The 104,673-nt window shown below is 42.8% G+C and overlaps 7 protein-coding genes across 11 annotated transcripts; 4 read left to right on the top strand and 3 right to left on the bottom strand.

The window, feature by feature from the left end:
* Window positions 1–279: 279 nt before the first annotated feature.
* ramp1 (receptor activity modifying protein 1) lies at window positions 280–24,194 on the bottom strand. Its single transcript, XM_086052554.1, has 3 exons — window positions 23,723–24,194; window positions 9,405–9,540; window positions 280–1,743 (listed from the first exon to the last, which is right to left on the bottom strand). Exons 1-3 carry the CDS (start codon window positions 23,781–23,783, stop codon window positions 1,488–1,490), a joined length of 453 nt encoding a protein of 150 aa, XP_085908680.1. The 5' UTR covers window positions 23,784–24,194; the 3' UTR covers window positions 280–1,487.
* Window positions 24,195–25,432: 1,238 nt separating this feature from the next.
* Window positions 25,433–36,413, top strand: map3k19 (mitogen-activated protein kinase kinase kinase 19). 4 transcript variants are annotated; one of them, XM_086051362.1, is made up of 15 exons: window positions 25,433–25,520; window positions 26,102–26,374; window positions 27,233–27,479; window positions 28,426–28,592; window positions 28,806–28,860; window positions 29,966–30,065; window positions 30,619–30,735; window positions 31,281–31,435; window positions 31,635–31,669; window positions 31,764–33,839; window positions 33,920–34,018; window positions 34,303–34,541; window positions 34,621–34,867; window positions 34,956–35,164; window positions 35,248–36,413. In XM_086051362.1, the coding sequence occupies exons 2-15, from the start codon at window positions 26,216–26,218 to the stop codon at window positions 35,378–35,380; spliced, it is 4,038 nt and encodes a 1,345-aa protein (XP_085907488.1). In that variant the 5' UTR covers window positions 25,433–25,520; window positions 26,102–26,215; the 3' UTR covers window positions 35,381–36,413. The 4 variants fall into 4 exon arrangements, with proteins under 4 accessions (XP_085907488.1, XP_085907485.1, XP_085907487.1 ...); XM_086051359.1 differs by lacking the exons at window positions 25,433–25,520; window positions 26,102–26,374; window positions 27,233–27,479 and having other exon boundaries at window positions 27,536–28,592; window positions 29,969–30,065; window positions 35,248–36,060; XM_086051361.1 differs by lacking the exons at window positions 25,433–25,520; window positions 26,102–26,374; window positions 27,233–27,479; window positions 35,248–36,413 and having other exon boundaries at window positions 27,536–28,592; window positions 34,621–34,841; window positions 34,956–35,143.
* Window positions 35,713–45,422, bottom strand: ccnt2a (cyclin T2a). The gene is made up of 10 exons (XM_086051363.1): window positions 45,219–45,422; window positions 43,711–43,792; window positions 43,476–43,604; window positions 43,114–43,174; window positions 41,607–41,669; window positions 40,803–40,848; window positions 39,079–39,242; window positions 38,892–38,962; window positions 37,281–38,607; window positions 35,713–37,169 (listed from the first exon to the last, which is right to left on the bottom strand). Exons 1-10 carry the CDS (start codon window positions 45,374–45,376, stop codon window positions 37,096–37,098), a joined length of 2,175 nt encoding a protein of 724 aa, XP_085907489.1. The 5' UTR covers window positions 45,377–45,422; the 3' UTR covers window positions 35,713–37,095.
* Window positions 45,423–45,821: 399 nt separating this feature from the next.
* Window positions 45,822–50,909, bottom strand: acmsd (aminocarboxymuconate semialdehyde decarboxylase). The gene is made up of 10 exons (XM_086051364.1): window positions 50,774–50,909; window positions 50,075–50,119; window positions 48,495–48,591; window positions 48,361–48,410; window positions 47,994–48,230; window positions 47,725–47,818; window positions 47,153–47,248; window positions 46,607–46,779; window positions 46,433–46,531; window positions 45,822–46,161 (listed from the first exon to the last, which is right to left on the bottom strand). The coding sequence occupies exons 1-10, from the start codon at window positions 50,840–50,842 to the stop codon at window positions 46,099–46,101; spliced, it is 1,023 nt and encodes a 340-aa protein (XP_085907490.1). The 5' UTR covers window positions 50,843–50,909; the 3' UTR covers window positions 45,822–46,098.
* A 2,342-nt stretch (window positions 50,910–53,251) lies between these two features.
* On the top strand, window positions 53,252–80,356 carry LOC147136805 (transmembrane protein 163a-like). The gene is made up of 8 exons (XM_086052418.1): window positions 53,252–53,870; window positions 58,367–58,486; window positions 72,221–72,264; window positions 73,533–73,624; window positions 73,977–74,073; window positions 75,647–75,758; window positions 76,644–76,785; window positions 76,879–80,356. Exons 1-8 carry the CDS (start codon window positions 53,627–53,629, stop codon window positions 76,937–76,939), a joined length of 912 nt encoding a protein of 303 aa, XP_085908544.1. The 5' UTR covers window positions 53,252–53,626; the 3' UTR covers window positions 76,940–80,356.
* A 769-nt stretch (window positions 80,357–81,125) lies between these two features.
* Window positions 81,126–85,116, top strand: rmp64 (ribonuclease MRP subunit p64). Its single transcript, XM_086051715.1, has 9 exons — window positions 81,126–81,240; window positions 81,377–81,531; window positions 81,627–81,715; window positions 82,622–82,750; window positions 82,843–82,917; window positions 83,014–83,303; window positions 83,821–83,879; window positions 83,972–84,168; window positions 84,244–85,116. Exons 1-9 carry the CDS (start codon window positions 81,156–81,158, stop codon window positions 84,557–84,559), a joined length of 1,395 nt encoding a protein of 464 aa, XP_085907841.1. The 5' UTR covers window positions 81,126–81,155; the 3' UTR covers window positions 84,560–85,116.
* A 633-nt stretch (window positions 85,117–85,749) lies between these two features.
* LOC147136803 (ras-related protein Ral-B) lies at window positions 85,750–94,570 on the top strand. 2 transcript variants are annotated; one of them, XM_086051671.1, is made up of 5 exons: window positions 85,750–85,919; window positions 90,652–90,824; window positions 92,980–93,188; window positions 93,279–93,456; window positions 93,599–94,570. In XM_086051671.1, the coding sequence occupies exons 2-5, from the start codon at window positions 90,711–90,713 to the stop codon at window positions 93,719–93,721; spliced, it is 624 nt and encodes a 207-aa protein (XP_085907797.1). In that variant the 5' UTR covers window positions 85,750–85,919; window positions 90,652–90,710; the 3' UTR covers window positions 93,722–94,570. The 2 variants fall into 2 exon arrangements, with proteins under 2 accessions (XP_085907797.1, XP_085907796.1); XM_086051670.1 differs by lacking the exon at window positions 85,750–85,919 and adding an exon at window positions 85,975–86,323.
* Window positions 94,571–104,673: the final 10,103 nt, after the last annotated feature.

Here is a 104,673-nt window from a genome sequence, read left to right as displayed (position 1 = left end):
TTATAACCAGAAAAAAAAAAAGGATCCTGGATGGATGTACAATCCTACATTGCGACACACTTTTTTTTTTGGGGGGGGTGTAATGTGGGAAGTATTCAGAGCCACTTTTTAATAGGAACCAATAAAGACTTTCAAGAGGAATCCACTGGTTATTTCTTTTATTTTTGTGTGCGTACTTGTCATGATTGGGGGAGAAAAAAAATGTACCGTAATCGGCGCAGTAGCAGATAACACCCGACATACTTTTGTGTACGAAACAAAACAAAACAAAACGTCCAGTCCTGATACACAAGAAGACATTTTATTAAAGGTTTTCTTTCTGATCACATGGTACATTTCCAATCATTCAAATAAAAATAAACAGACGTTCTTTCTATTGCGAATGCCGCCCGCCTTCTGTTCTGCGAGAGCTTTTGGCCCAAAGTACAAAGTGGGAGCATGTTGGGGAGGAGTGGGTGTGTTGTGTGTGTTTTTTCCTGACGGGCAGGTTACGGCTCAAGCTCCCTTAAGAGGAAAGAGGGCATTCAGAAATATCAATGAGGAAAGCGTTCGCGCACCACGCTGGCAGATCATAAATCAATACAAAGCTCAGGTCTGCGATATAAAAGCTTCGCTTTGGGCATTGGCAGCGGTTAGCAGAGTTGGGCGACTTGATCTGTTGCTCCAAATCTTTTGGTGGTCTGATTGCGCTTTCTGCTTTGAATTCATCCAACATTTCCAAAACTGTAATTACGTTTTTGTACTTTTGTATTTAGCCAGAGGATGACTGTCCAAGTAGTACAAACAAAGATAACGGGAGAACATTTTTCAATTGTTAAATCCCACACTGGCCTGCCTGCTTTGCTCTGAAAAGAGACATTGTTAGTGCGCCTGCTGGTGTTGCAGTTTGAGAAGAATATCTGGGGAAAAAAAATGAAGTGCTGGACGCACATAACGCCGTTTGACCATTTTAGCCCATTTTGAAAATGTGAGCTAGCTAAAGCACACACACACACACACACAACCAAATCTCCACCAAACCGGATGCATGTTGTAGCACCAAGACTGACCTGTGGGAGGCAGCATGGTGCTACGGGACCATAGAAGAAGAAATCGAAGAAATAGATGAGACGAAGTGAACTGAACTGTTAGCTTATCCGGGAACTATTTTGCAGTGGCAAACTTGGTGGCAAACGGAAAATTTGGAACAGGTTCGCAATTTCCCAAGATCTTTGATGCCGATTTTTTGGCCCCCGCTGAAAAGTGATGACTTTGGGAGGTACGAGGATTCCGCCGGGCGACGACGCCATGCGCCTCGGCTCAATAAAAGTTGGGAAACGGTCATCGGGAAAGACCGGCGCTGCTTCCGACTGGAGTGACTGTCAGCTGTACAAATGCTTTCAAGGTCATATAAATAGCTGCTGGATTCTCGCGGCCGCTCATCGTCCACCCGAGAATTGTCCCGTGTCCAAGCTTCCGGCGTAGTGGAGGTGCGTCGATGCGCCCCACTACACGATGCCCTCGCTGCGCTTGCTCCTCCACACCACCAGCGCGGTCATGAGCAGGGTGACCAGAATGGGCATGGCGATGAAGGGGCCCAGGATGCGGTTGGGCGGGTCCCTGAGCAGCCGTCCCGACAGCGAGCAATTGTGGAAGTAGGTCTTGTGCACGCGGATGAAGAAGTCGTCCACCAGCAGGTTGGGCCAGAAGCAGTCCATCTTGAGCGCCACCAGGTAGGTGCAGTTTGTCAGCTCGCCGTACAGTCTGCAACGGTGACAACACGGGGGAGACGCGTCAGTCGCGACGTTAGCGCCACGTCATGACGACCATTTATTCTTTTCACAAACCGTCAGAAGAAGCCATTCGGGCATTTTTTTCCCCCCTTTCTGTTTTGAAGAACTTTTTTTTTTCTTTTTTTTTTTCTGAAAAGCACCCAACGGCAAATAACGAGCCAAATGCTGAACTCTCTTTTGATTGCTCCGTGTTTTGCTCGTTGCTAAAGGTTGTCGGGGACAGGCGGATATTTTCAGACGTCCCGCAAATTGCTATTGTGGACACGCTAATTGGCGACAATGCACCGGAGCAGCGGGGGGAGTCTGGAACGGCTCGTTCATTTTCTGGACGACCTGACGGGCATAATCAAATTGTGTCAGCGGAGGAGGGAAGAAAGTCCCCGGTGCCGGTCGGTGCCCGACGTGGGTTGACATTCCCCCCCACTGGCACGTATGGGCGGGCGGGCGGCGCTGGCCAGGATGTCAGCATTGTTCCAACGTACGACTTCCTTAGCGCCATTAAGCCCTTTCCTTTGCGCCTGATGAGGAATATTGAGGAAAGGGTCGAGAACACAACACTAGAAACAAACACTCAACTTATTCCAAAGGTCATTGTTTTATTGGTCATTTGGTCACATTAGAGGAACAATGTGTGCCTGATGTATTTGTTTATTTTTCATGTAGTCATTTATCTTTATCACATAGATTTTGTTACATTTGATAAACACTCTGTATTCTATTTCTATCTTACTCATTCATTCCTTTTCAGTTGCATTTATTAACATTTTGCTCACCCCAATTTTTGCAAACTTTAATGAACAACCTTTATTTTATTAGCATTTTATTTTGTATGTATTTGTTTACCTTTTGCATTTTGATTCAATTTCCCTCGTTTCTGTCACGTAAATATTGTAATTGCATTCCACCGTGACAAATTTTGTTAAATTTGAGAAGTCTTTAATGTATTTATTTAATTTTAATTGCACCTTAATTTAATTCAATGTTTTTTTTTTTTTAATTTCAATCATTGTTTTTTTTTTCAACTTTATTTATTTTTTGTCATTTTTTTATTTTATGAAGAAAACAACTTGGACATTGAGTGTCAAAATCGATCAATAGCATATAAAATCACATTTGTCATGCCAACGACGTAGCAATTGCTCCCCGTCCACAGCGGCCCATTAACAGCGCGATGAATTAGACGCATTCAACCCATTTGAGAACTGTGAATGCGGAGACACACGAAAATATACATTGCAAGATCTTTCCTCTCCCTCCAACCGAACAGTCTTGGCATCAGCTTCATACGAGGCCCGATTTATTTTTGAACAGGCAAGCTGGTAAATTGCCATATTGTTGTTTCAACTTAATCCGTCAGTAATGGCGAGTCGGAGCTTTCTTTTGTGTTGAGACAATGAGGTGGCCAACCGCTCCAGACGTCGGCTGCATTCTCATTTCGAGTCTCCCACTGAAGCGTCGGACTGAACAATTGATACGTAATCGTAGGGCGTGAGCGGAAGGATTATGGAACTCCAAATTCAAGTGGCTTTCACGGCTGAAAAGGAAAGCGACGGCTCGCCTCAGTTTCCGGACGTCAAATGAGGAGGGGCCACTTGCATCATCCTCTGCATTACCCCCCTTTTGTGGAAGTTTTGAAAAAAAACTTTTGAGTTCAACTCACGAAAAATGGGAGCAAAAAACAAGCTTCCATCCATATCTCTGAATCCGAATCCAGCAACTCGTACGTTCTCATAGAGCGCGAAATGCTGCACACTACTTGATGTTATCAAGTCGTTGGAGCTGTAAAAAGCGCCCCTAATCCATTTCCAACTTGATGTCTAATGGGACGCTTAATTGGAGCGCGTCACAGAATTGAAAAGACACTTTTTCCCCCGCGCTTTCCACACTACCGAGTGCACAATTTTGCCTCGCTTTTGCACACAATCCAACGTGAGCCAAAAGACTTTTTCAAATTACAGAAGGCTGGCAGGCTCCAACGGATGACTGAACAAAATAGCCTCAAACAATGGAGGGAAAAAAAAACAAAACTCGTAAGGGTAAGATATTGAGCTATTTTTGTACCTTGAGCCGGGAGTATATATCAAAAAGAAAGAAAAAAAAAAACAGAGACAAGGCCGAGAGGAACAAATACAGCTGCAATTAGGATTAATCATAAAGTGGAACTATTAGCCTCCAGACGTGATTTCATGGAATGTCTTCTGCACTTGAACAGAACTGTCAGCGTCTCATCTGCGAGCATATTGAATGAGACGCTTTTTCTGGAACTAATTTTATTGTGGATAATATCTCATGTTTATCTGAAAATGTGATTTTCACACGGGCAAGGAAGATGGGCGTCAATAAAGCGACGCTTGGCAGACGGATCAATGCAAGCATACTCAAAAGCCGATCATGTCACACGTCAAACTCGTCTCGACGACAATGAAGCAAGGAAGGCTCAAAGCCAAACAAGGCAACTGATTACACAGATGAACCAGACTGAGCAAACTAAACAAAACTCCAGATATCAGTTCAAAATCAAACCGAGGTTGGAACTTTTTCAAACAAATATCACAACACTCAAAGGAATATATTCTTTAAACAGTAGAAGCGAGGACTGTAAAAGTATCTTTTTAAAAACAGTATTTATTTTCCAAAACAAAAAAAAAAAAGGCAAACAAGGTATGTCATGGAAGCAAATTAGTAGCAAAGTCGCCAAAAAAAAAGCAAGAAACAAAGTAACACGGGGAAAAGCTCACAACAAAAGACAACATAATCTGCCGAGAGAAACGTGACACACGACAGCAACAACGAACTGACAAGAGCGAGCGGAAGCAGGGAACTAAATACAAGCAAAGTGACGAGACAACGAGGCACACCTGGGACAGGACATGAGTGGCAGGAGGAAGCTTGGCCAGGCGAGATCAGGTGGAAACGCAAGCCTAACGAGTAGACAGGACGCCGGCAAAACAGGAAAAAAAACTTTAAAAAATCGAATCAAAACAAAGTTGACAATAACACGAATCATGACAATCGTTTGGCTCGGACTGTTTTAAAATGGAATTTCTATTGGAAGGAGGTTTTCCGTATGGTTGCACCAATCGGTAAACCTTCAATTGCATCTGTAATGCGTCTGACTGTTTGTTTTGTTTTTTTTGGAGACTTTCATCATGATGAAATAGCCGCATTTCATTGAAACGGAATTGAAGGAAGTGATGAGAGTGTGAAGTGTTCCAAACAAAGGCAGCATCAGAGGTCATCGAATAGCATTTGGAAACATGACATAAACCGTCGGGAAAGGAAAACTGCGTCGGGCCGGAGCGATATTTCATCCGCAGGCTTCGTTAGCCGCACAACTTCCATCACTTTTTCTTCATTTGCACGACTTAGTTCGTTTAGTCATTATTTCAGCTCCAACTGGATAATCGTCATTAACTACAGACAGACGCAGGCTGTGAAAGAACAATTCTGTTGGGCGGACTGCAGAGAAAATGAAAGTCAATCAAGTGCTCAGTAGGATGAAAAAATTCATTCAAACATTTTGCCTTGCGTGCTCATTAAACGAGCTGTAATAATAATGTGAGCCGTTTCATTTGAATTTGCTTCGCTAATCCCAAAGCCATTTTTGTCCCGATTTTGCCCCACCGAGGACATCAAATGCCCGACTATATTAAAGTCTTATGAGAGTGTCCAATAAGATTTTTTCTTTGGGCTCCAACATGTTTGGGGGCCAACCATCTTAAATGTTAATCGCTTTCATTATTCCCGACCAAAAATCTTTCATGGGTGTGGGGAAAGCAGACCACTCAAGTCATTTGACTCGATGGACCGTGACATGACGGAATGTAGCAAGGCAAAGAAGCGCCCCGATTGATGAAACGGGAAGCGGCGGCAAATAAAACAAAACATGGCCTACCCGTTGCCATTTTTGGTATAAAAGCGAGTACCCCAGACGCCAAAAAATATTTTCTTTTCCCGACGACTTTGCCACATCAGGACGTTTCTGTTCTTGTGGGATCCTGTCAGATTTCATCTTCGGAGGACTTCTTCTGCCATCGACATAACACGAGCAAAACTGAACCGTTAAATGCCTGATTTTTTATCTTTATGTGCCGGGTCTGTCACAGATCCCCCCAAAAAAATCTTCCAAGATTTGAAAAAGCCTCATGTGTGGACCAGTCCTCACTCCCAGAAGGAAAATACAATTTTAACTCTGCTGTATGCATGCGCTGCACCACAGACTACAAACTAGCATCGATATCTCCAAATCGTTTTTGTCCGCAGAGGAAGTCGAAATTTCATTCAGAGAGAGACTGTTCTGACCCACTGAGCTGCTACCCCGACCGACCTTTGATGTGGTTTCCATATCAGGCAGGAGGAGAAAAATAAGATGCACGTATTACAATGTAGCGACAGTAAGAAAAAAAGAACTCAGTGTCGCAATGTACATTTTGCTGATTAGAAATTAAACAGTAGATGCCAAAATGCGGTGTCCAGTAAAGCAGGTTCAGACCCGTTGGCTGTTTACTCGTGGCGGCCATTTTGACAAACTCCGACTGGGGAATTTGCATCCCCCACCTGATGATGAGCGTCGCTCCAGCTTTCCATTCATGCTAACGTGCCGCGATGTGAAAATGACTGACTGATTCGGACGGAAACAATTTCCCAGTGGCGTCACCAGGCCACCTTCCGCAGTCTGAAGCCGTCACGGACCAAGTTCCAAAAGCACACGGCCTTGTCGTCGCGTCGATCAGAACAGAAAGGCCTTCCAAAAATGGCCAACTTCCTGTTAAACTTCGGTCAATCGATCCTTCAAGCATTTTGGTGCGTCCTGTTATAATCAAGATGTCTCCTCAATTTCGTGACGATCGGTGAAACTGGTGTCCGGGGCTGTTTTTTTTTTTTTTTTCTTTTTCCTAACTTTCCAGCGGGGCGACTTAGCGAATTTTAGTGGGTCATGTTCGAGATCCCTAAAATACAGGTGCTTGCCAAAACTGGTGAACTTTCAGGCATGTTGAAGGGCAGTCGCAACAAAAGGTAATTCATTCATCGGAATAACAATAAACACACCCACTCCGTGAGGATTATGTATCAGTCGGGATACTTTTTTCCCCCCAAACTTTGCAGGGGTAATATTGGATTCAATAATAAACTGCCTGCCTCACACCTTCCCAGGGGGCGCTACTGTGTGAGTGTTGGGGGGTGGGGGGGGGGGTGTCATTATAAGTCAAGTCCTCAGCGGTGAGAGGAGAACTGCGGTGTGTCCCGAGAGGAAGAAGGGGAAGGACAAAGCGTTTTGACTTTGTCGGTGGAGACGTCAGCTCTTATTCGATTCTCTTTTAACGTGAAACAAAAGAAGCCTTGCGCAATGTACGACACCCGTACAGTGAAAGAGAATGTGGGTGCACTCTGGGAAGTGAAGGGAATGCGCACAATGCTGTGAATCATGGATACAACCAGCCGCAGAGCACCAGAGTAGATGTAGAGAAGGAATGTATGGGCACAAAAGAAAGAATTGTTAAAAATAAGGAAAATATGACCATATAGGCAGAGTAGTTTTACATCCCAATGTCTGATCTTTGGTGTCTTTCCGGTGGGAAAACAAAAGAGTTGAGGCAGAACAGTACATTTGGTTTTGACGGGGGTTTTTTTTTTTAGAAAGAAATCTGGAAATTGTAGAAGTCAATAGCTTGAGCCCGTTGTGTGTATAACGGAGTGTTCGTCAATTTGTTCCTCATGCGTATACTAAAAAAAAAAAAAAAAAAAAAATCCATCAGTCTTCTGAATCAATATGAGTGAGATTTAAAGTTTCATTCGTGACTAAAAAATTCTATCTGACTGACACTGAGGAGCCGGCGCTCATAAATTCCTACCAGCTATTCGATCGAACTAATTTATGTGGGTGCCGCAGTTGAGGTGAAAGTAGTCTTTAAATCCCTGGATTTCTCGACCTTATCAGTGGCAACTGAGGACAGAAAGTGGAGAACACAGATAAGGGACTTGCTCGCCTTTGGTTTCAACATGTGCACATGCACACACACACACACACACACACACACGCACGCGTAAGATTTCCCTCAGGTTTCGATCGACCATCCTGATTAAGTCAGCTTGACCTTTTCTGCCAATGTGTATTTGAGATTTGATCGCTTCATTATCCCTGATTAGATTTTGTTATTACTCATCAATCTGTTTTTGTGAATAGGTTTGTGCTCCCAAAATGAGAAGGTGACGATTGGCCCCCCGTCCCTGATATCTTTTTACAATACACACAAGGGCTGCCCGACTAAACGACCTGAATGACGCACGTGACGCTCAAGTTTCAAACTGACAGACAGCTTGATTCACGCACACACGGAGTCACAATGTGGCAAAATACGATGTCTTGTAAAGCAGGGTACGTCACCATAGCAACAAACGAAGGCAGTGTATGTGTGTGTGTGTGTGTGAGGGCGTGCGTGTCTGCGTCGAAGGGAGACAAACTCCCCAGCTAGCTTAGCGCTAGCTAGGAAGAAGCTAGCACAACAACGCAGATGGATTTATGGAACTAAAAGGAAAAAAGAAAAACAGAGTTCTACTGTTGGCCAGGTTAAGGTACAGAATCGTGGTACTAAAAGTAAGCTATTTTAAACTAAAAAGGAAAATATTTCCATAGGTTGACGCGGCTGGGTCAACGCGCGTCGGCGGACACTCCAATTCAATTGATATGTTTTCAAATAAGTGATTTTTCATTTTTAATGATTTGTAAAAAAATACCAGTAAATAATTTCTTTTTTGGGGGGGCTAAGAAAATGAATGAAGGGGCCACTCAGTGTTCCCCTTGCTCTCGTATAAGAGTGCTTTTTGAACCAACACGTGAACTCAAGTGAATCTACAGCACGCTTGACATTTCCAATGTGTGTCTGCACTATGGATGAACCCACATGAGTCAAGTAGCAAAAGCTATCTTCAAAAAAAAAAGAAAAAAATTAAAATAAAAGACCGCAAGCCTAACTTGATCATGTCATGGTCATTCTGGGAGGCAGGCGGGGGAGTATCAATTATTTAAAGACAGATTCCCTCCTGACGCTGACCTTTAAGCACGTTTGCTTGGAGCACAGTGGGATAAACATCTTGAACCACAGAGGAGGTTCTGTAGCCGGTTATTTTAAGCACACCTGACACAACCAAAGTGGTCCGGGCTTAATACAATTTGAACTTTTTAAACTCGTATTACTGGAACTAGGTCAGAGTACGAATCGGTGGCGAATCGAATCGAGTAGCGAATTTCGCAGGTTGGTTCGGCTCGAAAAAAAGACGGACTGGTGAATGACGTGCGGGTACCCCGGCTGGATGACGAATGCCGGAGCGGAAAAATGTAGTAATATGCCCGCCCCTGTATATAAGTGCACGCCATTTACCATTTTGATCGATTGCATATTGTCATTTGTTGGCCTATGACGTGTTTTTCGGCATATTGCGTAACCCATTGGAGTTGATCCGGTCATTAAAGCTGGGACGTAGCGTTTGGCAGATCCAGTCAGACTTTCATATGCAGTCAGCCACCGTGGCTACGCTACGCCCACGCGGTGAAGAAAAGAGGAAGCCCCGTGCAAATAATGAGCGCGACGGTTGTGTTTGTTTACATGTAAATGTTGCGTTTGCGGAACTCACTCGACTGTGTCCTCCCAGCTGCACCAGTGTCCCTGATCCAGCTCTTGCATGTCCAGTCTGAATTTGGCCAAGCAGAACTCCTCAATGGCGTATTCGTAATGGGGTCCGCAGCCCAGTGCCCACACACACTGAGTCACTGTTGGCACAAAATCAAAAACAGACCATGGCATTAAAGGGGGGGGGGGGAACAATCTCACAAAAACGATCTCTTCTTGTCAAATGGCTTTTACGTAACAGTCTAAGAGTGAAGCGCTTCCCCCGAGAGTTCATCGTACCCTGCATGCGACGGTGAGGTTGTATTTCTCGGCAATTTTTAAGCTTTAGAGGAAATCGCAATGGCAATATGGCAGTTTTAGCCTGATGAGTCATGGCATTCGCTGTTGGTCACGGGTCTTCTAGTGTCAGATAATCAGATCCATTTTTTATTTTTTTTTTCCCGCGCCAAGAATAAATAAACCGCCAGATATACATAGACAAATAAAGCGCTGCTATTTCCGCTCTCGCTGACGTCGTTTTGATAAGTGATGATTCATCAAACAGGAAATCTCAATTCCTGACTTTTCATCTCACTTGCATTTGACCGCCTCTGCTGTTATTATTCAATATAGCAACACAACGCCCACCTACTTTGACTTTTAAACAGTTTTTCAGTGGGAGCGCATCGATGAGAATGCAAATGTGTTGTTGTCGCCACCGTCCCCCTTCCACTTTGTACACTTGCACAGGTTTATGCATAGTTTAAAACCCACACAGTCATTTCCTGGATCAACTCGGTCGGCCCTGACGAGTGTTTGGTGAAGAAAAATATTTGGTTCCTATTCTGAAACATCCCTCCGGACATCCAATTTGTATCGTGAAAAAGTTCTGATTGGCATGAATTGAAATATTGCTCTGACTTAAAAAGGTCGACGTGTTATGGATGATTGACTTTTTATATACAAATATTTTGAGTCTCTGAAATCTTTTGTTAGCTGCCCATTTCCAAAAATGAGTCACCGAGCGGACGGTTCTTAATTTCCAAACCACTGTTAAATGTCGCGGGACTAAATGGAAGCGTTATTAGTGACGGGAAAATGAAGCTTCAAATTTGCTTCATGAACCAGTTGTACTTTTGGACTCCTCGAGATGGCACTATTGGTTTGAATAAAGGCGGTTTAAGTAATGGCAAGTCAGTGTGCTTTCAGGCCAATTTTCATTTTTTCTGACAATCAAGTCACAGTGAGAAGGTAAGCAGAGCAAAGATTAGCACACATTGTTGTCAGCGTTAGCTTTTGATCACCGGTATGTCCTTGAGTCATCGGCAGAGCATAGAGCAGAGATAATTACATTGTTTTTGTGCCAAATGCAAAGATCCACTTGACTAATTGACAAAGTCATTTAGCGGCTTTTGGATGAAGTGCTGCTTCCACAACAGAAAATACAATCCAGCCTTTATGGGTGCTGTTAAATCACAAAGTGCTGCCTATGAGCATGCGCCATTCATTTGCAGTCCGGACGCAGCCAGGTGAACGTTTCGGGCTCTGGGGGCGGAGTCTTGGAGTCTTCACAAGTCTCGAGCAACACCACAATTGCTTTTTTGACAAGTAGTCAGCAACGTTGAGCAGCCTTTGCTTTGTCCCAAAGCCCTAGCCCCGCCCCTTGGCTTCGAACGGCTGACGACTGGGCCCAGCGGAGGAAAAGCAACAACAATTGAAAATGAAACTAAAATCCTAAATGAGTTCTGAGGGACTTCAAAGCCCAGGAGCCGCAAGGATGATGATTTTCTCCAAACTGCTAAATTGAGTGTTTGCAGCAAATAAAATCGACTTGAATTTAAATGTACCTCGAGTGAGTTCTCAGGGAAAGGAAAAGAACAAAATAATTGTCTCTTCTGTTCCGCGGGCCATTCAAACGCAATCGGCTACATTTGATTGTAATCCGGGGGAATATTATGGTTATGTTTAATATGAAGAAATAAACGTCACAGCCAGGTCACAAACCCTCTCAATGTGATTGTTCACACCTCCAACCAGTGTTCACTCGACTCCTCGACTTATTTTCTCATTTTGCTCTGGATGAAAATGCAAACACACCACAACGGATCAGTATAAATTGTCCATTAACCATTCGCAAAAACATTTTAGCACAATAATCCAATGCCAATGTTAACCCGCTTTCAACAATTCTCTGTCTTAAAATGAGTACGTATCTACATTTTAGTTCTGTTAGGTTTTCCTTTCTGGTGTTGCATTCGGATCCAAAATTGGAAAGTGGTGCCTCGAGATGCAAGTTAAATTCACACAACCCATTCAGATCGCAAATCATCTTCCCAAATTGAACTGAATGAAAATGCCATTAATACGTTCCAAAAAAAAAAAAGGAAGATTATGAATGTGTTTTTTTTTTTTGTTGTTTTTTTTTTTAAATAATGAAAATCGCAGACCATATACCTGCGAGTATTGCTATATTGTCTTTCTATATGGCCAAATATGCTTAATGCCTCATTTTCTTGTCATTTTCTCCGGTCTGCATGAGCAGGGTCTCGTTTTGATATGGCTGAAAAAGAAAAAGAAAGCATCCCTTGCACAGGCTAATTATTATGTGACGGGCCAAAGTCAACTTAAGTCAGGTCAGAAGGTTGACTGCAGTCAAATGAGCCGAGCGAGGCAGACACGGTTTCCCGTTTCCACGAGCCGAGCCGTGCATACGTCGGACGGATTAGAGGAGAGGAGAAGGCGACGGAGAGTGCGCTGTCCTATTTCACTTGGAACTCCGCAGCTGTCAATCACACGCTCACACACTCACGCACACACACACACACACACACACACGCACACACGCGCGCACATACCTCCGCTGATATCTAATAAGACAGTGGAGACCCAGGGGGCGGACTTCATAATAACTTCTCTGAACTGTTGACATTGTTAAGTGGAGAGCGGGATCAAGGACTGATTTTCTTCAAAGAAATGTCAAAATGAACAATTTAGCCTGTTAAACTCTCAGGCCTCCAAAATTCATCCATTCACGTTTGTTCCCCTGTGAAAACTTTGCCGAAAAACGGATCGATTTGCGTACGTTTTCTGCTCTGTATGAACTGTCCTAAGATATATCAAGATGGGGAAAAAACTAGATGTATTTAAATTTAGCGCAGTAATCGGAAATGCTAAAGTCATTTTAAAGTTATTGTTAAAATGTATAAGAACTACCAATGTGCTTGCTGAAAATTGTGTTCTCAGTCATCCAGGTCATATGTTGAATCAAAGCAACTGGATTGTTGCTACTTTTTGGATTTGTTGTTTTTCCAAAGTGGTCAAACATGACTTGGGTGATTATGCTAGGAAGCTAACAGATCAGTAAAATTGTTTATTGTTTTGACTAGATCGCACAACATACAAATATCTTATCGCAGATGGGAAGTATCACTTGCAACGCGCTTCCTTGACGCCAATTTGGCTTTGGCAGAATGTTGCGTAATCTGAATGCAAATGCTGAAATGCAAATGAGGGATTTGGAGAATAGCGAAACGCAAATACGCGGGGGTTAGCTGCACACGGTTTTTAGTTCAATTCTGAATACAACCACAATTATTACGCCCTTACCCATGTAAGGGCAAAAAAATGGTATTTTAAACATTGCTAACATCACATAAGACTTGCCATATTATATTTAAATATCCGTGTCCTCATATTTAACCGTCATAAATGACGTGAATGGTAAGAATAAACGACAGCAATGAAAGCTGGGTCAGGATTGCGTTCGCCGGCCGGCACCTCCTCGGTCCAAAGTGCCATTGGTGGCGCTGTTTAACGGGCAGCAATTAAGCGGCTAATTAGCCGCAGTATCTGGCCTTGCAAACGGCTGCTAGCAGGTCGTTTGTCATGCAGGCGGCGCGTGTTGGGCTCACCGCGTTAGATAAGAAGCAGACTTGAGTGGAAAAAGACCGTGTGGCTTTCTGACTGTCCATTTGGCCAACAACAGACGCAGGCGTTATCGCTCCCGCGCAACATTTGCTTGGCTGTGATTTCGTGCTAATGAATGCACGGCTGGAAGCAGCACATCACAAACACAAAGACAGAAACTTTTGCCTGCCGCTTGTCTCTTTTCGTCTCAAAGGGTGTCAGACGACGTATGGCGTGTTGGACAAACAATGGCAGGAGCTTTTTTTTTTTTTTTCTTTCCTGACCTGTAATGATAGCATACAAATGTTTTTTAATCACGTTTAATGGCTTGTGTACAACTAGCAAGCCCGCCCGTTTGCAGTAAACGTTAACAACCGAGTAAACCTTTTGTTTGCATATTCCTGAAAAAGTGTCTTCCTGATTCAGCTCATCTACATAATAAAAGCACCCACAGCGGATTTTGCCACCCATGACTCGGAGGTTGTGCGGGGTGGAATTCCAGAGCCACTTTCAAGCCACTTCCACAAAACGTCTGAAACTGCCTGAAGCGCAAACAAAGCTAAACAAAGCATGGCTGCATTGAGTTTTGACCATTCGATTGTACACTATTCATCATCCCTCACCAACATTTAACAGGAGTGCAAGTACACATCTGTCACTATATTTTAGTGCTGTCAAGCGATTACATTTTTTTTTAACTAATTCATCGCAAATTTTTCCATAATTGACCGCGATCAATCGTATTTTTCAACTACAATTTTTTACGAGGCTTGCAAACGATATTTACTTGAGTATAATCTTGGAATTAATGCGGGAAAAAATAAAAGTGTATTTCGATTCAAAGACTGTTCTAATAGCTTTCTTTGATCCTTGAACGTGATTCTTTTCCTGTAAAATACAACAGTTGAACGATACACCAAAGACGTACAACTAATATGGTATTTGAATTTGGCGTTGCAAAGTGCGCAAATTATTTTGGATTTCTCCCTTGAGCCGTCAAGCAACTTTTTAAAGTAAAACTACGTAAAAGTCCGTCTTTGCGACAGTGACTCTCCTCTAAGTTTGGCTGCACGGTGAGCAGAGGGAAGTAAATAAAACGGAGTTAACTGAGTTAATTTTTTTAGTGTGTTGTGAAACTTAAATTAATCTCCATAGTTAATGCTTTAATTTTGACAGCCCTACTATATTTACAAGCTTGTTTTATCCCAACTTTTCGTTTTTACAGGCTGTGGTGTACGAAAGTTGTGAATGAACCCTGGCGCATTCACGCGTCTATTTTTACACTGGCAATTATACGCCGTGACCGAGCGAGGCCGTGAAAGCCATTTATGACCTAGTTGGGACTATTTTATGCCAAGAGCAGATGAAAAATAAAAAAACAGTGTGGCTCTGGCGCATCGCGGGTACCAAAACACGCTGCAAATGCGATGATGCGAGCATGCATGAATAAATCCACGTTAAGATGGACTGAGTTAAGATGATTTGACACAAACAAACAGCCTGTGACATGGAACGGAAAGCGCTTGCCTAAAAGAAGCGGCGAAATGTGGAGATTCGTGTCGTGTTGCTTTTTCTATTTTTTTTTTTTTTTTTTTTCGTGCGATTACATAATTCAAGTATTACAGCAAGGCCTATAAATAAGACTGACGTCGACTGTAGTGGCGCTGCGCTACGCTACGAGAGAAGGCAACATGCTGTCAAGAGGTTTCAGGCTGCTGGGAGAGACGGGAACCATTATCAATGCCTCACATTGACATCAAGTCGTAAAATATCACATTAACACTCTCCTGTCAACGTGAACGCAGAGGAGAACCACGCTCACGACTTACAGTAAGTTTGCTCCCCATAAACAATGAGAATGACAAAGAGCTCGCCTTTCTCTACGGGGATGATTGACTTGCATAGTGGCAGCACCTGATCGCCACCGCCGGGTCGTCATGACAACAATGGCCCATTAGCCCCATAGAATGAATGGGGGAAGGTGAAGTGCCGCCTCTGTGAGTGAAAACGCCTTTTTTTGTTTGTTGTCCTTACACTTCACAATTTTTTTTCAGAGACTTAACGAATGCGCAAAGAATGCAGTTGACAAAGAGGTCCCGATGTTTGACAAAAACGTCACAACGAGATTTTAATTGGAGGTCAAACCCAATTTGTATTTTACTCACACCCAGACTGATGTCAAGCAACGCGCCGCACTTGTGTCGACGTGTTGTAGTTTATCATCAGATAATCTCCAGTTACTTTGCTTTTTGAGGAAAAAAACAAAAATGCTTAACAGGACGGTATTCAAAATTTCACCCACGCATCCTTTTTCTGTCCTCATGATTCGGTTTGCAGGCGAGCCGGAGCCCATCCCGGCTGACTTTGGGCAAGACGCAGACAATTTCGAGTCTTCAGTGAACCTGACATGCATGCTTTTAGAATGTGGGAAGAAGCCGGAGTGCTCTTGAAATTAAATTCCGGGCGTTCTGTGCTAAACTTTCATGTACGTGTCTTTATCGCCTCCAATAATTCACGTTTGACGGCCCAAACGAGTGCACACTTCAGTGACGCAGCCTGGCTCGCCCGAACCTGCTCGCACTAAAACGCGCGCCGACGGTGTGTGTTTTGTGTATGTGTCAAGTTGATCCCATCCATCACCAGGTGGTCATTAAAGCCGGCAGGGCTGTCGGCACTCCAAGGTAATAGCAAGCAATTAGTGGTGATGAAAAGGCACCCAACAATAGGAGCGCGGGATGACTCATTTTTTACATTTTTTTTTTACATTTTTACCAACGTTTGTTGTGTACTTGAGATGACCAAAACGGCACACGGCACGCATTAACACGTCTCCCATCGACAATCGTGTGTCTCCTACCCCAAACCAGACACCTGTTGTAGTACCAAGACTGACCTGTGAGAGGCAGCATGAGAAGAGGAAGGTAGGTTACCTATGTTACAGCGGCACACGTGTCACTCACCAGGCCACACGCATTCAAAGTTACAGATACCACAGTGTAGAGCGTGCGGATAGCAACGAGCGGACAAAAAAAGACATCTGCATCTCACGTGCATATTTTGTATTATTTACAACGGCTTTCCAGAGACATCCGATAATCAGACTTTGCCTGGCTTTGTTCAGGAGGGAGTAAAAATGTTCAATTTGGGCCCTATTATTGGTAAGTGTGTACCTTGTGAATAGGACTTTTTTTTAAAGGATAAAAACAAACATTTGTCCTAATATTTGTCATTACATTGACAAAATGCACTTTTGATCTGAAATGTAATGATGAACGCAATCTCCATTTGAGAGCAAAGAGGAAGTTTTGACTTGGGGAGGAAGTGGTGCAAAGGGGGACGACCACAAACGGGCAAACGTGCTCTTGTTGCAACTGTCAGAATATTCGGACTTTCATGAATATTTCAAAAATTCCACACACAGAAACAGGCCCAATGCCTATTCTCGCTCCACTCGGCTTTAGGTTTCGTCTCAACTGCCACTCGCATTTTACACTGTTCGGAAAAAACACAAGCAACCGTGACATCTGCGCCACCGGAGAAAAAAAAAAAGAAAAACATTTCAAGTGTTGAAGGCAACAAAATTGCTTGAGCAGAGTCTAGGATGACCAGGGCTCTTTTAAAAGGGATCGATTATTTTTTTGGACAATGAGAAGGATGCACTCAGGGCATGTTTTATAGATGGTTTTACAAGGACAGCGAGTGAGAGCGTCAATCGATGGTTTCAGACTCAAGAGGAATCTCGCAATGTGAGCTTTGGAAAGAGGACTGAGTGTCACAGTGGCTGGAATGTGCCAGTAAAAGTCGAGGGCACAAGTGCAGGGAAGCAGGAGGATTTCACAACAAATGTTTGCATGTGAAATGACCAAAACACTACATCAAAAAAAAATATGCACGTCCTAAGGAAGCTTCAAAGTAAGAAAGAAACTCTGGAAATAGACTCAAAAGTACAAGAAACACAACACGACTTGGTTAACCTGACTAACAACAACACACGACAGCAACATCAACAACGAATTCACTAAAGACTGAAAGAAACCAGAGAATTGAATACGAGCCAACCGACGACACAACGAGCCACACCTGGAAAGACACGAGTGGCTGGAGGGAGCCAATTGGTCCACACAAGTAACAGTGCTGACGGGAAAACGCAAACCTAATGAGAAGGCGACGTGAAAAAAGGGCCAGCCAGCAAATCTTTTACGTTCCACGTTCGCCAAGAAGTGGTCACACCGACGTTACATTCCAAATCGTACGCTGGAAGAATATTTCCATTACTTTCCATTTGAACTGCTTTTTGATAACAACCGCTACACCGTTCCGTTTTCCCGTTCTTATTATTCTTTATTATGCATTTATACTGTTCCTTTGTAACAAGCCCTCATTTATTTTATGTTTCTGTAGTAATTGATCAATAAAACCCTTCTTATATCGTCGCTGTCCTGTGAAAAACACGTATGTCCAATTTTGGAAATGTCTTTAATTTTCACGTTAATGCGATGTCTTTAACGCGGAAGCACCGTTCACGTAAAAATACAAAAATCGACCAAAAATTGACATAAGTGTTGTTCACAGGACAGCGACGATATAAAGAACCGGAAGATTCATTTCATCCCCTTTACCGGATTTTACTTCTTGAAATCAAAACAGGCGACGCCCATTTCTATTTTTAAACTGAGAGAATGGAAGTACTTTTTGTCCTTTTATTGCAATCTTGAGCTTGAGGAGAAATTGTGTAAAATTTGAGGTGTAAAAGTTTGCTTGAGGTCGGGGCGGAGCGAGCGAGTGAACCCCTGACGTGGGATTGGAAGACGATGGGATGATTTAGAGCGGGATTAAATGACCTTTCTTATCAGCTGTCCACATGCACGCATGTAATGTATTCGCTCATGTCTTCATGGAGACCTGCCGCCTTGTGATACTCCCAAAATAACCACAATGCATGCCCGCGAAAAGCAATTGGAGAGACTTTTGTGCCTCGTTCTCAGTTTTACAGCAGGATCGGGTCACGGCTGTGCAACTTCAAGACGGATTTGGAAAAAAAAAAAGTCTACAAGACAACGATGCTGTCCACAGGCAGGCCATGAATGGCTGACTACCTGAGGACTGAAGTGTCCCATTATTTTGGGCACATTGGCAGCAAGATAAGCAATAAACAACACTCCCAGCAATTCTGTGTATGTGAGGAAAAAAAAACAAAAAAACAGGGTGCAACACAATGAGTTTTGCAAATTTGATTCAAACACGTGGACTAGTTTCGTTGTGAAATCTGGAACTTGACATGAAATCATTGAAATGAGGTTGTTTTGGCCACCATGTGCTGGGATTAGAGAAATTCAATTTTCTGGATGGAAGTCAATTAGCTGCACCCAAAATGTCACTGCACTGCCTCACCGGCCCCCAAAACTGAAGAGTTCGTTATTTTAGCCCTGTGGTGAAGAATTTTAAACAGCCGGTGGTTATTTTTGTTCCTGACAATACCGCAATGTATGTATTGTATTTTCACATCATTCGGTTCACACTTTTAAAGGGGGCATAGTATGGAAAATGTACTTTTTAATTGCTCGTATCTACGTGGTTGGTCTCGGGAGTGTCTGCCCACACATCAGGTGTGAAAGAAATAACCAAGAAAATGTTTTTGTCAGTGGCATGTATTAGCTTAGCCGCAATTAGCGCCAGTTGCTAAGCGACCGAATGAGAAGTAGCCTGCTGCCTTTTCCTGCATGTTTTGGGTGTAAAGTCGGCTGTCGCTTCGTAGCACGAATTTGTCACCGTAACAACGGAAGGTCCTGGCGTTGCTTTTAAGAAAGAAGACGAGGGAGACGTGATGCAAGTGAAGCATGTGTGGCTATGCTAGATTTCATTTTAAGCTAAAAATTCAATTACTGCTTTCTGCCAACCTGACACATTTTAAGTAGTGGTTCAGAACAATAGGACACCGCATCAATTCTGACTTCCTCCATTACAATTGGACGTCTTTAAGTGAGTCAGAATTCTTGATCGCTTGTGTATTTTCACAATATGTCATCGACCTTTGTTAAGACACCTGCGAAATGTTTCGAAATGTGTGTGTGCGAATGCACGTCTCCTCAGAAAGTCTGCCTAATGCAAGTGTACCAGTGTGGAAGAATTAGCAATTTATTCGAGTATTGGCTGCCGCAAAGGAAACTGCGCTATCACCCTTTGAAAGCCTTCACTCACAGTTGTTGTATTTGCCATTTGTTTGCCGTCAGTGGAGACTTTTGAGGTTTAATCCGCAAATGTTTTTACGAAGTGAGAGCATAATGTGTGTGTGTAAGCCGCCAAGTGGTTGCTTTTCTAATCCTATTGAGAATGCTCGTAAGCCAGTTGGGCTGTTGCGGCAGTGACACAAAGTTGCCGAGGAAAGGCCACGTCACATTTTGGGTTGACCCAGTCGTCGGGACTCGGGGATGTTTACAGCATTTTGGTTTCAGATTTTTTTTTAAAAAGGAGAAAATGTCATTTTGTCCTCACGTTTAACTTACTGCCGCGTATTGTTTCATGTACCTGCTTATCTATCTATGTCAGCAATGTACGGTGACAGGTAGAACACTTACATGCTCTTCCACTAGATGGCAGAAGACACAATTATTAACCTCTGTGTCCATCCATCCATTCCTTCAACCGAACAATAGTTTAAAGTGAAACTCTTTTTACACAAAGTCACTTTGCAAGTCCATTGAGACAAGATCATTATTTCATCGGGTGACATTTTGACATGCTCACATTCTCCGCGATTGACAATTTAGAGTCTTCAGCCAAGCTAACGTTCACGTTTTTAGATTGCGATTGTGGAGAACCTGCAAATGCCTCACAAGATGATTTGAACCGTCTGCCTCTCGGCTGTGAGGTAAAAAGTCTGACAGCAAGTTTTGCAAGGCACGGGAACAAAAACACACACCAAAAAGGAGCGAGCGAGCGTTGTTATTTCAGTACGGCATTATGATTTGGTGATGAGGCCCAGTAATAACATCGGCATACTTTCAACACCGGGCAGTGTAATTGAATTGAAAATCCAGGCAGCAGGAGTAAAGGAACGGAACATGGTGAGAGGCAAATTAATCCCGCCTCCATCTTCAAACGAAAATTAGCATGCTGTTACGGCTGCAGAATACAAGACGGCGCTCGCTGATGGCGCCTATAGAGAAAGTGCGGCTCAAAGTACCAAGCAAGCATCAACTCAAGCGTGCTCCCTGTCCCCACGTCGCTTTGTACGTGGCTCTATTATATTCTGCCGCCGAGCTGTTCTCTCATCTCAGTTGTGTTCTTGATCCTCGCACCACTGCCCCCAAAGCAGCGATCAAGTGTCAAATTTCCCTCACGTGTTCAGATTACAATTTGATGACTCAGCAGTTCCCGTTGCTTGCTTTTGACATTGTTGAAGGTTTTTCTCAGACGTTCCAGTTGACTGGCAAGGCCGATTCCCATCACGGCAAAGATCAATTTGAGACCATCCGGGAGCTAGCGGAGATGACTGTGCTCATGCAGAAGAGCGCAAACGTGTTTTTAGATACCAGAAAATACATTCGACAGACAGATTGAAGTACTTAGTTCGTCACATATGTGCAAGTCATAAGGGGTCGTAGGTAATTTGAACAGGGGTGTGTAGACTTTTTAAAAAATATACATTTATTATTACTGCGTATATATTTTTTGTATATTATTTATCTATAGATTTTTTTTTTATTGTTATGCATTGTTATTGTTTACCATATATGTTATGAAGACGTGCTTCGAGATAAATAGCCACAGCGGAAAATATCGTTCCCTGGCTTTCAAGTTGCACATTCAGATGTGCAAAAAAAAAAGAGAAAAAAATGAATCTCTTTAAATGAAGATTAGATTCAATACAACTTGGGAGTCTTTTTTGTACGAATGTGCCGACAGATAACTAACACGTGTTTTTTTATGTGTACGAGCAGCGCATGTGGGGAAATGTACTCTGTCGCATACGGTCATTTCAAACGTGCCCTGCCAAAGTGCGACCATTACACTTTAGATGCCTACATAGAAAGCCGACTCTCATCTGCGCACATAGAGAGTCGCACACATGCACGCTCACATGCTCCACTAAACAGCAGCGCCTCAACACGCCGCTCATTAGCCGCTCAGGCTTGTCCATGAAAAGCAGCGATCATCACACGTATACACACACACACACGCGCACCCGTGTACACTACTATACACAAATTGTCGCCATTGACACACAAGCAATCATAAAACAGATTAACGGCGCGCCACCAGGAGGCAGGGGGCCAACGTAAAAGCAGCTCCGAGGCGATTCTCCTCCGTGTTGATGATCGGGCATCACGAAGGCGATTTTCATGCTCGACCAGTTTTTTTGCCCCAAAGATGACTTGAAGTGATAACTTATCTACAGCTCATGTTCTCCATGAGATCAAGGGCTGCGTAAGGAGATGATGAGAAGCATTAATAATCTCTCCGTTTTGATAGGTTAAAATTGGACAGATTTGCAGTCTGAGGAGTGAAAAGCAGCTCCTCCATTACTGGAGGGGAAAGTGAGGTATGGTTTAGGACTGCGGCCGATCGCTGATATGAGTGGTATTCGCTGGCTGTTTTGCAGATGAAATTGATCGCACGCTCGCAAATTTGCTGACGAATTCTCTCGAGCTTTGTTACATGGAAAAGTAACAGTATTTGTCTTCCTGGCATGTGTTGAAAGACTATGTTACTCAGAACTCTGAATTTTTGGGGTGGGCAAACAACATGTCGCCACGGCAACAAAGTGGGGTGAAATAAAAAGCTGTGCTTTTAATGGATATCTTGAACATCTTTAGCTTAAGCACCTACAGTTTGAAGGCAAACTGATGAAATCTCTAGGAGGACTTATTTGAACTGTGACCTCTATTTGTGACTTCCAGAAATCACATTGCGTGTGAATGTACAAAAATCGTCGGACACAGAAAAATATCACTAAGAAAAAAAAATACAGTGATGAAATAATTACACAAAATTAAATAAAGAACGGCAGACAGTTCATTACGGTGCTAATATTTGTCATTCTTCTCAGAGGATCAAGAATACATGACTGTGAGCACTTACATTGTCTTTGTCAATATGTTGCATGTCTTTCTGTGCTCAGACCGATGCTTAAAGGTTTAGAGCGCCACAACATAGACGCTAATTAGCATTAGCATTAAACGAGTAGACTAAAAGGCTAAGCTATGTGGTTGTTGGAAATACACAAAGTGTAACTGTTTGTATTATGTTCAGTTGACAGTAAGCGTTAGCTGGGAGTGGCAAGAAACAGCTTGAGGCCTCTTGCTACCCAACTCAGCTGGGATATGCTCCAGCTCACTTGACGAGGACAAGTGCTAGCAAAAATGGACAGAAAAAAACGAAACATACACAAAAGCACTTACTCAAATTACTTCAGGACTTTCTTTTCAACTTTGACCCACAGTACATGAAAGAAAGTACCAGTACCAGTACCTCTGCTATGCCAAATAATGTCTCATGACTTTGAATGTTTGACCTGGTTTCCCTGCCAAACAAGCCTGCAAGACTGAGAGAATAAAATCACTCTGGAAATAGGATGGAAGAAATGAAATGGGGAAAAAAAAATCATTTGCGGCTTTTTTTGTGAAATAAAATGGAAAAATGCTATTTGGGGGACATGGAAGACAAACGGAGCCTGTGCAACAAAGGGGAGGCATGCAGGAGTCGCAGCACCTTGCATAATTGGCATTCTTGTTACAGAACAGACCATGTGGGCCGCTCAAGAAATTGAGCTGCGGCAAAGTCTATTTACTGTGACCAATGGAGACACATTACTGGCGTAAATGTCAACCCAAACACAGCTCCTCTAAACCCAAGTATGAACGTGTCTTCACTAGCCAATGTCCAACAATAAATATTTATTGGGAGATCTAACAGATCAAGATAGCTGACTTATAGGCAGTTTCCACCCAAAACGGCGGAGTTATGAATGTGGAAAGTTGTTAGAGCAACTCGCCTGCTATGCAAGTTGATTGCAAGATCAAAAATAAAATAAACACAAACAACTATTCAAACTCAAATATGCATTTGTTTAGGTTAAAAAAAAAACACTTCAAGATAAAATTCGATTCAATGCAGTAACTTGGTGTCATCAAATATGTCACAATATGATTGAGTTAATGGCAATGGAAGTTAGGCATGTCAGTGGCGTAAATAAAATATTTCAATGGTGGAAATTCGCACACAGCCAATTAAGCAAATACTGTCTACACGATTTCAAACTACACCGCAAGTGCATTGCAAACACACAACATCACAAACTATGCCACAATAACACATAACCTGGCATTTGAATGAGTGGCAACGAAAGTTGTGCACGCCTTTTCAAGTTGTTTCACTGCAGTCACGGCACACAGGCGGACACACATGCAGTGACCTCGAGTTGCGTTGCCGACTTACCCACAATGATGCACTGCAGGAGCGCCGCTTTCTGCTGGGCTGCCCTGATCCGAGCTCCCATCCTGGCGCCCCCTCCCCCCTTTTCAAAAGCTCCCCCAGGACACACAGTTATTTAGAAGAGCTTTGCTGGACGCCCATGAAGACGCGCATGTGGCGTGCCGATCCAACACAGTCGCTGAGAGCTTGGCAAAAGTCTTCGTCGGGTGCCCCAGCACAGTCACATGCAGCGGGGGAGGCGTGTGTGATGTGTGTATTGTTGTGTGTGATGTGTGTGTTGGCGATGGGGGTGGGGGGCGTCATGTGCTACCTTCCACCTCGGGGACGCTCCACGCGGTGCGCGCTGTTGGAAGGCGTTTGGTGCGCCATGGGACCAAGCAGCCCGAATGGAGCACAGCTGGGCGGGCAACAGCGCTCGTCCGTTTGTGTGAAAGTGTGAACGTGTCCTTCCGCGAGGACGGCACACTGGGGGGAGACCCAAACATAGCAATTACTGCACCGTGGGGGCGGGTTGAGGAGCAATGAGGGGTGGTCGAGCTGGGCTGGGGGGAGGCGGCGCATTCGTTATGGTACCTTTCCATTGGCTCATCGAAAACTTGTAACTGTCCACTTTAACACACTAACACTTTAACACTTTAACTCACTCACTTTAATGTCGACAGTACTCTCTTAAAAAAAAAAAAAAACAGTACACTTTATTCTGTGTGAAGTTTTTTTTCCCCTGTTGCGTAGTAATTAAATATTGAATGAAGAGGAAGGGGTATGTTTAGCTTTACAAATAGACGAAAGAAAAAAGTGAAGTGCTGGTGCCAAATCACCCAAGGTGTAATTTAAGGACGATGTAATGATGTCCTATAAGCTGGTTTATGTGTTGGCTGGTTTAAGACAGGTGCATGCATGTTGATTTAAAAATGCGTTGCCACTTACTGCCATCTAGTGGTCATATGCAGCCCGACAAAGTTGGGTTTCCAATCAACTTCCACCTTACTTCGTACCGTTTGGCTTTGGAAAGTGTGACACCTCACTAATTAACCTCATTTCGTGATAAGTTTGATTTTTACAAATGTGAATTTGCAAGGGTAAAACCCATTTTCGCGTGTTTATGAAAGAACTGGAACTTTATTTTATATCAATATCAAAGCCTTGAAATTGTGTTCCCTTTCTATGCCTCCAATGTCATTTAATTCATCTTTGTTTATGTACTCATGATCCCTGGCATGTTGTTATTTTGTTTTTAGTGACGTATTTTTTCATCTGTTGTTTACATATGTCGGCCTATTTTTTAAATGTGTGTTTGAAATAATTGTGCGTTTGTTGAATACAGATTGGGGGGAAATGAATAGTCATCCCTCCATTGTCTTTACCTCTTATGATCCTCACGAGGGTAGCGAGCGAGCTGGAGCAAGCTGTCTCCCATTGGGCAAACAGTCCCCAACTATGCAGCAAAGACGGGAGCAAATATTGAGGAAATCAGTTCCCCATAAGTACTGCATTATGTATTCAATGTGACTGACCACAAACAAGATCTCAGACTGTATACGGCGCTGATGATGACAGAACGTCAAAAGCCCCCAAAACAAAACAAAAAAAACAAAAAAAAACACAAACTTGAGTCAGGCAACAATGGCAACGTCCTGGTATTTGAAAACGTGCCAGTCTGTCTCCCAGGCAACCGAGTGTAAACGTGCAGCAGGAGGTGTGCAAAGAAGACTTGAAACACAAGAGAGCCGAGAAAGGAAGGACATTTTTTTTTCAAATCAGAGGACTTGGGAATGTGTTGGCAGTGAAACGAGTCGTCACAGTAAGTTCAAAGTTTGTTTCAAATGGCAACTTAGCCGAAACACTGCAAATGAAATTGAAGGCAGCACTTGTCACCACATGACCTTGAACAAGACTAAATGGTTACTAAATAACAGCTTGAAAACATTTTGAAGTACATCTGAGTATGTAACTACAGGATAAATACAGTGCAGCAGGATACATTTGCATAGTCAGAGTGTAGTTGTTTGGTTCATCTGTTTTGCCACATTGGTGACATTTGTTTCTGTACTGTACACCAATTCTTTTGGCATCATAAGTTGTCCTAATAGCTAAAATTCCGAACTCTCTTGAAGCAGCATCTGACCTTCTGTAGTCACGTTCGACAAAATGATTGATTGTCATTCCTGAACAGTTCATCACAGTACACGTGTATGCGTTTGTTTTCAAAAACCATACATGCATAATGATGTGTATTGTGGGGACTCAATGGCGGGGATAATGTGACACGTCTCTGTGGAGACAAAGCCATCGCTGGAGACTTACTTTACTTACATCAGCGGGCGAAAACAAACAGCAACATTCAGTTGCAATCAGACATCCCAGCATCTCTTTTTATTCCAGATTTCCCTTCCTGCGTTAATCACCGACTGGCTTCAACTTTCTCGCTGCACTTTGAACATGTCCGCAAAAGAGGAGTGAAGAGAGCAGCGCAGGACAAGTCAGGATAAAGATACAATGCTAAGAGGGGAGCAAGAGGAGGAAGATTTGCGGGATATCATCGTGAGCATCAGGCAAGAGGCGGAGGAGGCGGAGAAGGAGGAAGAGGAGGTCTCCAGTGATGAAGAGGATCACAATTGCAATCCTATGATCAAATGTCGTGATGGTCAGACTGAGGTATGTTGTCAAAAATACTCCGTAAGCATCCAAGTCTTTCTGTGCGCGTGTCAGTATGTATACACATGGCAGGCTGGAACTTTCCTACCAATAACAATTCCGCATGTTGTTCACAAGCACTGACGGAGTGGGAAGGGGCGCCGCAGGGGCACTGACCCGCCCCCTGAAATAAGTTTGGACCCCCCTGGTGCCTTACCAGATAATTGACTTTTGGATATTTTCAGATATTTTCCGGGAATTTTTTTCCCCCCGCATCCCCATAGGGAACATAACGAATATTTATCACTGTTTTCTGAAGAAAATTTCAGGGTTTGTAAAAGTTCTTCAGACCCCCTGAAATATCCTTGCCCCCCCCAGGAAAAAAAAATCCTAGCTCCGCCAGTGTCCACAAGAGAGTCATGTGACTCCAAGTTGCGCTTTAGCTCAACCTCCTGGGAGTCCTTTTCAAAAACAAACACATGACATAAGGGTTAGTATTCCATTGTTAATGACTACACGCAGCGGGGCAGACCACAATATGTAGCCTTTCGACATCCTTCCCCATCTATTTTTATCCATCTCTCTCTCTCTCCCTCTCTCCCGCTATGCCTATTTGTACAAACTGTTAAGAGAAATGCAATTGCTGTTCTGCAAATTCCAATTCTGATCTGAAAAATGCACCAAAGTGATTTTGAAAAACTGTATAAAGGCTACTGGATGCATTATTTGCTTTTTAGAGGGCCCGAGGCCTCTTTTCAGTCATCACTTCCCCCCTTATGGCGCACCTGCACATTCTAAGCATATGCACCTGTACGCGCCACATTTCACGGCTCTCTTTCTTTGTCTTTCACTGACTGTGCATGTATTTCACCGCCACAGCTGGCGGCGCGCCCGCTGCAGACCGTGCCTGACGTGATTCTGTGTAACGGCTCCAAGCGGACGGCGCAACGCGTCAACGCCCCCGAGCTCCAAGAGAAGCTGCTGGGCCGGATGTGGAAGCACGAGCGACGAGATGACAGCGGCTGCTCTGCTCTCCACTATCTTGGCAACATGAACAGCGCCCTGAAAGAAGAGATCGTCCATATGATGCTCGAGGCCGTAAGTCTCTCAGGTAGAGACACGCATTATCGATTAAGCATTTTGGATGTGTTTTTAAGCTCTTAAATTAAGGCTCTAGCAATAATAAATGCTTTCAATCAAAGAGAACTTTATTAATCAGCTTTTCCGAAACGTTTGAGGGCCCCTGGAAATCTCGGGCCTCTGTGTGTTTTGGGACATTGCGCAACATTTGCCCATTTCCTCATGTTTGGACTGGGTTACTAATTCATTGCGCGGTTACTTTTTAAACCGGGCACCGGAAGCTATCGGACAGATATACACTCATCCAAAAAAATAGTTGCATCAAAAAGTCAGCCGTAGAAACAGCAGCACTGCAAACGTGAAATAAGAACGAGCAATGTCGATCACAATGAGCTTCATTATATTTGTACGAGCACAATTTCTGCCACAATTTAGATCGTGCCGGTGAAACAAATGCATTTTTCAGGGTCCGTGTACATGCACACACCTCTGAATATTCGCGACTCCCTTTGCAAGCACACTTTCCTTCCTCTCACATGCACGTAACATTCCAAGTCGGTGTATAATCCTGTTTTTCTGCGGAGAAGCCCGCCAAATACCCTCAAAGGCTCACCTCACGTGCGAGTTGTGAATAAGAAAAGCTTGCTTGTGTGTGCACGCGTGAGGCGCTAACACCATGACGTGCATTCAATTACGAGTGTGTGTCAAGTAGAGAAAAGGGAACAGCGGAGGATGAATGAAATGACTGAAGTGAGATAAGAGTGAGTAAGGCTCGAGAGGCCGCTTTGTTTGTTTGTTGTTGTTTTACGACTTCTCTTTTCGAGCCTGCGTAAACAACACCGGGTTGAAGGAGGGCGGGTATGAGGACTTTGAGTTTTGAAAATGCTTGACCTGCTGGCCACTGACTCTCAATCGGTCTCAGTGAGCACAATAAGTCCAAGAGTGGACTGAAAACGTTTTCCTTGTCATCTATTCCAACATGCCGGCGGACCCGCCAACGCTTCTGGAGGAGCACGATTGTGGCCGGGATTTCGTCTCTGAGCTAGGACGTCCGGACCTCCAGTTTGAGCTGGAAAGCCTCACAGATCAGTCAACGACAAGTTCCCCCACGCAGTTAACAAGTCAACACAGCCAATGTGTAGCCTTTTACGACAGGGAGGTGAGTCGCATGTTTGTTTGGCGTAATTTAATTCGAAATGATGTGTTCCTAGATGCAAAGTTATGTGTTGATAATGGAGCAATGGCTCAATTGATTAATAGCTAAGGCAAATGATGATTAAATGTGTATGTAAAATAAGTCAGTTAATTTTCATAATAAAATATGAAGTCATTGTCATGTTTGAATTTTATGATGATTATTTGATTATTACAGGGCGAATTGGGGTCTCCAGTGTGTCCGGTGGACCAATGCGAAAGTCCCAGACAGGGTAGGGAGTTTTTCCAATGTCTATAGCAGCTGTAGGGTACAAACGCATGCGGCCATGACACTCCCAGTCATTTTCTACCAACAAGCTTAACTTAGCTCCTCCCCCAAACAAAGAGATCTTTCAACAAACAAAAATGTCATACTTCCTTGACAGTGATAACTAGTGATAGGAAAATGAAGCTTCATGAAGCACTTGTGATATTTTTCACTCTTGTAGATGGCACTCTTGGTTTAAGTATAAAGGCTAGTGCAGTGGACATTTATTTACTTTCCACTGCATCTTTAAACCAAGAGTGCCATCTATAGGAGTCAAAAATGATCACAAGTGCTTCATGAAGCTTCATTTGTCCATCACTAGGCATAACATCACTTGAGCGCTGATTAGCAAAATCCTTGACTCCACTGGAGGAAAGAGTTCCCCCATACAAATGCCAATGATTTACATGTCATGATTCCAATAGAACACCATTTTCTTCTGAAATGCCGCACATATTGCACATACCAGAAAGCACGACTGAGTGCGGCAATAACTGAGCGTGGCTTCTTGTTGCCATGTGACGATGAATTCTTACGCTGCACAAAATGTTGTTTATCGGGACCTTAAATCGAGCCCCCGAGTATTCAAGTTACTTTGATTAAGCATGTTATCTTTTAATTGGTTCACCTCCAAATGCCTGCTGGAGAGTATGGTCAAATATCCAAATGACTGATTCTTATCTTTATGTGCGCCATTTGGGTATAATCCTGTTCTTCAGAAGTGAGTGAATGGGAGTGGGTGGGAGGCAATGACTAAGGTGGGACAGGGTGGTTTGGACTAATATGTGTGGGTGGGTGGGGTCTCTTTGGCATTACAACCCGTCTGCTGAGTTGCGTACCTCTGAGCCAGCAGCTTCATTCACGCACAGACAGAAAAGAAAAGCTAAGCTTAGAAAACGGGCATAAAGAAGGAATGGAGATGTAGGAAATACCGAATCAGCGAGCAGCAGGCACAAAGAGGTGATGACCCTTGCTTTATCCACAAGTGTTTGCACTTTGTCATGCATTTGAACTTGCGCTTACCGCCTCTGTATACGGTTGTTACACGTGTAGAAATTGTGTCTTTAAAGCAGACAAGGAAGATGAAGAGAGTCCTCCCAGAGTCCAAAACGCCATGGAAACATTGACGGGTATGACGCAAGCCTGCCAGGACGCAGTTACAGCAAGCAGGTGGGCAGTGGGCTGCATGTTTATGCACTTTTTCCAAGCATCTGTTTATACGTAATCGGGTGTGTACAGCTAACACACGGCCGCCGCCGCCACCTCCATGATTGCGATTGTCAACAAGTGCCTCCTACTTTGACATCAGCATGAGAATGGTGGCCTCTCCGGTTACACTGGCAGAGTTGTATGCAGCCACCTGTCACTGTGTCCAGAGGACAACCTGTTCTCCCCAAACAGGTTAGAAACAGAAAGACAGGGAGTGAGTGAGGGGGCGCGCTGAATCAGCCCCATTGTCCTTTACACGGAAGCCTCACTTTTGAATCAAGTCCAAGTCATCCGAGGAGAAAAAAAAAAAGCTCTTTGAAAAGCTTTGTAATTTCCAGAGGTAGAGATAGACAGATGGAAGGGATGAGTCTTTTGGCTTTATAGTCACCTCAACAGATGACAATATATCTAACCGCCACCCGTCTGTCATCGGAAGCGACGTACGGTATCAATCAGGCACTGACGCAGCTCACTATGTAAACTCCCACCTGTGTGTGCATCCAATCCTTTTCAGGGGAACTTTGCCGAGCTTGAGCAATAATTGCAGGCGCCGGAGCCATTTGGATCCTGTTCCCTCTTCAGGACAGCTGACTCAGAAAAGCAACCGCCTGCCTGTACCTCCAACACACAGGTACAGTACATTGTTTTTCTACACACCAGGCAGGTTTTGCAGTTTTGCAACTTAGTTCCCTTGTAATCTTGGACAATGAATACCAAGAGCCATGTACATTACGTTGACCAAACCATACCACATGATCAATAAAGTACAGTGCTCAGTACGGTGCTGGGCATAATAGTTCCTCTTGAATGAATACAAACAATGCAGAACATGCATAGAGAGACATACGAAGAAAGAAAGATGCCAAGGTGTAATCATGATGTTAAAAGGTCTCCAGCAAAGTTCATAATCGAAGCATTGCCAGTTTTCCAGCAAATGAGTGTTTTTGGCAGACTCGTTGAAATGAAGGGATTTGGATATCAGGTTTAAGTATTGAAGCTCTGGGGGAATTTCAACTTGTGAAGGGTAAGGCTGCACACCTGTGATCTTCAATCCCTCAGATGACCAGGCAGCACTAACCATCATTCATAGATACAAAACATGGGCTGATGATTGTCTGGCTAGCACTACACTGCGAGAGAACGTCAATTCAACTCGAATTCATGTGTCCCTCACAGGCTGAGAACAAGAAGTGTGGTCACCGCTTCGCCATCCTCCTTAGGTCTGCTATCCGTAGCAGAACCAAACAAGCTCAGCCAATCAGCTCCTAGCATCATGGAACCGCTACTGTGTGCCAACTATGTGTTTCAGGCCCGGGCACACATTCAGACACGTATGGACAATATACGCATTTTATGTTTGGTCAAAGAAGTTGGCTTATGAAATAAGGTCTCGATGCTGTGTGGCGTGGCGTGTACACATACCAACCAGGAGATATTTTGGTTGCCACATCCAAGAACATGAGTAAAAAAAAAAGGGTATTATGAATATATAATGAACGGTAATTCGTAAAATAATATTTGTGTTTGCAGGACTGGGCTCTCAAGAACCTAGCAGACAACTAAAGGTGCGGTTCAAACGACAACTGACCATTTAGCATATTCCAGTTTTATTGCCACTGTTCTGAATTGTTGTTTACATATTTTCCGGCGTTACAACAGGGTCCCATCTTGGCTCTGCAACCTGCTTCCCCTCTGCAGACACCCAAGCAGCTGGCACCACTGGACCTCAGGCTAAGGGACAATTCTACTGCAACAGTACTAAAGCATAGTGTTCCTTTGAAGCCCATCAGCAAGAGTCCTCTTTTCAGGACCCATATAAGGCGGAGATTTTCACAGGGCACCCCACGTACCAGCTTGCTCACAACTAGGGGTGGCAGTGAGGACAGCGGGTCCAGCACCAGCAGCCAGAGTTCTATTGATCTGGAAGAAGAGTATTACGAAAGGGATAACCCCGAAGACAATCATTTGATGTTCACTGAGGGCAAGGATTCAAAGCATCCTGAAGGCGGGAGGTGTAAAGAAGACGACAATATGTTCTTCAGTGGGAAGGCAGAGCAGAGTTTAAAAGCTCAGTCAAAAAGCCGTCCCCTTTCGGTGATCCACAAGTCAACAGGCATACGGAGAACAGAACCTGCGAGTTGTCAGAGTTTGATCAATTGCAACCACGCAACACAGGATTGCAGTATGAGACCAAGCAGGGACAAAGTGAAAGACAAAACACCAATCTCATCAACGTCTAATGATAATATTAACAATGGCTGCACTACGACTGATAAGCAAGCAGATCCAACAATTAAGGGTTACTTTGCTAATGATTCCGCAACTGCAAAGGTTTCCAAGATAAATGAGGTGGTTTCTTGTAAATTACAGGGTGACAAGTTAAATCACAGCTCCACTTTTGTAGAAAGCCCTTCAAAATGTCCAACCAACAACCAACGTACAGATCTCAAGCGAGCTAAAGGGAAGAAAGCATTCAAGCCTGCACAAAGCACGACAAAAGCATCCAGCACAAACTATGAACCAAGGACAATCCTTCCGACTAACAGATCTGGTCACAAAGGCAGAAATGTCCAAAGCCCAAATAAGACCTCTAAAAAACTCTCTCTTACCAATGAATCCAGAGATAATGCTGGAAGAATCCCTGAGCAAATTGAGGCTGATCAGGTGCTAGAGCTAGACTCTTTGGTTAAATCGGAGTTTAAATCAGTTCAGGTTGGTAGGACCTCGAACACCTCCATACCAAGGAAGGGGGGCACTGTTAGTGTGCACAGAAGGGCAAATCCTGACAAGGTGTGCACTTGCCGAGCACAACAGGACCCAACAGCCAGAGAACTGAAGAGTCCAGATGTAGCTGGGATACAAAGATCCAAATCTGCTGTGGACGTTATCACCTACCAAGACATGTTTACAACTATTCCAAGCAAGAGTGAAGGACCTGCTATTTATGAGATGTTTGCTGGTCCGATCTACGATAATCTTCGAAATCCAGTCAGCCATGAGGACAAACAATTGCAGTCTGCTCTTTCGAGGAAGTCGCAAGAAAAGCGTAAAGACAGATACAGACCCTTGAAACAAGTGCAGACCAAGACAAGGAGAAGCCCAACAGAGACAATTGTGGTTTCAACTAAAGTCAAACCAAAACTTTCATCCTTACGGGCAAAAGCTCACCTCACACATGCAACAAAGCCGGCACACAAAAGGGAGAGCAGTACTAAACTTGAGACTAGACTAATTTTCTCTCATGAGGGTGAGATACATCAGAACGCTCTGGAAAATGTTGAAGGTTCAACGTTATCTAGTATAGAGGAAGATCTTTCTGGACTGAAGTCTGAAACACTAAAAACAGATGAAAAATCGTTGCAGTTTGCATGTAAAACTCATGACCGTTTACATACGAATGTGGAAGAAACAACTTTGAATTCACAAGATATCAGAAATCCGCCAGAGACTACAAAACAAATGACTTCCGAATCATTAAGAAACACCCAAATCCCAATATTTGACACTTGGAAATCTCATCACAGTAGTGGCCACACTGTTATGTCACCGGTTTATCAGAAGTTTCTGGATGGTGTGGGGGATGGGCCACTTACAGATGACTTGCTGCAATGTCTGGCCGAGGAGTTGATCTCACTGGATGAGAACGATATTACAACTGGCCCATGTCCCCCAAACCTGGAAATGGAGGCCCAAAAAGGAGACACTCACCTATTAGAAAGGAATGCTTCCTCTGGGGTAAATCTGAAAATAAGTACATGACTGCCCAATGAAATAAGATTTAGAAATTTAAATTGTAATCTCTTTTTTTCCCTCAGGTTATGTCAATGGACTTGACTGCCTTGCAAGGATCGGGGTTAGGCGACACCGTTTCATGGACTAAGGGTGAAGAACTTGGCCGTGGAGCCTACGGGACGGTAAGTACAGTATATCAAGATGATTCCTCCTATTACCATGTCTGCCTATCTTTAGACCGTGTCCTGAATTGATAAATTACTTCCATCTGAATCTTAAAGAAGTTGGTACAATTGAATTATCTTAATGTGCAAGAACATGACAGTATTCTAGATGAATGGACAGACCACAAACCTACTCTAAAATCTCGTAGAACCTCGTAGAGTGGAAGCTGGTACCAGCACATATGCAAATACTTTAGTACGTGATGCACCTCAAATATTGGCTTTTCTTTTTTTTTTACCAGGTATACTGCGGACTGACCAACCAAGGCCAGTTAATAGCTGTGAAGCAGGTGACTTTGGATACCTCTGACCCAGACACGGCAAGGAGAGAGTTTAGTCGCCTTCAGGGGGAAGTGGAGCTTCTTAAAACCCTAAGCCATGCCAACATTGTGGGTTTCCTCGGGACTTCCCTGTATCAGCACATGGTTTCCATCTTCATGGAGTACATCCCAGGGGGGTCCATTGCAAGCATTCTTCACAGGTGAGTCAAATTACTGTAGCGTCAAAAAACTAAACAACAAGGTCTCTCTTACACCATCAACTTGTTCTTCTGGGCTCAGATTTGGTCCACTGCCAGAGCGCGTTCTGGCATTGTACACCTACCAGATCCTGGAAGGTGTGGCATACCTTCACCTAAACCGGATCATTCACCGTGACTTGAAGGGAAACAACATCATGCTGATGCCCACTGGAGTCATCAAGCTTATAGACTTCGGCTGTGCACGCCGCATCAGCTGTGTAAGCCACACCGGCAGTCGGGACCTGCTCAAATCGGTTCACGGTACGCCTTACTGGATGGCTCCAGAGGTACTTCAAGTAGACCTGTGATTCACTTCATTAAATGCTACCGGACTAACAGAATAACGCCAAGTGACAGTCATGTCACACTCCACAGGTTATCACAGAGACAGGATATGGCAGGAAATCTGATATATGGAGTGTGGGTTGCACAGTTTTTGAGATGGCCACGGGGAAACCCCCTCTAGCACATATGGACAAGATAGCTGCCTTGTTCTACATTGGGGCCAAAAGAGGACTGATGCCATCTTTGCCAGAGGGATTCTCAGACGGTGCCAAAGAGTTTGTGAACATTTGCTTGACAAGGTAAGACATTTCTCAGCTCCAAATGTATAACAGTTGATGAAAATTAGGACATCAATTTCCTACCAGTGTTGTATTTCCTATAGTGACCAGAGATTGCGGCCATCTGCAGACCAACTGCTCCAACATGCATTCATCCCACTGAACAGGACTGAGGTCACCTCTTGTACGGCGCAGAGAAAGAACTGCTGTGGTCACCCACTTGGACTATGTGGTTAACAAGCTTCGGTGTATGATGGGTTTTGATGAAGTCCTTCAATTCTGAAGCCTGACAACATGGATTTGTTTTGTAGGGTCATGTTGGAAGGCAGAGCTGGAATAATGCTTTGAGTCTTCTGAACAAGCAAAGCACTTGAATGTACCATACACAAATAGCCACAAAATCTGATTTATTTTGTATAAAGCAGTTAGTGCCAATGGTGAAATTTGTGATCAATTTAGTGCAGCTCCTCGGTTCAGTTTCACAGATGGTTGATTAGATTCCTATTTGGTTTTTGGATAGACCACAAAAAGAAATTACTCTATGAACCCTATGTCAGCGCTAGGGAATATTTGTGCGTTACAGCTAAAAGGCTCTTCATATGCCACACAGGCAATTGCTTATACTGCACCGTACATAAGCATTTCTCAAATTCATTCTGGATTCAGTAATCAAAGGTTTAGTGACTTTACATTCATGAGGTTGGATGAAAATCAACTGACAAAACAGTAGCCTTATTACATGGCAAGATTCAGTTTAATGTCGACAACTGACATGGAGACAATGGCTGTCAATGTACCAAGTGGATAAAGGACGACAACTCTACCGAATTTGTCCACAGAAAAGTCAATTGTTTCTCCAAAAATAAAAATAAAATAAAAAAAACAGCAGGGCATTTCACAACTGATTTTCTTCCAGATTGTACTGTTGCGTAAACGTTGCTGACACGTAGAAGGCTTCAGTGCCTCATTATTAATGTGTGATGCACTTCAAAAGGTTATACAGTACAGACTTCCATGGCACACTACTATTGTCTTTTTGTTAGCTTTCTATATTTCTCTTACCGCTTGGGTAATGTGGTCAAAAGCACATGCCTCTTGAACACCGCATCTTCCCAATATTAATGGAGCTTTTTTTTAAATTGGGTTTTACAATTGTATTGTCATAATTACAAGTCGCTCCAAACCTGAGTAGTCACAATATAATTGATGTCTTAACATACAAAAACGTATGTACATTTGTCTCCACTTGCTGTGAATGGCGAGCGTCTTCTTCCGCATCCCTTTGATGAAAACTTTCAAATCAAACAGTACGCTAGCGTAGAAAACCAATCAGTTACTGAGGAAATGAAACGACACTTAAAACAAAATGCATCTGTCAATATTGCAATAAGGAATGACAACAAACAGAAGTTTGACTCCTCTCCAGCTGGCCATTGGCATGCTGCATAAAATTGCATAACTCTTATTTAAATAGAAAACTGAGAGGAACAAAATAAGGGCGCACGTTCCGTGCCTTTGAAAGAACTCGTAATACTTTAGTTTTCCTATACGGAGACGTGAAATGCAGGGTAGGTTCTTCCCTTCAATGTAAATACACACTTCCGCCCGCACACAAACAACCATTGCGTGCTCATGGGTGCGTTTCAGGAAGGAGAGAACAGCAGCAATTTGACACCAGGAGAAAGATGGGCCTGACGATCACAGCCCAGAGGTCAGAATACGGAAGCTTTACGTTCCTCTTTTTTTTTTTTTTGTTCCTTCTATCACAAGCCCACACGTTCATTTTTTTTTTTTTAGTACAATGTTCTGCCGTTCAATATTCAATAAAGGGTACATCGTCACTTAAGTTGGCGCCTGGCGCACTTAACAAGGAGATGCGCATGGTAGTGTCAATTGTGGGTAGTTTCTTGCAATTCCCATGTGAAGAAGCACGGTTGCAGAAGGCTTTCGCTTCAGTGTCTCTGGTCTCCCACTTCATGGGGCGACCCGCTAGGAGGGAGGTACTGCTGTGAGGTCCGCAGCCCACCTGAGTGTAACAGGAGGAGGCGCAGGGTTAGCCATAGCGCTGCAAGCTAGACGAGACACACTGCAGTTACAGGAGAGGAGCAAGGAGGAGAAGAAAACGGGCTAGTAGTACCTGCAGCACCAGTGCCACCCTTGGCGAGTTTGCTCGATTTGGAGCAAGAAGAAGCGGAGGAGGAGGAGGAAGAGGAGGAGGAGGAGGAGGAGGAGGAAGGGTGTTGGTGGTGATTGGCCTCGGGGTGCGTCCTCTTCCGCGACGACGAAGTCAAAGACGTAGGTCCGCTGTGGGGGAGCGCGATTCCTTCGAGCGTTATCAGTCCCGGGGGACCTCGAAACAGGCCGTCGGAGGCCCCTTGTCCGTTGCCGCTGTGGGCGTGTTGGTTGTGGTGAGTATATTTGTGATGGCGGTGAACGCTGTGATCGGCGCCTCTGTGCGCTCGCTCTTTGCTCACTAGCGGGCTGGAATGTTTACTCTTGTTGCTGTTGGCCCCGCCTTCGTCCGACGAACTGTGGCGCTCTGCTGAGGAGGAAACCTTGATTTTCATCTTGAGCTCCTCCTTGCTTCTGTCCAACTGGGAGCTTCCTCCAGAGGCCGGAATTGCCAGGTGGAGATTAAGCGAACTTTTGTCCCATTTATCGCCGTGGTGGCGTTTGTCCTGCCCTGACGTTATGCACGGAACTCGATTCTTCATTGGCGAGGCAGTGCAGGTGTTGCTACCACTAGCTAAATTATGGACACTTTGGGATACTTGATGCGTCTGCGAATACTTCCTGTGATCGGCTTGGCTCAAAGACGGCGGTGCATAGTTTGAGGAAGACGACAGTTCCCCTCTCACGCTGTTCTCGGCCTGCTGCTCCTGTCGGCTTTTCTGCCCAGAGGCAGCAACGTCTACAGCGGCGTGCTTTTCTCTGTACTTGTCCAGCGACATTTTGGGGGCTGAGGAGTGTTGCGGCGGTGGCGGATAGGACGATGAAGAAGGTGGCTGATGCTTGCCAGCTCCGCTTAGGAATGCTCCTTTTAGTTCCTGTTTGATATGAAGATCGACATTTTTCTCAGTCTTGATTGCTAGTGGCGGTGGATGCAAAGAGGAACTAGAGGCCTGCAAGGACAGAGTCAGCTCTTGGTGCGAGATGCTGAGGGGTTCCAGTTCCTCTTTTATACAACTGGACGAATAGCCCGCTTGACTCAAGTTGGTCTGTGGCCATTCGCTGTGGCTAGGTGGGTTGTAAGGGCCAGCCAAGGAATCCAGGGACAGCGGCCCGCCGCCGGACTGCGCAGAAATAGACACAAAGGCGGCACCTGCTTTGGAAAAACTTGAGCGGGGTACCCCAACAAGGGAGCCGTCAAGCAGGGAATGGTCTTGGAGCATCGAAGGTCCAGCGATGGAGGTATCGGTCATTTGGCTGTTCTCAGATTTGGGCTTCTTTGCAGCTTGGGTTGCCTGAGATGTAAAGAAAACATCATTTTTTTTTTACAGATTGTGGTACTATAGAAATCAGCCTTTCCAAATCACATGCATATATTCTTTATCCTCTGCGAAGAACAACAACTACTACTACTGTGGCTGGCCTACTGAGCAATCGTAACCATCTTTTTCATGTATAGTCATGGATAAAATCACAAGACCACCTTGCTCTCATCAATTTCTCAACTCAAATCAACAGTATTATGTGTCAAAAGCCCCACATGGATGTATTTAAAAGAGACAAAACACATTTGTCTTACTCTCCAGTTGCGTATTCTCTTTAACCGGCTGGGCGTCTTTTCCAAAATCTGCAGAAACTCATGCGTCAACTCTGGCAAGCAGAAGAAAGTGGCATTAATATAACGCAGCGGATCCTCTTCCACAATATAGTGGTGCTCAATAGCACAACAGTTAGAATCACGCAAGTACATTTGTGCCCCGTCTTACCATCAAGCAGCTCAAGCGTAACAGAGCTGTCCACGTACACCCACCAGTGTTTGCCATCGGTAGACACTGGTATCTCCCAGTTGGACCACTTGCACGCCAGGTGAATACACACACAGGCAATCACTGTGGGCTTGTACTGTAGGCAGAATGTAGTGAGGTGTAGACTGTGTGTGTGTGTGTGTGTGTGAGAAGGTATGCCCAGTGGACCAAGAATGTGTGTGTGTGTGTGTGTGTGTGTGTGTGTGTAAGTATGGATGACGTGAATGAGTGGATTGAGGCATTCCAGCCATGGTCAGGATTGGTCCCACATGTGAACAAAAAAGGAGGACAGAAGGCGCAAATGGTTTTAATTCATTGTGTTGATAAACACACAAAAGCTGGAAAAAATGTTTTCAATTGTAGGAGTTAATATTTTTTTTAAAACTTAACAGTAGAACAAATTTTTCATGTAAAACATTAAGAAATGATGAGGAGCTGGACTATCAACTGAGGAATATAAAAGGCAGAGGGCATTGATTACCATTAACTTGACTGCTGCAAATATTTAAGATCTACAGTCTATGAAATGGAAACCCTGTGGTGGAATATGATCTCTGTCACCATAGAAAAATGCATCGATAATATATTAATATGAATGTCAACAAATGGAACTGTTGCGTCTGGACTTACTTTAAATGCATTTAAGCACACTAGGAAAATAAAACACTACACATCTATGTCAAATGTAACTGTCCATAGATCATCTTTAGACTGGCGAATTAGCTTATGAAAGCTGAAGGTTGGGCTCACTGAATGGCCCTGTGACAAATAGTCCAGCAAGACATTTGACAGTTTGTCCATATGATAGCTACAATTATCACACCTGAAAGGAAAATCATGCAGGAGCAAGTGTGTTGGAATGAAATTTGCAGCATTTGGGTTTGTATTCAAAAAAAAAAAAAAAAAAGTCGTATTAGAAGGTTTGTTTGCTCAGTGAAAAAAATGGATTCATAAAGATATTACAATCATAAGACATGTTTAAACAAACCCTTTAAGGACCCACTTTTGAACGCATTCGACTCATGCTTTAAATACAATTAATGTGGTAACCTAAATCATTTCAGACATACTCCAAATTTGGTCATGTGCCTCAAAATGTTACTTTAGCACGCAGGTCGTTAATGGGTAAGATTCAATTTAGATTCATGATACAGTTTTTTTTTTTGGGGGGGGGGGGGGGCAGCTACAAATACAAATGTGCATTTACAGAGAATCATATGTCAACGTATGCATAACATGAATATGAAAAGAGAATTTGAAAAAAATGATTTGGCTGTACTTACCGGAAGGACCTCTATGAGAAATGTTTACATCTGTGAAATCTTTAGCGGCTATTCAGGCTACCAAAGTGTCTTTTAGAATTCTGCACTTTTTCGCAACCGAACAAACATGTGGCTTTTCAAGCGCACCACTACACTTCGCATCTTGCATTCAACCCATCGGTGCCAACTCATGGTCCCTTGTACAATACACCGCACTGCGACTGGGGCCGGGAACGCCACAAACCGCCAGCCCCCGTCCCGCTCCCTTGGTTGGAGGGAGGGGAGCGGCGGGCCGGGCGGCAGGCCAGCGTCCCAACAACCACCAGTGCAAGGAGGGCCCGTTGGACACTGAAAGGGTACCCTGCATTACAGGAAGCAATGGTGTGCAGTCAAAGTGCAACAAAGGAGGGGCAGGATAACAACCTGTTGGTAGCCATGAAATAGGAAGTCTGTGCCAGATCCTTGCTTGCTGTGTGAGACACAAAGACAAACCATAGGACAGGGAAAGCGGTTACAATTCCGTCAAGTCAACAACAACAACAGAAAAGCATTGACTTTTATGACATTTGCATTCTTATGATATCCAAGTAAAGCATACTTGAGCTTTTTTTTTTTTTTTTACTGTGCTTTAACTCCCACTGAAACCCATTCAGCCAAGACCAAAACTGAAATGAGGCACAAATCTTGATTTTGTTGTGTTGCAAATTTCTTGTGGAATGTCCCACGTTCACACCTGGCTGATTACAGAATTGGACGACACAGGCCGGAATTTGAAATGAAAGGAAAGAAAACGGAAAAGAAAGAAAAAGGAAAAAAGAAAGACAGAAAAAAGAAAAGAAAAAGAGAAAGACAAAAGGAAGCATGAAAGACGAAATGAAAAACAAAAAGACACAAAAGAAAGAACAATGACAAATGAAAGAAAAAGAAAATTAAAAAAAAAAGAAGAAAAGACAGACAGCCAGATAGAAAGGTAACACAAAACTTTGACTTTATCCAAACACAACTATGACCTGAGCGTAAATGCTTCCAATTCAGTCTTGGACTTGGCCTAGTGAGTCTCTCTCTACATGTCTCAATAATCACCCAATAAAGTCAAAATGAATTACAATTGACACGTAAGCGGTGGTACAATCACGTCATCAGGCTTTCACAGGGCTCCACACCTATTTAAAGAGGCGGGGTCGGACAAGAGCAGAGGGCACAAAAAGCAAAGAAAGAAGCCTCTACCTCGCACTAGCTGGGAACATTTCACCACATCAGTGTGTGGGTGATCAATAGTAATTTCAAAGCCTGGAACAAAATACATGACAGGTGAGTTCAACACAGACAGTTGGGAGGTGACGTGTCATTTTTCTCTTGCCGTTTTTCAGACTCACTCGTAGTCAGTCACTACACAAACAAGAGCAAGGGAGTGTTCAAGTAGGACAGAGGATTGTTTTGCTGCGTGTATTTAATTTGGTGAAATAGCATCACACAATTAGGCAAACCAATCAATCAACGGTGAATCCTGTGCCCACATTTAAAGGGGACATATTATGGAAAACTGACTTCTTCTGCACAATAATACCGTGCAGTAGTTGGGTCTCTGAAGAATTAAGCAACACAGTCGATCTTTTCCGAGCTTTATACCCAAAAAGTGGATACGAGCGAGCCCTTCTGAATTTGGCCAAATTGTGACCTCACGATTTGGATGATTTACATGAGCCATACCTCAACACAATTACACGATTTTACAGTCGGGCTGGGTGACGAGCCAGCATTTCCAAACAATGGTACGAGTCCAGAAAACAGCGAAATGGTAAGCAGAGCTGCGGTGTTACTGCCAGTAAGCAACATTTTCTACTTAAGCGTCTGATTACTGGCACATATTCAACATTTCTGTTAAGTTGCTTTTCGCTTCAGAAACGTGTCCAAAAATTTGTCTTGTAACATTGTACTATATACTATACATATATTGTACTTTACATTTTATTTAATGATGCCATTACTGTATGTTTTGCTCAAGAATGAACAGTTTGTGCCCTATGTTTGCCTTCAATTCAATAGACATTGTGCTGCTATATACATGAGACGGACAGGCACAGCTTTCAGTTCTATTATCTGCCTCAATGTCACAATTTGGGTTCAAATATTACGACAGGCCCATTTGTTCGCCCGTCTGGAGCGCATTATTAGCATTATGCTACACTGATGTGTAATTGTCACCGTTTTCTATTTATTTGTATTTTTTTTAGACTTCAGAGTGGCATTAAACAGCTTGAAGCTTCTTTTTAAAATTTGTTATCATTCACTACCTGCCAAACTTGCTTGTTGGGTGAACCGTGAGCCATTTGCATGGGGAGAAACCTGCCCGCCCCCTAAAACTAAACGGTTTTATCCGAGCGGTACATCCTTTTTTATTTTCACCAAAGAATAACAAGAGACATTTTGCTAAGACACTTGAGAAATATTTTAAATTGTTTGCATAATATGTCTCCTTTAAGTGAACTTCGGAGAAAGCTCTAAATCCCACTCAAGCCATTTTTTCCGAGCGATAACAGAAAAAAGAATGACATGTCACCTTATGCCAATCCATCAAGTCAAGCGTACAATAGTTGATGTTGAGTTGACTAATAAACTCTGTGATCAATAACATGAAAGCCTCAGGTATGCTCAGCTAATATAGTCAACGATACACATAGTGTAGTGCTCTCTCTCGCTCTCATATCATCCACTCGGGGTCACCACTACTTACCAAGCGTCTGCAGCACTATGGATTCAAGTATCACCAGCTCTTGAGCTTGCTGGAGGTATGCCTGAAGTTTGATAGACAGTCATTACATAACAATTGTAATGAGTCTATAATCTCACCTAACAGCTGAGTTGAAATGACCAAAGCTGAAACCAGAGAGGCCATTATGCTATTTAACCTAAGCGCGTGTAGCTGTTTGGACCGTGCCAACAGCGAAAATGACCCCGACGTCGGGGGAGTGGCGTAGGTTATACAGTGGGAAACCGTGGCCAATGAGTGGACTGGAAAGGTGACACATTGAAAAGGAACATGAAAAGAAAAAAAGAAAAACTTTACACCATACTTGACAGAGATCCCCAACTTACATTACTCTTTGTGTCAAGAGGCGATTCTTGCGGGTTTAAGCAGGCGTGCGCAACTTTAATCACATACTCCAGTTTCCGTGGCTGCTCTTCCACTTTGGCAGCCAAAAATAGCGTCGTAGGAGATATTGTCTGTCATGGAAATAATGAAACATATTAGAATATCTGTGCGCGACATGTAACAATGGGTAAAAAAATTAATTAAATAAAAAACATTTGAAAACACAATCTTACTTACATTCCTGTGAAATTTGGTGAACGAGTGGTGCATGTAAAATCTATGCATGTAAACAATTGCTGTATTTATAGTTAGTTGAGAGCTGGAATGTGGGTCAAGGGAAACATTTGCATTGTTGGCTCACTTGTCACTTGTTTTCAGTCCTGGCGAAAACAAGTACAAAGGGGCTTCAGTTCAAAATCAGCAATGTAACCTGATTTTTTTTTTGTCTGAACTCACGGTCACTAACAAAAACATTGCCTGAAAAACACTTCCTAGGCCATAAACATCCACCCATCCATTTGAAGAAAGATTGCAAAATGTAGATGACTAACTCAGATAATTCAGTTACAAAAAAAGGCGACAATCCGACACGCACGTCACTCACCAGGACACACACTCTCAAAAGCACAAATATAGTGCGGAACACGAGGATAGTGACGCCACGTGGATAAAAAATAATACCTGCAGCTCACATGCACATGTTTTAAAAAATTAAAAAAATCAATGTTTATCTAATTACGCAATGCATTAATTAATGAGAATAGTCATATCTAAAAATATCTTACAGCTGCAGCCCCATGTTGAACAATTTAAAGTTTGCAATTCCAAATAAACTCCCATGCATGTTTTGGGAATGTGGGCGGAGGTTGGAGTACTTTTTAAAACCTCTACGTGCAGTGATGGTTTATTTGTTTATATATATTGAAGCCAGTTTTTCAACACATGCCTTCAATATTTTCGAGCCCAAATTGAAGCTCTTTAGTGATGCTCCATGGGGTGAGAGGAAGGTACACCTTGGACTGGTGCCCCGTTAATCGTGGGGAACATGTGGACAACGGATAATTTTGAATTCAAGGAACTACCATGCATGTTTTATTTGGAGTGTGGGAGGAAGTCAAAGTAGTTGTTGGAAACCGACACAAGCAGGGGGCTAACGTGAAACACCACATAGGCCAAAATTCAAAACCCGCAACCTTTTTTGACTAAGAGAAATGAGCTAGTCCACTAGTCCACTGCGCTGACAGTCATATAAACCAACCAAATTGAGAAACACTAAGTACGGCGCTAACTGAGAGTTCCTTCTACCGCGTAATCTGACACAGCGCATATGTCTTGAGGCACGGCCCAAATTCCTCAATGTTGCGCAAAAGACGGTCTATGCTCAAATCAGTCTGTCAGACAGTTAAGCGCGACGAACAAATATCTCCGGCAATTACGTTTCAGGTTTTAGTGAACAGGTGGCTGACGAAGTTGACACAGCCGCAAACATGATCCACGGCCTTCTTATCGACCCGAACCCTCAACTAGCGAGTTAGCATGCTTACATGCCGCCCGTGGCTCAGCACAACGCGTTCCCGTCGGCTTAGCTGCGAAGTAACGCACACAATTTACATAACACACTTAAAAGTAAGTCTTCGCTCTTCTATTGTACACCCGAGAGACGTCAGATCCCCACCGGGGTTCGGATCGGATGCTTCATTAGCTTCGGCATCTAGCTTCAGAAGCAGTTTGTTTACGAAGGATACACATTGAGCCTCTGTCCCATGTCTTGGATCAGGTTCGCCGCTTGTTGCCGGTAAGACAGCTCCCGGTCCGGTTCCACTCCACATCGACGAGACGGCGTGCTCTCGAGCTGATCCCGGCTGAAAACCCATCTCGAAGATGATCCCCGGCTCGCCGCCATTGCTCTTCGACAGTCATGGAGAACGCGGATATGACGTCGCCGGACGACCGGAAACCGCGAAAAATAATTTTGAAATCGAATCAAAATTAAATAATTTACAATCAACTTTAGTTACATAGGCAAAGACAACCAGAATAAAGAATTAAAAAAAAAAACCGTTATAGACAGTTTGTTCATGTGATCAGCAAATGTTTGTCCGCCATGTTGGAGGTCCACATGGGGAGGATAAACCAGCCTTAAAACGGAAAGACTTGTTGACCAATTTGGGATTTTTTCGTTTCAGTTTTTTTTTAAGACTAATAATTTAATATCAATATCCGTTTTCTCAATGAATTTCCCTACCTTGGTCAAATGATTGTTTATTATAGTGGTCTCATCGGAAAAGCTCAGTTTTTGCAACAAGTAGGCTAAGAAAGAAAGAAAGAAAGAAAGGGATGAAAATGGGTATGATTAATCTTGGTGTTTATGCAATAAAACAATCCAGCACAGCATGCATTTGTTTTTAAATTTACCGGTAAACTGTATTAGCTGCGTTATAAAGTCTGCTTAAGAAACCGTACAGTTTTCCATTTTGGCCACATTCTTGTACAGTTGTTTCTTTTCTCACTGGTTGGATTTCAGACAACCCTCTGGAATTGAATAATGAAAATGAGTACTTAAACAACAACACAGACTGAATCAAATACGAATCTGAGATTCAAACTTCGTCGTCAATCTTCTTGTTACTCAAATTGTTCTTTTTTGAGACCCAGAAATTCCAGTGCGTTCCCAGCTAGAAGCTTGTCCTGTAAAACAAAAAGACAGTAGTCATCAATCTTAATTTATTCGTTTCATTGATCAGTGCTTTGGTTGGTCATAGTTTTGCCACATGATGCACAAGCAACATACTCTGAAGAAGGTTAGCGCATGCCTGGGCCAAGGAAAAACTCATTAAACATTGGTGTGGATTGCCAAGTATCTAGCATTGCATTTTTGTGACAACATTCTAGTCTATAAAATGGGGCAATAACCTACCAGATGGAGCCTTCTCTAGGTACAATATCAAACAATTATTACCTTCAGTGTTTCATCAAATTCTTCCATCGACTCAATCAGAGATCCAGGTTGGAGTTCGCCCAGTGGGAATGGGTAGTCCGTTCCAAGCATCACTTTATCCTGAGAAAGAAAACAGGTCAAGCTCCACACACACTGTCCAATACAGGAGACCACCTACAAGACACGGCGGCTCACTTTTCCAATGACGTCAGTCAGCAACTTGAGGGAGACGGGATCATGAACGAGGGAGTCGGTGTAGAAAGAACCGAGGTATTTCCGAGGATTGGACTGGTTGTCCACAGCGCACAAGTCAGGCCGAACTTTGTGACCATGTTCAATTCTACCAATGGTGAATGGGAAGGAGCCTCCTTTTAAAACAATGAGAAATACATTTTTTATTGTCATGGATAAAACTTGGTCTCTTTCGCACTGGCAGAGCTAGAAGGGGGGCCACAGGGGCACCGCCCCCCCTGAAATATGTTTGGACCCCCCAGGTGCCAGGCCAGATAATTGACTTGGGTATTTTTTGATTTTTTTTTCCCAGTAGTTTTATTCCACAAATACCCTGTCCCCCATAGGGAACAGATGATTTGATGTTTATCAACATTTTCTGAAGAATTTGGGGGTTTGTAAAAAAAAAAAAAAGTTTTGTTTTGCGGACCCCCTGAGATATCCTCGTCCCCCTCAGGGAAAAAAATCCTAACCCTGCCAGTGCTCTCTCATATGAAACGCATGCTTTACCTCCATGAGCGAAGCAGACTTTCAATTTTGGAAATCTCTCAAAGACACCTCCAAAAATCATTGAGCAAATAGCCATTGTTGTCTCTGTCGGCATGCCTTTTGGATGGATACAAGAAATATCATTTATTTTTTGGTACAAAACAAGGAAATGTTTAAGTGTAAAAAATAAAGACAAATGCAATTTCTGTGAAACATTATAATTATGTAACTTCCTTAGGACCAAACAAAATGTATGAAATTAGTCATTATGAAAAGGTGCAAAATTAACAATAATTTCTTTTTATGATTATGCCAATTTTGTAATCGTGGAGTGTAATAATCGGAACAGTACCGTAATTGAATTTCGATTAATTGCACAGCCCTAGGTTAAGATGTTAAAAATCAGTATACGTGCACCCCACTCTAATGTGTGGCAAAACACATCAAATTGTTTCATGATTTTGAATGAATAATTCATTTGGAACTTGGACGTGTGATTTTAGATACACACACACACACACACATACACGCTTGATTTCAGTAGACCTGGAAGCAATATCCAATATATCCTGTTTCTACTGCATCTCCCTCACCCACCAGCCAGGGCAGCCAATACTTAGCCATCCTCCCATCCGTCTGCATGTCCCACGGGTGAACAAAAATGGAGCAATTCAGCTCTTCGGCTTCCTGCGTGGGGAAACAGACTACAGCATCAGTATTTTTTTAATGAGCACAAACATGACCTCCAAGAAGGTCATGAAGATATTGAACGCGCGGGATGGTGAGCTGTAAATATTGGATCATTTACAAACACTATCGCAAGCGTTCTACCAGGGTTGTCTACGGTCAGCGAAAATCTTACGGCGTAGAAGGGATCAAGGTCAGGCGCGTTGAGGTCCCACTTGTTTATATGCGAGCCGATCTGCACGCCGGGGAAACCCAGCTGCTTTACGCAACGCCGCATCTCCAGCACGGCCAGGTCGGGCGCCTGCATGGGCAGCGTTCCCAAGCCCACAAACCTTTTGGGGTGGCTGCGCACCGTTTGGGCCAAATGGTCGTTCAAAAGGACGCATAGATCGAGGGTATCATGTGGTTTGGCCTGAAAATGAAACAAAGTGTTGTGGTTCTCCGTGCTGCTTAGCTGAGTTGATGATTGTGGACACGTGGCTTCATTTTGAATCCCTGTTTTGCATCACTGATGAAATAAAGAAGGCGCTGGTGCGTCTCACCCAGTAGCTGAACATGACAGGAACAGTGGAAAGGGCTTGAACTGTGACACCTGAATATTGTGATCATCAAAAGCTCACTTTGAGTTCATTGGTGAGTTTTGCGCTCGTGGACTGACGTGTGGGCGGCCTCTTACCGTGTTGATCCATGTCTCGTATCCGTGCCTTTGCGTCCCAGCAGTTTTCTTGGATCACACGAAACAGCTTACCGTCCTTCATCATTTTCGCTTCACCCTGAAACGCAATTGCAATTCCAAAGTTATACTGATGGGCTTTTGTATTTCACATTGAAGAATAAACTTTCCATTTTTGGGGAAAGTTGACTTTTTAAATACCGTACAGTACTTGGAAGTGCATGTCTTCTTTAAAAAGAAAGCCAGCTATGAGGTCCCCTTTGGTCAAACCTCGTATTTTCCTCCAAAGCAGGGGTGCCCAGTAATCAAGATTATTATCAGGCTTCTGCAAAGCTTGCAAATGATCCGATCGTTTGATTCAGGTGTGTTGGAGAACGGAGACATCTAAAACATGCTGGATAGCGGCCCTCGAGGACCAGAGTTCAAGACCTAAAAAGGTACATTCTGCGACTGCTGAACTCAGTTGTGTTTATGTGAATGAACAGGCAAGTTGAGCTCATGTTGGCTGCATAACAGCCACATGATGGCAGCAGACAACCAATGAGCCTTTTCTTTTTCTTTTTTTTTAACAGACACCTCATTCAGAGTGATTTGATGACCCAAATAAGTTCTCCAAACTTTGCTCAATCTCTAAATTTATTATAATATACCTGCAAAACCATTTGCTGATGCATAAATAGAGTCAAAATACATCACAAGAGTCACAAATTCAAGTTTTCAAGTTCTTTCTGTGCTTGTGTGCATTTCTTCCGCATATTTGGGCCTCCTCCCACCTTCCAAAAACATGCATGCAAGGTTCACCAAAGACTCTAAATTTTTAGCCCACCAAGTATCATCATGATGACTAACATTAAAATACAGATGTGTAAAGGATTCCACTAAGACATATTCATGTAAATATAATAATGTAGAAAGTTAAATGTAACTGAACTTAACAAAATTACTAGTGCTGTCAAGCGATTACATTTTTTAAATTAATTAATCGCAATATTTTCCATAATTGATCGCGATTAATCATATTTTTCAACCACAATTTTTTACGAAGCTTGGAACCGATATTTAATTGAGTAAAATCTTGGAATAGTATATTTTGATTCAAAGACTGTTCTAATAGCTTTCTTTGATCCTTGAATGCCATTATTTTCCTGTAAAATACAACAGTTGAACCATACACCAAAGACGTATAACTATTATGGTATTTCAATTTGGCTTTGCAAAGTGTGAAGATTATTTTGGATCTCTCCAATGAGCCATCAAGCAACTTTTCAAAGTAAAACTACGTGAAAGTCCGTCTTTGCGACAGTTTGGCAGCACAGTGAGCAGAGGGAAGTAAATAAAACTGAGTTAACTGAGTCAATTTTTTTTAGTGCGTTATGAAATTGAAATTAATCTCCATAGTTAATGCTCTCCTTGCATTCGTCCGTAATTGATTCAATCATTGCATTTGCAGCCAAGGGTGAGACACCAACTCGTCCGTCTCCTGCACATGAGAACTGCCCCGTTTTGTCCTGTTGCAGCGGGATTTGATTTGGAGAGAATACTGCAGGTGTTCTGATGTAAGCATCATGCTGCACTTGACTCACCTTGCAGTGATGCTGAAGCTGGACAAAGCCATCGTAGCCGTACCTCTGAAACACAAACACAGAGTCTATGGCCCAAATCCGTATTGACTACATGTAAAATCTTTGGACAGTAAATGTGTTCCCTGATACGGGACAGCTCTTTGCATGACATCATACTGAAAAAAGGAATTACAGTTCTGTGGATAGGTTGAGGCACACAAACCATTACATCTACATAAAGTGCAAGTTTAGGCTCATTTGTGCATTCTCAATATTACAGTCTGAGATTTTAGGCATGTGAGGTTTTTTTGTAACTTTTATGATCAATTCCGCGTTCATGTCTGATTGAAATAAAAGCAAGTACAGTGCGCTCTATATGAAAGCATAAAGACTGGCAAAAAGGAAAAAAAAAAGCCTTGCCTCTCCTCCTGCAATAAAGTTGGCCAATCATTAGCGAAAGCCGAGCATGGCTAGTTATTGATTCCAGTTTAAGTACTTGCAGTCGGCGCTGCTGATGTATGGAGTGAGCTGTTCTGTTTAACACAATTGGATATTGTCTGGAAGTTTTTAATGGCATTTAGAACAACACAAATAAATGTACGTTTGTGATCGAATGATAGAAAAGCTGGCCTTATGGACGAAGCGAATCGACTCTCATCTGCACGCTACAACAAGTTCATTCCAATGTGTGTCACGTGAATGTGCCATTTAGCTCCCTACCTTCTTCAAATCGGGCCATTCCTTTGGTAAAATATGATTATGTATATCAACCTTCATCCTTTTGGACATGTGGAGGTCTGATGGCAGCACTTTCGGTTTAAGAAGAGTGAGGAAATGGGGCAAAGTCAGTCCCACCCTCAGCTGGAAAGCAATGACCGTCAGGTGAAGAACTGCTGCTGTCATTTATTAACTAAGCTTACAACCATGCAGGTTTCTCCATGGACTCATTCATCTTCCATAAAGAAAAAACTGTAATCTGTAATGAATGCATTTTTCAATTTTTTTTTTTATGCAGCAATGGCTGATTCAGTGTTGTAAACGACAGTTGCACTGCTAATTCACTTATTCCCATATTTTTGGGGAGGGCGGGTTAGCCTGTGTCACTCATAGAAAAATGATTTTATGTAACACGGAAAAAGTCCAGAATTTTTTTTTTCATGGCATTATAGAGTCTGCACCAGTGCATGCCATTTATTGTATTTTAGCATTTCCTTAATTGAGACAACAAACCGTTAACCATTGGCTGTAAACACGGCAAATCCCCCCACATCAAACTAGTCGACCAAACACCATGACTGTGTGTGGCGTCTGGGAGAAGTGCTATATACAAATTTCCTTGGTAATAATACAATTATAAATTTACTCTTCCAAGGTGCTACTCAAATATTCATCTGCATCATGTTGTCAGAATCATCAACAGTGAAATGAACGCAGGAGTAAAATGCGAAATGTCAACCTAACCTCTGTAAGTCATGATACTGAGGTAAAGTACTCAGAATGGTCGGTGCAAACATTGGAGTGCGTTCTTTGAAAGGCTCTTATTACTTCATACAGGGTTCCTGGCGTAAGCAAAAACCGACCAGAGGTTGTCAGTCACGGTGGCAACGTAAGATGGCCGCCCTCTGGCTTCAGCTCCCAGGGGCCAATTGTTAGTTCATTCATATACAGTACAAGTCCGTGGGCCAAAGGCAGTAGGTTGTTTTGTGTTTAAGTACAAATCCCGCCTGCACACACGCCCACTCACTCTAGTCTCAGCCCCCCGCTCACTCAAGTCACAAATCCGACATTAGATTTGGGATTGACAGTCAGCAGGCGTGAACAGATCAGATGACAGCGCCCATGTCTGCTGCTCTGGCTCACGATCATTTTGCCAATCTGGGACTAAACACATCATCAAAACTAGCGGAATCTCTTACAGCCGCTCAGCAGAGGATCACTAAAGCTATTTACAACTGCCAGTTTGTGTTGTCACTGCGATATCCAGCAGTTGTGCGACAGAAAACACCAAAGCGCTAGCCGTTGTTAGTGCCAGCTGCGTTTTATTAGCAATAAAGTGTATTGGGATCATAGTTTGTGGTATATATATGGTTTACGCTTTAGGGGAGTACCAAAAATGTGTGATCTTGGAAACAGGAGAAGCCGTTTGAGAGTGACCAAATGTGACTGAGTCCAATTAGATATGGACACACTTTGAGTATGTACAGCATGTACTAGCTCAGAACTTCACAGGACTGCATTTAGTCATGAACAATGTCCAGTTATGTGGCATCATGTGCTGTTTGGACAACATTGTATTTTTTTTTCACCCATTGTTTCATTATGCTGGTGTTTATTATTAACACACAGTCCCTCGGCTGTCACATGTTCAACTGGTACGTAAATACCACACTGGAGATGATTTGGACCTGACTTACCAGCTGCCACTCTGTCTGTGGTCACAATGTGTGTAAGCCTATTGTGTAAGCTTCAGCTCTCAGGAGACCGCTTGGGCCAGTATGCAGTTCCGCCCGTGTGATCCACATGAGAGGATATGTGGCCGTTTACTGTTGCAAGATAAAAACAGCCTGAAATCAGGAATTGGACGTGCATTGCAGAGCAATATTATACATACCCTGGACAAACACAATGTGAGGACAATGTGTTTTAGTGAATTCTAATGTAATGCTCAAAAAACACTGGCAAATAAAAAAAGAGGTGGAACTGTCTCGGGTTTGAAGGGAAACTACTCCAGACTGCACATTTTGCTCCAGGATGCCTGATAATCTTGACATTTCAGTGTACCCTGTACACATTCAAGATGCAGTACCCAGTGCTGGATGTAGCAAAGCAGCCCCAGAACACAAACGAGCCGCCTCTCACAGTTGTGAGAATGTTCTTTTCTTTTCTTCATTTTTGTGTCCATGAACATAATTCATGTCACTTGCTGCTCCAGTTGTGTCTCATCTGTCTCAGAAGTTTTGTTGCTCTTGCTATTGAGATGAAAAATATTCAACTACATTCCAAGCTTATTCAACTACCAATTGTGCTCACAAATCAGCTCCACCTAAACTAATCAATGATCAAATGGAATTTGTTTTTTAATTGATGTCCAGCTCCGAAAGTGGCAGCTTTTAGTGGGTGCGTGGGCTTCATGCAAACTTGAGTGAAGGGTAGAAAAGGGGGAGGAGAGAAAACATGAGGCAACCGCCCGCCTCACTGCACAGTGCGGTATATCGCATCACTGCATCTCACCCTCAACTGTCTCCCGCCTGCTTAGATCACACTTTTTAGCCTGCTTTGATTCACGCCCCTGTCACAAGTTCAGGATCTTTTTTTCTTTTCTTTCTTTTTTTTTTTTTTTTTTTTTTAATCTCACACTACATCGCCATCTCTACTCAGCCCTCCTCCTCCGCCCCACGACGATCGAGCCGGCACAGGAGTGCTTATAAACCTCGCGCGTGGATGTCTGCTGCGCTCTCAGTCATCCATCCTCCTCCTCCTCCTCCTCGTCGTCGTCGTCGTTGTCGTCGTCGTCTTTGTTGCTGCTCCACTCTCCTCAAACTGCAGTAGAACTCAAGGCAAGCCAGCAGAGCAATGACAGAGCCGGCCAGCCGAGAGTCCTTCCCAGTCCCGGACTTGACCATCGTGGATCCGTGTCCAGGCACAGTGCGGAACGGCCAGTGCGCCCCGGATGGCTTCGGCAACAACTACCACAACCACAACAACCTGCAGCAGCAGCAGCAACAGCAGCAGCAGCAGCACGTCAAGAGCCCCATCCAGCATGAGGCGCTCACCTCCGGCCAAGAGATGAAAATCACCGACAATGTGGAGGGAGAAGGTACACGAGCTTTCGGTTTCATAGCTCCTTGTTTTGTTATTAGACGCTCCCGCCCCCCACCACACACCCCTACCTGGGGGAATGAGGTGAGGTATTTTTAACCTGCTGTTAGTTGAATAATTAATAAGTCAGAATTTTAAAAGAATCTTCCAATCAAAGACTATGGGGAAGGTGCTTTAGTGGCTAGCATGTCTGACTTGCAGTTTAAGGTTCAGGGTTTGAATCTGAATTGAGTTTGTATGTTTTGCTGTATTATAGGATGTTTCGCAGTCTAAAAATACGTTAGGCTCACAGAACACTAAGTTGTCCATCGGGGTGAATGGGGGTTTTATTGGGTTTAGTTATAAAGTATGTTGGCTGGCAACCAGTCCAGGGGGTACACCGGCTGATGCTCAACTGAAATGGTCCCTTATGAGACACGTAGAATGTGAGAATTTTTTTTTTAAAGCTAAAATACAAAAGGAGATTTTGTTGAATTTCTCCATTCATTTGGGAATTTCCCTGGATATTGAGGAATCTTTGGAAAATGTGATTTTTTTTTGGGGGGGGGGGTTAATGTTGAACATTTTGAAGTAATACCAATCCATTGTTAAATGTTATTGGTTGCGAAATCTCACATGGACGATGTTCAAAAAGTAGGAATTTTTGGAAAGTTGAACATTCGGTAGCTTAATCTTTTGACATGAAATGAGAGATGGGGAATCTGATATTTTTTCTTACCATTAATTTGTATGCATTTTTTTTTCTTGTGAAGAATGAAGCTATGACGAAGGTAGATGGTAGTCTTTTTGTCACTGGAATGGTTTGAATCGGTTTAGGATTGTAATTCTAACTTTTGAACTTGAAAAAAGTGAAGGTATGAATAATAATTTAAAAAATAATAATACATTTGCTGCACAATACAGAACCTGAGGCTGCAGCGACATTTCTACCTTGAAGTCACCTTTCTACCAGTCACATGCAGTAAATCCTTTGCTGTGTGTTTGTGTGAAAGAGATTATGTATAATTTTGGGGCATTTTAAATCCCATTCATTATATGTACTTGTGGAACTAAACATTCCATAGTGGATAAGTGGGCCCATGTTATGTTATTCAGTCAATCCTAAACCTGTAACTTTGTACGGGCACCTGCCAAGGTTAATTTAATCTGTATGAATATGATTGCAAGGGATACATTTAACTTTTTTAATCATGTTTAACCTAGTAAGCCTGTTTTCAAGTATGATGTTGCATTGTCATCAAGAATGCAGATACAATTCCCAATTTATTAAAACATATGTTCCGTGTAATTGTTGTCGACAAAAAATGGGTGATGAAAGCAATACTGTAACTCGATCACGTACAGTATTCCCAATAACTCAGTGAAAAGTGTGCAGATGAATTCACTTTGGTTTTGGCAAGTCAGCAGAAAAAAAAAACAGCTTCAAAAGGAAAGTGACCATGTGTTAATCACAATAAAAGTGGCTTTTACAGTGCAAGCCTTGAAGGAGGCAATTTAAAATTCCCCACGTGCCTTAATAAAAGGTCTTACTTGCACTTACTCTCTCGTGGTTGAAATCACTCAGTTTTGGGGGTTGGTTCTGTGCCATGCAAATGCAGATGCATTACCATGACGACCGAAGGTTGGAGTTAGGGCATTCAAGAAAGCGAGCTGCTACTCAATGCTGCCAACTCAGCGAAAAAGTAAAATATAGATTTTTTCTTCTTCTTGCGTTCTTGCGTGGAGTTAACGCTGGTTAATTTTAACCATGATGAACAACTAAAAGCACGAGGCCACTAATTCTCCAAGCTCCCTCTAGTGGTACTTGACAGAATCACTTCTTAAGTACAATTCAGTTGTATTTAACTTTCGGGTTCTGCATGTTTGCCTTGAATCTTTACTAATTGTTTGTTTTAAGCATTCATTTAGGTACTATTTTTTTTAAAATGTGCAATACGTTTTAGTTGAATCATGAATTAAAATGTTTCCTATATTTAAATAGTGTTAATTTTAAAGTTACAGCGGTATGTATTATGAATATATTTAAGGTATAGAATGTGTCTTGTTTTTTGATTGTCAGGAGGTTTTGCTGATAGTGCCTAAAGGTGGACGTAAGCAAAATAGACAAGGCACATGGAAGAATCAAAACTAAATCAACAACAACAACAACAACAACAGAAAATCAAGTCACAAAGTGACAAAGAAAACACATGGAGAGAAAAAACCCACTCAATGCAACAAACTACAGCCAAACTTGACATGACACATAAAGAAGGCAAAAACATCAATAATCCCAAATAGACCGAACGAAAGCAGGGAGCTAAATAGAAATTAACTGACGAGACAACGTGGCACACCTGGACAAGACGAGTGGTTGGAGGAAACTGATTGGTTGACACATGTAAGAGGGCTGGCGAGAACAGGTGGAGGTGAAAACCAAACGAGCAGGTAAGACATGAAGGCCGGACACAGGAAAACTGAAAAAAAAACACACTAAAAAAAAACATGAAACAAAATGAAATCGAATCCAAACAAAGTCAACAAAAACACACATCATGACACCGATAAACACTCGGGCCTACTACACAATCTATTTCAATGGTGGTCATAATGGAGGTACTTGGAGTAAGTATAATTATTCTTTTTAAGTGGTACTTGGTGTAAAAGCTTGAGAACCACACTATAAAGAGATGATCTAAGAGTCTTCAAAAACATACACACTTTTGAAAAGAGTCTGTCATGGTAACATCCAGAAGGCACATAAACGATTCACACAATTAAGCCGACATAAATGATCAGTTGTGCTACTTTACTGAAAGCGTCAGGCAAAAAGAGGCTTGCCTTGTTCTTGAAATTAAAGGTTATCAGTGACGGTGGAATTTACAGTCTAATTAAAGCCATCTGCCCAAAAAATCACAGTCTTTTGGCGTATCATGCCCACTCATGTGTGTTTGGTCACTTAAAGTGTATAATCTGCAGACAGAATAAGGACTGCGCCCTGACATGAACCAAGTCATACTTTCATGAGATAATTTTCACGCCTTAATGTGATAAGTTTGGCTGCTGCATTCGTCAGAACAAAACCAAGCGATGCTTCTCAGCCCTCTGTGTGTCTTGTAAATAAATGGTACTCGCTAATTTTAAATAATACATTTAAAAAATATAACTCATATACCTACGTAGGGCTCCGCCGGTGACATGAACCGAAAGGAATTTCTCGTTTTTGTTCTGCCAAGAGCGGAAGTGAAACTTATCACATTTAACATGATATTGAACTTTTTTTTCCCTGGTGTGGCAGCAGTTTTCTTCTGACTTGACTTTTTTTATTTATTTATTTTTTTCAAATTTTAAATTACATAAGCCAGAAATGAATTCTGAATCAAGCGTAACATTCAGTAGAATTGAACAGAATTATTTGTGCATCATGATGAATTCATTATGGCTCCTTCTGGTGTGTGCAACTTGCGGCATAAAACAATCATGCAAACACAAACTGCTTTAAGTGACTCAGTAAGCTGCTGTAGTATTAATAATAAAAAACTAATAATAGAGGATAAAGAATATATGCCTATAACTGACCGAGCGCCACATGGATGCTGTTCGTTAGCCAGGTCACTCGTGTTGTCGAATTGACGAGAAACGGACGCTCAATTTTCAGTAAAATGCCCAGCTCTGATAATAAACATAAAAATGCCTTTCATGAGCAAGTGCAGTGTGTTTATTTACACATTGAAACAAGGGGCAATTGTGAAAAAGTGTGTCTTCTTATCTGCTTGCTATACCAAACGCGCCGTCTGTCGCAACTGGCCACAGGCGACGACGACATTCCATGTGAAACACAGCTGGGTGGAATGAGCAATATCTGTTAATGATATTTAGCGTGAAAAAGTTCCAACTCGTGAATATTGCATGAATCTGCAGAGGTCGTTTCATGTTTCACTACGACGGATGTGCTTCAGGCGATGGAGAATCTGGAATAGTTTTGTCTGTGTCTTCAGGCTAAAGGCTCGTTTCGATCAGAGCTGCGAGATTTTAAACAAATGAATGAAAAGAACCTTCCACTGGTATGGTGACCGCTAGTGAGTAATTCTCATTTGGATGCTGCTTTGTAAAAGGTTTGCCAGGTTGTTTAACAATGGCAGATTTCCTTGCCTTCATTCCATTGCTAGCTGACACGAACTTCTTTCACTAACAACAGGGCTGCCAACAGAAAGAAGTCAGTTTACAAAAGCACAGTCAGTGTTGCCAACTTTGCTCGCTACATTTAACAGCTTTTCAAAAACGCAAAGTTTAATTCCTGCAACGAAACAAGCTACTCAAGGGCAATATTATAAAGCCACCATATTACACATTATACTGAATGCAGGTCAGTTTTTGTGTCAGCTGAATGTTTTTTTTTTTTTTTTTTCTTCCTAGGGTCTTGAATACAGTAAGCCACTTCTTTTCAACCTGAGCCTGAAACTGTCCTTGGAAATGAGTTTGTGTTTTATTATTTATTTATTTTTTAAATCGCAGGTCTCCTTGAGAGCAGCATGCGACTGAAGCCTCACGAAGCTCAGAACTACAGGAAGAAGGCACTCTGGGTCTCGTGGATCTCCATCGTGGTCACCCTGATACTGGCCGTGACGGCGTTCAGTAAGCATATAAGATTCTTTGTTGTGCACGTGAAATGCTGCCCATTTGCTTACGTGGCGTAAGCAGAGCGAGAGTATTGCCAGGCGATAAACGCTGACCTAGGTAGGTTTATTTCTCGCTACCTTACAACAACAAGGGATGTCGTCATGAAAACGTCTGTCGAAGTAAAACTGAGACCGAGCGTTTTAAGCAGTTATTTAAAAGATGCCATCGAGTTCAGCTCCTATGGCAGGTCCTTCCAAAGTCGTTGATGGAAAATGCTGTCAGCCAGAAGGCGCTCATTCCAGGACCACGGGCTGGTTCGTCCGTGCTTATAAGTTAAAGGGGAAGTCAATACAATAATATGTTCTATGCAGCCTCACTAGTCTAAACTTGATATTCTCATTAATATTTTGTTTGTGGAACACAAATGAAGCAGCACAATGCACCCGTTTTTACGCATCTCAGGAGGCGGCCATTTTGTCAATTGCTGTTGATTGAAAACGACATCATAGTTGCTCGGGCAACGACCAATCATGACTCAGCTTCAGAAAACAGGTGAGCTGTGATTGGTCGTTATCTGAGCCCTGAGCTATGATGTCATTTTCAGTTGACAGCAAGTGACAAAATGGCTGCCCCCGGAGATGGATAAAAACGGGTGCATTTTGCTTCTTAGGCTAGGTTCACACAGCAGGCAAATGCGACCCAGATCGGATTTTTTGCCCATATGCGACCTGTATCTGATTTTTTTTTTTTTTTTATGACAATGTGAACGGCTCAATTGCGATTTTTTCAAATGTGACCTGGGTCGCTTTCATATGTGGTCCTAGATCGGATACGTATCGGAATTTTTTCAATGCGGCCTCGGTCTGAACGGCCAGGTCGCATATATCCGACTTTGACGTCATCCGGAGCCCAAAATGCGCCCGGCGCAGGCAGAGGGAAAGTGCCGGCAGCAGAGGATCGAGTCTGCAAAGTTGTTTTGAGTAACACTATTGACTTTACGTTTTACTTTAATTTAATCCCACTTGAAACATGAAGCATAAAGTGGACATTTATGGCGATTGTATTAATTCAGCCATGGTTCAGATCGATTCATTTTTTACGCAGGGTTACGACACGATGTCATCGTTAGTGATGTCTCCATGAAATGAGATATTAAAGCGTCGCCTTGTGATGTCCCCCAAATGCTGTATTTATTTCTGCCTCCTACCTAATCGCTTCACTGTATAAATGCCCCGACACGCTGGACCTCATTTACTTCCGCAAACACGTCGGGAGTGACGTCGTCTCTTCTTCTGCGCATGCGGGCTACTTTGGCGACGCATGTGTTCACACAGCAGCCAAGACCGAGGTCGCATTTGAAATATAATATGAAAGCTTACACAAAAAAATCGGATTTTTTCAAAATATCCGAATTGAGCATTAAGATCTGCGGTGTGAACCTATCCTTAGCTCATATTCCACAAATGCAATATTAATCAGAATGCCGTGTTTAGACTAGTGGGGGTGCACACAACATATTGTAAAGAACATTTTTGGGTTGACGTCTACTTTAATGTGCAAGGCCATTTTTTATTTGTAAGCTTTCAAGTAGAAGTTGAAGACTAGCGACGAAAAGCCAGTGAGATAATTGATTGCAGTGTTAAGAGTGCATTGGGGACACATTTTCAATGGATTCTTCCAGTGTGATCAATTTTCCACACATTGCATGTGTAGTGCTTTTAAGAGTAATGCTTTTTTATTTAGCTATAAAGCTGTAAGAAGATCTTTACGTAGAAAGAAAATACAAAGAAATGAAACTAATTTGATTTCTGTGATTTCAAGTGTTTTGTTTCCTGTCTACAAACGTGGACGTAATGTATAATAACTTATGTCGCATCAAATCTCATAGAGAATTTAAAGAAAAGCTTACTGTCGTCATGCTTTCCCTTATTTTATTTATAGCACTTTCCTTGAATTTGCTTGATTAGAAACATACAATGACAGTTCAGTTCATTGGGGACACTTTGTACACGTGAGACCTAGTATTTTTTTTCTCGTCTTTTTGATTTCTACTACTGCATCTTCAAAACTCTTTGGGGGAAGTAAGCACGGTCATGTGATCCTGCGAGGCTGTCAAAGGTTGATGTTTCAATTTTTGTTGTCATCGTCACATGACACACAGGGTGCCCCTCATGTATTATGGCAGGCTGTGGACACGATTGAGGATGTTGCTTTGTCATCTTGACTAAGCGTCAGTCAAATGGCAAAGTGAGTGCCAATGTGATGTTGGTTGCTTAGCACAATTCCAGTTCTCGGAATGCTGTCATCTCCAGGGCTACACATTTAGAACATAAGACTGTTAGCTCCCAACTGGATGTTCACAGATGAGAGGCAAATGCCGTCACTTAGTGTTGCCGTTTCCAATTTTGATTTTTTCCTTGACATCGTATTTAGCGTCCCTGAGAGTAGCATTGTTGTCTTTTGGCTTTTCCCATCCGGTATACCTCACAATAGCGAGAATTTATCAATGTCGTCAAAGGCCGATTACACACATTAGAATTGTTCAGATCGTAAAAGATTTGTTCACAGTCCCCATACATGAAGATAACAAATCACACATTTAACAGTTTTGGTTGGGTTGTGTGTGCCATGCTCCGATAATCTCGCACGTACAAAAGAAAATTGTGCTCCAACATGCCTGTGACTAAACATGCAATCAACTCCTTCACTGCTGTTGACGGTTCAGAACAGTTGACTGCTGCCCACATACAGTACATACTGTATGTGTCTAGTATGTTTTCAATGGCTGGGTGTGGAAGAGGGTCTCATCCGCTTGTCTGTTAAATTCCAGTTTGTAAACCACTGTAATGACTAACAGATCACTGTAGTTGGCGGTGTTGCATCGATTTGGATTTGAGATCAGCACAGCTTTCTGGTTGAAGATAACGATTCGGTGGTAAATCTCGGCTTGTCACATTAGATTAGGAGGGAGAAAAATGCCAAGACGTTGGAAGTTGGTCAAATTTAGGCAAATCACACCAAGTATGTACACCGAAAAAAATGATGTGTTGAATTTACTCGATTTGATTTTGTCAAGTGGTTGCCCACAATAAAATCATCTGGCTCCAGATACATTTTTTAAGTTTATGTGTTGTCTACTTTCCTTGTGTGTGGTGTCTGGATCTATATCCAGATGTATAGTCTACTTAGAAAATGTGTCTGATCCAGATGTTTTTATTTTGTCCAACCAGTTGACAAAATAAAGTTGAGTAAATTCAACAAAAGCTTCTTCACTGTATAGTATATGTATGGTATAAGCAGAGTATGTAGGAGAAAGTTTCTGTTGCTATCATGAGAAAAAATGACAGTTCATGGAGTACTACTATTTGTACTACTGCTGATTAGTAAAGAACGCAAAAAGGTAAAAAAAAGTCCAAATGCTCTTAACTTGCTGGCAATATGGGGAAGTCTGCCTTGAAAAGGGCTGTCAGTGAATGAGTCAAACACGTACACACGTGCAAAAAAGGAAAGGGGCGGAGCTCGCGATGCCGACACAGTCGATCTGACATGAGTTATCGGTTAATAGCGTCCATTCCGGAACAGCTCATTGTAAGGACTCATGAAACAAAAGTCACATCGAAGAGGAATGAAGATGACTTTTGCAGTAAATTTGATGATCTGCATTCAAATACTAAAGTTGGGACTCAAGGACTCCGTTGGAAGGACGACGAGTAAAGTGCAGGCCACCGTTCTCAGCAGTACTGTCTGCGGTCAGAGGACGGGTCACAGGTTCACAGTGAAGAAATCAATCAGCGACTGCAGCCTCACCGTGTTGTCTGAGCGCAGGAAGCCAGATTGCGAGACACGGATGAATACAGAGATGACGTGAAGCTCTGTGAAGTACAACGATACCAGCGAGACGGCGCCAGATGAATCTTGGCAGGCGGCACCTGGGATTGGGTAGTTGTGATGGCTCCGCTTTAAACAACACTCCTGCCCTAGTTTCGTCTCATTCCTTCAGCCATTTTGTTTCTGTGACGTCTCATCAACTTCTGCGCCTTCTTTCCCAACCTGACCTACCTAGTTCATTATCTTTCTGGCTGATTTGAAGCTTTTCTAACTGAATTATTTACGGAAGAGGAGAGCTAGTTCAGCCATTAGGCCAGATAGGCAAATGCTAAAGGTGCCGGGGAATTTTGTGTTGGCCATCTGGAGTACACCACTAAGTATAAGAATGGTAAACACGTGTTGGGTTTCTCATTTGTTCAAAAACCAGTATGCGTATACCCATCTTATAGGACAACAGCCGCGTTTCCTTCCTCCTCCCCCTCGTTCTTTGTGCTCCCTGCAGAAGCTCTGTAATTATTGAGTTCCAACCCAGATACATAAAGTAAAAGACTGACAAAGTTATCAATAAACCGTGTATATTTCCTTGTGCTGTGCATGTGGATGAAAACATGTGACCGGGAGGAAAAACAGTCACCATATTATATGAATGGGAGCACTGCCAGGTTGATGGGGTGACACATCACTCAAGGCTACAGGAGAAAAGAGCACTCCAATGTTCTATAGTTCAGAAGTCCACTAAGATTTCTTGCAATTTGCATTCGCAGAAAGCTTCCATCAGTGCGATGTCATCAAAAGATTATAAGGCACGAACGACGCCACACCTCTCAGGTGGATGGATCATCTCGGCAAAGCAGAAGCGCTCACAAACTCAGATTTAGACAGACGTCTGAAAAATATTCGAGAGGAATGAGCCTTTTGTGTAGCCGAGATTCTAGTCTGAAAAGAAGTATGAATGTTTGTCTTTGTACCTGAGTGGACTGATGCCATGCCGTCATTACAAAAAGCTCAGAGAGCATCATTCTTGTGATCATTACGTAGACATTTGCTGACTCGGGCGTCTTGAATTCATCCACCGACTGAGACAAAAAACAACACCGTTGTCAGCATGCCATTCATCACATGCTGGCCGGGGCGGGAGAAAGATTTGCCCGTCTTGCCGCAGCTCTGCCTCCCCGCAATGAACTCCCGTGGGGTCCTCAGTCACACCCACTCGCCTTACTTCTTATTCTCTCCCCTTCCAAGCCTTTTCCCGTGTTGTGTTCATTTCCTCCTCTCTGGCTCTGCTTCACTCAAAGAGCAAATACCGCCCTCTCCAACACCTACTGTCTGTCTCACAGATGAAAACACAATCATTTATTCATTTTCTTTCCCTCTCTGTTGGGTCTATTTTTAGCAGTGACTATGTGGTAGAAGTCTATATATAGATAGAGTGTTAATTTGGCACATGGATGGAAAAGGGCTAACTTTAAAGCCAAAGAGGCTTGCTTGATGACTAGGAAAGTCATACAGCTATTACATTCAGAACCCAGATTACATTGATTACCTGTCAAAGGTATTATTAGTACAGTATCATCGTTATGATAAGGTGGGTACCTGTAGACTTTTTGTCCCATGGAATTAGAACGACACACACCCGTATTTAGTTTCACATTTACTACATTTACATGCAGTCAACAACCCGTTTAAAACTCAAATATTGTCAGTATTCAGGTTGTTAAAGGCATGCTGTTGTTCAGGAAGTCCGTGTATGCGCAGCACCCTTGGCGTAGCGATCCCCTTTATCGTATGGTGTACCACATGGTTCTATTCTGGGGCCATTGCTGTTCTCATTGTATTTGCTGCCCCTGGGTTTCATCCTTAGAAAACACGGAATCTCCTGTCTTCACATCTAAAGCCAACAGTCTCAAACTTGGGTTTTAAAATGGATTTATTGGCTTTATTTATTTATTTATTTATATATTGTTTGTGTCTATATTTTTTACTAATACATGTACCACAGCCTTTTATTGTTGTTATTGTTTTATTTATTGTATTGTAAAGTGCTTTGTTACAGCCCTGGCTGTTATGAAATGCGCTATATAAATAAAATTGTATTGTATTGGTATTGTATTAGATCGGCTTATTCAAATGCAGGAGTAACTCTGTCTACTCATGCATGTAAACGGGTTATTCCTAATGTTTTAGAAACACGAATTTTGAACTTAACCTGAAAATTCACTGCGTGTAAAAGTTGTCAATGTTAAATCGGATACTGTATACAAATCAATATACAAAAGGTTTACAGTGGTGCCTTCAGACCCCCACATACCTTCTTATATTTCCCGTCATGCTTTGGATAGTTGACAGTCGCAGTAGCAGACAATGTAGAATACTGAAGCAGAATGAGGGCTGACGCGTGATGTGCGCTGTTATGTTCATCTTGAGTGTTTAGGAGTCATGTTGTTTACTATGTGAGCATTGTGCAAAAGAAGTGCAGACACAAGTGCTGTCATTTGACTTACACCCGTCTGAAACAGTCTCATTGCATGGATGCCATTTTCTGCCAATTACTGAATGAACAGCAAATGGTCTGTGGAAGGGGACTGACCTCACAACAGTGTCTTACTGTTAAAATAATGCAGACAGAAAGAATGACACACTCCACATTGTCATTCGGTTGCATCGCCACTTTTACCAGTACCATTGTGTCCTCAGTTAGAGGGAAAAAAATGTAGAATTCCAAGAATGACCTCAACACAGTATAACCTTTAAAATAATTTAGAAGAACACACGGGGAACAAGAAATGCAGCCAGGACGCCAAGAGAGCAAAAGGTAATGACAGCAAAAGACCTGACACAGCAAACAAGTGACCTACAAAGATCCCAAAAGTGAGCAAAAGCAGGGCACAAAATAGACAGAAAATAATTGGAGGACAATGCACAGCTGGGGAAGACACAAGGGCAGGAGAGGAGCCTGCTGAATGACACCAGAGGGTCATAATACTGTATATGAACAGATACGATGTGAATATGAGTGTGAATGCTTGTTTTTCTTTCTGCGCCCTGTGATTGCCTGGCCAGTTTTCAGGCAGCAGAATTGTCTTTTAAACAGAGCCCGAATCTAAAAATAACAGAATCACAATTCCAATCTCTAAACAAATGACTGAAAGTCATCCACCGCCGTGGATGAAACACATTCAAGATAGGCTTCCTTACTGTAAAACAATCTGTCATTTCAACTCAACATTGATAATGGCCGCATGGATTGCAGTTGGAGTCACACTCTCTCTCTGTCGTGGCTGTTCACTGCTTTCTGCTTGCTCGGTTTCTCACACCAGATGCTTCTGCCAGACTTTCCTTTCTTTGAGAACTCAACATGTCAAACACTGTCAGCTTTTTCCAGTATAGATTCGAAATTGTCGTCCGGTGCTAGTTCGAGTGTCTTTATGGCTCTTTGCTCAAATACGTAGTACAGTTCATGCCGTCCTTTCTTGAAACAGGATCTGTTCTTGACAAACTGTGTTCGCGCAAAGCCAGAAAAAGTCTTTCCAAGAGGGCTGCACTGGAACTCAGCGTAAAAAAAAACTAGATTGAGCGGATTCTTCACAGAGTGGTACTGACTTCAGGTTGTTCAAAGGTATCAAGTCGAAGATTATTAGGATCAACATCCTAAAGTCAGCTTTATTTCTGTCTTGAGCATCCGCCGAATGCCTACCCGAGGGGTTCAGTGTTTTCATCACTGGTGGTAAGAGGTGTCAAATCCAGGTCTAGAAAGTAAAAACCCTGCCACAGTTTGGCCTTAGCCACAGGTGCTTCTACTTCACCGGCAGGTAAACGAGCTAGCTTCCAGGAGCTAGCTTGGTTGAGTAGAAGCACATGTGGCTAAAGACCAACTGTGGCAGGGTTTTTACCTTCTGGAATTGGATTGGACACCTGTGCTAAGGTAGTAAGAGGCCTTTTGCTGCATGGTTTGTCAAGAAAAAAGTCTGTAGAAGCTACTGAAGAAGTCATATTTTCAATATGACATGAAATTGATTTTCTAGACACTTTTTGGGATGTTTTAAAGTTCAAGTACTGTATGTGAGCACTGAGCTGGAAATCCTGGTTTTGTTGGGCCGCTGTCATGTCTGGTCCATGGGCTGATGCACAGCTTCAATCACAGGGCTTTCTGAGAAAACTCAAGACATGATCACCGCTGAAGCAGACACAAAAGTTCTCTGTACATCACTAACGCTTTGGTTGAGCCCGCTGGGTCTCGAGAGGGTTTAGGTAAGCAGTAAAATAGAGCCCATGCAGGTGGGTCGGGAAAAAAGTGGTAAAACAGCTGTTCTTAGACTTATAACTTGTTTTCTGCAACGGTTCTCTTGAGCTTCACTTAGGAGACATCGCTACTATGCGTTTTTTGCCACAACTTCAAACCGTTTCCAGTGTCTTCATCTTTCCGTGTCGAACGCAGAGCAAAGCTTGACCATGTTGTGGGTTAACACTAGTTCTCTTCTCTGTAGCTCTCTTGGTATTTTGTTTGAAGTTTGTTCCAACGAGAACCCTTAGTTCAGATGTGAGCTGGAATCTTTGTCTTTCAGGTCTCGTCCTCTCACACACCAGGCATCAGAACTGGTTTTCCTCGTTATGATCATAATGCAACCAGAAGAGAATGGAAAAAAAAAAAAATCCGGCCTATTTATAAAAGTAGTAAAGACAATTAGCTTATCTTCCACCTTTGTTCTCACCCGGCCTTGGCCTCAAAGGATTTATTTCTTCCATGAGTGTTACCTTAGCAGTGTCGAATATTTGCGCATACCAGATTTAAGTGCATTGAGTTTTCAAGAAAATGATCAAAAACAGCATATACCTAATCATTTGGAACACAGTGTAATAACCTTTAAATATTTATTCAACTGCATTTATGAGGATGTAAGTCAATCTACGTATAGTTTACTCATTGTAATTCTTATCCCTACGGATAAAACCTTGAAGGCTATAGATACCAGCATCAAAGTTTCAATTACCTTGAACGAAAACCTTGCAATGTTCTTCCTCTTCTCTCTGCAGTTTCCCGACGAGAAACATTTCCACCAGTGCGCCGGCCGCATTTTATCAGCGCCTTTAGCTTGGCTGTCAAAAGCTCGCCATCTGTGGCGTAATTATAGAACGGCCTCTCTCTCGGCGGCCTTGCAACCGTCGTTTAGCAGTAAACACCACTTGAGTATTTTTACACCTCGCCGCCAAAGAAGGGAAGCAGTGCAGCGAGATCAAGATATACGTGTCGGCGGAGAATGCGTGATGAGCCCTCTCATGCCCGAGAGGTACCACTGAACATTTCACCGTCACTCAACCACACTAATTTGCCTGTATTTTATGTTGTGGGAAACCAGATATTAACACACCTAACATTGGTGGTCTTAAAACAATCAATCAACATTGTGGACACCATATGTGCTATCAACACCATTTATCTATACTGTGGCTAATGAAATATTAATAGACAAGTGCTTCACTCTTTTCACATTTTGTCACATTACAGCGTCATTCGAAAATGTAATCACTTGTTTTTCCCAGTTTCACTGGCAATTTACTCCTTCCGTAAATTCTGATTGATTTTGATGGCTATAGCTTTATTCTGCGTGCGTGCTAGTAGACGGCAACTCTCCAGTATCACATTGAAATGATCCTGAAGGCATGAATGTATTCAGTGAGAGCTCTGAAAGGGAGCTTCAACGCAAACAGCGCACGATAACAATTTCCTGTGACACGCCATGCTGGTTTCCCTGTGCAGGAACATTTGAGAGGTCCCAAAACAATCCACAGTTTGTTTCATTGTGATCGATGGTTAACTGATGATTGCCTTGGATTCATTACCAAGAGGACCGGGCTTTCTTGCGTTGCAATAGGGCAGCGGAGTACAAATTACATGCTGGGGAAAAGAGGAAAGGCTGGGTTTCTTCATCATTCATGAATTTTTCATGAAACCTATACTTGGGGGCTAATGGAAAATGTAAATAGCATTCAGGAAACAGACAACAGGTGGCGGAAAGTCTTCTTGTCCAACTTAAGATGTTAGCAACTATTAAAGGAGACATTTTATGCGTTTTGTTTTTCACATGAACGAATGAACGATTTAGGCGTGTTGGGACGGCGGGGAAAGGGAGTGAGTTAGCTTGTGTTATTAGTTGATAACTGGCCGAAATATCAGTGAGGTCACTGATTAATAGACGTCGACTTGACTGTCATTACTTAAAAAAAATAAAAACACTAACTCATGGTGTTTCGTATGGTCGTTAATAACAATCCTACATGTACGGTACTTGATTCTTTTTTTTTTTTCCAGTCACAGTAGTTGTTTTTCCTTGTGAAACATTCCAAGCTGTTCTGCCAGATTGGACAGCGTAGTGCTGTCTTCATTGATTTGCCTCTTTTCTCTGGCTGCAACTGTTTGCGATTGTGTTGCGGCACACCTGCACCTTGTATCCTGCCAGCTTCGTAACGACTCATTTGTGACTTAACTGTGGGCTGGCAACTACACGTGTACAGTATTGGGTGAGTAAAATACACGACACGCATGGTATGACATGTACATTTACTTCTGCAATAGTTACACGCTTACCAGTTCAGTCTTGCAACCCCAAAGAGGACAATTGCACCCTAAATTGTACTATTTGTTCCATGAAATGTCATCAATTTATTCCCATCGGTCTATCCTCTTCATTAGGTAGCGTTTCTCTTGTGTTCGTTTATTTCTCCAATCACATTTCAGCCTCTATGTGTTGCCATGTTAATCTAATCTGCCCAGAACCTTCACAACTAAATGTGCCATCTGATCAAATTTAAACTACATTAGCAATTTGGACCAGTCAGATTTTAAATTTGTTTTTACAAGGCCTGGATGATGTCAGCATTTTATTGTCCTCTGAATGGTTGGCCAGAGCAAAACTTGTTGCAGCCAAGTTTGACGAGCAAATCACATCTGTAGCCATCTGCACACGTCATTGCATTAAATAGTCAGAATCTCTAATGGCTATGTTGTATTTCATTTACGTCTTTATATGCTCTTGTCATGTTATTGGATTAATATTGATTTTGAATTGTGTACCTGGCACAGTGGCGTGCTACATTATTTCTGTAATTGCGATGTGATAGCGGTGGTATTAAGATTCGGATTAAGTCAGGTAAGGACCCACGGAAGGCCCAAAGACCAAATACACCACCCGCTACCGTTTTTTAAAGACGTCAACGTAACAATACAGCAAATCTGCCCGAACCCTCTGGAGTTAGTAATATGGTAATGTTGGTGTCCGCTGTCGCGTATCTTTTTAACAAGCCCAGATGCAACCCAGCATACGTTGCATCTGGGTGTCGTTAAACAGTAGCCAACTGGTGAGCGCTGACCTGATCAGTGTGTGCGTGGGCGCGCTTGCGTGTGTGCGCGTGCGTGAGGTTCTTATGAAGAGAAGAGGCTGTGTTGTGTCTGGCTTTATTCCTCATGTGGCCACAATCTGGTTGCCAGACTGTTTCACAATGTGGTCAGCGTTAACCACAAAAGCTGTCGGGTTAAAGCAACAGCAGACTTCAAGTAATTATTTGGTTATTATTTTGATAAATAGCATGGTGGATGGATGGATGATATTGCAATAGGATAATAGATAGATAGATAGATAGATAGATAGATAGATAGATAGATAGATAGATAGATAGATAGATAGATAGATAGATAGATAGATAGATAGATGGATACAATAGATGTAGTGGAGTGCCACATGAGCCAAACAAAAGGCTGGTAATAATAGCTGGTTGCAAAGTGCAATAAGATCAAGGGATGGAAATAGGATTAAGGTTGAGATGAAGGAGGCACATATTGCTCCGGAGAGAGACGCTGTTGTTGTTTTTTTTTTTTTTCCCCCCTCTAAGAAGAAAGACTGAGGCAAGATTGTCATGCACGAGGGAGCAAGTGAGAAAGCAAAGGATATATGGGAGGTTAAAGAGAAGGCGGGAGGGAGCGCTGAACTCCAGGCACAGCAGTGCAGAGCAGAGACGAGCCGAGCAGTCGGTCTTGAATTATTGAACGTGATATTTTGCAGCTGGGCAAAGGGCCGCAGCCTTGTCGGGTGTCTTCTAAGAGGCAGGAAGTACGGATCACTGGGCAAGTGATGCTGCAGTATTTTTGGACTCACTTCATGTGTGCCTCATAAGTAGTCCCGCTGGTATGTCTGCTAGCGTCAAGCTAAGGTTTTTTTTCTCCCTCACTTTTATGCAGAGCAGCTCCTGTGGAAATGTTAATTTGCTGCCAATTAATTTTGAATATTCATTTAGCGTAAAACGTGAAAGTTTTTGTTTGTCTTCAAGGACACGCCTCCGTGCCTCCAATTTCAATTGCCGTCCATAGAGATCAACTCTGTGGGTGGATGTTGTGAAATTTGCTGTTGCCATCGAGCGGTGGGGGCTAAAGTGCGTTGTTATTTCAATTTTTTGCTTGTATGTCAAAACCAAAAACATGGGCCCTGCAATGACTCCTCAGTCAAGGTACTCATGTTGAAAGTCACCACTCTGTTAGTCGTTGGCAATATGTTCACTGCATGTGCCATATGTACGGATCAGCTACACTAAATGCTACAGTGTGCGAAGTGCTGCCTCCACAAGTAAAAATGCTTTTGCTTTTAATGAAAGGAAATCACGGTTATTAGGTTGCATGTTACGAAGACAACTGGGTACTGTTTTGATTGTGAAAAAATGCATTAGGGAAACTAACTATGCATACTTTTCTATTTCTCATATGTCTGCATAATCATACCGATGCATTGGTAGCAACGCGTTTACACCAAAAAGGCCTTTTTTGTTTTACACTTTTTATTCTGTCCTCAATTATCACATTCACCCTTCTTCCACCTCCGCCACCTGCCCGCTGAGCCTCCTCATCCTATTCCCTGATGTTATCCCCTGTCCACACCTCCCTTATCCTCTCTCGCAACCCTTCCCCACTTCACCCAGTCTTGTTAGCACTGAAGCCGAAGCGCACACAAAGGAGGGAGAAAAATTGATCTGCCAGCAGATGACAAAATGGGATCAACGCTTAATTTATCATCACAGGACGGAGTATTCAGTGTGCTTGGGAATAATAACATGAATGGAAATGCCATGCCTCCCCCAAAAGAACAACAAAACGTTTTGCAATGTTCTTTAATAAGAAAAGTAGCACAATAATATTGTATTTTATATAACGTACAGAAATCAAACCAGCATGTAAAGAATAAAACAACATTTTAACAAAATTTTTGGGGTTCAGTTCAATGGCCATTGTGCTTCTCCTTCTGCTGTGCATGCCTTGGCCACCTGGGGGCGGTATAATACAAACATGATGTACAGTATACACTTGGGCTGAATTTAGCCACATTAGTCGCTTTTTACAGGGGATAAAGAATATATGCCTGTGAATTTCTTTAAAAGGTTATAATTCCATGATACAGATGCTATTCCCTAGCCTGTCTGTGTCATTTTGCATTGTTTGTTAGCTTTAAGCGAAACAGACTCAAATTTTAGCTTCAAGCAAAAAAATCAGCGGAATGACGCATTGTATCTCGAACAATGCGTAAATCAGGTTGCGTGTATCTGAAGGCATCCCTGTAATAACAATAATAATTTATTATTATTATTTATAATTTATTGTTGGAATGTAGCGAGTCACACACAGAAGATTCTGGTTGGATCCAATTAGACTCAAACCAGCTCACATCAATGGAGCAAGACAAAGATTATTTTTAGATAACAGATAGACAGATGGTGTGTCATGCCATCTCGGCACATTGACGGGATTGAAATAGAATCGGTTGCTAACATGCAAAAGATTTCCCGACGTGTCTGGAATCCGCCAAGGCTAACTGCTCTCTGTCTGTGTGTGTGTGTGTGTGTGTGTGTGTGTGTGTGTGTGTGTGTCCGTGTCTGTTTCCACAGCCGTATCGTTCATGAGGCACAGCGCATCGGCCTTTGGATTTGCCGTAAGTTTCTATCCTTGCTCCCCCCATTTGCATTGCTCAATTAGTCATAACTTTGGTCTCAGTGATTTATTAATGAGTCTGGGAACTCAATTTTTATTGGCCCCCGTTGTCTCCAAGGTAACAGAGCAGAAAGGAAGGACTGAGATTGCAGCGCAGGTGTACAGTACTATCAAGGAATCAGCAATCCGCTAAATAGCTGTCAAAAATGGAAGGGTACAATTAGCCTAGCTTTAATAAAACATTAATATCCATAAGGTTTAGTTATCATCACATTTTACATATCTGCTGACCTTTAATATCTGAGCAGATTTTTTTTTAAATGTGAGACCCCACACATGACAGGGGGAAAAAAAATCCTCTGTCTGTTGTAGCACCAAGACTGACCTGTGAGAGGCAGCATGGTTCCACAAACTGCCAGAAAATACAAAGAAGAAAGCAGAGGAGCGAGTCTACCAGCAGTGCCGAACTCGGTGTTGACACATAATGATTTACGTTCGTAAATATCGAGCAGGATTAACGTTTACAATCGACCATTTTCCAAGCAGATCGGGGAGGAAAAAAATCACTCTTTAAAGTCCATGTAAAGTGAAAATAAAATTCTTGTAAAATTGACACGCCAGAGGGAACAGTGTTGTGAACGACCCTGCCACATTTGACGGATTAAAAAAATTCCAAGTAAATAAGATGAGGCTTCATGATTGTGAATAATGAATACGTTCTCTCCGCTCTCAATTGCTGTGGCTGGCTAACTACACACTGCGCCAGATAACCTCTGATGTGAACAAAGGCGCTCAAGTTCTTTTATACTGGGGAGGGGACTACTCATTTAGCCACGCCCCCCCCCTCCCAAAAAAAAAATCATAGTTTGAATGTGCTGATCACGATGACATTTCACATAAACCAGATTATTACGGAGGATGTTTGAAGCCTACTTAAGTAAGGAATTGATTATATTTGCTTTGATCCTCGATGACACTCATAAATTCAAGTGTATTTGTTCTGGTCAAATGAAACAAAAATCAGAGGTCACGGTTCACTTTGCCATACTCACTAAACTTGTTCAATTTTGTTTAAGGCGTTGCCGTTCCACACGCCACACGCCATTAAATTTGTACATATTTAACTGATTTTTACACTGCGCGGCAAATGTGAGTGTGAGCGTGTGTGGTAAAAAAAAAAAAGAAGAAGAATCTGTGGATCTCGCCATCTAACCATTATCCCTTCTCCCTCCCTTCTTTCTCTCCTTGACTCGTACCTTGTGCGTGTAGTTTGATGCCACCTTGGACGTCCTCTCATCAATCATCGTCCTGTGGCGCTACAGCAATGCGGCTGCTGTGCATTCAGCGCACCGAGAATACATGTGAGTGCCAAGTCAATTCTGGTCTGCGTTACACCTTTGATTTTGTGAAGTTTATTTGAAAATGCTCAGACCTATTGATCAACAAAATAAAGTGGAAAAGTGTCCATGGAATCCAACAATTTGGACCAAAAGGCTTGTTCGTTCACATGGTGAACAAAACATCCCAAGGCCATTGCTGCTCTTCCACAAACATTATCTGTCCTATACGTCATGTCTTGCCTTCGCTCATACCGGGAATCTCAAAGGACACCAGAACTAATGAAAGACTATATTATTAAAGCTAGGAATTCAGACGTATCCAGATGCTACTTGCTCAAGTCTGGTGTCTCCTTCTGCTGTCTTGCCTCTGCAGAGCATGTGTGGTCCTGGGAATTGTCTTTCTGCTCTGCTCCCTGTGCATTCTTGGAAAGGCGATTCATAATCTGGTTACCAGGATGCCCCCGCAAGTGGTAAGACCACATACATATTTTTTTTTTCCCGCAAACTCACAGAAGAAGTCTAGAAGTCCAAAAGAGAAATGTTTGCAGGTTTAAGACCCAACCGCCCGGCGGGCAATGTTCCTTTGGCAAGAAGACAAAGCAAGCGGGCCTGAACTGATTTTTGGGCGATAGAATTTATCGGCAAACAATCAGAGGTGTCAAATCCAGGTCCAGAAAGTAAAAACCCTGCCACAGTTTGACTTAAGCTACCTGTGGCTAGCTAAGCCACCCGTGGCTAAAGCCAAACTGGGGCAGGGTTTTTACTTTCTGCACCAGGATTTGACACCTCTGCAAACAACCATTCACACCTATACACAATTTAGTCTTCATTTAAATTTGTTGTCTTAGATGTGTGTCAACTGTGAGGCCGAGTGCTAACCACTAGCGCCAGGGTCCGGTGTGACATGTTGAAATAAATGTCGGATGGGTACACTGCTTTCATCACAATAGAGCAGGAGAAGCAATTTGAAGTTGGAAAAGCTTTGTCCTGTCTGCGTTATGATGTTATGGCTCTGATACTATGATTTCATACAGACCGGCAATCTGGAAACGAGGTGGGAAAATTCCACCATTTATGGATGGCATAAATGGGACCATTGTCTCTTCCTTCCATCTTCCTCCGATTATTATCATCTTGTCTTTTTCTTTTTTGTGCTGAATTTTAAGTCCATCGTCATTATTCCGTCAAGTCCGCGCTCTGTGACCTCCTCTGGGCTCTTTTCCGACAGCAGTCGTCGTTCATTGGCACAATGAGACCGTTCTTCCAGGGTGTGACGCTGCCCTTTTGCGACTTTGATGTGTTCCTCAGAGTTCTCATGCATTCTGAGGCCAATTGTGATCACAACTGCGTTTCCTTCAAGTATCAGACGGCAAAATCTCATCGAGGGAAAGGGGGGAAAAAATGGGAATCCACATTCACGTCACGTCCTGGGTTGCTGCTCTCATTGCGAGCTGTCTGCATGCAATGCTTGATTAAACACAGAAAGCGGAGATTGTTTGCGCCATGCGGCAACTGTGTGAGAAAGCGACAGAAGGGCTACACACACACACACACACACACACACACTCATAAACGCATACAGTGCAAACTATTTGCAACATTTCCAATTATGTCATTTTATTTGGTGAATCTGCAAGAAAGGCATCCCAACATTTTACATTAAAGTCAATGCGACCCTTAAAATGTGAATTTCTTTCTAAATACATCATACATTTAAGCTAATAATTGCTGAATAATATGTAGTATTCAATTGTGAAGATCTAGCGTGAAACTGTTTATCACATTTCAGATTTGGGGGGCGTGGCTAAAATGGCACCCAGCGATACGTTTCGGTGTCGGGGTCGTTCGTCCACATCAGTGGTTATATGGCACAGTTGCGACACGCAGTTAACTGTCGCGCCATGACTACACCCCAAAAATACATCTTGACTTCAGGATAGTCTGCTGGGGTGGTCGCTTTATAGAGAGCCTCATTGTCAGCCTTGAGTGCGCGCAAGCGATTAGTGTTAAAAAATAATCCGTCCTTTGTCATTTGTCCTTCAGGATGACTTCCTCTTCAGTGTGTCCATCGTGAGTGGATTTGTGTGCATCATGCTGGCTGTTGCCAAGTTCTGGCTGGGCAAAGTGCTCACGAGTCGCGCACTCATCACGGATGGTAGGTCACACATGGCTCAGTGGGAAGATTGGAATGAAATTCCTAAATGTCGCCACAGTTTCTGCGATGCAAGTGACTCGTTTTCATTAGAACAAATTGAGCAGAATACAAATCTTCCCAGCAACAAGTTTGCAAATTAGCCTAGGTCCAATAAACATGAAGTTGCTGTTCTCAGACCCTCAATTGATTTCCCCCTAGACTACTTGTACTTACTCTGGGCCGAACAATTACCTTACTTGCTAGCTTTCACGCTAGGAGCTAGAGAGTAATGTTGAAAAAGTGAATTTACAAAATTGGGGGATGCAAATAGATAAGCTTATCGAATGTCTGTTCTCAATCCATCCGTACATCCATTTAACCAGAGTTTGGTAGACTTTTTGTATCCACTGTACCACAATGAATGCCACTTGGTAGTTGTTCAACATAATCAAAGTATTTATGTACCTTGATTGTGCATAAAATATTTACTGTATGTACAATATTAGTTTTTCCCCCATTTGTTTCCAACCACAGGCTGATTTCAGTGAGGCGTTCATATTGTTAATGCCAAAATGCGTGATTGGCGATGAACCAACTTTATACTTTGAATGTCGCAGTGGTAACGGCATCAAGTGTGTGGCGTACTCTAGATGTCTAACACGGCACACCGCACACGTAACCAAACTCGATGTTGATCCCACACACAAGGGTTTGTGATCTTAATCATTAATCGAGTTGAATATTTATGGTTTATGAGGGAGGAAAAAAAACATCTCTTACCACACTCCACACTACAGCATAATAGCTGAGAATAATAATCTTTTGGAAACATTCAATAACCGTTTGGTGTGCACTCTACATCAAATGACTTTCCTTGTTTTTGGTGTGTTTGTTTGTTTGTTTCAGGATTTAACTCTCTGGTTGGCGGCATTATGGGATTTACCATTCTTATTAGTGCCCAAGTGTTCAAGGATCACCCCGATGTCTGGTTCTTGGACGGCTTGATCGGAGTTCTCATTGGACTCATCATTTTGGCATATGGGGCCAAGTAAGGCATAAACATCAGCCGTCCGTTTACTGCCTTTCTTTGACCTATTGAAAACAATGCAAGCACTGTTTTACACTGTTTGTGTCTCTACAGGCTTTTGATGGACATGGTGCCCCGTGTGAGGCAAACAAGGAACTACGAACGATTTGAGTGAGGTTCACTGACCGGTCGCACTGAACGTACTGCTTGGACATTTTACTTACAGGCGCTACGTGCTGTCATCACAAGCCTACCCTTAGACTGTGTAATGCTGCATTCATGCATTCTCACGTTACCTTGCCCACACATCAGACAAACAGAGACACTGGACGTCCTTATAATTTGCTTTGTAGCACAAACACAACAAGTTAAGACAAACGTGTAGCAGTATTGAGTCAACGAACCTAACGTTTTGTAAATGTGTAAAAAACAACAAACAAACAAACATCATGTTTGCGCATTTGTGGTCTGTAGCCGACACTGAATAGTCCTCATCGGAATGAATTGGTGCCTTTTTAAGGTATTCGCACTTGGTTTATTTCACTCTCGTGTGTTTATTTATTTATTTACAAAGTATTTATTTCATGAGTTATTTGACCTTTAAGTGATTTATTTTTGCAAGAAAAACTTGAACTGTAAGTGAAAAGTGAACTAACGTGGAGTAAAGTGAACTATACTACCCAAGTAATAATACCAAGTTTGTGGTAGGCGTTTTCAACTATATAGACAAAAGTATCGAGACAAACTTCTTAATCAAATAACGAAACAATCAGGAGTTGGGCTGGACAAAATGTAGCTGCAAATGGAAGTACCTGCGTCTGTATACTTAGTTGTAGGCCTATATGGTTGACATGCTGTGTTTTGTTTGTAACTTCCTCTCAGGTTTTGATTATCAATGTGAAGGCACTGAAGTATCTCTTGTGCCATAATTTTAGCATCATGGTCTCGAAATGTCAAAATCTCATATTTATCTATAGTTTATTATTTGTGACATGTTTGAACAGACATTTGGGAAAGTTGAATATCATAAACCTAAAGCAGGGTACACACATACCGATTTGAAAATGCGAGCGACCCCGGCAAGTGTGTTCTTAGTGAGCTAATCGACATTACTACTTAGAGCGTGATGTCGACTAGTGGCGTGTTTTTGCCTTGAGGAGAAGAAGAGCCACTTGCTGCAGCAGATGAATGCGCTGTTATATAATCACTCTTAACAAAGCGCGCATCGCAGGATAATCGGCCAGGATGAACTTTCAGAGACGTCATCCAATAAACGGGCCTACTTTGATCGCAAGCGAGGGAAAGTGCTAGAAATCGGCCCCGTTGATCCGTATGTGTGAACCCCACTTTAGAAGAGACGATGCACAACGATTGCGTGTCGGTGTAGATTCACAGTCATCCAGATCGCGCCGATCCGCATCACCCTGACTTGGATGGCGCAGCGAGTTGAAACATTGCATCCCTGCAAATACTCTACACCTTATATTCTGTATTTGCTCACCAGCACATGACAGTTTGTGCATGTTTCCATATTGCAATGGACAGAATGTAAATACCAACCGCACAATCTGTCAATATGTTAAACATAGCGCTTGGTTCCATCAGTTGAAACAAACATCACAGATGTATAGATATATATTAGTAGACCAACAGTAGTAGTAAACATTTTAGACTAGGGAGCTTGTGTTCAAAGTGTAAAATGTTTACTCTGTAGTGCTTATATTCTGTAAATATTGTTTTACGTATAAGTAATGAATAGAAATAAAATGACACATTGTATTGTTGTTTTTTTGCGCTGTCCGGTGTCATCTGACAGCAGTGGTGGTTTCCGGTATATGCATCATGTGCGACCTCACAGGGGACTGGGGGTGTGTGGGTGTTGGGTGGAGCTATTTGCCCCAAAGTTATTTAAAAAAAAAAAAGGATTAATTAGGTGGTTTTCTATTGTGTCAAGTAATGGCATGACAAGCCGTTTTTAAGGGGAATTTGCTCCCGCTTGTGGCGTACGCTCCAGGGTGATTTTCATTGGTGTGCGTTTGTTACTGGTGGACTGCAGCTGTCCGACAGGCTTGTTGTTTTACCAGCACGCTGATTACGATCACTTTGCGTTTAGCCGTCTTTGGAAACGTTTCGGAATGAGCTCAGCGATGCTGTAAATGTAAATACTTTGTACTGAATCTCCTGACAATGTAGATGGTGCACTAGACGTCCTATTGGAGGATAGGCTTACTTCATACAGATTGATGTGCTTTGTGTCGGTACCCAAGTTCACAAATGATGACACATGTATTTACAGTATCGGAAGTAGGCTTTTGTAGCCGTGTGGAATACTTGTGAGACCCCTTCTGGTTAGAAATCACATGGCCATGGCTTAAGTCAGTATACACTGTACAGGGAGTCCTCACTTTAGGAGGGTTACAAGCACGCTCACTGTTTTTATTTGATTGTTGTATATGGCCTACAAGGGTTTTACATTCAAATATTTACAGTAATATTTGCAACTGTGTTAGTGTGGGTTCGTGTTTTCCCTACCTTTGTTGAGCTAAGGCGTTAATAGTTGACATTAGAAAAACCTCCACGGCACACCACCAAACTAAAATGTCACAGAAAATCGTTCCGCCTGTTACTATACATCACTGGCATAGACAGATAAACTAAGATAGATTACTTGCCGTCAATATGTTTGGGACCAATTTAATGAAATAGGATTACAAGTGCTTGGAAATCACGCTTTTAGTGGTGGGCTACGAGGCGCTCTGATTTACGTACACATTTGGGTTACAAGTCGCTGCACAATGTAAAGTTCCAGCTTTATACCATTTCTCTGACAGGTCTACCTCCACCTTCATTTCCATGGCATGTGAGTAAAGGCTAAGAAATCCTCTGGTGTGCTCTCTTGTGCCAACAAAAGGAATACATGAATCAAATCACACCTTGTCAGCTCGCCAACAGCACAATGATTTGTATAATGTCCACTTCCCCCGCTCTCTGAAGCATTATTGACAATCTTGAACAAAGCATCTTGTGAAGCACAGCGTTACGTCTTGTGAGGCACAGAACAAGCATATACTGTAGAATCTTCAGGGTTCATTCCAGTGGTTTTCATGGCTATTATGGTTTGAATCTCGACTTTGCGTAAATCTTCCTACCTCTCCTCTTTGCACTGTTTCATTTTCAGCCCTTCTAGTACCCACTTTACGCTCCTTACTTCACCAACTGTACTTTCTATTGTCCATTTCGCCCGTTGATGAACCCAGCTCTGAATTGTGGTTGTTCACTCTTTCTGACAGGAGCACATCTTTTACTGTACAACTTGACGTTACATGATTGTTCAATCCTGACAGCTGTGATACTCGCCTCCGTCTATATGCTTTGCATGGATTTAGTACAGTGTAGTCCCTCCGTGCTTACAACACATGGCAGACACACGCTATCAATAAATATGTAACGAAATGTCTATCTTGCCATGTTTGTACAGTAATACGACTGTGGTATTACCTATAATGTATACACTATTTATGTAAAAAAAAAAAAACCAAGAAGTATTTAAAAAATGTTTTATTGATTAATAAAGAATATCCTGTTTAGCCATTAGCAGATTGTTTGTCTTTTTTTTCCCCTCACACGAGAGATATTCAGCATTGTGTTTATTGTTGGGACGTCTATTTGTTTTTGTGGTTAAGACTATAAAATTTCCACGGGTCTGAGTGTGAGTAGTTCATCTATGGGCCTTGTGATTGGCAGGCTAATCAGGACAAGCACTATGGAAATGGCTGATTGAAATAAGAAATACTTTGAAAAGGGATTTGAATTACTATTAATGTGGCAAATTATTTACAGTAATCTCTTGATTGTTATATATTATTGTATTGTATGATAGTCTAATTCATTTAATGGTGCCCACTCATCGCATGTAGAATATATTTTTGGGGGGTCTAGATGTCAAGGGGAATTGCGGCAAGTCGAAGAATCTTTGACATAAATTTCACATGCACCACTTAATTGTGACCACTTGATGCCAGCAAACATCCGCAGATTAACGTTGACTTTTGCCATCCAGCCTTAAATTGGAGAAACTCGATATTATTACGATATTTAACATAAAAATGACAGTTTTATTATCTTGTGAAAGAAATAAAAAAAAACACCAAAATGGCAAAATATGCAAGCTTAGTGTATTCCTAGGAAATTCATTGTAATGCCCCTGGAATTCATACTATTTTGGATGGCGCATTTAAGGTTGGTCGACGTCAGATAAAAGTATACATTGGAAGGAGAGAACATGAATTGCGCAAAATCGCGCAATTTTGACCCTTTTAACCACGTGTTTGGACGTCATGTTATACACGTTTTCTATTGGCTGTTGGACTTCCGTATGTTCTCAAAACAACATGGCACGAGATCCCTGGAACAGAACAAATGTTCCCTTTCCCGGTGCAATTTCCAGTGTCCGCGTAAACTTTACTACAAAAACAGGTTGGACATGTTGTTCGGATACTATTTTTGGTGTACTGTAAATCCAAACTAACTTAAAAATCCGCGTGTGGGGCTGTTGTGTGTCTCACACTGGGTGCGTGTCGTGAAATGAGAAAATGTCGTTTGCTGTTTCCAGGCGTGATTGTGAAAAACCTGCTGACGGAGAACGACAAAGTCCTCAAAGTACTTCGGAGTACATTTCTTCAGACGGAAGTTCGAGTTCTGTACGACTTGCTGTACAATCTCAACAACAGCGCAAGGGGCAACAAAACATTTCGGGTGCTAAAGCAGGTGAGGTGGACGCAATGTAACGCGCGGGACTGTGATGGTGGGGGCGTGTCAAGTGTGTAACGTGTATTTTATTGCATCTGATTCCTGTCATCCAGGTGGAACAGTGCGTGAACAGATTGAAGGAGATGAAGCTGGACGGTGCTTTGCAGTGTCTGGCGGATTTGTGTCCCAACAGGATTCAAAGGTGGGCACGACGCTTTACTCGTTCTCAACACTCGTGCTGGACAACAAGAGGCATGTTGGAGAATTAGGGCCAAAGCGAAGACAAACATAAATAACTTCGAAAGTCAATGTCAGATTGAAGTGGTATATTTTCGAGGGAACAGATTATTTTTCCTGATAAAGCGAGTACATTTTCAGGGTTAAAGTCGTAATATTAGAAGAATAAAGTCGTTGATTCAAAGTTGTATATTTTCCATATACATGTTTTTTTTTTCTCGAGATCCGTCATATGACCCGAAAAAAATTGTCTTTTTTTCCGACAAAGTTGTTTGTTTGAGATTAAAATTGATATCTTTACCCAAAAAACATTTATAATTTCAAGATAAATTGTTTATTATTATTTACTAAAAGTTGTGTTTTCTTGATTTTTATTTTTTTTAAATATTAAAGTGAAAATATTTAGAAAATGAAGATATAGATTTGGATATTATCAAGATAAAAAAAATATATTTTAGAAAAGTAAAAAATCATATTGCAAGAACGAAGTTTTGTGTTTGAGTGAAAAAATATTTTTAAGATTAAAAAAAAAAAAAATGTTGTACCGGTATACATTTTAAATTCGTAATATTGTATTTTTTCAAGACAGAAATGTGTGTTTTTTGTTTGTTTGTTTTTTTTTTAAATAAAAATTTGACTACTTTCAAGACTAAAGTCATTGAAGAAGAAGAATTGAATAAAAGATATCAGCAAGGACGTTTGTAGCCAGCATGATGATGAACTATATATGGTGGATCGAAATTATAATCTGACATTGGGATGTTGTATTCTTTGTGTTAACAATTTTGCCATTTACTTCAATGGGGAAAGACGATTTGACCGTAGTCACGGCGCAAATAAAACTCATCAGTCATTTGGTGTCTTCTTTCAGTGGGCTGAGCGTGAAGGCGGGTGAGGGCGATCTTCCCAGCCAAGCCGTGCTGGAGTGGCAATGTCTCAAAGTGCTGGGAGCCGCGCAGCTGATGAGCTGCACATTGAGACGCTGTAGCAGAGCTTTTGTGTATCCTTTGTCCATTCGCCACCAGATATGCCGAGATGAAACCCCGAGCGCTTCTCTACTCCGTGTCGCCTTCCCTTAAACATTCGCCTCAGCTTATCCAAGCAGCACATGAAGCATGAGTTTATCATCCTGAATATGGTGATAACCAGCATGCTCAGTCGCCTCTGGTGAGTCAACTTTTTGTCACGAAACGCTTTCGATGTATTTGCGACGGTTTGCGTCAATTAAAGAGCATTTGTCCACGGTTGTTTGTTGGCCATCAGGGTTATTTTCCGAGGAATCCTGGCCTGCCTGCCGGCTCTCTACCGGCATCTCTTTGAGCTGCGGGCGGAAGTAGCCCTGGCTCGGCCCATGCCGTTCCTCACTGACTTCACCCTGCCCGTCAATATGGCCGACTTCCTCGCCCCTTCTGATGCGGCTTTACTGGTTATGAAACCAAAATCCGCTCTCCACGTGACAACTCACAAGGCAAAAGAGGAGAGACGGAAGGCTCCGGTCCGTCTGCGGCAGATGAGGAAGGTTAAAGAAGACTTGGGTGTTGCTGTGCAAAGAGGTGGGACACGTGTGGATTTCATCTCTATACATTTCATTAGCAAGTTTGCTGAATAACTTTTTGGAGTTAGGCGGGAAAGGTTTGGGAACCCGGAAAGTGTGTGGGCATGGTAAGGCTCAGAAAAAGGTGAAGTATTATGGGGCGCAGTGATTCCAAGAAATAAAATCCAAATCAGTCGTGTGTTGACTTGTACCAATGCTCACCAGTGTCCTGTAGATGGCAGTATTGAGTGACAGCTGCTGTACACGTTTGTTTTCTGTTTTTTCTTTTTTTGAAAAAGGGGAAGTCAACCCCAAAGTTTTATTTATGAGAATATGATCTATGCAGCCCCACTAGTCTAAACTTGCAGCAAAATCCACCTGTTTTTTATCCATCTTGGGGGGGCGACCATTTTGTCACTTGCTGTCGACTGAAAATGACATCACAGTTGCTCAGCGCTCGGCCAACAATCAATCACGGCTCAGTTTGGCGGGGTTAATAATAATAAAAATCATGATTTCCAACAAATCAATTGCAGAGCTGTTGTTGGACGCCAGCGTGACGCCTGTTCAAACCACTCACAGGAGCGTCGCAAAGGTATGTAAGCGGACAACAGTCAGTGTTCTCCGCCATGCATGTGCTGCTGCTTCTTATCCAATCAGTGTCTCCTTCTGCCGATCCTCCCGAAGAAACGGCAGCCGTCTGAGAAGGAACGGGTGTTCCGCAGACACACCAGGCAAGCCGCTACGTATCAAGACATGGCCTCCTGTCTGGACCAAATGATCCTGTGGTGCGAATCCAAGAAAATGAATCCAACCAAACGCCATTTAACCTTCCTGAGATTAAAGTGCCAGCGGATGAGAGGGGCAGAGGCTGCGGGTTACAAGTAAGCACGACAATCGAGAGCAAGGCGTCAACCGGGCACCGCGTTAACTTAAGCGTGATGTGTTTTCATTTGTAGCGTCCAGAAGAAGTTGCGGACGTTCAAACGAGAAGCTCGCCGGGCTTTCTGCGGCGTTCCAGGCCCGGTTCGGAAGCCCCGACCCTCCGCTGCGTGCCGCCTGAGAACGCGTCTCTGGTCACTTAGGAGGCAGTTTGTTGGATCTTCCCAAATGAGAAATAACGCCGCAAAGAGACTCAAGCCAAAGAAGCACGTGTCGTCCACGCTGGCGAGTGATGATTGGATCAGCAGAACAATAGGCAGGACGACAGCAGTGATTGTTCACAGTGACAACCACGATGACATTGATGATATTTTTGCCTCTGTGGGTCTGTGATTGCTTTTAAATGCGCCTGTTCATCAATTTTTTTTTTCTTTTTTCTTCTTTTCCCCGCTTAACCTGTGCAGGTGACACATGACCTGTCAATCAATCACTGGGCTGAAACATTGAAACAGACAACCATTCATACTTGTCATTTTTAGTCTTCAATTCAGTGTAAAATTATAGAAAAATACTTGTTTAATTGCTTGTATATGAAATACAAATGATCAGGTCTCTGGAATCCCTAAGTAAATTATTATTAGGTTAATCTTTGATCTGGCCATTTTAGAAAATAGTAATTCAGCAGCCTGGTGATGAAGTGCTGCCTTCACCAGGGAAAATGCAGTAAATGCTTTCTTTGGTCGGTCTCCAGGCATCATGGTCAGAAAATCTGCACACGCCTTTAGGCCAGCAATAGTTAGCACGGCTAGCATTTGCTCACTTGCATGAGACAGGGTCACCCCGTCAAAACAGGCAAATTTTTGCAACAGTTTTAATCATGGGGATGGGAAGCATAATGTGCATCCTGAAAGTGAGTGATATTTCAAAAAATAAATTTGTGCACACCTTCATAGCTGTGTGTGTGGCTGTGTTCATAATTAACCTCTTTCACCATTTAAAGTGCCTCCGATTTACCTCCAAATAAAATTAAGCTGTTTAGTAGGCTTTTTACTGCAATTCTTTTTTAACGTTCTACCACCAAGCAGAAGGGTTTGTGCTAACACTGACTGTTTTTGCAACTGCTCATGATTCCCTCCACCATGACCTTGGACAATATCACATTTTTCCATTTAGAGGATGCCAAGTGTGTTTTTTGCAAAATATTGAAACGAAGGTTGAACTTATTAAAAAAAAAAACACCAAACCTACAGTAGCGAAGGTGGAGCGGCAGCATGTCAAGAGCATGAATGAAAACAAGGATCGGACAAATATAAGATGTGCTTCAGCTTTTGTTTCTTGGCTCAGGCTATGTTCTTGACTGTTTCACTTGTGATGCTGACCGAAATGAATCACTTTGAATGTTTGCAGACGTGTGTTGACTCCCATTCAACATGAGTTATTTGAACAAGGGCGTGTAGACGTTTTATTCAAGGATTAAGCGCTCAACTCTTGACTCCCGTCCACTAGGTGACAGTGTTGTGCTCCCTTTGGAAGGCAAGGAAGGGGGAAAAAAACAAAGAAAAAAAGCCCGATGACGACTGTTGGCCGTTGATGTTTGACATCCGGAAGGTGGGGCTTTTGTTGCTTCTGCTTCGTTTTTTTTTTTTTTTTAGTTTTTAGTTTTTTATTTTGAAGGAACCAATGCGTCGATATGGTCCCTTAAGCCAAACTTCAAGATAGCACCGACCCAAGCAGAAATACAAATCCTGCATTGGTAGGTTGAGAAATTTGACAAAAGGTGTTGAATTTAGTTCCGGTTTTGGTCGTTAGCTGCCAAGCTACCTCTTGGGTTGTGTTTCTACTACTTTGCTAATTAGTCACTGTCAAGTTGACTAATTTTGCAACTTTGGTAATTACAACAGCGACGTGCTAATGTGATTTTAGTAACGTCGTTTATCATGAAATACATGTTGTAAAAGCTAAATCGAAAATTGTCTACTTCGGAGTTAACATTGAAGCTAACATAGCGTTGTTGATAAATAGCCAGTGGTTTGCAGAATTGCTGCGAATTGTTTCCCCACTGAGGTGAATGTTTGGTGCTGAAAAGTTTTCCTGCTGAGTGGGCGACACACCCAACCGTCCTCCTGCTTTATGGACCTCATGTGATGTGCTATATACGTACGTACGGTGAATGGTAATTGAACTCTACGATAATTCGTCGTAGGTCGAAGTGAACCTCAACCTACCATTCCTACTTGAATTCATTGTGCTTAAGTACCAAATGTTCATATAAGCTCAAAATTGTACCAATGTGCAGTTTTTCAATGTGGTCCCGACTTACGACATAGCGAGGATACGATTTTTCATTTGTTTTAGATTTCTGGCCTACAAGTGTTTTTGGGACAAATACATTGTGCAAATATGACAACTACCGCGTTCGCGTAGGTCAATGACATAATTAATTATAAATTTGTAACTCCGTCGTAAACCGATAACTCCCTGTAGGTTTAATGTACACAGTTGGCCAAGGTTGTTGTGAATTGCCTGAAGGAGTCTCCTTCGGTGTGGGCAAAACAAAAGCCGATCATAATGGCAAAATAAGGGAAGATTCACATCTCTTATGGTCTCGTAATGTTTTCTGTAACCTGCACCATTTAATAGAAAACTAAACACGGATGTTGGGGACATGGGTCCAAATAAAACACGCTTGCATCAGTTTGCTCTTACTTGAGCTTATATTTTGTTGACCCACCTATAGTTCACTGTATCTCCCTTTGGTTTTGGTCATCAAAGTGGTGCAAATGAAGTTTTTCTGTCTTTGTAGGATTTTTGTGTTGTAATGGAGGTGCATGTTAAGAAAGACCTTCCCAACGCTGTTTGGGAAGCGAAGGGAGGGATTTAGAGGAGTACATACCAAGCTGTCATCAATTGTCTGTATTTTATCAACAGGCTGAGAAGTACTAGTGGGGGGGTTACCTTCAAATAGCTCTGGAGTGATGGGATTGTCACAAGCCTCTTTCCACTAGCCAGCTTTTTAAAAGAATTCCCCCCCCCCCCCCCCCCCCCCCGAGGTACCGGTGAAAGGTACCGAAGCGGGACAGGGTGTTGAAGTCAACTGGCTAGTTTTGCAAAACGAAAATTTGTGCAGCTGAGAGTCGCTGTCCGCAGTCCTTCCTGACAAAAGCACTCGTTGAGGAATAACGCTGCAAAGAGATTCAAGAGACTGAAAAACGGGGATTTTGGCCGCAGAGCACGTCCACGGCTTGTCTTTGTTCAAAGGTATCAGTCAGGACAAGGGTTCAATAGAAAGGGGTGTATAGAATTTTACGCCCACTGTAAATGTGTTTTTCCCCCCATGTCTGTTTTTTGCAGTATTGTATTCTATGTCTAACCCACTTGCGGTAAGCTCTTACTTTTTTCCAGGCAACCTAGCACAAAAGTGAACCTTGTGCCTGTTCCTGAGTACCAAGGGGACATTGTTTGAATTTCAGCAAAAGGTCCTGCTGCAAAACCTCTTCCATGTAGTGTAGTGGGACACATTTTGCTTTATTTCAAGACCCTTTTCACCTTCCCAAAAATGGCACATCTGAGCTGAAAACAGAAGATCGAGGATTTATCCGCCTTTGCTTTTTATATAGAACTCAGCAGCTGTGAAACCTAATAGAAAAAAAATCTGGGTGGACTTTATCCTCCATTCCATGTCAGTGTCGTTTGAATGTGTCCCTGATGGGGGGGGGGGGGCGGGGGCGGGAGAATCAGGACAAGGGTTTACAGGCAATGTGCAAGGGGCTAAAGATTGTGATCCAACATCAGTGACTTCTTACGTCACAAATTCAGTGTGAATGTTGAAAAATTCCCACTGGCGCACTCCAAAGTCTTTGCAGAAGAGTGGACGGTGTCACAATAGCAAAGGGGGGAGCGACTATATCTTTTCTCCCCCCTGCAGTTTCTTTCGATGAAATGGCTTTGCAACAAGACCATCAGATGATTCATACTTAAGAAATGCTGGGAGACAACCACCAACTTCAACAAGTTCCAGCTGTTTTGTTAATTCCACGATTCTCGCTGCTAGGTGGAGTTTGCTGCATGAAAACATAGCCGAGTGTTTTGTGCCGTTCTAACTGGACTGGTGCTCTTCAACGCAACTGGATTTCTATACGTGTTGTGGGAGTAGCGCAGCTGACCACCGCATTTAGTTTCCCGCTGCCTGATTTGGTCAAAGACCCCTCTGTTTTACATCCCCTGGCATCATTGGTGTCATTAGGATGCGTTGTGGGCCGCTGTTGCTCCATTTCCACCATGCCGCTTTCTACCATCTTCACAAGAGAGACTCATTTGCGCTTGATATCCAATTAGTTCTTGTGCGGATGCTTGATTAGGGGAACCGGCACAATCGCAAGAGATAAAGAGATCAAATTCATGACATGATACTCCTAAAGATTCGAATGCACTGTTTGGTTTGAGACTATCCGAGCGCTATTACTACTTATTCAACCATCACTGGATTCAAAATCTTTCGACCGACGCAATACACACACCAATCCGGCGTCGGATTGCGCCATCTGATTGATGTAGCGAACACCATCGTAGCATCGGACCCCGTCAGGAAGCGTCGGTCCTAGTTGGCCAACGTCGGATTGGTCTATCTAGGCCTTAAGGGTCCCTTTTGAAGTTTGAAGCTGGGTTGAAAGGGATGATATAGCCTCCACGAACGGGTTGAAAAGGAGTAGCTTGCTGCGTAAACAGTCAATTCTGCTGTGCAGCGTAAAGAGACATGAATCACCTTTGTCTCCTCGTTTCTTCATTTAGCGCATCTCCACATTTTCAGATTAATTCATGGTTCATTTGTCTTTATTTGAGCATAAGCCTACCGTATGAGAGCAAAACTAAAAATACATCAAATACAACATGATTTAGTGTTTTAACATGTACTTACCTACGCTCCTTTTTTCAGTCGCTTGTGCCAGCCCATCCATTTTGTACACTTTTTATTTGTGTATACATAGTTAGCCTTTTGCGGGCATGACAGCGAGGTTCAACTGTGATGGAATCGTATATTTAATGGACACAGCTTTGACTGATGCCTAATCGACCGAAATGCTTACATGATGTGTTTAGTGCCTTGTGGAGAAATTGCCTTTTTTACATGGCCTGCTTTGGGGGCACACTGGGTTGTTGTTGTTGTTGTTGCTGTCCTCTTTCATCGCAGTCAGCGGGGGGTCCCGGCATCTTGCATCCATGCTAAAGTGGAAGGGAATGCATTCAGATTTTTTTTTTTTTTTCCCTCCCCCCCAAAAATGAGTTTAGCTCAAATCCTGTCGTCCATGTTGCACAGTCGCATGTATATTTCAGGAGCCCAGCAGCCCAAGTGGTCTGGAGACCCCAAAGGCCACCCCCCCCCCCCCCCATTCCCCTCACTCCGCATCCTCGAGAGTGGATTAGCATGCAACAGACCATCTTCCATAAATGGGTCAGTCTTAAAGACAGACAGGACAATGCGTTTGGAAAACGGTTCAAGCACTTTGCTGAGTAGTTGTGACTCATTCGACATATGATAGGTTTATTTACAGTATTACAAATGTCTGCATGCGCACGTGGAAGTGGGTCACATTTTAATAATGTAGGCCGACACCCTCGGCCGCCACCTGCCGCCCCTCCCCCTCCCACGCTTAAATGCTGAGTAGGGCACATTTGGGCATCCTGTCCATCAAGCATTTCACTGACCCGCTTTGTTAACAAAGGCCGGAAGGACATGCAACGGACTCACTTCCTGGTCAGGCAGGGAGAGAAGATGATGCCACACGATGGCACACTTGACCTTTTTGTTTACCTGATAATGGAAGTCATGTGCTTTTTGGACAATGACGTGTAGTGTTGACCGATAATAGATTACGATGAGGACGTGTTTAGTCAGTTAGATAACTTTTGTGTGTTGTGGAATTCCGCTAGTATGTCTTGCTCTGGGATTGGTCTTTATCAGTGTCTGTAACACTGGGGAGCCTTCACCGGCAGAGATGTTCATTGTACAGTCGTGCCTTGAGATACGAGTGACCCGGCTTAATGAGTTTCTCGAGATATAATCCCTCTTTTTGTTTTGTGGCAAAATGAGCTATGCGCCCTAGTCTAATTGTAATCTTTTACATAAGTGGACCAATTATACCTGATTTTCACCCTTTTAACAAATGAAATAACACACATCTAGTTGAACTGAACCTCTGGTTGGTGTGACACTTCACATGAGACTCTTGTACAGGGCCGGCATTTAAAAGAAAGTAAAAGAAACTGAGACGCAAGATATGAAAGTCAGGTGAAAACAATTGACTCTGAGCTTTCAACTCTCGGGCTATAACCTGCATTGTGCCTTCGTTTCAAAGAGGCCACCCCAAGAGGATTTGTCGCGCATCCCCAAAAGCCGTCTTGGGGCTTTGTTCGTTTGGCACCTTTTCAATCGCAATGACCTCACAGTGGCGGACGTTATCCAATTGATTCCCACTTGTCATTCACAGCTTGCGTCAAGAAATCCTGCGTGTGGGCGTGTCCGAGCGAGGCCAAGACCACTGCGACGATGGCGACCAGTAAAAGTAAAAACCAGAGTTCTCTTGCTCTGCACAAGGTGATTATGGTTGGCAGCGGCGGTGTGGGGAAGTCGGCGCTTACCCTACAGTTTATGTACGATGAGGTAAGTTATGACTTTGCTTTGAATAACAATTGAAAACGTCTTAATTTGATCAAAATGGAACACTGGACCGGTTTCCACGATCAATGTGCCACTCACGTTTTTGTTGTGCGTGTATGACATGCTATGCTATTTCCAAAATTGTCTTATCTCCAAGTGAAGTGGGGCATATCACTAGAAGTGTTTCGAACCTCCCACCGCAGTTAAGCCAGTGGAACAAAGAATGACCGAGTTGGATAAGATTTCTTTGTTGCTCCACGTTGTTGGAAACTGTTCTGCATTTTTTTTTTTCAATTTGTTATCTTGTAGTTCAAAATGGCCCCACGCTAAAATAGCTCCCCTGTGGCATGCCATGCTAGAAGAGTCCCTTCAATATTAATCACCTGTTTGCCCTCATACTGACGCTCAATTTGAGCACTCCAACTAGCATGCCTTTGTGATCGACTGTTGCTGACGGATATTGTTGTTTTAATACTCGTTGTTCCTCATTAAGTGGCAGTTGTGTGCATGTCCCCATTGTGAAGGTCAATGAAAAAATTGCAACTTCCTCACTTTTGTTGAATTTAAGACATTGAAGCCAAATAGGCAAATGCATGCAAATTGTTGCCAGTCAGTTCACTGGTTTTTGGATTGGAATACAACCCAAACAGTTACAAAAAAGATGCTCTCCTTATTTGACTACTTGCATCAACATAGATTCTGAGTTTACGTGTGAGAAGGTGAATCTAAAAACTGCTATTGGTCCATCAAGGTGCTTTAACGCTTTCAATGCCAGCCAGTTTAAAAAAATGAACCTCTTGAGTTGCCAGCCAATTCAGAACATTCAGACTGATCTTTCAAGGCTCACAGAATAGTGTGTTTTATGACACTGTAAACACAGAAACCGCCAAATGATTCTTTCATCACACAACAAGTTTGTGTTTACCTTCTTCCCATTTTGTGTAGTAGTAAAATGTGGGTTGGTTTCGCCCAAATCACACATTGTGGGTGAAGAAATGCAGAAAACAAACCTTTTGTAAAAAGATATATTTTATACAAAACAGTGAATTTAATGCTAAGAATGTTTTGCTTTTTGTGATGCCTGAAAAGGTCTATAAAATGCCAACAACAACAAACCAATTTTACATTTGACAAACTTTACAACCTATTTGCATTCTTTAGTCGTAGTAGTACTTAGTAGTGTGTGTGCGTGTGTATGTACGTACCTTACGTCATCGCTTCTCCTTCTAAAGGGAAATGATCTGTTATCTTTTCTCTCTTTTGTGACATTCTTTGTAGTAGATTTAGCTTGACAATCACTGTGTTCACCCACAGCAACCGTTGCATTTCCAAGGGTCTGTCATGTTTTGAAGCTTACACATTGTTATGACATATGGTGAGCTCATCCAAAAGAAACGCAATGCTACCATCTGCCGGCCATAGTTAATCTTTTTTTTTCCCAACTTTCCCAGCTAAAGTGGTATCCCACTGAGCAGCGAGTGTTTGCAAAAGTAACGAATGTTGTATTTTTTCTTCTTTAGGGTTCGTTCAAGGTTGCAGATATTCGCCAGACATTCACAAACTGTTTTTCTTTTCACCCCAAAATTTTAAACATTCAACATTTTGAACGTTTGTAACCTTGAAGAACGCTAAAGAAAAATCAACATTCGCTGCCTTCACAAACACTCGTAAACCTTGCCCACTCTGTGGGGTACGGGCTTAAATGATCCAACCAGAGTTGGCCAAGACTTTTCTCCTCCCAGTTCAATAAAAGAACGTACAAAGTAGTTGACGGCAATTCACATCGACAGCATTCACGGAAACATACGAGGGTTTCTTTTGTGTCTGTGACGTGTGAAGGATGAAGAATTGGAACACATTTGGAATTATTTATTGTTTTGCTCAAATTAGCCTGTTTTGAGGGCCACTGGTTGCTCCGCCCACTCACTACTGGCCCAATGGCGAGTACAGATTTCTCTTGGCAACCGGGGGGCAGAATGAGACGTGGGTGCACTTTGAGCCCCGACTCTTACAAAAAATAAACCCAACTGCGCCGCGCACGTGAGCCTCCACAAAGACAGCATGACTTGTTTTCCCTCATGGAGGCAGCACCTCATCACCAAGCTGCCAAATTACATTTGAACTCTCAAGAGGAAATATCACATCCTGTCGCCGCCAGTTTGTGGAGGACTACGAGCCCACCAAGGCGGACAGCTACAGGAAGAAAGTGGTCCTGGACGGAGAGGAGGTCCAGATCGACATCCTGGACACGGCCGGCCAGGAGGACTACGCCGCCATCAGGGACAACTATTTTCGAAGCGGCGAGGGCTTCCTGCTCGTCTTCTCCATCACCGAGCACGAGTCATTCACGGCCACTGCCGAATTCAGGTGCTTGGACCGACCTCCTGTTGTTGGTGGTTTTTTAACTTGTCTAATTAAAGCCTAGGAGAACTAATGTGTGTGTGCGTGTGCTGGCAGGGAGCAGATCTTGCGAGTGAAGGCGGAGGAGGACAAGATCCCTCTGCTGCTGGTGGGAAATAAGTCGGACCTGGAGGATCGTCGGCAGGTGTCTGTGGACGAGGCCCGCGGCAAGGCCGATGAGTGGGCTGTCCAGTATGTCGAGACGTCCGCCAAAACCAGGGCCAATGTTGATAAGGTGCAGGCACGCACAAAGCAGCACACAGATGAGATGAAGTCAGACGCGCGCACACATTCGAACGCATCGTAACAGACACGCACACAGAACCTCGGACCGGCCCTTGTATGTGGAGCTGTATGTTTTTGCTCTTGCACTTTAGGTTTTCTTTGACCTGATGCGCGACATCCGGGAGAAGAAAATGTCGGAGAACAAGGATAAAAACGGAAAAGGCAAGAACAAGAAGAACAAGAAGAGCTTCAGAGAGAGATGCTGTCTACTCTGAAATCCTCACGGACCTTGATGACGCACAATCCAACTGCCCAGTTGTTTTTTGTTTTCCGTTCAATTCAAATGTGCATTTTTCTAACCTGTATGAGCTCCTTAATTCTTGATTGATGCCATGTGGGCTGCTGTGCCATGGGAAGCTAAGCACGGATCCTGACCGATGAAGCAAACTGCCAGCGACACTAACTCTTGGTTTGGGGACGTCTTTTGATTCTGTCCGTTAGCTGTCGCAGTGCTTGTGTTTTTTTTGTTGTTTTTTTTTGTGTGCTTTCTCAATCTTAATCTGCACTATGGATTGTCTTCTCCTTTTACTGCAAACTATCTCTAATGCTACCGGCTATCATGTTAAACCAAATTTACAGCAAATCTAACATTGTCTTTTTATGATGAATTGCCCTTTCTAGCTACTGCAAAATAAGTCAGTGAGAACACACGCGGCCAAACGTTTTTCTTAGTCATGTTTTTCTTTTTCTTTTTTTTATGGTGCTCCTCCAATGTTGATGTCATTCTGAGACTTCCCACCATTTGCAAAGTGCACCTTTTACTATCCGTTTCCTACGACAGGTCAACTTTGGAGCGACTTTTCTCTCTTTGGAAGAACATGCACTACAGCAGAGGTTGCCACTAAAAATTTTCAAACGATTTCAGCGGCAGCAAGTGCGTATTTTGATTAAGTTCCTCTAACTTTTCCGTGTCGATACCAATGTCTTAACTACGGGAAATACAACTTTTCTAACATTATTTGTACTTTTTCCTTCCTCAATTTGCCGTTTATTCACACACTATTGCGATTGTTTTATTTCTTTCCTGTGAGCATTGCTGAATAAATGTCTTTTTATATATGCTAGATATTCATTTCTTTCAAAACCATTCCTCAGCAGTCATGAACAATTTGATGCTTAATATTGTCTTAATAACCACAAATTACTTAAAGGTTAGTAACCCCCAAATGTTCCTTACAAGAATTTGTTTTATGTGCCTCCACTAGTCTAAACACGGCATTCTGATATTACGTTTGTAGAATATGAGTTAAGTAGTAAAATCCACCTGTTTTTGTCCTTCTCAATGGGCGGCCATTTTGCCACTTGCTGTCGACTCAAAATAACATCACAGTTTCTCAGGTAACCACCAATCATTGCAGAAAACAGGTGAGCGGTGGTTGGTCGTCACCTGATCAACAGTGATGTCATTTTAAGTCGACAGCAAGGGACAAAGAGGCCGCCCCTTGTTATGGCTAAAAAAAAAGTGAATTTTGCTGCTTTGAAAATTGAAAATCAACTCTCTCCGATGGATGTTCCTGTTACTGAAATGTGCCAAACAATGCAAAGATTTCTTTGTTACCTGTGATTTGTTCTGCTGTCTATTTTGTGGCAAAGGTTGTTGTGGCACTCACCTCCTAACACCCTCCCTCGTCTTTTTTCTGACAGTGATAAAGAGCCACCCATTTGTTCAAGCTCAGTCTTATCCCACTGCTGGAATCCTTCACTGAGCCTTTCCAAAATATATACACACACAGTGTCCCCCGGCAGTATGCAAAACAACGGAAATACCACCGACTTAAAGTATTACTCTGAGTCTTCTGTAGCCAAACATAGAAGTCGTTAGTTTTTTGTGTGTGTGCCACTTAGGGGCTCGTTTGTGTCTTTTTACTCAGAGGGGAATTTACCCCGACCTAGATCAGTGATTCCTCGAGTGGAAGATCTGTACCGCTATTGGTACGTGAGCTCTCTCTAGTGGTACATTGGGATGGGGAGGTGGTTTTTGGGGGGATCACTTAATTCACGAAAATGTCACAATGGCTCACTTACAATTTCAACTGTATGATCTTACACTTCTGTACAGTTCGGTTGTATTCAATCAGACATCTCGGCACAATTCCATCCTAAACAAAATGTCGACAGACTTCATTCAACAAAATGTCAAGAAATGTTTTAACTTAAACTTAAGAGACTCAGTGGTTCAATCAAATAAACCTACGTACATTACATTTTAATTGAATCGATAAGTGCAGTTTTTCACTTTTAAATATTTTAAACTGCATGATGTTACAGTGGTCCCCCCCCCCCCTTCAAAATCGAGTACCGTTCATATAAATACAGTACAGTTCCGTTGTGTTTACCTTTTAAGTACAATCATTCTGCATTTAATCTTTTGTAACTGTTTGTTTTAAACATTCATTTAGGTTCGATTTGTGTTTTGTGTGCATTATATTGTAACGGAATCATCATTTACGTATGGTCCCCGCCCCCACATTTAAGTGGCGTGTTAACCCTAAACCATGCACAGTATGGAAAATGCCCACCCTGAGGCCTAATGTACATCACTAGTGAACCCCACTAGCATTTGACTGCATTTCCACTGGCGAAAGCAAATGTCAGCCCTCCTGATGTGCACATTTACCCGCTCGCCCGACACTCCGCACCCGTCCCCTTCTGCGCTAAGTAGACAGATTAGGTGGTCCGTTAAACTCGCGGGACGGCACTTATTCGGAAAGATATGAAAGGGCAAAGTGAGTTTGCCTAATGACCGATGCAGTGTCATCGGCACACTTCGAGGTCTTTCATCATTGTGCAGAGAGGGGCCCCGTCCTCTGTGTAACCCTCATTATATCGCAGCTAATGTTGGAGATGAGGATGTTCAAGTGATAAAACACCATCACGCTCCTTCATTAGACGCAAAGAGAAACACACTCGGTGGAATTGCACTCGACCTGCAAGATAAATGCAACGGACAAAGAATAACTTCTATTTTAGCAGCTGCCGCTGCTGCCTCGGAGGAACGGGGGAGCAGCTGTTCTCCACTCGGCCGCTAGATGGCAGTATTGCTTCTCCTTTCGTTCCAAATCGACATTTCCCTGCACGCCTCACTATTGAGCTTCGGTCACTGGTGACGATTCAGTCAGTGAATGGCAGTGATTTTGTATTATTGATCCCTCAAACAAAACCTTGAGGATTGATTTGAGGACTTGTAGTGTTTGTGTGTTAATATTTTGTTTCTGTATTCAGACAAATTATTTTGGTAGCCCAGGGAAATATGGCAGTGACGCTTACTACAGGCCACCTAAGGGGAAGAGAACAGCACTCGCTGCCCAATAGAAGAGAAAAAGGACAATAGTGGAAAATCAGGCAAGTGCTCAGACATTTTGGTGCAGGTGCTCGAGCCAAAAAAGGGCACCCATCGCCAAAATTAAAATCATCAAACTAAGAATAAGAAAAACTGTGTTTCTAACCATGTATATTTCCGCTAACACAATCAACACAGTCTAATCACATACGGTGACTTAAAGTCCGAACACAGCAGTCTAATTAATATTGCGTTTGTTGAATATGAATTGAGCAGAAAAAATCCACTCGTTTTTGTCCATTTCAGTGGGCGGCCATTTTGCCACGTGCTGTCGACTCAGAATGACATCACAATTACTCAGGGCTCAGGTAACGACTGTCACAGCTCACCCGTTTACTGGGTTTGCTCACGTGATGTTTGCAAGCGGAGCCTTCGTCATTGTGATGTCATTTTCAGTCAAAAAGAAAGGTCGTCCATCAGTTGCAAGATGAATCAGATTGCACAAATGTATTTAAAAGCTGCATTTCTTTTTCAGTTGTCAAACCTCCCTTGAAGTTGTGACAACCACTTGACTGTCTATCCTGCAAATAGGTTTCATCAGAGGAAAGCCAGCAAAGCAGGACTGTCGTAAGAGCACAACTTGTTCCTTTGTTGCTATCACTTCAGAAGACGTCAAATTGTCTTCACTTGAATAACATGACATGTTATCTTTAAATTACCATTCAGACTTCAGATATACACTACATTCGAACTCCTTTGCATCGTGGCGCCGTTCAGCCAGACTGCCGTTTTGCACGTAAGATGAAGCCTCCATTGCGGAATCGGAATCTTTTGCAGCTGTAATCTAAAGTGCTGCAATTCCCCTGCACACAATTTGAAATTGTGCATTATTCAGTACTTTTGTGTCTCATCTGTCACATAGCAGGCCTACTTTTCGGAGTTGTGAGTAATGGATGCCCACAAGTATCCTCCATGCGCCACAGGGCTCAGCTCACCGGGGGGCTACGTATGTGGCAGAATAGTCCCGCAGTGCTTGGAAGACCAACAAGAGGGTCCCGCCCGTGTCCTTGTTCCATCCAGCACACGTTGTCTTGGGCCTCGTTCCCATATGGCCTCCTTTGATGCATGTCTACTTATCTTGCACACTTTCAATGGAATCTCCCAAGGACACCCATACAAAGGGCTCTCAAAAACCTTTGGGGTCCAGGGACCTCTCACAGTTGAGGAGTTTTTTTCCAACGACCCCCTTATAATTTAAATACCGATTAATTGTAACTACCAAGTGCACCCATACATTCCATGGGAATTATTCTTTGAATGTTTTAACCTTAGTCACTTGCAGTAGAGTCGTTGTGATAGTCTTCTTCGTTTGAGTCTGCATGACTGTATTATACTGCCCCCCGCTGGCCTAGTTGCACGCACCAGATGAAACCGCAGTAAATTAATAAGGATGGACAAGATTTTTAATTCTTTACATTGTATGTAATTCTGTCATTATGTCTTTTTATAAAGCACAATATCATGGAGTTATATTTTCCTTATTGAAAACATGTTTCCCTTTTTTTAAATAGTTTTTTTCTTAAGGGGAGGCCGGAACAGGTTAATTACATTTCCATTCGTTTTAATGGCAAACGGTGATTTAGGGTTACAAGTGTTTTGAGATACATGCGTAAATCCTGAAATGAATTAAACGTGTATCTCAAGGCACCACCGTCTATGTTAAAATCATTTCATTTGTACAATTACAAAGCTAAATATATCTGTAGAAGCACAGCAATGTGCAAATTGTGTGTGCGTGATGCTAAGCTTTTGAACAGTAGTATAGCGCACTGTATGGAAGCTCATCCTTATGACAGCTGCCTCTAGCACGCAGCTACTGGACAAAGTCAGAACCTGGTTTGTCGATGCGCTTTGTCCTGCGTCGTTGACAGGCGGAGGTGACAGCACATCACTGGCTCCTGAAACTAGAAAAGGCAGCAGAGGACCGAGAGGGCAGATGTTCTGTCAATTTGCGTTGTGATTTTATTTACAGTATGTCTCAAGCCTGACTGCTACTTTCTTGATGCTTGCTATCGGCTAACCTTAAAGTTAAGTTGTCGTTGCGGCGGCAATATCGTCGATTGTTTTGCATTCGTAGCTCAGACGTCCACCTGGGAAGAAAAGCGCTTGGAGCGTGTTTGTGGAATTTGCAGGCAATTAATTATTGATCCATATCTTATGTATATGAAATGTCCGTAGCATTGGGTTCTGTGCCCTGGATACACAGAAATAGTCAAACAATCCAACATGTCGTCAGCTGCTTTGGCAGCCATGATCTGATTATTCAGAGTCACTTTGTCATTTTGCAGTTGAGTGAGGTACTGGGCGATTTTTATTTTGCTGATTAATGTGACAGTGATGACTTCTTATGTGTTTTGGTCGCAGGTAAAAAAAAAAAAAAAAACAGCCCAACGTTGGCTCATATCTTGGGTCACTCTTATCTCAAGGCACCACTGTATATACTTTAAAGCTTTGGTGTCAAATGTGTGGCCCGTGGGCCGGAACCAGCCCATCTTGGGTTCCAATACGGCCCGTGGGGATAGAACACAACATCTGTAATAGCTCAATAAAAGTAACTGTCATTCCCCATTTTGTCCACCGGAGGGCAAACTGGTGCCCATTGAAATTGGCTGTTGCTCAACATTTGATGCACTTGTGAAAGCTAGCGATGGGAAAATGAACCTTCGTGAAGCACTTGTGATATTGTTCACTCCTCTTGATGGTGCTCTTGGTTTAAGGAAAAAGGCTAGTGCAATGAAACTTTTCCAGAGTGACATCTACAGGAGTGTCACAAGTCCTTCCTGAAGCTTCATTTGTCCATCATTAGTGAAAGCTAAAAGATGGCAAGTTTCAGGAGCAAAGTTAGCCTCCTTCATAGAAAATGCTGTGCCACCTTTGCACTGAATACGGACTAGTGCATTGTGAATGCCTCCTGTAGAAATCCTTGAAGACATACTGGAAAATATCAGTCAACCGCTTCAGTTCAAAAAAAGTTGCTCTGGTGGAGACCCTGCCGCAACTTGGATGTATTTTTTCGGCATACACTGACCTTGACATTGTCCAGATTTCCTGCCGGATGTGGAAATTAATGTCAGTTTAAAATGATTTCTTGATGGAATTCTTGTCTAGAACATGGCATCAAAGTTCTGCGACCAATTCAAGGATTTGCCATTAAGGGACTGTGAAGGCCAGAACATTAAAAGACCACACAGAAAAGCCAGAATTGGGATATACTGTATATTCCTTCAATGTATTCTTCGTGTAGTGTATTTTGCGCATTTTCATAAGAAGGAGGGAACGTGCCTCATGTTGTGGCCTGGCCTTTCCTTGAACGAACACAATAACAGCAGGCGATCCCACAGCGATTCCCGTGTGTTTTTCTCTGCATGAAGCCGCCCAAACATTCATTTGAAGAAGCTGAGAGTCGTTATCTCGTCTGGGAAAATCCTCGCAACCTTTCCACGGGAGTCTGCATTTGGATCATACACTACCATTATGATTTTAAAGGTGCTGTTAGAAGATAACAATGGTCAGTTTTGATTGACACTGTCAGGGAATGACTTGCCCTCCTGTTATGTTGCGAGTCAAGTTGACCAATTCACTCCAATCCAAAGCGTTTTTTTCAATATGAAACGTGTTGCATCGAACTTATTAAGTGTAATCAACATATACAATACAATGAAAATGGTTCATTTCACAAATTGGTAAATAAATAATTTTAACGTCTTTTTAATGAATAAAAAAAGAGAGTGAATTATCCTCATTGACCCACGGTCTATCAGCGGTAATGTGAGTGCTAAAGATTGAATTGGTTAATAATGACGTTAATAATGAGCTATCAACAATGTTTTGAGGCTTTTTAATTTTCCATTTCTGACAGCTTTGGACAATTAAGCACGAGCCGCGTCAAAGTAACGAACTGAACTTTATTGCTCTTGCTGAGAAACAAATGTTAGTGTACTGAATGAAAGATTGGAATCATCTTTTTTTGCTTTAATGAGTTTTCCTTATATAATGACGGAAGCTGGGTAAATATAAAATCAACAGTACACAGGATGAGTTCTTTGGGGGCCATTATGACCCTGGGCTCTTTTTAGCTTTGTAAATCATATAAGAAATATTGCATTTCTTATATAATATATTTATGACTATTTAGGCCCCCTGCACACCGAGAGACGGGGTTAAGAAAACAACTAAACTGGAAGGCAGTTTGTAAGGAAATTTGTTTTCATGAGCGGCCGGCAGTCAGCCAGGTTTGTCACAATTGTGGGTAGAAACATTTATGTGGTGTTGTGCCAAAAGGTGAAAGACCCCCACAACAAGGTTCAAAGCACCAAAGAAACAGGAAATAAAACGTGATGTGGCTCGGGACAACGGCATCAACGGTGAATCAAAAAAGACAGAAAAGGACATCAGGCAAACTAACGAGACAACGAGGCACACCTGGGCAAGACACTCTGGACAAGAGTAGCAGGAGGAAGCCGATTGGTTGACACAAGCGGAACAACGAATAGACTTGACATGGTATAACGGAGACAGGAAACACGCAACAAAAGTAAACACGGTCAACAAACTGTAGTGGAAAAAAAAAAAAAATCTCTTTACGGTCATGTTCCACGGCTTGAAATGGCCGCGGTGAAGTTGGAGGATAAAAACAAATTCCGATGTGTTTATTGCCTCTTCCCTGTGGTTTTATTTTGCAGTATTTGACGCAGTGACATAAAAAGTTGAGGCACAGCTTGCGAGGGGATAGTCTTTATCAAGGGGGTGCCATCATCCATCCTGATCTGGTCCCCCTTTTGATTAAGCCCGGAAAGTTCTCAGCAGTAGGTGTTACCTGGTGATAGATAGATAGTGCGTGTCTGGCTGCTAAATGGAAGGATGTGGCGAGGAAAAAGATCGCTCTCCTTCCTGATGCTGCTGGACAGGATTCTGCCCAGTGCGATGGCAAACGCTCGGCTGAAGCCCCCCCCGCCCCAGAAGATTTCCGGTACCAGATCAGCGTCGAGGCTCTCTCTGATGAAATTTTTCCCGAGGGGAGAGCAGAGGGACACAAAAATGGCTGTCCTTTTTCTTGGCACTAAAGGGGAATTGGGCTTTTTTTTTTTTTTTTTTTCTCCCTGTCCAATACTGTATGCGCCCTGTTTAAACCTTCAGATCAGGTTCCACTTAAGTTTCTGTCAGTCAAAACGGCCTTGGGTGAAGAACAGAGAAAGAGGCTGTGTCGCCTCTCCTCTGCTTGCTGCAAGCAATTTTTGTTCTGCCGTGACATTTGCAATGTGGCTTTGTCGTCTTGGCATCCTTTGCTGTTTACTTGCATGACATTGCCCATTTATCTTATCGGCTTTCATAGCGTTGGGACAAATGCCCATTACGCCGACAGGAATAATAGTCAAAAAAAGACTATTAGCATAGCATATGTAGACAATCTTAGATTGATCCATATCTAGATCAGGGGTGGGCAACTGGTGCCCGTTTTTCATTCTGAAAACCAAAACCGGAAGCGCTAGCAAGTGCTGACAGCTGGCCTAGCTTCTCCTATCTTCTTTCTGGTTTTGTGGAGAAAACTTTCAAATATCGGTGGAGATATTGTGGGCGGTGCGCCATGTTGGTCGTCTGGAACACACTGCATACTATAAGAGCAGTTCGAAGACATATGACGATTTATTTGTTCACAAAAAACAGTGCGCCCATCTCTGATTGAGGATTTTTATTTTCCTAGGAGAAGTGTCTCGGCACATTTGTCCAGATTTGTACCTCTTATTTGTCGCCCAACCTTCAGGATCTTTCAATATGAAGACGAGGTCACACTTAGGTGCGTGAAGGCTTAAAAACAGTATTGAAATTGAAGATGCGGGTGGTAATGTTGCAATTCCGACCTGGAATATTTTATCATCTATTCACAAAGCGCTGTCTAGTTTTGTTCGGGTTGATTTTATCATAATAATAGAGACTACAGTCTGTGCGCCCATTAGAGGGTCACCCACTGTCTAGACACTGGGTTCTGAATAATGCAATAATACACACATTATGCCCCTCCCATCAGTTTCTTACAGAAGATGGCTTGCTGTGATGAGATCACGTCATGGAACCAGAATCTTTCCATCTTTTTGTCACTCATTTTATATCCCTCATTTACTTCATACCTCAGTGTTTCTTTTTTTGCTTTTATTGAGTAACAGACAGCTTGTTGTCCCCCAGCGGATATTCTGAGGAAAGTTTGCACCCTGTCGCTAATTGTTTAAAAAAAAAATCGGTACTCATTTAGAAGTCCGAAAAACAGGTAAATAAATAAATAGGTAAATAAATGATGCTTTAAACGAGTAAAAATGACTGGTACAATCACACCAAAAGAAGGGTAACATGGTCCCCGGTTATCGCACAAGTCCTCAAATTAGACAGAAACATTAAGCAGAATGGAATACGGATGGATGGCAGTGTTCTCGCTCGAAAGTATACAAAGCATCTGTTCCTAATGAAGCATCGTATTGGTCCACAGCATTTACTCCATTGTACCGGGGGAATGAAGGCTCCGGAGTTTTGGTCGAACTGAAGCAAACGAGGCCTCTGTTTCTATTCGTCTGCTCAAACAGTCAACTCTCCAATGAGAATGAGCATCAATAACAACTTCAGAGACAAGTTATGCTCTCTAATGATGCGCGCGAGACCCGATACGGCTTTCTTTGCAACGTGAAGTTAAACCTTGGACTGAACCCGACACTTTCCAGCACGTGGCCAATGCGAGAGGCGAGTAGAGGAACTTGAGGCTCCTCGCCATGCAATCCCGGTGCAACATGAACGGGCAAGCGGCCCAGCTGGATCTGGCTTCGAGCGGCAATAATTATCCCACGTGATCATTTCTGGCGGCGGGCGCTCATAATCGCAATAACTCATGTCAAAGGTGCATGGGCGGGCTTTCATTAGAGGCTATTAATAAATGTGAGCAGCGGGAGACTGCAGGGCTGCTTACATTGATTTGCATATGCAATGTGAGCAATGATTGCATCAGGACCTGCTGCATTAAGTACCAATAAATGAAGGAATGGAGTAGATGAGGGGATCAACACGCTACCTTACTACGTTTTTTTGGGGTTGTTGTTGTTGTTGTTGTTTGGATCCAAACGATCCTCAACGGGATTATCTGGTTCCGCAGCAGCACGTCATGCTAATCACACCCCACTCTGCTACCTGGAGAGCCCCTTGCGCACCTGAAGGGTCATCTCTCCGAGGTATTCAAGTGGACTGAAGGGTGCATAGTGTTTGCATAACACAGCCACTGTGGCTGGAAATTAGGTGGTAATTATCTAAGAAAGTGCTAGATAGGAATAAGATATCAAACGGATATTCAAATAAGTTGTTGCTCCTTCCTCGGTGGAAACGAGTCGATTTAGACCCTCCGGGGACTGCATTGTGGTTTTCAAGAATGCCGATTTATTGTCGTGAGGGAGGTTTGATGCTAGGGATAGGGATGCTAAGCTCAACGTTATCCACGCGCACTATCACTGCGGGCTCACATAACAATAAACACGAGCCGGGGGGGGGAGAGTGTAAAAAGACCACGAATGCCCAGGTATAATTTTACATTAAAAAAAAATGAGCTAAATGCCTATTGCAAAGTGCCACTGGCTTAAGTCTCACAACTGCATGCTAAGGTACAGTAAGCAGGTATCGTTAGCTATTTGAGTATAGCCTACCGCTAGTTAGAACACATTGTAAGACAGAATAGATGGTGAGGATAGAGGGCAGATGGTAACAAAAACTGTAACAAAAAACAGTCGACACACGTATGATCTTAGTCGTCCTGCCCTGACAGATGCCGGAACAGTTTGGTGGAACTGGACAGTTTGA

This window comes from Filicampus tigris, chromosome 14 (genome assembly GCF_054856515.1).
Source record: "Filicampus tigris isolate MCC_2025a chromosome 14, RoL_Ftig_1.0, whole genome shotgun sequence".
Lineage (NCBI taxonomy): Eukaryota > Metazoa > Chordata > Actinopteri > Syngnathiformes > Syngnathidae > Filicampus > Filicampus tigris.
The sequence above is the reverse complement of the archived record's forward strand: the minus strand, read 5'-3'. Positions and strand labels throughout refer to the sequence as shown.

What these genes read in the sequence shown, in the direction of transcription:
- ramp1 (XM_086052554.1), bottom strand. Translation starts at nt 23,783, where the DNA reads ATGGGAGCTCGGATCAGGGCAGCCCAGCAGAAAGCGGCGCTCCTGCAG. An exon ending in CCTGCAGTGCATCATTGTGG is followed by an intron (nt 9,541 to 23,722) that starts GTAAGTCGGCAA and finishes TTGTGCCAACAG; the next exon opens with TGACTCAGTGTGTGTGGGCA. An exon ending in AGCTGGGAGGACACAGTCGA is followed by an intron (nt 1,744 to 9,404) that starts GTGAGTTCCGCA and finishes TCACCGTTGCAG; the next exon opens with ACTGTACGGCGAGCTGACAA.
- map3k19 (XM_086051362.1), top strand. Translation starts at nt 26,216, where the DNA reads ATGCTAAGAGGGGAGCAAGAGGAGGAAGATTTGCGGGATATCATCGTG. An exon ending in TAGCCTTTTACGACAGGGAG is followed by an intron (nt 28,593 to 28,805) that starts GTGAGTCGCATG and finishes TGATTATTACAG; the next exon opens with GGCGAATTGGGGTCTCCAGT. An exon ending in GTGAACATTTGCTTGACAAG is followed by an intron (nt 35,165 to 35,247) that starts GTAAGACATTTC and finishes TATTTCCTATAG; the next exon opens with TGACCAGAGATTGCGGCCAT.
- ccnt2a (XM_086051363.1), bottom strand. Translation starts at nt 45,376, where the DNA reads ATGGCGGCGAGCCGGGGATCATCTTCGAGATGGGTTTTCAGCCGGGAT. An exon ending in ATGGGACAGAGGCTCAATGT is followed by an intron (nt 43,793 to 45,218) that starts GTATCCTTCGTA and finishes CCCACATTCCAG; the next exon opens with CTCTCAACTAACTATAAATA. An exon ending in TCACCAAATTTCACAGGAAT is followed by an intron (nt 43,605 to 43,710) that starts GTAAGTAAGATT and finishes TTTCCATGACAG; the next exon opens with ACAATATCTCCTACGACGCT.
- acmsd (XM_086051364.1), bottom strand. Translation starts at nt 50,842, where the DNA reads ATGTCCAAAAGGATGAAGGTTGATATACATAATCATATTTTACCAAAG. An exon ending in AGCTTCAGCATCACTGCAAG is followed by an intron (nt 48,592 to 50,074) that starts GTGAGTCAAGTG and finishes ATTGCGTTTCAG; the next exon opens with GGTGAAGCGAAAATGATGAA. An exon ending in TGACTGACGTCATTGGAAAA is followed by an intron (nt 46,532 to 46,606) that starts GTGAGCCGCCGT and finishes TTTCTTTCTCAG; the next exon opens with GATAAAGTGATGCTTGGAAC.
- LOC147136805 (XM_086052418.1), top strand. Translation starts at nt 53,627, where the DNA reads ATGACAGAGCCGGCCAGCCGAGAGTCCTTCCCAGTCCCGGACTTGACC. An exon ending in ACTGGCCGTGACGGCGTTCA is followed by an intron (nt 58,487 to 72,220) that starts GTAAGCATATAA and finishes CTGTTTCCACAG; the next exon opens with CCGTATCGTTCATGAGGCAC. An exon ending in ATTTTGGCATATGGGGCCAA is followed by an intron (nt 76,786 to 76,878) that starts GTAAGGCATAAA and finishes GTGTCTCTACAG; the next exon opens with GCTTTTGATGGACATGGTGC.
- rmp64 (XM_086051715.1), top strand. Translation starts at nt 81,156, where the DNA reads ATGGCACGAGATCCCTGGAACAGAACAAATGTTCCCTTTCCCGGTGCA. An exon ending in GGGTGTTGCTGTGCAAAGAG is followed by an intron (nt 83,304 to 83,820) that starts GTGGGACACGTG and finishes AATCAATTGCAG; the next exon opens with AGCTGTTGTTGGACGCCAGC. An exon ending in GCAGAGGCTGCGGGTTACAA is followed by an intron (nt 84,169 to 84,243) that starts GTAAGCACGACA and finishes TTTCATTTGTAG; the next exon opens with CGTCCAGAAGAAGTTGCGGA.
- LOC147136803 (XM_086051670.1), top strand. An exon ending in ACGGCCACTGCCGAATTCAG is followed by an intron (nt 93,189 to 93,278) that starts GTGCTTGGACCG and finishes GTGTGCTGGCAG; the next exon opens with GGAGCAGATCTTGCGAGTGA. An exon ending in CCAGGGCCAATGTTGATAAG is followed by an intron (nt 93,457 to 93,598) that starts GTGCAGGCACGC and finishes CTTGCACTTTAG; the next exon opens with GTTTTCTTTGACCTGATGCG.